Below are 113,457 nucleotides of genomic sequence, written 5' to 3'. Positions count from 1 at the left end.
GGCTCGCTGCGCGCTGCCGTGTCAACTCTCAGCTGTCTTTCCAGCTGTCGCCTGGGTCGCTCTGCATCCGTGTGTGGGCGCACATGTCCTGGGGCGTATGTCCAAGGCTTTTATGTGTAGGTACATTTGTCACTGCCACACAGGCGGTGCCAGGACATGAGAGCTGGGAGGAGTGTGGGCTGGCTGCCTCTTTGTGTTTCTGAATGCCTGGTGTCCACTGAGCTGCTGATGGGGCTGAATAACAGTAACAGAACAGCCGCCACACACAGTGGTTAGCACTGGGCGACTGTATACAGATGAGGAAGCTGGAGAGGGGAAGTAACCTGTTCACAGACGCACACTAACACTTGGACCTACAACGGCAGGGCTGTGATTGCAACCAAGTCTGGCGGATTCCACAAAGCTTGGATGGGACTCCCTGCTGCCTGACTTCGGAGCTGGGTGACTAAGCGCCCCTCCGTAACCTCCCCCGCCTGTCCACACTTCATGGGATCACCGTGGGGGCTCAGTGAGTTATGGAAACAGCCTCTCACGGGGCCCAGCACGTGCTCACATTCAGCTTTCATGAGCAAAACACAGGCCCACCAAAGCCGGGCCCCGGACAAAAGGGAAATCCTGGCCGGCGCCGTGGCTCAATAGGCTAATCCTCCACCTTGCGGCGCCGGCACACCGGGTTCTAGTCCCGGTCGGGGCGCCGGATTCTGTCCCGGTTGCCCCTCTTCCAGGCCAGCTCTCTGCTATGGCCAGGGAGTGCAGTGGAGGATGGCCCAGGTGCTTGGGCCCTGCACCCCATGGGAGACCAGGAAAAGCACCTGGCTCCTGGCTCCTGCCATCGGATCAGCGCGGTGCGCCGGCTGCAGCGGCGGCCATTGGAGGGTGAACCAACGGCAAAGGAAGACCTTTCTCTCTCTGTCTCTCTCTCTCACTGTCCACTCTGCCTGTCAAAAAAAAAAAAAAAAAAAAAAAAAGATTAATTAAAAAAAAAAAAAAAAAGGGAAATCCTAGGGATGCTAGGAGCCCGTCTTGGACAAAGAGTTTTGGGTTTCTGACCACCCACCCCCCCATCCTCACACCCAGGGGACTCTCAGCTGATTCAAAGCATGGGATTTTTTTTTTCTTTTTCTTTTTCTTTTTCTTTTTCTTTTTTTTTTTTTTGACAGGCAGAGTGGACAGTGAGAGAGACAGAGAGAAAGGTCTTCCTTTTGCCATTGGTTCACCCTCCAATGGCCGCCGCGGCCGGTGCGCTTCAGCCGGCGCACCGCGCTGATCCGAAGGCAGGAGCCAGGTGCCTATCCTGGTCTCCCATGGGGTGCAGGGCCCAAGCACTTGGGCCATCCTCCACTGCATTCCCTGGCCAGGAAGAGAAAGAGAAAGAGGGGGAATGAAAAGGCGATGGATAGAAACTAAAGGTACCAGCCAAAGGAAGTGAAAAACTGTCATCAGGATACCAGGATGAAACCGCTGGGCCCCATCCTTGCACACATGCAGTGACCTAGTCTCTCCGCAGCTCTCTGCACTTACGGGCAGGCAGTGCTGCCTGTCACAACAGCACCAGATGGTCGCTTAGCTGAGGTACTAGCAAATCTGCCTTGTTTGTTTGTTTGTTTGTTTTAAGATCAATTTGTATTTATTTGAAAGACAGAGGTACAGAGAGAGAGGTCTTCCATCCACTGGTTCACCCCCCAAATGGCTGTAACAGCCAGAGCTGAGCTGATCCAAAGTCGGAAGCCAGGAGCTTATCCAAGTCTCCCATGTGGGTGCAGGGGCCCAAGGACTTGGGCCATCTTCTACTGCTTTCCCATGCCATTAACAGGGAGCTGGATTGGAAGTGGAGCAGCCAGGACTTGAACCAGGGCTGATATGGGATGCCAGTATCACAGGTGGCAGCTTTACCTGCTAGGCTACAATGAACACTAGCACTTCCCCACCCCATAGGGTTTTAATATATAGGACTGTTTCTCTGTCTCTGCCTTCCAAAGAAAAAAGTCTTTTTTATTTGTTTTTAAAGGAGGGGGCCAGGGTGGCAACACTGGTGAGTACCAGTTCTAGTCCTGCCTGCTCTGTTTCCAATCCAGCTCCCTACTAATGCACCTGGGAAAGCAAATGATGGCTCAAGTGCTTGGAAACTTTGCCACCCAAGTGGGAGACCTAGATGGAGTTCTAGGCTCCTGGTTTTGGCCTGGCTTAGCCCTAGCCATTACAGTCATTGGGGAATGAACCAGTAGATGGAAGATCTCTCTCTCTCCCTCCTTCTCTGTCACTCTTTTGAATAAATAAATCTTTAAAAGTATATATGGGGGCCGGTGCTGTGGTGCAGCTGGTTAAAGCCCCAGCCTGAAGTGCCAGTATCCTATAATGGGCGCTGGTTCTAGCCCTGGCTGCTCCACTTCCGATCCAGCTCTCTGCTGTGGCCTGGGAAAGCAGAAGATGACCCAAGTCCTTGGGCCCCTGCACCCTTGCCGGAGACCCGGAAGAAGCACCTGGCTCCTGACTTTGGATTGGCTCAGCTCCAGCCACTGCAGTCATTTGGAGAATGAACCAGTGGATAGAAGACCTAACACTCTGTAACTCTTTCAAATAAATAAAAATAAATCTTTAATTATAGGTTGGTATAGCATTGCAATGTGGGCCTACTGTGTGTAGATCACGGAGCTGGATGCTGGGGCTCCAGTGACCCCAGACAACAGCTCTGCCCCATGGAACACACAGAGCCCCTGTGTGGCATGGGATGAGAGGCACCAAGCAGTAGCTGTTTGTGATCACTATCATGGTGCCCATCTTGGTACGCTGCCTCTAACTTAACCACGGGGGCTGGAGAGAGCTCCTTCTCCTCGCTGGGCCTCCAAAGGACAGAGCTGGCCTGACATCGCGTCTCATTGCCATCAGGTGCAGCAGGCCAGTGTGATTGTCACGTTACCAACAAAATTCCATGCCGAAGCAGAGACCAAGTGCACGTGGTTACCCTTCACATACGTTGTCCCGTTTCTCTGCGTCTTCCCGGAACACAGATGAGAACCCAAGGGACACCTGCTGCTCTGTGGCCCTTCAGCCAGGGAGAGCAGACTAGAACACACACAGCCTGCGGAGTCCCATCCTGCTTGGCTGTGCTGAACTCTGGAGATGCTGTGTCAGTGGCATGCCCTGGGAAGACCTGGACTTCCAGCTCTGTGCCCACCCAGCTCTCCCCTGTCCAGAAGTAGAGCAGCTGGGACTTGAACCAGTACCTGTATGGGATGCTGGCATTGCAGGCGGAGGCTTTACCTGCTATGCCACAGCGCCGGCCCTAGGCCAGCAGTTTTTTGAAAACAGGTTCTTCATCTTTCCCTCGGTGCCCCTCGGCTCCTCCCTTACACAGACTGTCAGGAGATCCTGCATGCGTTTACTTCAGGAAATGAGTGGAGCCATACAACAGAATGCACAGTCCATTTTTAGCTTCTGAGATCCCAAAGCCTAGCCTTCGGGGAGGAATGGAAAGAATTTCTGTGCAGATACAAATTTAGAAAACAGTGCCAGGGGGATGTGGGAGGCCGGATCTGGGGGCAGGGGTCTCCCAGGATAGAGACGCTTCTCTTTAGCCCTGTAGATGGGGCTATCAGCCAGGTCTAGGGACTGAGACACAGGGAGGGGTCCTTTTTCTGGGTAGGGCATCAGGGAGCTAAGAAAACCCTCTGGAGAAGCCACTGTGTGCTACACTTGGCTGAACAGGACCCAACTAACCTAAGTTCCCAGGATTTCCCGGGGGCTTACCGTGGCCTGAGAGAAGCAGGAAAAACAGCACCTGGACACCTGAGAAAGGGCTAGGTGACACCCAGGGGCATGACATGGCAGCAACCTCTGTGTGCTGATGGTGGCAGATCAGGGGACGCTGGTGACTGGAGGACCATCTCATCACCCACCCTTCCCACGCTTCGGCACCTTGGAAGGAAGTGCCACAGGACTCGATCCCAAGGAAAAGGGGGCCACTCCCAGTGGACTTCAGGTAGGTTTCTGCCTCTCTGGCTGAGTGGGGGTAAAACAGGAAGTCAGTCACAGGAATTCAAGGGGTGGGCGTTTGGCACAGCAGCTGAAGTCGATGCTTGGGACGGCTGCACCTCATATCTGACTGCCTGGGTCAAGTCCTGCTAAAGCAGACCCTGGGGAGGCAGCAGGCGATGGCTCAAGTACTTGGGTCCCTGCCACCCACACAGAAGCCCCAGAGGAGAGCGAGTCAGCTGGTCAAAGATCTGTCTCTCTGCCTTTCAAACAAAATGAAAATATTAAAAATGTAAAAAACAAAACAAAACAAAAAAAACACCAGCCACCACACATTCGAGTTCTATTTCCTACACACCACAAGTCAGCTACGCTGCCTGCCTCTAGCCTTGTCTAACTGGCACCAGCTCCTCCTCTTTCTGCACATCCACCTGCCTCTCTTCCCCCATCAGTAGGCTCCATGGTACTCTTACTGCCCCAAGCCCCTGAGCTTTCCCACCTCAGGACCTTTGCACTGGCAGTTTCCCCCACTTTCCCTTGGTTCTTCAAATGGCAGATTCCTTCTCTGTTTAAATTTCGCTTTGGCACACTTGCCAAAATAAGACCGCCTCTGTTTTCTCTCTCTCAAAATGCCGTTTATTTCCTTTACATCTGTAGGCATTTTTACATTTCTTGATTTATTATGTCTCCCTGCTCAAGTGTCAGCTCCCTGAGGGTGAGACCTTTGTCCACCCAGAGGTGCCTGCTACACACCTGGTGCTCAACAAATACCCATGCAATGAGCTGCCTTGTGGCTTGGCCGGTTAAGCTGCCACCTGCGACCCTCTATCATAACACCAGTTTGAGTCCCAGCTGCTCTGCTTCCGACCCAGCTCCCTGCTAATGTGCCTGGGAAGGCAGAGGAAGACAGCCCAAGTACGTGGACCCCTGCAACCATGTGGCAGACCCAGATGAGTTCCTGGTTTGGCCTGGACCAGTCCTGACTCTTGTGGCTACTTGGGAAGTGAACCCAAATGAATAGATCTGTCACTCTTAAATAAATAAATTCTTTTCTTTTTTTGAAAAAATTACCTTTGGAATGGCTTATCAGTGGCAGGCACAGTTCCTGGCTTCCCATGGGCTGGGGGGCACTGAGCTCCCTCAGCCCCCACTGGGTTCAGGACCAAATAACAAAAGACCCTGCATACCCTTGGGGCTTCTAAGCCAGGCTTGCTTTCCCTCATCTCCATCGGTCTCTCCAGCACCTTGCCTAGGAACAGCACCGGGCACCCAGGGCCTCTCTGCAGTGCCCCTCCCCCATCAGCCCCCGGCTCCCCTGCTGAGCCTGTACCAGGCCCCAGCATGCATCAGAGCCTCAGAGCTCCACTTTCCTCCATCCTTAGGCCAAACCCCCAGCAGGAGCCCTGTTCAAGTCTGGCAGCACAGGCAGGCGGGAAGCTGTGCCAGGGAGGCTGTGGCAGCCATCCCCATCACTTGCTGGCAGTGAGGACTGCTCCCAGCACTCGCCGTGTGCTGTCCGTCCCCTTCGCTCCAGCTGTCAGGGAAGGGCGTCGGGGAGCGAGGTGGCTTTCTCTCTGGAACCCTCTAGTTCCTCTTAAGGGCAAAGGGCAGAGTCTAAGGGGCTTCTAGTTCTAGGCAACAGAAGACAGACATATAAATAAATACATTATGCAGCGGGATCTTGGTAGACAGATGGGTCCCCGCTTATGGTTCAAGTTTGTGGCCACAGGGAGCCAGGAAGTAGCGGTCTACACACATCCCAGTGGTTCTGATGATGACACCAGGTCCCCGAACGTGAGTGCAGCGACCTTTGGCTCTCTCCAATCTCCCTTCTGAAGCCAGTGTCTGAAGCTCAGGGACCCCAAGCTCTGGCTCAGCGTTTCTCAGGCTGCTCGTCATCTTGGCTTCCCCTGACCACCTCCTCTCCAGGAAGGTCCGAGTCTCACTCCACGCCACGTGCTCGGCAGGAGCCTTGCGCATGGCAGCTTCCCCGTGACTATCTGACCATCATTCTCTCCAGTCCCCCAGCACTGAGCCGCCTGCGCTGGCAAAGCTGTTTGCCTGCCGCAGGTTTGCGATAGCCCCAAGGCCAGTGCCACAGACACGTGGGCTCTTACCCTGGGGCTCAACGACTCTCACAATCAGAGACCGACTTCTTGCCATGGGCTGACCTCCCACCCTTGAGAGGAGGGCCCACGCTCCTCTCACGGCTCAGCTCCCAGGAACAGCAATGAGATTAACAGCCTTTCCCACCTGACAGGTGCAAGGACCTGCCTCCTTCAATTCTCAAACTTTGCTACATATCAGAATTACCTGGGAAAATTTAAAAAACCCTAGTCCTTGATTCACCAATTAAATCTGAATCCAAAGGTGGGACAGGTGATTCCAAAGAGCAGCCAAGTTAGAGACCTGGCATCCGACTACAGCACGTGGCCAGGAAAGCATGAGGCATGGACTTGTGGGTATTCAAGTTTGATTTTATGAGAAAGTGACCATAACTGCAAGAGAAAAGGGGACACCGAGATGGGGCTCAGAATGAGCCCATTTCATAATCCTCACTGGGAGAGGGTTAAAAACTACCGCACAGATTCCATAACCCAGCAACCCAGAGAGGTTCAGGTGCAAAGGAGCAAAAAGGGGGACTGTCACCTGCCCCAAGGCCACAGAGAGACGGGATTCTGGGTTCCAGGGTGAGTCTGGGAGGCGGAACCCTGCGAAAGGCAGCTGTGTGACAGGGGTGTCTGCTGGATGCCAGTTTCTGGGTTGGTCCCGCCCCCTTCCCCGGCTCTGGGCAGAGAGGGATGGCGGGAAGCCGGCTCAGGAGAACGCGGAGGAGCCTGAGTTGGGGCTGGGGCTGGGGCTGGCCGAGGGCACAGCCTCACTTATGGCGTTTGGAGGGGAACTCCCGGCGGCCTTTGCCTGTGCTGCCGAAGTTGCGCACCCGATGGATGAGCTGCAGCTGCTGCTCGATGGTCGCGGTGATGTTCACGTCATCTGGGATATGCACATAGCGGACATTACGGCCTGTCACAAACAGGTCATCCAGCTGGACCTGGTGACCCCAGCGGTCCGTGTAGGTGACCTTGGCCAGGCGGATGTTCATGAAGGCATCGACGTTGTCTATGCGTCCGTGGGCCACACTCTCGTCCCGCAGGTCCACCGTGGTCTCCCGGCCCTGGAGGCCTTGCAAGAGGATGATGAGGCTGTTCTCGGAGATGGTCCGCTCCTTCACGGAGTGGCTCACTGCCATCTCTCCACAGCAGCGGCTGACGGCCTGCTGTGGGCAGAACACACGGATGGTCGTTGCAGCAGGCCAGTTCACCTCCACCAGGTCCTCAACCCGAATTCCCAGCACTGACCTCCCCGATTTTCACGTCCGTAGACACAAGTGATTTGTGCATCATCTCACAGTCTCCTCATACCCCCTTGTAAGTCAGTTTACTTTTACCCACTTTATAAATGAGGAAAATATGAGCTAAGTAACTCGCCAATGTCACAGCACTGAGAAGCAGAGGTACTGGGATTCCAACCATAGCTGCCTGACCCCAAATCCCACACCAGAGGTTCCTTTTTTTTTTTTTTTTTTTTTAATTTTTTTTGGGCAGAGTGGAGAGAGAGAGAGAGAGAGAGGGAGGAGAGAGAGGTCTTCCTTTTTGCCGTTGGTTCACTCTCCAATGGCTGCTGCGGCCGGCGCGCTGCGGCTGGCGCACTGTGCTGATCCGATGGCAGGAGCCAGGTGCTTATCCTGGTCTCCCACGGGGTGCAGGGTCCTCCACTGCACTCCCTGGCCACAGCAGAGAGCTGGCCTGGAAGGGGGGCAACCGGGACAGAATCTAGCGCCCCGATCGGGACTAGAACCCAGTGTGCCGGCGCCGCAAGGCGGAGGATTAGCCCAGTGAGCCGAGGCGCCGGCCTACCAGAGGTTCCTAACCTGCACTACACAATCACAGGGGGTGTTGGCTTTTTTTTTTTTTTAAAGATTTATTTATTTGAAAGGCCAAGTTAGAGACCATGAGAGGGAGAGATAAAGAGATCTTTCATCCACTGGTTCACTCCCCAAATTGCCAGAACTGGGCCAGGCAGAAGCCAGGAGCCAAGAGTTTCTTCCAGGTCTCCCACCTGGGTGCAGGGGCCCAAGGACTTGGGCCATCTTCTGCTGCTTTCCCAGGTGCATTAGCAGGGAGCTGGATTGGAAGTGGAGCAGCCCTTCCAGCAGCTTAACCTCTTAAGCCACAGTGCTGGCCCCACAGGGTGTTTTGACCTGGCTTCTGCATCCCAGACTGATTTGTTTAGTCAGGGGGATGAGGCCCGTGTCTCCTATTTTCCCCAGGTAATTCTAATGTACTGACAAGTTTGAGAACCACCGCACCCAAGTGTAGTTTACACTCTTGCTATTCAAGCCATGAGGGGCTCTAATTAGAAATGCATCCATGGGGCCCTCACTGTGGCTTAGTGGACTAAGCCTCTGCCTGCAGTGCTGGCACCCCACATGGGCACTGGTTCTAATCCCAGCTGCTCCACTTTTGATCCAGCTCCCTGCTTATGGCCTGGGAGAGCATTGGAAGATGGCCCAAGTGCTTGGGCCCCTGTACCCACGGGGAGACTCGGAAGAAGCTCCTGGCTCCTGGCTTTGAATGGGCCCAGCTCCAGCCGTTGCTGCCATTTAGGGAGTGAACCAGCGAATGGAAGACCTCTCTCTCTCCCTCTCTGTGACTCTACCTCTCAAATAAATAAATAAATCTAAAAAAAAAAAAAAAAAAAAGAAAAGAAAGAAATGCATCCATCTCAGGTTTCTCCCAGACTTAGAGAAACAGATCCTGCGTTTTAACAAAACCCCTCACCCACCTGACCCCGAATGACACCCAGATTAAAGCTTGAGAAACACTGGTTGGCTTTAGCACTTCTCAAATGTTAGCGAGGGTCACCAGCAGCTCGAGGGCTTGTTACAACAGATCGTGGAGATCCACTCCCAAGTCCCTGAGCCAGCATTTCCAACCTGTGCCCAGGAGATGCCGGCCGCCGGCCCACTCTGAGAAGTGTACTATGCAGCGGCCATTAAGCAGACATTAGAGTAACGGGGCAAAGAAAGGTGTTGGACAAAGCGCAGGGGTTTTGAAGATGGGGAACCTAGCTTGGAAGCCTCACTCCACCTGTCACTCCAAGTCTAGGACAGTTTTTTTTTTAAGCCTGCTTTCACATTTATTCAACTACAGAGGCTGGGCGGGTGTGCCAGCTGACGGTATACTGCTCCCAGCAGGCCTTCGATCTCGTACTGATATAGCTCTGTTTCATCTGAGCTTTATTTCCAGACCCTGGATCGAAGGTGGTGGAACTCCGTCTCTTTAGGACCCACTCAGAATTCCCGCCAGGGTTGCGCGCGGCGGCAGGAGGCCCAGGGAGCAAGGCCACGGCACTGAGGAAGGGGTTGGGAGCCGCTGGGTCCCAGGACGCGGCCTGCGGCCTGCGGATCTGCGATCCTGCAGCCAAGGGGTCTGGGGTTGTCACAGTGTCAGCCTGTCAGCCTCGGGTTCTGGGACAGGCTCCGCCGCGTCCCGCGTGGAGGGCCCCGAGCCAGCCGCTGGGCTTCGTCAAGCTGCTCAGCCCGTCGGCAGAGCTGGGGTGGCGCGGACCCTTGACTCCCGGAGCAGCGGGCGCAGCGACGCCATGCTCAGTACCTGCGCCGGGCTCCCCCGCCGGCCTCCCGGGTCCTCCACGCTCCGCCCCCCGATGCTCCCAGAGCAAACCCGACCCGAACCCACCGCGCCGGGTTCCTTCCGCCTTCCCGGTCTCGGTCGCCGCCTGGGCTAGCGTGAGCCTCGCGGGCCTTCCTCTCCGCGGCTGTAGCGCGCCCGAGCAGCCATGGCAACCACGGGGCCGCGCCGCGTCCTGGGTGCCGAGCGCGTGCGTCCGTGCGCGAGGCCGTCGCCGCAGGGTGGGCGGGAACTACAGCCCCCAGCATGCAGCGCGGGCGCACGTCCCCGCCCACGCCGCGGGATTCCCCGCCTCGAACTCGGTCATTCATTCTCTCTCCGTCCATCCAGGCGGTCATTCATGCAAGCGCTCACCCTGAGTCCCGCACCTTCCCAGGCTCTGGGCATAGGGGGCGGCCAAGATCTGAAGATGCTTCTTTGAACCGACGGCTCTGCAGGAGAGAATCTACGAGAAAACAAAAACACATGTGGAATAAGCACTCTTGAGAGGGTTAAAATTGAGGTGATGTGACTTGCGTAGGAGGATCAGGGATATCCTGAGCAAGTGACATCTGAGCTGAGTGACAGGAAGCCAATCTTGTGAAAACTAGGAGAGGAGCATTGCAATGAGAGGGAGCGGGTGTGCAAATCACCTGGGGGAAACGAGACTCAAGACTTGGGGAAAGGCTGGGGAGAGTGGTGAGCAGAGGTCGGAGAGGCAGGCGGCCCCGGAGCATGAGGGTTTTGTTAGCCGAGGTAAGGAGACTGGTTGTCTCGGCTAGGCATGCAGGGTCGAGAGACCATTGGTCGGTTCAGATCTGCTTCCTGGGACAGGCATTTGGTGCAGCAGGTGACATGGCCCTCATCCTTTTCGGAGTGCCTGGTTCAAGTCCTGGCTCCACTCCCAATTTAGTTCCCCGCTAATGCACATTCTGGAAGGCAGCAGGTGACAGCTCAAGCTGTTGGGTCCCTGCCACCCGTGTGGGAAACCCAGATGGTGTTCTGGGCTCTTGGTTTCAGCCTGGCCCAGATCTGGCTATTATGGGTATTTGAGAAGTGAACCAGCAGATGGAAGATCTCTGTCTCTCTGGCTTTTTTTTTTTTTCCCCAAATAATCTTTTTCTTTTCTGGCTTTTAAGTAAAAGGAAAATGAGTAAATTAAAGAGGTCTCCTTGTTGACTGTGCATGATAATTATGCTCTTTTGTGTTTCCGTTTCTCCATCTAGTTCTAGAAATACAATGCTAGGCTATCAAAGGGGAGTGACATGATTTAATTTACACTTAAAAAAAAATCTACTTGAGGCCGGCGCCGTGGCTCAATAGGCTAATCCTCCACCTTGCGGCGCCGGCACACCGGGTTCTAGTCCCGGTCGGGGCGCCGGATTCTGTCCCGGTTGCCCCTCTTCCAGGCCAGCTCTCTGCTATGGCCAGGGAGTGCAGTGGAGGATGGCCCAGGTGCTTGGGCCCTGCACCCCATGGGAGACCAGGAAAAGCACCTGGATCCTGGCTCCTGCCATCGGATCAGCGCGGTGCGCCGGCTGCAGCGGCGGCCATTGGAGGGTGAACCAACGGCAAAGGAAGACCTTTCTCTCTCTGTCTCTCTCTCTCACTGTCCACTCTGCCTGTCAAAAAAAAAAAAAAAAATCTACTTGAGGGGCCGGTGCTGTGGCATAGTGGGTAAAGCCACCGCCTGCAGTGCTGGCATCCCATATGGACGCCTGTTCGAGACCCGGCTGTTCCACTTCCATCCAGCTCTCTGCTATGGCCCGGGAAGGCAGTAGAAGATGGCTCAAGTCCTTGGGCCCCTGAACCCATGTGGGAGACCTGGAAGAAGCTCCTGGCTCCTGGCTTCAGATCAGCTCAGCTCTTGCCATTGCAGCCATCTGGAGAGTGAACCAGCAGATGGAAGATCTCTCTCTCTCCCTCTCTCTCTCTCTCTTTCTCTCCGCCTCTCCTCTCTCTGTGTAACTGTGACTTTCAAGTAAAATAAATAAATCTTTAAAAAAATCTACTTGAAAGAGTTACAAAGAGGGGCAGACGCAGAGATATCTTCCACCCACTGGTGCTTTCCCCCAAGTGGCTGCAATGGCCAGGCCTGGTCCAGGCCAAAGCCAGGAACCAAGAGCTTCATCTGGGTCTCCCACGTGGGTGGCAGGGGCCCAAGGACTTGGGACATCTTCCGCTTCCCCAGACCATAAGCAGGGAGCTGGAGTGGGAGTAGAGCAGCCACGGCACAAACTGGTGCTTGTATGGGATGTCGCAGGTGGCAGCTTTACACACTAGGCCACAATGCCGGCCTGTTGATTTGCAGTTTTAAAAAAGGCTTTATTTATTTGAAAAGCAGAGAGATAGAGACAGAGATTTTCCACCCACTGCTTCCCTTCCCAAATGCCTGCAACATCCAGGGCTGGCCCAGGCCAGAGCCAGGAGCCTGGAATTCAATCCACGTGTCCCATGTGGGTGGCAGGGACCCACGTACTTGAGCTACTACCTGCTGCCTTCCAGGGTGTGCATTAGCAGGAAATTGGATGGAAATGAATCAGGGACTTGAACCCAGACACTCTGACATGGGGTAAGAGCGCCCCACCTGGGGTCTAATAGCTGTACCAAACATGGGCCCCTGCTTCACACTTTTTAAAGATCACGGTGTAGGCTTGGGAAAGTGACTTATCTTCTCCCAGCCTCGGTGTCCTCATTAGGACAAGATGGAAAGTCTATCTGAGAGCGCTGCTTAGAGATCTGAGCGACCTTCACTGAGTGTGCTCGCACCTGGCAACCCAAGTGCCTTTACTCATTCACTGACTTCCGTCTCTCCCAGGAGTCAGCGGTTCTTCTTCATCTTTTTTTTTTTTTTTTTAAAGATTATTTATTTGAAAGTTAGAGCTATGGCAGCGGGGGAGGGGAGGCAGAGAAAGCTTCCACCTGCTGGTTCACTCTTTTTTTTTTTTTCTTTAAAAAGATGTATTTATTTATTTGAAAGTCAGAGTTACACAGAGAGAGGAGAGGCAGAGAGAGAAAGAGAGGTCTTCCATCCGATGCTTACTCTCCAGTTGGCCACAAGGGCTGGAGCTGTGCCGATCTGCAGCCAGGAGCCAGGAGCCAGGAGCCAGGAGCTTCCTCCGGGTCTTCCACATGGGTGCAGGGGCCCAAGGACTTGGGCCATCTTCCACTGCTTTCCCAGGCCATAACAGAGAGCTGGATCAGGAGAGGAGCAGCCGGGACTAGAACCGGCGCCCATATAGGATGCCAGCACTTCAGGCCAGGGCATTAGCCCACTGCGCCACTGAGTCAGCCCCCCGCCCCAGGAGTACCAGCTTTACCAGTGTTGGTGAGGAGGTGACAGGGATTGAAATGAAGATGGTGACAGTGGGAATGGGAAGGAGAGCTGAATGCTCAAGACTGTGAAAAGAACCAATCAAAATCCTTGCATGTTGTAGACTGTGAAAAGAACCAATCAAAATCTTTGCAGGTTGTTTATGTGAGGGAAGGAGGAGGGGCCAATGATTTAGATCTTCACTCTTCAATTGCCTACAACAGCCAGGGCTGGGAGAGGCTAAGACAGGAGCCAGGGACTCCATCTAGGTCTCCTAGGTGGGTGGACAGGCCCCAAGTACTTGAGTTATCTGCTATCTGCTGATTTCCCAGGCATATCAGCATGGTGTTGGATTGGAAGTGCAGCAGCTGGGACTAGAACCTCTGGCATGGGACGTGGGGACGTCTGTGTTGCAAGCCTAACCCGCTGTACCACAATGCCAGCTCTGTGTGTAGGAAATTCCAAGTGTACTAGCAAGAGTGGAACTGTTTGAAGCTTAGTTGAGAAGAGGTTATGGTTACAAAAGAGTTAAAAGAGGGCAGATTCATCCCAAAGCATGGTTTAGGGGCACATGGGCAAAAACTCCCAATTCCTGGGACTGGCACTGTGTTGTAGCAGGTTAAGCCACAACCTGCAGTACCAGCACGCTATAATGGGTGCCAGTGCAAATCCTGGCTGCTCTACTTTTTTTTTTTTTTTTTTTTGGAGATTTTTAACCACGTACTTTATTGGATGTTAACATCAAAGAAGGAATATTTTAAAAGTAAAGCCAAACCTTTAAGTTAATAATATTTTCAAGTTAACCACATCAAAGTGTATTATTTTACATCTCCCCATGCTGTACACCCTACAACTGTACAGAAACTTCTGCCTTTCAAAGCACTTGTCACTTATAAAGTGAAAGTGTTCAAAATGCTAGGTAAAAATCTCCTATGTTTAAAAAACAATACTCCTTTGGAATATTTCTCTTCCTTGTGCTTATAGATGACCTGAAATATCAAGCCGAAGTTCCTGGAAACTTTTCTGGAAAAAATCACAGTAGACAAGGGCTAAGTGCAGACATAAGCAGCTCCATTTTATAGACAAAGTTTCGACCTTCCATTTTATTCCACTGGACTTCTTTGAATGGTCCACGAAGACGATTCCATTTGTTATCCTGTAAAACATCACTTTTTGGAAGATCTTTACACTGGTTACGGGGAAACTGAACCATGATCTTGCTGCCACTTTCAGGCCCATTACGAACTGAAATAGCCTAGTCACCACTCGGGGAGGCCACTGTTATGGCCGAGGCATTGCCGGTGCTTTCAATGGGCCCAAGTCCCACATGGTTACTGAAGCTGAGTACCTGCCAGCCCATCACCTTGGCCAGCTGTTGAACTGCATGCACCTGATGCTGTGACATCTGAGACGGAAGAAAATCCTGTAGTTCCTGCTCCCGATGAGATAGTGTAATTACTCTTCCATCTCTGTGCACAACTGGGGTCTGCTCAACTCCAATATTCAACTGCAGCTGAACAGACTCGCATATTTGTTCATATCCTTGTGATGTAATTAAAACGTTCACACTTGATTCATAAACATCATTGATGTTTGACCAGTGAGCCTGTATCTGAGGCTCCTCAATGCAACTTGCTGTCAATGGTTGCAGCAGTTCTACTCCTCAGAAAAATATGCTTTGCTTGTTTAATGATTTTCTCCAGAAGGCCTTCACTGGATTGTAAAGAATTAATTTCATTTTTATCAAAAGCCTGGGGACCTGAAAGTCTCATTCTCTCGTGGCCGAAGGGTGCACTTGCTGGATGAGGCATCATGGTGGAACTCAAGGTCTGTTTATGAAACTCTCTAATCAGTAGATGCCAATTGTGCTCTAACACATAAAGGTGATCTTCTGGACTTTGCTTCTCAGAGGCAGACTTTTGAGATTTCTTATCATTTGAGGAATGGCACAAAGAAATGGATAACTGCAAGTGCTCTACTTCTGATCCAGCTCCCTGGTCATGTGCCCAGGGAAAGCAGCAGAAGAAAGCCCAAGCACTTGGGCCATCTTCTGCTTTCTCAGGCCATAGCAGAAAGCTGGATCAGAAGAGGAGCAGCCAGGACCAGATCCAGCACCCACATGGGATGCTGGTGCTTCAGGCCGGGGCTTTAACCCACTGTGCCACAGCACCAGCCCCTGCTCTACTTCTGATCCAGCTCCCTGATCATGTGCCCGGGGAAAGCACAAGTGCTTGGGCCCCTGTACCTATGTAGGGTTCCCAGAAGTAGCTCCTGGCTCCTGGCTTCAGGGAGTGAACTAGGGTAGAACTAGGGTGGAACTCTGTCTCTCCCCCCTCTCTCTGTAACTACCTTTCCAAATAAATAGAATACATCTTTATGAAAAAAAAAAAAAAAAAGGAAAAAACTCCAATTCTCAGCTCACACTGGGGCAGGGCCTGGGACTGTAAACTCAGTAATTTATCTGGGAAAGCGGGATTAGAGTCACTACTTACATCCTCTCTTTCTTACAGAGGAAGGAACAGAGGCTCAGGGAGGGCGACTGGTCCAGGATGGGTGGGGTCTGTGGCAGGGCTGGGCCCAGAGTGGTGTCCTGACTGTGCCACGATGCCTTCATCTGACAGCCAGCCTTTGGCCTGGCTTTTAACGAACCCGATGTCGTTAGTGCTTAGCCCACGTGGTAGGCACAGTCATTTCCTTCGCCTCCTCCCGACTCCCATGCTTTTTCTGGATGCCCTGAACCGCCATGCAGGTAAGCTTGTTTTTCTCACTGTTTGTGCAAGTCTAGAGACATGAAACTCCGAGGTTGCCTCATCCCAGAGCTGCCCTATCAGAGATCTATATCTTGTTTATTTACTGAGACACGCGTGAAATCGTCGGCATGGCGCTGGTGGGTGTGGGGAGGCTGCTGCCAGGCAGCTCAGGGCCCGCCCCCAGGCCTCCAGGCCCCCAGGCCCCAGGCCATGCTTACAGCAGATGGCAGGGTCTGACTCGGGACAGTGCAGCGGGAGCCGGACTCCAAACAGGACAGAACCCTCTCTTTCAGGTGTCACCCAGGCCGGCCCCTGCCTGGTGGTCAGATTGCTTCAAAGAAACGAATCTCAAAGGCCGCTTGGTATGCAGCAGGCATCTGATGGCGCGATCTACTTTCCCTGCCCAGCACACCTTTCTCTGGAGGCGTAAGGGTTTGCATCTATTTGGTGGTTCATCTTCCTGTATCCAACCCTCTGCCTGGGGTCGAGGGAGCTGGTCCATCCCTCTCTCTCCCTCTCGCTCTCTCTCGCCCCTGCGGCTGGGACTGCTGGCAATGACTAGCTCACCTTATTCTCTCTCCTCTCTTTCTGCAGCTCTGGATACTCATTCTGTAGGACGGAGGGGCCTGGCCCTCTGCGTGTTTGGGTGGCCTTGACCTTGCTGGTCACTCGGTCCTGGGAGGAAGCGTGCGGCAGGCAGATGGTGGCGCTGGCCCCAGGTGTTTCCCACGGATCCCAGTGAGACTTGGCATTGTGCCGAGGGCAGTGGCTCTGCTGTGACACAGAAGGTGAGGTGGCACAGCGTGGGTACTTCCCATGCACCTGGCCTCAGGCTCCACCTGGTGACAGAGGACACAGATGCCACAGCACATCAGGCTGGGTATCTTTGGTGGGTGAGTGCCTATGTGGCAGACGAAGACTCTGGGGTTGGGGTGGGGGAGTGCTTCTTATGCTGGAGAGCAAAATCTCTTTCTGGTACCTCTCCCCATGCAGGACAAATTCGCCTCCACAAATGGACAGAGAGGCATACGGGGAGGTACAGATGCCCCTGGCCTGTCTCAGCAGTGCTCACTCAGCCTGTGGGTGCTGACAGTTTCCCGGGTGCAGGGTGCCAGGATGGGGAGCCCAGTGGTGGGAGGCATGCCTTTTCTTGACTCCACACTCACCCACACGGCAGAGTCCAGCTCAGGGGACCGAGATGTTTCTGTGATGGCTCATAGGCAGGTGCCTGTGAGACCTGGCATGCCGAGGACAGCGGACATAAGAGAGGAGACGACCCCTGGGGTGGCTCCGTACAGACCCACGGCCCGGGATGCTCTGGGTGGCTGCTGGAGAACTGGGAGAACAGGGAGGATGTAGTTTCAAAGCCAGAATATATTTTGCTGAAAATACAGTGTATGTGGGGCCTTCTGGGGTGGGGTGCTGTCTCGGGAGCACTTGCGGAGTTCATTACAGCAGAGATGGGAATTGCACGTAGCGGCTTCACTCCATAGAAAATTAGCAGCAGCACGGCGGACCCTGGTCCTTCTCCGGGGTCCTCATCCGGAAGCGTCTCTGGGCAGAGGGGCGTGCCCAGTCAGCACAGCTACAACTCATCCATCATGGCCAGCAGGTCGTCCCCCTTGCTGGTGCTCCACCTCGGCTGGTCAGTGACCTCCAGCTCCCCCAGGATCCGGGCCAGCTCCTCGCTCCGTTGCTGGTCCTGGGAGAGAAATGGGAGGTGAAAAGGATGAGGGGGAGGTGCCAGCAGTGCTTATTTGTCTATTCTTGTGCCCCACTTCCGGTTGCCCACTTATTTGTCAAAATAGGGACGATAGAGCCGCTGCAGGATGGCTGGGGAGAAAAAGGGATGTCCCAAGACGAGGAGGGAAATGTGTGACCCCGTGGAGTCCCACGTACTCACCTGCATAGCTTGTATGTTGATGACTTTGTTGTCTAACTCTTCTGGCTTGGTTAGGGCTGCCTGTCTGGATAAGACGGTGAAGAAATGGGAACAAGGTCTGGGTATGCTCCATGCCAGCTCGGCAAGCTGGCCCTTGGTAACTCAGGACCTATGTTCTGCCTCACCTGCCGATCCAACTTTCCAGCTCACTTCCAAACAAGGCACCCTCTGCTCTGCAAAGTCAAGTCTGGCTCTGTCCCCGTGCCTTTGCACACACACTAAACCCTGCCAGGAACGGTCTTCCCCTTCCTCTGCTTGGCAAACTCCAAGACCCAGATCAAATGCCAACTCTGTGGCATGCCAGGGCCCAGTCAGCTGCTGTGCCCTCACTCGGGGCATTCATGACACGGCAATGGAATAAGTTACGCACGAGGGTCAGGCTTTGGCTCCTTTGTGCCATCTTTGTGTCCCCAGCACTTCCCATCATCCCTGAAGTGAGCTCGACCACAGGAAACAGGAGGCAATCCTCACCCCAGGTGCAGGCAGTGCGGAGCGCTGCAGGGTGGATGCAAGGCAAGGTGCCTGACAGAACTGCAGAAGCCTGGTGAGTCGCCACCACCACTGGGTTTGGCCATTAGACTCTCTAACCCCAAAGACACCGAGGTCCAGCCTCCCTCTGATTTCCTAACAGACTTGTCCTAGTATGACCACGTTGGTGCCTACTATGTGTTGCTCGGTTGTACTCTGTTAAGCAACACACTAGAACTCTATTTTTGAATGACTCCAGAAGGCTCGGGCCATTTAACCCCGGGGGGATTCTTTACCAAGGCTATTGAACTGGCTGGGCTTTCCTTCGTTATTTATAGGTGTCTCTGGTTTGTAATTGTCACTCTGAGGTTTGTATCAAACTTGGGATTTTTCTGTGTCTTAAGAGAAATGGGTTTAAAACATACTCCTCTTCTTCATCGGTGGTAAACAGATTCAACCGGAATCCTGGCTCGGGGCCACTGGGGTTCTTAATCTCCATCCCTCCCATCAGTCTGGCCAGGAAATTCAGCTCTTCTTTAGCAAGCGGATTTGGAGCGATGTTCTCCTGCTGAAACAATGGCGTGATCTGTAGCCACATGAAGGTGAGCACATTTCTGGCTAAGACCCCAGACACTGGGTTACAAAATCTGGCAAACCAACCACTGGATTATTTCTGGGCCCCAAAGTAGGCTTAACCAACAGAAAAACCGCCTGGGTCCGCAGCAGAAGTTTCCACTTTCAGGATGAGTGGCGGGCCCAGAGGCCCCACCCTTCCCCAGCTACCTTCCTCCTCGAAGGAGGGGATGCTGCTTCCTCTTGAGCCAGTCCAGTTCCCTGGGCATGACAAGTGGCCTCAGTGAAGTCCCGAGGGCCCAGGGTTCCTATTCCGGAGGAGTCAGCACACTGCCCCCAGGTGGTGACGGCCATGAACACACCCCTGGGGCCCTCCCTCCGCTCACTGTCCTGGTCCCTTCCTTCAGAGCCCATCCCAGGGCTCTCTGATCCACTCTGCCACAGTCATCTGAAACACAGGTCTTGTCTCATTTCTCCCTTGCCCCAGACAAACCCCTCTGCTTCATGCCTAAAGAACAAAGCATGCTGTTTAAGCCCCTCCCCTAATCAAGCCCCGATGTCCCTGCTGGGAGAAGAGTCGGCCACCTGCCTTGGTGACGCTGTGGCGGAGCTCTCTTGTCCTCGGTGTCTCTGCTTGTCCTGTCACCTCGGTCTGCGTGCCCCTTCCCCCTTCCCTGCTGTTTAACGTTTTACCCACTCTAGAACCCCACTTCAATGTCACCTCCTCTGGAAAGCCCTCTTCATCCCTGCCCCCACCCCACTGGACGGAGCACGTGTCCCTGCAGTCAGAACACCCAGCAAGCTCATCTTGTGCCTCGTAAGAGTTACGGTTTCCATGGCTGTCCTTCTCAGGGAACTTTCAGTCCCTTCAGGATGGGACCACGTCTATGTCAGCTTTTTTTTCTTTCTTTTTTTTTTTTTTTAAGATTTATTTATTTATTTGAAAGGCAGAGAGAGAGAGAGAGAAAGAAAGGTCCTCCATCCTCTAGTTCACCCCCCAAATGGCTGCAACAGCCGGAGCTGAGCTGATCTGAAGCCAGGAACCTGGAGTTTCTTCCAGGTCTCCCATGCAAGTGCAGGGGCCCAAGGACTTGGACATCCTCTATTGCTTTCCCTGGCCATAGCAGAGAGCTGGATTGGAAGTGGAGCAGCTGGGTCTCAAACCGGTGCCCATATGGGATGCCGAAACTGCAGGCAGCGGCTTTACCTGCTACACGTCAGTGCCAGCCCCTGTGTCAGCTTTGTGTCCCAGTGTACCCAGCCCATAGAAGCAGTTCAGGAAATGTGTGCTGTGCTGAATAACTGGATATTCTGTGATGTGTCCTACAGCTTGCTGCGAGTTAACTTGGTAAACATTTGCGAAGATGGAATTCAGAGAAGTGACAATCCCGGTTTGAAAGGAGCTGCACACTGCTGTGTAAGGGAGCAGTAAAAAGGGACATTTTAACCATCAGAATTCTTGGAAGTGCTGGGCTCAGCAGTCACAGACCTAATGGCCCTGGTGCCCTGGTGCAAATTCACACGTCCTGGCGGGTGCTTCCTGCCTAATTAGGGTGGCTGAGCCAAGCCTGAAATTACCCAATTAGTCAGATCACTGGACATACGCATGAAAAGCTACAATTAAAACCTGAGTTGGGGTGGGTGTTGTGGTGCAGTGGGTTAAGTTGGTGTTTGGGATGCCAGCATCCCCTACTGGAGTGCTGGTTCAAGTCCTGGCTGCTCTGATTCCTACCCAGCTTCCTGCTAATGCATCCTGGGGGTGCCTGCCACCTATGTGAGAGACCTGGATAGAGGCCTGGCTTCAGCCTGGCCCAGCTCTGGCTGCTGCAGACATTTGGGGAGTACGCCAGCAGACAGAAGATCTCGCTCTCTCTCCCTCTCTGTCACTCTGCCTTTCAAGTAGATGAAAATACACAAAGATTCAAAGACAAACCCTGCGTAGTTGCAAGGCTGAACGGAGATTGCACATGACGAGGGGAAATGTTGGCTAGCTTGCAGATTTAAAGTGTGCCCATCGAGATTTCTGCATCTAGAAAGAAGCTGCGAAGATGAGGGAGGAAGGAGAAACTCACCTGCGCTCGTGAGGTGGAGTTCTTTGATGCTCCAGACGTCTGGGTGTCCACGGGCCGATTCAGGCTGTACCTGGTGTCAACAGGAAATGGTGACATTATCTGGACCCTTTCCACTGACTTTTTTTTTTTAACTTGGAAGTGTGGTTCAAGACTTCTGAGATGCCAAATAGCATCCGAGAAGGTGCTGTGAGGGGACGGGAGTTTGGGGTAGCAGTTCAGATGCCCGTATCCCCTGGGTTGGAGACCTGGATCTGTCTCCAATTCCAGGTGACTGCTAATGAGCACCCTGGGAGGCAGCAGGTAATGGCTCAGGTCAAAGCTGGACCCCTGCCACCCGCCTGGGAGACCTGGATTGAGTTCCCAGCTCCTGGCTTTGGCCTGGCCCAGCTTGGACCGTTGTAGCTATTTTGGTGGTGAACCAGCAGATAAAAGATCTCTCTCTCTCTCTGTCATTCTTCCAAATAAATACATTTTTTTTCTTTTTTTAAAAAATATGCCTGTATCCTCATAGGAGTCCCTGAGTTTGATCTTAGGCTCCAGCTCCTGGCTCCAATTTCCTGCTGTTACAGACCCCGGGAGGCACTGGTGATGGCTCAGGTAACTGAGTTCCTGCTACCCACGTGGGAGACCTGGACTGTGTTCCTGGCTCCTGGCTCCAGCCACAGCCATTGCATTTGGGAGTGAACCAAGTGGATAGGAGCTTGCTCTCTCTCTCTCTCTCTCTTTCTTTCTCCCTCAAATAAACAGTAAATAAACAAAAAAAAAATCAAAGAAACTATACATCTTTTTGATCTGTTGATGAAATGAGTTGCCTTGTGTTTGGAGTTCCTGGCGCCCTTTGAAAATGTCAGGAATCTGCACGCAATGTATCTAAGGGAAATTTTCACAGCAGAAAGCGTCATGCTGGGTTTTGGAATGAAGTGACCTCCTTCGACCTTGAGTTTGCTCAGGGAGGGAGACTTCGCTTACATGTTAGTTCCTAGTTTCAGGACTCGGTCTCCATAAAGTTCAAAAGAACCTTCTTTGGTTGCAGTGACATAGTTTCCACCATGCTTGAATTTTATCTTCTTGACTTCTTCACCTTTGTGGTTGAACATTCTGCAATACAAAGTGTGACATGATGGAATATTCTCCAAGCTCAGGGAGCCCAGGAGCCTTCATTGTTCTTTGTACCATGGACAAAAAAGGAACTCATGCACTCCTTCAAGATCAAGATGCGAGGTCGGGGCTCTGGTGAAGCGGGTGAAGCCGCCGCCTGCAGTGTCGGCATTCCATATGGGCACCGGTTTGAGTCCTGGCTGCTCCACTCCTGATCCAGCTCTCTGCTATGGCCTGGGAAAGCAGTAGAAGATGGCCCAAGTCCCTGGGACCCTGCACCCATGTGGGAGACCCAGTTGAATGAAGCTTCTGGCTCCTGGCTTTGGCCTGGCCCAGCCTGGGCCATTATGGCCATTTCGGAAGTGAACCAATAGATAGGAGATTTCTCTCTCTCTCTCTCTCTCTCTCTGTAACTCTGCCTTTCAAATAAATAAATCTTAAAAAAAAAAAGGCCAAGATGCCAGTTGTGATCATAACAATGATGATAATCACAGTATCTACTGTGCTGATGTTACATGCCGAGTGCGGTATGAGCACATCAGAGCACTGTTCCCTTATGCATTGTCATAGTAACCACTTCACAGACGAGGAAGTGAGTTTTGGAGAATGCACGGCTTCTCCCAGGCTCCTCTGCTAAGTGGCAAAGCTGGGATTAGGCCCTGACCTCGTGAGCAGTGAGCTTAACTGAGCAGGGGGGAGGGCAGTGCTGTGTCTGTCCAGGCTCACATACTGGTTTCCTGGCAGCCCAGGGCTGCTGGGAGGACACTGCTGAGAATTCACCTGATGAGTCCAGGAACTTCCGTCCCCCAGGGAACAGGCCCGGACACTGGCAACACGAAGCGGCCATTCGAGTTCTGAACTTTGTCCTTCAGAAATATGGACACCTGGGGGGCGGGGGGAGAAATACAGTCTCATTTTTCTAGGTACGTTTTTACAGACACAAACATTCTGAAGTTGGAAACCGTGTGATGGTTTTGGGAATGTTACCTAGAGAGTTTCTAACAGTCAGGAGAGAGCAAAAACCCACCGCCACTCACACCTGCGGAGCCGCCAGGCTTTCACAAACAGAGCGACGTGGAGGTGGTGCAGCAAACCTGCCAGGTGAGCCGCATTACTCCCATTTTACAGACGAGGAAGCCGAGGTTCAGAGGGAAGTGACTTACCCCAGAGAGAAAAATAAGAGGCAGGGCTGGGATTCCAAACTGACTCAAAACCAACCTGACTCCAAACTCCACGCCCGTTCCTCAGTTTCCTGCTAACTTTCTATGCAGCTGCAAGCTTTGTGCTCATGAAGACCCTCATGAAGAACCGGCAGCTGGGAGGTCGCCACACAGCCTCCAGGGCAGCCAGCTCCTACCAGGCAGAGCTGAGGCCTCAAATTCTTGTTTCTGACTCTGGAGCCCAAGCTCTTGCCTGCGCGCTGGTGAGAAGGGCAGGGCTGGAGCAGGCAGACCCAGCCGACAGCAGCCTCCGAGGGCCGCCCTTCACAAGACTGGAGCGGTACACTGATCTCCCACCCCCTCTCTGTGGAGGTTTTGGTCGTTCACAGATTAAATCCAATAAAGACTGTACCAGTTAATCAGTTTTACAGGCTCTTACCTTCTTCATCCAGGAAGTGACATAAACTTCCAGCTCTAAAATTCTACAGCTTTATATTAATGATTTCACCAAAAATAAGCATCTGTCGTGTGCAAGCAGGGAAGATGCCAAGTGATAAAAATTTATAAGCTGGAAGCCTGGCAAACTGTTAGACTGGGCTTAAATATCAGCTGAGCTGCTTCTTGGATCTGGGTTTTTGGTTTAAAAAAAAAAAAAACACCAGCCTTTCTGTATATCAGGTTTCTGTTCAGTAAGCTGGGGGTAATAATACTTCCTACTCAATGGGTTAGTGTGACAACTAAATCCGACGAAGCATAAAAAGCAAAGCCTGGTCTCCCATGGGGTGCAGGGCCCAAGCACCTGGGCCATCCTCCACTGCACTCCCTGGCCATAGCAGAGAGCTGGCCTGGAAGAAGGGCAACCGGGACAGAATCCGGCGCCCCAACCGGGACTAGAACCCGGTGTGCCGGCGCCACAAGGTGGAGGATTAGCCTATTGAGCCACGGCGCCGCATGGGAGACCAGGAAAAGCACCTGGATCCTGGCTCCTGCCATCGGATCAGCGCGGTGCGCCGGCTGCAGCGGCGGCCATTGGAGGGTGAACCAACGGCAAAGGAAGACCTCTCTCTCTCTGTCTCTCTCTCACTGTCCACTCTGCCTGTCAAAAAAAAAAAAAAAAAAAAAAAAAAAAAAAGCAAAGCCTGCCTGTAGTGTTCAATAGATGGTAGCTGTACTCTGGTTAGCACCTCTAATCGGACACAGGACACAGGACACAGGACACAGGACACAAGCATAAAAGGAAAGCACCCTGAAGCAGGATGTGCTAAGCAGCATGTGCATATTAGCCTACAGAGGAGGACCACAGGCCTGCAGGGTGGCAGGGGTGACCGCGGGCTTGCAGCCGGGCAGGTGGATACGGCTGGGGCCACTTCAGCAGCAGGTGAGCGGACACAGGTCGTGTTTCGGGGAGAATGTGTAAACCAGTTTGGTCAGAGGGTTTAGCTGGATGACTTTTTTTTTTTCCGCTGGTCTCCCTGCCTTCCTTCTTGCTGCTTTCAATCCGTCCTCCATTCTACTGCACAGACTCTTTGACAGCCAAATCTGATCCTGTCCCTCTCCAGCTTGAAGTTTTTCACTGGCTCTCTGCTGCCTGCCAGGTACTCTCCGCTGGCCTTGTTCTTCTCTGCACCATGTTCCTGAACCTCATGTTCCAGCCACGATCAACTGCTCAGCCCTCCCCTAGGCCCCGCCCAGGAAGGGACCTAACTCAACTGAGATGGCACCCTCAACCTAAGGTGTCCTTCTTAACCTCCCACCCCCATTTTCTCATGGGCCTGGTGAAAACCCATTTTATTTTTAAAGATTTATTTTATTTATTTGAAAGGCAGAGAGGGAGAGACAGATCTTTCAACCTCTGTTTCACTCCCTAAATAGCCAAAAACAGCTAGGGCTGGACTAGACCAAAGCCAGGAACAAAGTCAGCCAGGTCTCCCCACATGGGTGGCAGCGGCCCAAGCACTTGGGCCATCTTCCGCTACTTTCCCCAGCTTTTTAGCAAGCAGCTGTATTGGAAGTAGAGCAGCTGGGACTTGAACCGGCACCCATATGGGATGCCAGCATTGCAGGCAGCAGTTCAACCCACTGCATCATAGCACTGGCCCCAGAAACCCCCTTTTTTTAAAAAAAAAAAAATTCATTTATTTATTTGAGAGGTAGAGTTACAGACAGAGGAGGGAGAGACACAGAGAAAGGTCTTCCATCTGCTGGTTCACTCCCCAAATGGTCTCAACAGCTGGAGCTGGGCTGATTTGAAGCCAGGAACCAGAAGCTTCTTCCAGGTCTCCCACACAGGTACAGGGGCCCAAGCACCTGAGCCATCTTTCACTGCATTCCCAGACCCTTAACAGAGAGCTGGATTTGAATACAAGCAGCCGGAACATGAACCTGTGCCCATAGGGGATGCCGGAGCTGCAGGCGGAGGCTTAGCCTACTACACCACAGTGCTGGCCCCAGAAAAGCCATTAAAAAAAAACACAAATCTGGGGTGAGCATTGTGGCTCAGCAGCTTAAGCCCCCAAGTGGGATGCCCACATCCCATTCTGTCTGCATCCCATTCCAGAGTACAGGTTTGAGACCCGGCTACTCTGCTTCCTGTCTAGCTCCCTGCTAATGAACCTGGGAAGCAGCATACGATGGCTCAAGCACCTGAGTTCCTGCCACCCATGTGGGAGACCCGGATGCAGTCCCAGGCTCCTGAATTCAGCCTGGGCCAGCCTAAGCTGTTATGGCCATTTAGGGAGTGAATCAGCAAATAGAAGATTTTTTTCTCTGTTACTCTGCCTTTCAAGTAAATAAATACATCTTAAACACATGTCTGTATGTGTGTCCACATATGTGTACATATATAAAATGCCTGAGGCTGAGGACCAGAGCTCAGCTTCCATCAGTGGCCAGGAGACTTCAAACACCAGCCCTACGCTGGGTGCAGATGACTCCCAGCTGGGTCTGTCCTCCAAGCTCCAGGCTGGCAGACTGAACTGCCTGTCACATGGCTACCTGGGTGTCTGGCAGGCAAATCAAACAAAGAGAACGGTTCACTTTCCCACCCCAGGGTCTTTCCCATCCCAGGAAATGCACCCGCCTTGCCCGTGTCCTCTCTTCTTCCCCCCGTTCCTCACGTCCAGTCTCTCGGTCTTGCCCCAGAGCTGTATCCCGGATGTGAACGTTCTCCACTGCTCTGGTGTCTATAATGGCTCCTACCCACTGTGCCACCTCTACCTCTGTCCTGCATGGTTCACTTTCCAGAACAGAAATCGGTCCTTGTTACCTCACACCTTAAAATGCTCAAGAGCTTTTTTTTTTTTTTTTTTAAAGTCTACTTTGATTATTTGAAAGGCAGAGAGAGAAAGAGACAGAGAGGGAGGCACACAGAGAGAGATCTTCCATCCACTGGTTCACTCCCCAAATGGCCTGGGCCAGGCTGAAACCAGGAGCCAGGAACTCCATCCGGGTCTCCCACGGTGGTGGGTGGCAGGGACCCAAGTACTCGAGCCGTATCTGCTGCTTCCCAGAGTGCACATGAGCAGGGAACCGATCCGAAACATGGAGGAACTGGGACTCAACCCAGACCCTCTGCTGTGGGGTGCGGGCGACCCAAGTGGTGGCTTAGCCAGCCGTACCACGACGCCGGCCCCTTTTGTTTGTTCCTGAATAACCTCTTTCCTAGGGCCTAAAGCCGAGTCAGTGGATCAGTGCCAACTGACTGACGACTGGTGCCTCTTCTGATTCGTCCGTGTTGTGCCACACACGGAATCGCGTTTATTGGGAGCCTCACCCCTGCCCAGCAGGGTGTGTGCTACCCACAGCAGCCTCTCTGAGCTCAGGGAACATACATCATTCTTGTTCCCGTCTAGGGGCTCTGAGCTGGTGGTCAGCTTAGATGCTCTTCCCCAGGCTCTCTCTTAGTTCCATTAGCAATTAAATGTCTGTCTCCCGAAAGTCTGCCCTTGACTCTCTTGTCTAAAGATCTCCCGGCCCATTCGGTAACTACCAGTTACGTGTAAATGATTTATAATTACAAATTCAGCTTCCCAGCCACATATTCCAAGCGCTCGGTGGCCGCACCTGGCTCCTGGACGGCACAGACACGGGACATGTCCATCACCGCAGGAAGTTCTGCTGGTCTAACGCAAGAGGCCTGCTGCCCTCCACAGCTGTCCCTCGTGTCACCGTCTCCCTCACGGTCTCAGCACAGGAAGGCGACCGACCTGCCCTCCCTGTACCGCCCCACTGGCACAGGGCGGGGCCTCTGTCTTGCTCACTTGTGTATCTCAGACACTTAAGACAGCCTGGCATACAGTAGGCACTTCATGAATACTCACTAGGCTGACTGGGTTTCCAGGGCTGAACTACTTCCAGGTAGAATGGAGATGTGAGGGACGTCCTGCGGAGAGGCCAAGGCGGAATGATGTTGGCATGGAAAGAAGAAAGCCAGTGACAGAGGGTGCGCGGGGGTGAGGGAGAGGAGGCCGACCAGAGCGCTCAGCCTGCGGGAGGCAACTCTGGGGGCTCTGCCGGGGGTCAGGGACAGAGTCGGTTGTAAGTAATTGGAAGGATTGCAAATGCAATTGCTCTTGGTTGGCACCGTCTCTGTCCAGGTTCTGGGGCACAGGGTGGGCCCTTGGCCACTTCACGTTGGCCTGTGAGAGCCCAGAGAGCTTGGATACCGGCACTGGAGGAGCAGTTTTGTGTTTGCTGTGGTTACACAGTGGGGAAGGGGTTGTCAGAGCAGGGCTGTGTTTTCCTGATGTCGTTTGATTGTGCGAACGCATCTAAAGCTATCAAGGGTGTGGGGAAGTGCAGAAAGTCCATGGAGGCAGTCACAGACTGCAGCTGAGCAGCAACACCATCAGAGACCAGGCCTGGGAACCAGCCCAGCCGGCACAGGTCAGCGGCAGTCTCATCAGGACACGCGGTGCTATTCTCTTGATAAACAGTCTGCTGCTTCACGGCCTGCCAGCTTAGCAATTAAAGCTTAATATACTTTGTGGCTTAATACGTTTTAAAGATTTTGCTATAGAATTCTTATTAGGAAAGTCTTTTCACTATACTGAATTTTATCTTGTCAGAATTGTGAAATCAATATGGCTGCTTGTATTACTACAACCCATAAAAATAACGCCCAGATATGCAGGGTTTTCATAATAATACAATGCAGAACTTTCAATATTTTCAAATTGGTGTTTTAAATTTAATGCAAAACTTTGTCTTATTTGTACCTTCCCGTTGTTTATGGTAATCGATGAGTATTAGAGACCTTAATTTATACTGATGTTATTATGGCTCCATCTATAGCAGACAAAATTACTCACGAGGGTTAAAAATAAAATTGGCGTTGGAGCTGCCATTGTTCATCTTTTCTGGTCTGTGGAAGGCATGAACCATTTTCAATCCCTTCCTTTGGCTGGAGTTTTACGGTGTGAGCGTGAGTGCGTCTCACGTACGCAGGTACAGCGTGCGAAAGGTTCAAAGGGGTCTGTCTGATGGGATGGGAGTCTCTCTCCTGCCCTTGTCCTCCAGCCAGCTCCCCAGTCCTTGAAGGCAGCCACTGTGGCCAGTTTTGTGCACATCCTTCTGGGAGCAAACCTACGTATATATCACACCGTCTGCTTTGGTGAACCCTCCCGGCAAACTCTGAGTTAGGAATGGCGTCAGTTCCATTTCTCAGACGAGGAAACCAAGGCTCAGGGGAAGTAATTTGCCCAAGGTCCTGGAGCTGGTGCTGGAGATGGGCTGCAGACACGAGAGTAGCTCCAGGGCCTGCACTTGTTCCGCCGCATCGAACCATCTTTCCTGTACCAGTCTGTTACGTTACGGGGAGGAAAACAGCCGTGTCTGAGAGAGGTGGGCCCACAATTCCAGAGCTTAGAATGTGGTTGTAAAAGGCAGAGTAGGAGCAGGCATTTGGCCTACCAGCACAGGTGCTGCCTCATATGCCTGCGACCCCTAGGAGTGCCTGGGTTGGAGTCCCCATTCCCAATTCCAGTTTTCTGCGAATGTGCACCCTAAGGAGGCAGAAGGAGATGGATCAAGTGGTCAGATTCCTGCTACCAACGTGGGGACCTGCACTGAGTTCTCAGCTCCCAGCTTCAGTCTGGTCCAGCCCTGGTCATTGCAAGCATTTAGCGAATGAACCAACAGATAGGAGACTTCTCTCTCTCTTTCTCTCAAATAAGGTAAATAAGTAAAATTTTCGGACAGAGTCAGGGTGTAGAATGGTCTGGAGTAGGCATGGCAGGAGGAGGGAGGGCCAGGCAGGAAGCAATGGCCCTATGAAGTCTGAGGGCTCGGCTGGTGGCACAGGAATGCTGGCGCACGTTGAAAGGGCAGACCCTACAGGCCTTAGCTGCAATTGGATGAAGATCAGAAACGGGGAATCCAAGATGCTGCTCTGGTTCTGAGCTGAGTGAGTGGGGGAACGGTGGTGCTCTCAAAAGAAATCAGCACTTGATCTGCCGGGACTAATGCAGACAGCGACATTAGGTTGTGGGCCCTGGTGGGCCTCCTTGTGGAGACTGGGGTCTGCAGTGCAGCGGTGGGCCGGGGCGGGATAGGGGTTGGACTCAGGAGTCGCAGCCAGAGGAGTTGGTATGGGGAGGAAAGAGGTCCCCGATGAGCAGAGGGGGAGTGGAGAGAGAGGGGGGAGGTCTGGGGACAGGGAGGGGTGAATTTGGAAGGGAGAAGTAAGGGAAGGCCAGGGTGGTTGGAAACGTGAAGACCCAGGACAGGTCAGGGTTCAAGGGTAGGACAGCAGCCTCTTGCCTATGTCAGGTGCCACAGAAGCCAAGGACGGTAAGGCTTGAGAGGAGGACTGGATTCGAGATCAGGTTGGCTCAAGAGCACATTTCCTTGGGAGAAGCAGAGAGGAACTACTACAAAAAACCTCGTGAGGTTAACTGTGAGAACGGCGGCCTTGTGATCTCTCTCGTGCTGTTTCCAACTGCTGCACCTGATCATCAGGACGTTTCTCACCGTGGAATCAAACCCCGAGGCCATCACTAACCGGGCACAATGCCCTCCCTTGTCTGCCTCCGTTTCCCTTACGCAGTGGGTTCCTGGAGCTGCCCCCTCACTTACCCGGATGTGCAGGTCTTGGAAGAAGATGAGGAGCGTCTGACGGATCAGCTGGAACTCACCGGCAGACAGACCGCAGTAAACCTGACAAAGGCCAAGCAGAGAGAAGCACTCGCATCCTACAGAGAGCTGGGCGGTGTGGACACGCAGGGGTGAGCTGGGCTCGGGCATGGGAGCCGGACAGCAAGGAGAGGACACAGCGGCTGGAGCAGCAGCAGAGCCAGCACCTCCTTCAGCAGAGACAAACCCTGTCCTAGCACAGCTCAGCTGGGGTGCACTTCCTCTCTCCCACAGACCTGGTGAGGCTGGGCCCCAGGAGTTAGAGAAAATCTTCCACCAACCCCCTTTCAGAGAAAATGGCTAGTCTCTGCATCACTGCTCTTTGAATGATTTTTTTTTTAAACTTTGAGAGCAGAGCAGAGCAGAGAGCAAGTAGTCTCATCCACTGGTTCACTCTCCAAATACCTGCAACGGCTAGGGCTGGACCAGGGCTAAAGCGTGGAGCTGGGAACTCAACCCAGGTCTCCCAAGTGGGTGGCAGGAACCCAAATACCTGAGCCATCACTGCTGACTCCCAGGGTCTGAATTAGCCAGCAGCCGGAGTCAGGAAGCAGTGCTGGGAATTGAACCCAGGCAGTCCAATGTAGGACGTGAGCACCTTAACCACTGGGCTGACGCCTGCTCTACTCTTGGCATTTTGAAGGTGACATTAAGAAGGCATAGAATGGCCGGCGCCGCGGCTCACTAGGCTAATCCTCTGCCTTGCGGCGCCGGCACACCGGGTTCTAGTCCGGGTCGGGGCGCTGGATTCTGTCCCGGTTGCCATTCTTCCAGGCCAGCTCTCTGCTGTGGCCAGGGAGTGCAGTGGAGGATGGCCCAAGTGCTTGGGCCCTGCACCCCATGGGAGACCAGGAGAAGCACCTGGCTCCTGCCTTTGGATCAGCGCGGTGCGCTGGCCGCAGCACGCTGCCGTGGCGGCCATCAGAGGGTGAACCAACGGCAAAGGAAGACCTTTCTCTCTCTCTCTCTCTCTCTCTCTCACTGTCCACTCTGCCTGTAAAAAAAAAAAAAAAAAAAAAAAAAGGCATAGGATGATAATACCAATCACATTAGCAAAATAGTTGTAGGTTTTTATTTTATATTTATCTTTTTTTTTTTTTTTTTTTGACAGGCAGAGTGGACAGTGAGAGAGAGACAGAGAGAGAGAGAAGAGAGAAAGGTCTTCCTTTTGCAGTTGGTTCACCCTCCAATGGCCGTTGCGGCTGGTGCGCTGCAGCCGGCGCACCGCGCCTATCCGAAGGCAGGAGCCAGGTGCTTTTCCTGGTCTCCCATGGGGTGCAGGGCCCAAGCACCTGGGCCATCCTCCACTGCACTCCCTGGCCACAGCAGAGAGCAGGCCTGGAAGGGGGACAACCGGGACAGAATCTGGTGTGCCGGCGCCGCAAGGCGGAGGATTAGCCTAGTGAGCCGCGGCGCCAGCCTATTTTATGTTTATCTTAAGTATTCATTTGGAAGGGCGTGGACAGAGAGAGAAAGAGAAACAGAGATCTCCCATCTACCGGTTCACTTCCCAAATGCCTACAAACAGCTAAGGCTGGGCCAGGCAGAAGCCAGGAATAGGGAAATTAATTCTGGTCTCCCAGGTGGATGGCAGGGACCCAAGTATTTGAGCCATCACCCACTGCCCTCCAGGGTGTGCATTAGTAGGAAGCTAGCACCTGGGGCAGAGCTGGGACGTGAGCCTACGTACTCTGATACGGGCTGTGGGCATTAGTGGAATTTCAACCACGGCACCAAATGCCTGCCTCACTTGCTGATGCTGTAGAGAGTGGTGGGCTTTGCGGCTCCTCCTCCTGTCCTCCCTCTCACGCCTGCTCCCAACAGAGCAGGAGGCGGGACTGGGGATACTTACTTCCATCAGCTGCCGGAAAGTCTCGTCCACTTGATGCAAGATGGTCGGGGAGTCTTGGATGAGGCCCTTGATGGCGTCTAAATGGTTGAAGGTGACCAGCAGCACATCCTTGGGACGGGGACACAGCAGTACTTGATATTTGAAAGCCATAGTCATCAGGTCATAGAGCTGCCAACACACACACACACAAAGAGAACCGTAAAAGCGGAAGTCAGAATCGCCCAGCAACGATGCGGCCAAGTGCTCACTGAAAGCCCACTCTGGGCTCAGGGCACTGCTCAGGTGACCTTGTCAGCCAACACCCAAACCAGGACACTGGGAGAGAAAAAGCGGGCGCTACTGATTAAGGCTGCACAACAGGCGTGACCTGGGACACTCCAGGACAAATCAGGATCTCTGGTCACCTTATGTGTATTGCTGCTAGGACAATCCTGGCAGCTGGGGGGTCCTGGACTGGGCTCTGGACTTGGAGAAAAACAGCCCAGATTCAAGGACTCCTTGCCTGCTGACTTACTTCACGGCCCTGGCCAAGTTGCTTAACTCCTCTGAGCCTGCGCTTTCTCACCTGCAAAAAGTACTCCCCGATTTTCCACCACTGCAGAGCTGCTGAGAGGAGTGAAGGAGATGACATGCGTGATCGTGGCGGGCAGAAAATTCAACAACTGCAAATGACGGACAATACTTACTCAGATACCAACAGGCCCCACGTGTGATAGGATCACGTATGGAGGACCGGAGGGGAGAAACTGCTGAGGACCAAAGTGGCCCATGCAGGCCTGTAGCAGAAGGGGCCTGGGAGGCACCTTGGGGCAGTCCCAGCGAACAGCCTGGTGCAGGGCACGGGATGTGCGCAGTAGTGGAGGAGAACGCTGGGTGGGGGTGATGGAGGCTCTTTTCCTGGGAGGAACAGGAGAGCTCCCGCCGGAGGTGGTGGGAAATGAAGTGGGGGTGAGTCTGGCAAGGCTGGAGGACCACAGGGTTTGGAAAGACAGGCAAAAAGGTCACAAGAAAAAAGACAGGCAGGCAAAATAAGGTAGACTGGATGTGGTAGGAATTAGGGGGTGGCTAGGGTTGGCTAAACTGACCCGGGAGGAGTAATGATGAAGTGAGATTGGTCAATCGGCAATGAGGAGTGAGAGACAGGGCAGGCTGGAGCCAGGGAGGTGAGCCAGTACCTGGCTCATGCTAGCTGTGTGATCAACATCTACTGATGGTGCGAATGGATGAAACGTTGGCGTGCTCTGGACTTGTGGCCTGGAATAAAGACGGCGGCCACGGAGGGCAGGGAAAGGGAGCGTGCGTGTGCTATGAAGGAGAAGCCTCGGTGACGAAGGTGAGGGTGGCCCAGGAGGGCCGCGGCATGTTCACCCTAGTGTCAGGGAGGAGGCTGGTGCCACGGCTGGAGGCCAGAAGTCCGGGGAGGCCGGGGACAGGAGGGGCCTGGGGAGAGAGCCTGGACACGTGTGCGGCAGGACTGCGAATATAAGCCGCTACCAACCGAGGCTTCCGTCCAGCACAGTTACACACAGGAGCCCATCTGATCACGTTGAATCGTCACAAGAAGCCTGCGAGGTCGGTGATATGCCAGTTTGAAAACGAGGGAACTTGCCCAGCTCCACATTGCCCATGCATGGCAGAGTGAAATCAGACTTCAGGACGTCAGGGCTCCTTGCTAGAACCCTCCGTGTGATCCTGCTTCTCCGACACTCAGCTAAATACTAAGGGGGCAGCAGGGGGCGTGAAACACTAGAGATACAGAGTTGAGTGTCTCCGCCATCCTTAGCAAACATTAAGTGCCTGCTGTGTGCATGGCACCACACTGGGAATGAAGGTTGAAGATGGGTGCCAAGACGAAGCAGAAGTTCCAAGATGTGCAGCGGAATGGGTCCCACAGCTAGTGACTGGTAAAGCTAAAGCTTCAGGCCCCCGTCCTGAAGACAGGGGGAAGAAGGAGCAGAGGGAAGGTGAATACTTACTGAACATCTACTATGTGCCAGGCCCAGGCACACGTCCCACTTAATCCTTCCAATAACTGATAACATAGCTGTTATCCCCATCTTACAGATGGCAACGTGGAGTTACAGGGAGATAAGTGACTTTCGAAAGGTAAGTGTCAGGGGGTAAGAGGGCTTGGGTAAAGGCAGTCTGCCCCCCGAGGCTGCCAGGTGCAAGTGACAAGTCTGCGTTGATTCTGCACACCGTCTACCCGCCATCAGTCCCGTGGAGGGGTGGCCATTTAGCCCAGGATGGAGATGACCACATCCCACATCAGAGTGCCTGGGTTTGACTCTCCTGATCAGGTTCCTGACTCCAGCTTCTGGCTAATGCAGAGCTGGAAGGCAGCAGTGGTGCTTCAAGTAAGCGGGTTCCTGCCCCACCTGTGGGAGACCTGGCTGGAATTCCTGGCTCCTGGCTATGGCCAGGGCTGAGCCGTGGCAGGCATGTGGGGAGTGAACCAGTGGAAAGGGAGTTTTCTCTCTGCCTCTCAGATAAATAAAAATAAAACATTTTCACATAATGGAGGAACTTGCAAAGGAGTTATTAAAATTTTTTATTTATTTGAAAGCTGGAGAGACAGAGAGAAAGACAGAGATGGAGAGATCTTCCACCCACTGGTTCCCTCCCCAAATACCCCCAATAGCTGGGGCTAGGTCAGGCTGAAGCCAGGAGCCCAGAACTCAGTCTAGATCTCTCACATGGGTTCCAGGGACCCAGGTACTTGATCCATCCTCTGTTGCCCTCCAGGGTGTGCATTAGCAGAAAGCTGGAATGGGAAGCAGAGCTGGGACTCGAACCCAGGCACTCCATTTATGGGGTGTGGGCCTTCCAAAGTGTTGTCCTGACTGCCGCACCAAATGCCCACCCTTTGAATTAACTGAAGTCCATACTTTATTAAGATTCCACTAGTTCCTGCCAGTGCACAGTTTCTGTCCCAGGAGCCCCTCCAGGGTGCTAATTCTATTTAGCTGTCCTGTTTCTTTGGGCTCTCTTGGCTGCGACTGTTTCTCTGGCTTTCCTCATTTCTGATGACCTTGACGGTTTTGATTACTCATCAGGTATTTTGTAGCATGACCTCCAGGTGGTACTTGCCTCATGTTTTTCTCATGGCTGGACTGGGAAGGAAGACCATGGTGGTGAAGTGCCGCTGTTATGACATCATACTGGGTGCACAGTGACTCCCCACTGCTGGTGGGACCCCGGGCCACCTTGCTGCGGCAGTCTGTCTGGATTCCCCCAGTGTAAAGCTAATGCTTTTCCCGGCTCTGTTCTGGACCATATTCTTTGAAAGGAAGTCACTAAGTACAGCCTACACTTCAGGAGTGGGGAGTTATACTCTGCCTCCTAGAGGGCAATTATCTACACAAATTGTTTTGAACTCCTAAAAGACTGGTCTGTCTCCTACCATTTAGTTATGTGGAACTACTGTTTTAAAAATAAGAGTAGGCCAGGGCGAGCACTGTGGCGCAGCAGGTTAATGCCCTGGCCTGAAGTGCTGGCATCTCATATGGGTGCCAGTTCCAGACCTGGCTGCTGCACTTCCAATCCAGCTCTCTGCTGTGGCCTGGGAAAGCAGTGGAAGATGGCCCAAGTCCTTGGGCCCCTGCACCTGCGTGGGAGACCTGGAGGAGCTCCTGGCTCCTGGCTTTGGATCAGCGCAGCTCTGACTGTTGTGGTCATCTGGGGAGTGAACCAGAGGATGGAAGACCTCTCTCTCTGTCTCTACATCTCTCTAAAACTCTGTTTTTCAAATAAATAAAATAAATCTTTAAAAAAATGATGAGTAGACCAATAATTTTCCCCAAAAGAAATGAATATTTTCATATTACAAGAAAAGACTGAGTGGGTTTGAATTTTCTTAAAAGAAAACCATTTCTCCACTGTAGACTTGAGATTTGTGAAGACAGGCCGAGTTTGAGTTCTCAGGGTTGAGTGTCTCCTGTGTCCCTGGGGACTGATAAATACAGGCACGCAGACCAGCACTCTCCTGGGGCAGAGGACTCGGTGTGCGTGACCTCTGAGGTCTGAAACTCAACAAAAAACACCAATATTTGTGGCCTGTTTCTTGTGGGACTCTCACGCCCATCATCTCACCTGACCCCAGTCTGCGGTCATCCCCAGAAGGCACAGGAAGGGCAGCCACGTGACAGGCAGCGGCTTTGCTCCTCACCTTATCCATGCTGGCCTGGTTCAGTCTCATGATGGAGGCGTGAGCCAGGCGGTCGTAGACGGTCCTCAGGGCCTTCTTGGAGTAGAGCTCCTGGGGCTTGAACAATTCCTCCATAAACTTTCTGTTGAACATGGTGGAGACGATGTCATTCAAAACTGTGGGGACAGGAGAGGAGCCGGCTGAGCAAGGCGCTGCAGGGAGCTTCATTCACAGATGCGCTCTGCAGGTGCAGGGAAGAGCCAGGCACACACAGAGCGCGAGGCAGGCGGGCGCCTGGTGGGAGCAGCTCCCTGCGGAGAAGGCAGGGCCCTGAGACACCACATCCGGGCCAGCAACGAAGGCAGCAAAGGCAACGTGCTACGGGCTGTGCTGCAGGGGCTGTGAAGCACTCCATGTGCTTTATCTCCTACGTCATGGTAAGGGAAGTGTTTCTGCCTTCTTAAAAAGAGATTCCTATTAGCCTTAGGTCACTTCCTTAAAAATGAGAAGGAGCATCACTCTTTAAAAAAACAAATCTACACACTCGGACATCTATTTCCTAAACACAGGTAATTGACTCTTCTGGAAAGACATTTTATGAAAACAGGCAGGCCCACCTGCTGGTTAGAGACTCAGGCATTACTAGTGTTTCCATAAGACGTGTATGTTGTTCAGACAGCACAGGTTGAGAATGCAGTCCTTTCTTTCTTTCTCTTTCTCTTTCTCTTTCTCTTTCTTTCTCTTTCTTTCTCTTTCTCTCTCTCTTTCTCTTTCTCTTCCTTCCTTCCTTCCTTCCTTCCTTCCTTCCTTCCTTCCTTCCTTCCTTCCTTCCTTCCTTTTTTTAAAGGGGGAAGGGAGGCGGGGTGAGAGAGAGAGAGAGAGAGATCTTCCATTCGCTGTTTCTCTCCTCAAATGGCCACAACACAACAGCCAGTGCTGGGCCAGGCCAAAGCCAGGAGCCTGGAGCTTCTTCCAGGTCTTCCACGTGGGTGACAGGGGCCCAGGTGCTTTCCCCAGACCATTAGCAGAGAGCTGGATTGGAAGTAAAGCAAGTGGGACAAGATCTGGCGCCCACGCTGGGATGCCAGCCTGGCAGGTGGTGGTTTAACCCACCATGCCACAATGCCAGCCCCAGAGAATGCGGTAACTTCTATGTCTGATCCCCAACACGGGTATCACATTGTAATGATATAGCTCATGCTGTTGTTCAAACGGAAAATCTCTATCACATGAGAATAAAAGGTGTGTACAAACCAAAGTTGCCTATAACTTTAGGTCTTCATTCACTTAGATGTTTTGTACCACTCAACAGAATATCACTAGGTAAGTGGTTTGAGAAATAGAACAGGTACGGTTGAATATAGACTATTCTTAATTAAGGTAGTTATTCTGGCATAAAGATGAAAGGATGTGGAGAGTACACATTCATAGTAATTAAAATTGGAGATAAAACTGGGTTACTTAAAGTAATTACACAAAATCAATTGTTAAACATGAGTGATTATTACTAAAGATTTATTTATTTTAAAGATTTACTTGTTTATCAGAAAGGCAGAGTTAGAGAGGGAGAGACTTAGTTCACACTGGAAATGCCTATAATATCCAGGGCTGGGCTGAGCTGGGCCAGGCCAAAGCCAGGAGCCAGGAATTCCATCAGGGTCTCTCTGGTGGGTGCAGGGGCCCAAGCGCTTGGGCCACCTTCTGCTGCTTTCCCAGATGCATTTGCAGGGAGCTGAATCAGAAGTGGAACAATCGAGATTCAAACAGGCGCTCATGTGGGGTGCTAGCGTTGCAAGCAGTGGCTTAGCCTGTGGCGCCACAATGCTGGCACCTATTACTAAAGATTTAAACTCCTTTTGCCAACCACAAGGATGTGCCAGGTAATTGGCCATGGCCTTGTTTCTTTAAAGGCAGAGCAGTGAGTTGATTATTTCAGGCACCTCCACCGGTGAGTAATTAGCAGCAGTACCCTGAGGGCTCAGGCCAGCATTTTAAGGCATCTCCGTGCATTTGATGGGGGAAGGTGGAGCCGAGGTTTGATTTTTGGTGGTACCTAAATCTTAAATGGAAGGACTATGGGCAGCGGGGAGAAAGGACACATTCTTTCCCCGACGCTGACACAAAAGTCCTCATAGAAGTGTTTGAGGCCCTGGCTCTGCTTCTGCTTGCAGCTTCTTGCGAACGTGCACCCTAGGAGGCAGCAGGTGGTGGCTCCAGGACTTGGGTCCCTGCTACCCATGTGGGAGATGCAGACTGAGTTACAGGTTCCTGGCTTTGGCTTGGCCCAGTGTTGGCTGTTTCGGCTATTTGGGGGGTGAACCAGTGCATGGAAGGCCTCTCTTTTGTCTATCTGTCTGCCATTCAAATAATTAAAAAAAAAAAAACACCTCACACTTGCCCTTTGGACTTTTCCCTAGACTCCATCAAATCCATTCCCTAACAGGGCGTCCCTCACAATGGACGACTTCAACCCATCACAGCATGCCCTGCGCATGTGCCCCGCCATTCCCCAGAGTGGACACTCTGCAGGCACACACTCTGCCGCTGCCTCATGCCTCCCCTTAGCCTTCCACAAAAAAAGGACCTACAGGAACCTGGCTTTTCTCACTGTTTTCTTACCACAGCCTGTGTGAAACGCAGAATTTACTAGGAAAGAGGTCCAACTGAAAAGCCACATGCAACTCCTCAGAAGACAGCATAAAGACTGTCCCACGGATTTCTGTAGGCCTGGGAGGAGGACCAAAGGGGAAAGTTCTTCTTCTTCTTCTTCTTCTTTTTTTTTTTTTTTTTTTGACAGGCAGAGTGGACAGTGAGAGAGACAGAGAGAAAGGTCTTCCTTTGCCGTTGGTTCACCCTCCAATGGCCGCTGCGGCTGGCGCACCATGCTGATCCAATGGCAGGAGCCAGGTACTTCTCCTGGTCTCCCATGGGGTGCAGGGCCCAAGTACTTGGGCCATCCTCCACTGCACTCCCTGGTCACAGCAGAGAGCTGGCCTGGAAGGGGGGCAACTGGGACAGAATCCGGCGCCCCGACTGGGACTAGAACCAGGTGTGCCGGCGCTGCAAGGCGGAGGATTAGCCTAGTGAGCCGCAGCGCCGGCCAGGGGAAAGTTCTAGTTAGACACCCATCAGCACTGACTAGGGTAATGCCACTTGAACCAGCATTCATATGGGCAGCCAGCGCTGCAGGCGGCAGCTTCCCCTGCTGTGCCACCATGCTGGCCTGGGTTAATGCTACTAAGAGCTACCCTTCTCCTGTGTGCTGAGCAGTTCTCAAGTGTCTTCAAGTTTTTACTGGCATTTAGGAAAACAGCCTGGGCCCAGATAGTCTGTTTCCAAAGAAAGAAAGCCCCAAGGTGATGGTTAGCTCCTCTGGGCAAAGTGAAAAGGAAAACACAGCTCCCCTCTGGGGAGTGAAGAAGCCACATACATTCGGCATACACAGGTCACCATGGCTCCCTGTGCGAGAATGCCTGCCGAGTTCACCTGTTGGGAAGGAAGGACAGCAGGTGCCCCCAAAGAGAACATGGTGGTTTTCTGGTTGGGTCCTGCCATGCAGGGATGCACCCCTCACTTCCTTCCTTGGACAGAGTATGAAGGCACGCGCTGACGCGTTTTCTCACAATCTGCTTCGCTTAGCATGTGGCGGAGGCAGACCTACTTATGAACCAGACTCTGAGGTAAACAACCCAAGCACAAAGAGGAGGGGGATGCTCTCCTTGCCCTAGAAAAGCAGCCACATGATATTTAAAGAAAGCCTGGGAAATCGTTTTAATCACACCCATTAGTCTGTCTTGGAGTTATTTAATTTAAAAAAAAAAAATTTATTTGAGAGTGAGCGAGAGCACACCCATCTACTGGTTCAATCCCCAAATGCCCACAACAGCTGGGGCGGGGCCAGGACCGAAGCTGGGAGTCAGGAACTCAAGCCAGGACTCTCACATGGGTGGCGGAAACTGCATTACTTTGAGCCGTCACTGCTGCTTTCCAGGGCCTGCACTGGCAGGAAGCTGGAGTCGGGAACTGAGCCAGGAATGGAACCCAGGCACTCGGCTATGGGACATGGGTGCCTTACGTGCTAGGCTAAACACTCGTTCTTGGGTGTTACTTGTTGGCACTCGGATGAGCTCTGCATACGTTGAACAAGGCAGGAAGATCCGAGGAGCCAGATTTGATCAGAAGAGGCTAAGGCAGAGGAGGGACGGATTTTTCGCAGGTGCCTCGGGAGGACTGGGACCTGGGCTCTCCGCACATCGGGCTGCCAGTCTCGGGTTCAGGTTATGAAGTCACTTTCTGCTCATTATCTCTGCACACTTAAGTTGAAATAAATTCTAGTGATCCAATTAGGTCTATGAAAAGTCCTCAAAATCCACACTTCACATCCGAAATTCTGCCGTGCATCAAGGGGTAAGCCAAAAATTGCTCAAGAGAAGTGTCAAAAGGTGGTTGCAAAATACAAGAGCATATTAAGCACTCAAATAAGGACTTTTCTTTGAGCCTGGTCTGATGAAATAATTATCTTGATGAAAGCAATCAAGTTCTTCCCAATTACCTCTGCTCTAAATATCCTCGTTTATGGGAACAGGAATATGCGATTTGGAGCCAAAGCTAAATGACAGAAGTCAGGAAACCCCACTGGATAGTCACCAGCTCCCATGTCGTAGGCACTGGGCCTAGAACTTTATATGCATCATTTCATTTAAACCCCAAGGTGAGGTGGGTGTCTGGTGCAATGGTTCAAGATGCTGCTTGGGACCTCTCCTACCATGTTAGAGCACCTGGGTTCAAGTTCCAGTTCCACTGTTGCTGCCCACCCTGGGAGGCTGCTGCAGGTGATGGCTCCAATAGGCCCCTGCCACCCACGTAGGAGACTCACATGGAGTTCTGGGACCCCTGGCTTTAGACTGGCACAGCCCTGGCTGTTGTGGGCATTTGGGGAGGAAACCAGCAGACAGAAGATCTCTTCATCTGTCTCTCTTTCAAATAAATACATGATTGAAAAAAACCTTCCAAGACAATTCTGAATTATCCTCATTCTAAAACTGAGTATTATTAAACTCTTTAAGAGTCATACATCTGGTGGTGGAGTTGGAAATAGAACGGGGCCCATTTGATTCTAATGCTTGTGCTCCTAAATATAACACGCGCTATCTCCTGGTGAGGGGACAGCATTTAAAATGCAGGAAGGATGGCTGAGGCCAGGCATCAGTGCGCCCAGCTGTCCAGGTGTCTACGATTTAGAAAGGCGAGAAAGGCTGAGGTTTTGTTGCCAGGAGTTGGCGACTTCTGCAGGTGAAGGGGACACTGAATGCTGCGCATGAGAAGGCCGTACTGCATGCGTGATACATGCCTCCTGCCCACGGTCCTGCGGCCATGCAGTCACATGCTTCCCTCTTTCTCGGCTGCCCAACAGAGATCTCTGTGCGCTCATGCTAAAGGACAGCTCTTAGGTCACGGGATACTAGGACGAAGTTGTTTTAAGAACTACCAGACAGGACAGACTACCAGAAGTGTGGCTGCTGCCCCAGCGGCCCCTGCAAAGGTTGACACTGAAAAAAGGGAGGAGGACCCCTCAGGGACACGACACGGCCCTTTAGCCAACATCTGCTTGGTCTGCACCTGGCACCATGTGGTCATTCGCTTTATGCAAAGGGTTCAAATGCATAACCAACATCTCAGCTAAAGCAAAACTCGGGCCTGTTCTCTTACTTAGAAATACTTAGTGTGGTCCCACTGTAAGCCCCACTGATAAAGGACTGAGGGACCCTACGGATGCAGACTACATACATGCAGCCCAGAGATAGCATACCTCGTTTTCTGTCCACCTCTGTCCATTCATCTACACGAAGCATATAAAAAGAAAACACCAGTTCATGAGGCAAGAGCATTACTTCCCAGGAGGCTTTACCAATCCCAGTTCTAGGGCTCTGGTCTATGAAACATTATTTTCCATCCTCGCATTTAACGTCTAATGTGAATACTCTGCCTTCCATCTGAGACTTCACAAAGGACGACAGATAAGAAACAGGCTCCAAAAAAGCCCAAGAAAGGGGACAGCCTCTCCAGGGCAGCCCAGGCAGAGAAGAAATGCAGGAGGACTAGCGGCCCCGAGAGGGCTCTGGGAGTTGCACGCTTTGCACTGGTCAGCTTGTCATCACTTTGCCTTATGAAGGAAGCAGGCTTATGGTGGCTTGTGGCTGTGGAAGTTCACAGAGATTGGGCAGCCCTGGTCTGGAGTCTGAGCAGGGTGCTGAGGGCAGAATGGACGTGTGCAGAGGGGAGCACTCGTCCTCCCAGCCGTTGGTCTCTCTGCATACAGCAGCCAGGGTTTGCTTGTGGGGGGTGTACCCCAGCAATTTAATCCCATCCAATCACTTCCCAAAGACCTCATCTTCAGACGTTACAATGGGATTAAGTCTTTGACCTTAATCTAGGAGCTGGTCATGGAAGACTCTGTGGGGGACACTCTAGTATTCAAACCATGGCGCTCTCCAACAAGAATACACGTCATTCAAAGTAGGCTTTAAAAACACCAGCCTCTGGAGGACATCTGGTGCATGAAAGAAGCCAGACATAGACAAATATTGCATGTTCTCCCTCGTATGTGGGAGGAAAAATAAAAAAAAAACACCAAAAACTCAAAAAAAGAGAAAAGTCTGTGTCTATCAGTTTCACTGTGAATGCAGTGTTTCATTAAGCTTTGGTTTAAATATTTGTCAAATAAATTGACAGGAACTGTATACCGCTATAGTTCTAATGATTTGATGACTATTTTTTTTTTTTTACTTTCACATCAGCATTATAAAAGTTTATTTTCACAATTCTAAAGAGGTAAATCCCCAAACTTTACAATTCCTCACTTATTTCTCCCAAAACAGATTAAAAAGATAAATAAATAAAAAGTGTCAGAATATCAAACCATGTTTAAAAATTCTGTGGGCTAATTTTAAAATCTGAATTATTTTAAATTATGACAATGATGGAATGTTTGCCAGTTAATCAAGATTCCAAACTAACATTCAAAATAAGAAAGAACTATCGCTGGGATCCTGTTACATTTTAAATCACTATAAAGGCTGATTAGTTTTTATCATTAATAATGCTATTGCCATAGCAAATAATGCCATTTATATTCCAAAAGTATATTTGTCTTGCACACCTTACACATTGAGGTATAAAGCAATGCTTTACTTGCATTTTTTATTAACATAACAAATAATTTCTTCCATAATGGAAATTATAGTAAAAAGTTAAATAACATCAGCCAACTTGCTGGCATTTTCTATGGTCTTCTAATTAATATACTAGTGCATAGACATGTATAAACCATATAGCCATACCAATTTATAAGCAACAAATTCAAATTATTAGGAATATAAATTCAAATATTATATCAATTTATAAGCAATAAATTTAAAATGTTAGGAATATAATAAAACTACATTACACATAGCTTACTTTCCATGATTTGATGACTATTTTAAAATTTGCTTTATATGAGTGAAGTCGAACGTTTTCTCACTTAATTACTGTGTACAGCCCTTGCCTATTGTCCTGTTGGACTATCATCTTTTTACTTTTTATTTGCTGACCTCTTTACCTAGTAGTGCCATTGAGTCTTTGGCTATAATGTAAATTAAAAATATGTTACCTCCATAGCCAAAAAGTGAAAACAACCCCAGTGAATGGATAACTAATTATCTGCTTAAAAGGTAATACTACTTTGCAATAAGAGATTTTGAAAAAAAAAAAAAGTTATCTCAAAAAATAATATATAACATATCAAGTTGAAAAAAAACCCCACTACCCTCCATGAGGTGGAGTACTTCCAGGGACAGGTAGAGAATGGAGTTTATTCATGTATAGTCTGATTTTTTTTTTTTAATTAATGTAAGAGTTCCCTTTCTAGAGTACAGATGGAACTCATCAAATTAGAAAACCTGAAATGTGAGTTAAAAGGGAGATATGTCAATGTTTGTTTCTCCACCCTGCAGGCGAAGGTAGTCAGGGAGATACCAAGAGAGCAAATTAGGGAAAGCATCCTTGGCTAGAGAGATCTGTGAGAATCAGGACCCGTCAGGGCTGGGATGGGTCTACTACTTACTAGCTATATGAACTCCCAGCAACTCGTCCCATCTCAGTTTCTCCATCTGTAAAATGGGAGTCCAACTAGAGCTGCCTCGGGGAGCTGTCGTGACAAAGGTGGGCTCATGGACATCAAATATGTAGCTGGCTTCTTTCCGTCCCACTCTCTCTGCTGAAGTTCACTGGACACTCACTGAGAATCAAAGATGAGGGTTTTTATTTTTTTCTTTCCTTAATTTTTGGGGGAGATTTCAACCTAGAAAAACCGCATCCAGAGAAACAGATTCCACATACACTCATGTTGCAAAACATTTAGTAATTAATGGTCTCTTGTGGGAACACTGGCACTAGATGGCTTCCTGGGTGTTTTCTGAGGTTCTAATCAGAGCACGCACACGCCTTCCACACGCCGGCATAGCTTGTAACTCACAACGCCAGTCCGGAGCTGCCAGTCTGAGAGCACAGCCGGCACGGAGCACTCACACTCTGCAAGCGGGTTTCAATGCCAGGTCAACTCCTGTGGGGAAATCCACCATTTTTCTCTCCCAGGAAGCTCCTGGGAGAGAAAATACTGGGAAATCAGCATTAAGAATCCTGTCTTCCGGCTGGCGCTGCGGCTCACTAGGCTAATCTTCTGCCTGCGGTGCTGGCACCCCAGGTTCTAGTCCCGGTTGCTCCTCTTCCAGTCCAGCTCTCTGCTGTGGCCCAGGAAGGCAGTGGAGGATGGCCCAAGTGCTTGGGCCCCTGCACCCACATGGGAGATCAGAAGGAAGCACCCGGCTCCTGGCTTCGGATCGGCACAGCGCTGGCTGTGGTGGCCATTAGGGGAGTGAACCAATGGAAGGAAGACCTTTCTGTCTCTCTAACTCTGCCTGTCAAAAAAAAGAATCCTGTCTTTATTTTTTTAAGATTTATTTATTTATTTGAAAGACAGAGTTACAGAAAGGCAGAAGGAGAGAGACAGAGAGAGAGAGGTCTTCCATCTACTGGTTCACTCCCCAGATGGCTGCAATGGCAGGAGCTTCACCAATCTGAAGCCAGGAGCCAGGAGCTTCTTCCAGGTCTCCCATGCAGTTGTAGGGGCCCAAGGACCTGGGCCGTCCTCTACTGCTTTCCTAGGCTACAGCAGAGAGCCGAATTGGAAGAGGAGCAGCTGGGACTTGAACGGGCGCCCATATGGGATGCTGGCACTGCAGGCGGCAGCTTTACCTGCTAAGCCACAGCGCTGGCCCCAATCCTGTCTTCTTAAATCAGACTCTGGAGACCGGCGCTATGGCATAGTGGATGCCTGTAGTGCTCGCATCCCATGTGGGTGCTGGTTCAGATACTGGCTGTTCTGCTTCTGATCCAGCTCTCTGCTGTGGCCTGGAAGGGCAGTGGAGGAAGGCTCAGGTCCTTGGGCCCCTGCATCCACGTGTGAGACCTGGAGGAAGCTCCTGGCTCCTGGTTTCGGATCGGTGTGGCTGCGGCCACTGCGGCATCTAGGAGTGAACCAGCAGATGGAAGACCTCTCTCTCTCTCTCCTTCTGCCTCCCTGTAGCTCTGCCTTTCAAATAAATGAATAAATCTTAAAAAACAAACCAGCACACCGGGTTCTAGTCCCGGTCGGGGCGCCGGATTCTGTCCCAGTTGCCCCCCTTCCAGGCCAGCTCTCTGCTGTGGCCAGGGAGTGCAGTGGAGGATGGCCCAAGTGCTTGGGCTCTGCACCCCATGGGAGACCAGGGTAAGTACCTGGCTCCTGCCATTGGATCAGCGTGGTGCGCCGGCTGCAGCGCGCTGGCCGCGGCAGCCATTGGAGGGTGAACCAACGGCAAAGGAGGACCTTTCTCTCTGTCTCTCTCTCTCACTGTCCACTCTGCCTGTCAAAAAAACAAAACAAAAACAAACAAACTCCGCCCTCCAAAAACCAGACTCTGGTGCCTTGGTGACACTGTCCCCATGCTGTTTCTCTGTGGCATTTGTGTAACAGGTAGGCTGTCTCCGGAGAGGCTGCGGGTGAGGGAGGGATAATTCAGGGAGGCGGGGGTGTGACCCTCTTGACTGACTGGGAGCAGTGGAGCCGAGAGGGACAGTGACAAGATGGCCCTGGTAAACGCGTGCCCAGGGGAGCTGAGACCTTGTGGGCCAGCAGAGGTCTCTGTGGTGCTATGTGTTCCTGCTTCAGCTTCCTGAGTTATCCAGGCAAGGTAAGCCACACCCCATTTTGCTTGTGACAACTCCACTTTTGTCATATTTTTTGTGTGGGGTGGCAGGCCCAAGGTCGTCCAGAGCTGGCTACCGAACTGAAACTTGAAAAATAAACACAGAACCTCACAGCCTTTTGGTCACTTGGTACTATTCTGTCATCTGTGTGTTTTGCAAAAATCACTTCACGCCCCATGCCTGTTTCCCTGCCTTAAAATGAAGAACGTAAAGAAAATGTAATGGGGTCTTATTTATGAGCATTTTTAAGAGCACAAGAATTGGGGCTGGCACTGTGGTGTGGCATCCCATTCAGGCACCAGTTCAAGTCCTGGATGTTCCACTTCCAACCCAGCTAATGGCCTGGGAAAAGCAGCAGCAGATGGCCCAAGTACATGGGCCCATGCACCCCCATGGGAGACCCAGAAGAAGCTCCTGGCTCCCGGCTTTGGCTCGGCCCAGCCCCAGCCCCAGTGGCTATTTGGGTGAGTAAACCAGTGTTTGGAAGATCTCTCTCTCTCTCTGTCTTTCCCTCTCTCTTTCTGTAACTCTGCCTTTCAAATAAAATAAATAAATCTAAAAAAAAGAGTTATTTAAGAATTAAAAAGAGGACGGGGTGAAACAAGTAGCTTTTATTATTCTTGCTATTGCTTAAAATGTGGGACCACATTCACTATGCAACAGTCAAACATTGCCCCATGGAGAAGCCAGCACTTCCTTTCTGTTGAATGCCGACCTAGGAGCTGCACTGCGCATGTGTGTGTGTGGGGGGGGGGGGCTGCAACATCGGCATTGCTCTCATGGGAACACCGGTGGCCTCCAGGAGACCAATTAGTGTGTAAGACAATGGAAACACCCAGAAGCAACATACTTTCCATTCAAAGCTTCTCAAGGACTGCTTTACTGTGTCTGGTGTTTTACTGGCCTCTGTGTACAGGAATCTGGCACCCCGGCTCCAACAGCCACGCCAGCTCCCAAAGTGGGACAGATCCGTGTTCAGTTCTCCGGAGCCACTGCTCCCTCTCCCACTTTCTTACCCTCTTCTACCAATCTCCCTTGGCCAACTACTTCCTGCCACCTCCTTTATGAAGTCACCGGGTGTGCTGGATATATTTGACTGCACCCCGTTTCCTGCTGACATATCTGACTACCACCACAGAGACGTGGGCTAGTCCTCTCAGGTATGGCAGCACCGTGCAGTGGCTAAGGGCATCCCGGCTACGACGATGACCTCTGGAGCCGGCTGCCCTGGGTTCAAATCCTATGTAGCTCAGGGCAACTTACCCTTAGCTTCCCCTTCTATAAAACAGGTATGGTGACATTACCTAGTGATGGGGTGGCTGTGGGGACTAAGGCGCTGAAGGGGAGACAGTTCATGGTAAGCGCTTCATCTGAAAATCGCTTTACTGCTGCTGTCGTTAGGAAGATCAGAATTCCTTACTGGACTTGGCCCCAGAGCACGTGCAGAGGCGTTGGACGGGACGCTGCTAGCGTCTTGCACGTGTCTGACACGCACCCGAACCGCGTGGGCTGGATGGGCGTGTGAGTGAGAACTGTCGGAGATGCTGCAAGTGTTGCAGCTGAACTTCGCAGATGCAGAGGAAGAGGGAGTCCAGCTTTCAGAGCTGGCCCTGATCTTGAAGGAGAACACCTATCACCAGCGCTAATCATGTGAGATCCAGCACAGAAAGCAGCAGGCTTACGGAGGCGACACCCCAAGGTCACAAGCTAGTTAGGTGGCAAAGCTGGAACTGGGACTCCAGAAAGTATGCTCTCGATTGCTAATCTATATTGTCTCCCCAGGTGCAGACTACCCTCTGAGAACCAGGGCCCATCGCCTCACTGGTGCCATTAGCTCCAGGGAAATCCGATCACCTAGGTACAGCAGAACCCTCCTGAGGAAGAAACGGTAACTCTGTATCAAACCACTGATGTAGATCATCAGTTCAACAACCTGTACTGAGTCGCTGGTTTACCCTGGCCAAGGCATTAGACTGGGTGCTGGGCTTCAAAGATGAATGAGGGGCCGGCAATGTGGCATAGTGGGTAAAGCCACCGCCCGTAGTGCCGGCATCCCATATGGGTGCCGGTTCTAGTCCTGGCTGCTCCACTTCCGATCCAGCTCTCTGTTATGGCCTGGGAAAGCAGTACAAGATGGCCCAAGTCCTTGGGTCCCTGCACCCATGTGGGAGACCCGAAAGAAGCTCCTGGCTCCTGGCTTCAGATTGGCACAGCTCTGACCATTGCGGCCAACTGGGGAGTGAAGCAGCAGATGGAAGATCTCTCTCTGTCTGTCTCTGTCTCTTCTCTCTCTGTGTAACTCTGACTTTCAAATAAATAAATAAATCTTAAAAAAAAGATAAATGAGACAATCAAGAGGGGGAGACAGACAGACAGACAGATGGATCATTTCAGTGTAACAGGGCCAGTGAGGAGGAAAGCAGACGTGGGTGCTATGGGAACACAGGGTGCTGCCAGAGTATTGGCAGAGTTTGGGCAGACCCAAACCACGTGGGGCAGATTGTTCTTAAACAGTATGCAGGATCGGAGGGGAAGGAATGGGGGACGGGGATTACTAGCGTGGAAACATGAATGAACATCTGTATTTGGTAGTATTAGGATACAAAGGCGGAGGGAGGCAGAGGAGGGAGAGCAGACTGCAGAGGTGGTCGGAGATCAGATCAAGGTAGGGCCCTGGAATGTCTCGTGCAAGGACTTCGCCTGGATCCAGACAGCAGTGCAATGCTGACAAAGGGTTTTAATCAGGGAGAGGGTGGACAGAGCTGCATTTCAGAAAGCTCACTTGGCAGGGGCCACCATTGTGGCATAGCGGGTTACGCCATGGCCTGCAACGTGGCCATTCTATGTGGGCACGGGTCCGAGTCCCGATGCTCCGCTGATCCAGTTCCCTGCTAATATATCTGAGAAAGCAGTGACAGATGGCCCAAAATACTTGGATCCCGGTCACCTATGTGGGAGATCCAGATGGAGTTTTTGGCACCCTGGCTTTGGCCTGATCGAGTTCTGGCTATTGCTGTCATTAGGGGAATGAAGCAGAGGATGGAGGATCTCTCTCTCTCCTTCTAACTCTGCCCTTCAAATAAAAAAAGCAAGCAAGCAAGCAAGCAAGCAAGCTCAGTGGCAGGCCGGCGCTGTGGTGTAGTGAGTCTGCCTGTGATGTTGGCATCCCACTGGGGCGCCAATTCAAGTCCCACCTACTCCACTTCCAAGCAGCTCTTTGATATGGCCTGGGAAAGCAGTAGAAGATGCCCCAAGTCCTTGGGCCTCTGCACCCATATGCAAGACCCAGAAGAAGCTCCCGGATCCTGCCTTTGGATCGGCACAGCTCTGGCTGTTAGGACCATCTGGGGAGTGAACCAGCGGATGGAAGACCTCTCTCTCTCTGTCTCTGCCTCTCCGTAACTCTGCCTTTCAAATAAATAAATCTTAAAACAAAAAAAAAATGCGATCTCACCCCTCCCAATTTGAAGACGGGGAATCTATGGGGATCAGATACCCCAATGATATCCCATGGGGGTAATATGCTGCGACACGATCTTTTGGAGATCTGACTCCTGAGAGCGTCCCCACTGGGATGCAGGCTGTGATTTTGTGAGAAAGGTCCCTGGCTGTTAAGAGTTAAGTGTGCGGGCCGGGCGCCTCTCACCTTTGCGGGCCTTGTCTCCTGGGATGTTCTGGGCCCGCAGCCGCTGGTCCAGGATGTAAAGCATCTCCCCGCCCAAGTTCAAGAAGAGCAGCGGTAGCGTCCGCACAGACATGGTGCTGGAAGCTAGCAGGGCTGCCCCGGGGCTCGGCAGCCAGGGGCCTAGAGGCCCGGCCGAGCGTCCCCGTAGCCTGGTTGCTAGGGCAACGCCGCGTATGGGACAAATGAGCCAATCAGGAGGCCGTTTGGTTGGAGGTGCCCTTTAGGCGGGCGCTCATTGGGCTGAGTGGCAAAGGCCCGCCCCGAGGCGGAAGCAGGAGGGCGTGGCTTCCGCGAGGGCCCCCGGCAGGATAAGGGGGCGGGCTTTGGCCCGCTGAGCGGAAGCCCTACATCTCTAGAGCAGATCCGCGTCAGGACGAGGTGGGAGTCCCGGCTCGCAGTTTCCTGGCGGGACTGTTGAGCCTCGGCTTCCGCGTGTGTAAGAGGCGGGTAACCCCCACCTCCCAGGGCTGCTGAGAACCAGATCACGAAAATCGCCGCGGAAGCATCCGTAAAATGGTGGCAGACTTCCCTTTCCGAAGGGGGTGGAACCAGAAGGCCTGGCGATGTCTGCATTGCCGCCCTGAAGCCTCCTCGGAGCCCCACCTGCTTCCACGCCGGAAGCGAAGCAGGCTGTGTGGCCCGCGCGAGTTCCTCCCCGCCGGCGACCCCTCCCTCACCTTCGCTGGCCTTGTTCCTTGATGAACAACTATGCTGCAAATTTCAACTTAAGATAGCTTTCTCTTTTTACTTTTTATTTATTTGAAAGACACATACACATACCCAGAGAGAATCTTCCCGTCTGCTGGTTCATTCTCAAATGCCCACAACAGCTGGGGCAGGGCCAGGCAAAGCCAGGAGCCAGGAACTCAATCCAGGTCTCCCACGTGGGTGACCGAGACCCAACTACTTGAGCCATCACCTGCTGCTGCCTCCCAGGCTGCGCATTAGCAGCAAGCTGGAATAGGGACCTGGAGCCAGGACTTGAACCCAAGCACTCTGAGACGGGAAACGGATGGTCTAAGTCACAGCTTAGCCGGTGTGCCAAGTGCCTGCCCCCAATTTCGTTATTTCTAAAGCTTACTAATTTATGTCCCCCCTCCCACTTGAAACAAGCTTTGGCTTCCAAACCTCCCTGGAATTCTAAATTATCAATGAAATTCCCCTTTTGCTTCTAAAATCTTTCTCACCTTTATCCCTTCATGGCCGTTTATTCTCTTTACTTAAAAGACAGAGAGAGGGAGGGAGGGAGGGAGGGAGAGACCCACAATATGGGCACCAGATTCTGTCCCAGTTGCTCCTCTTCCAGTCCAGCTCTCTGCTGTGGCCTGGGAAGGCAGCTGGAGGATGGCCCAAGTGCTTGGGCCCTGTACCCCATGGGAGACCAGGAGGCACCTGGCTCCTGGCTTTGGGCCGGCGTAGCTCCAGCCATAGCAACCATTTGAGGGGTGAACCAACCCAAGGAAGACCTTTCTGTCTCTCACCGTCTAACTTATCTGTCAAATAAACAGAGAGAGAGAGAGATCTTCCACCTGCTGGTTCACTCCCCAAATAGCCACAACAGCGGGGGCTGGGCCAGGCTGAAGGCTGGAGCTTCTAATTGGTCTCCCAAGTGGATGGCAGGGGCCCAGATACTCGGGCCATCCTCTGCTGCTTTTCCCAGGCACATTAACAGGGAGCTGGATTGGAAGTGGAGCAGCTGGGACTCAAGCCAGCGTGGCCGTGCAGGGGGAGGCCTAACCTACGCCACAGCACTGGCCCTGCTCCATGGCCGTGTCTATCTGTAGTTGCTGTTCCTTCCTGTCACTGCTCTTTTCCCACCTCCACCCTGCACTGGCTGCTGGGCTACATTTCAGAAGACGCCACCTTCAATAGGACACATCCCCTCAGTGACTTCCTACTGTGTGGCAAATCAGTCTGAGGGTGGCTCCAATACTTTCCAGAGCCCCCTCTGCCCCTGGCTCCTCCCATCCTGCTGAACTCATTTCATATCAGCAAGTTGTCCCCTCTGTGGGCAGTTTGCCCAGCTCCTCTTTCTCACAGCTGCACCCCAGCAGGTCGTGCCTCCGCACGCCAAGCTCAGCACCCTCCCTTCATCCCGCACCCTGTGAAGTCCATTTTCTATTCCCGGCCAAGTTTTCGGAGAGTACTCGACCTTCACAGGCTGGATTTTTGTCACTCCCCACCTCACTGCCCTGGAACTGCTTCTCTGTGAGTACCTGGGCCTTCCCTTCATTGACATCTCAGCATCAGGACCGTGCTGTGGTCAAGAGCTGGCAGCTCAGGGCTTTGCCTGCTCTGCGCACCACACAAAAGGGGTTGGAACTAGGACAGAAATGTAGTGACCAGCATCATTACTCATGCCAAGCTTCCCTGCATTTGTTACCTGCCTGGCTTCCAAAGGCATTTGGGTTTGGGACAGTGTCAACTCCTCCCCTAGCTTCTCAGAGCCGGTTTTATCTCGTTTGGTATGGTGGACAGGAGGGACATGGGCAGTGGAGTTCTCTCATGGTAAAAGGATAATTAGCCAATGTGGGGAACAAAGGTGCCTTTGACTATTAGGCGAGATGCTATACCTTGGGCTTGTGCCTTTCCTGTAGGGCCTGATCTGCTCACGTGTTCCTTTTTCTCTCCTGTCCCTCTGCCAGGCCCCTTAAATGTTGGCATCAGGCCATGGAGCACAGTCCCTCCATCTGACTGTGCCCACTCAGGAGTCCTGCCCCTGCCAAGGCCTTCCCCGCCATTCCTGGAGGCACTGTCTGAACAGCTTACTCAGTTCTGAGCCTCTCGTCTCTGTGATTCTGCAGATCCCAAGCTCTGTTCTATCCACACACCTTGCCCTCAACCTGAGCTGTGCCTGCTGACTCAGGCTGTGCCCTCGGGGATCATTTCCCCCACCATGATACTTGTTTCTCTTCCGCATTGCCTCCCTGGACAGTCTCACTCACATGACTTCACTCACCCTGACAACTCCCAAACCCCTCTTGCCCAGACCTCTCTACTGAGTTCCAGATCTAAATCTCCCACTGCTCTTGGGGCGGCACTTTAACAAATCTAACACATCTTTCTCCCTTGTCTGGTTTTCCTCGGCACTGCCTTTCTCTGAATGAAGCCCCAGGCCTGCGGCGTCATGAACGGAACGTTTGCCCCTCAACTCCAGTGTCACGGTATTCGGAGAGGGGGCTTTTGGGACGTGGTCAGGGTTACATTAGGTCATGAAGGTGAGGCCCTGGGGATAGGATCAGCAGCCATAGGAGACAGAGATCTCCTTTCTTCCTAAGGAGAGGCCAGATGAAGACAAATGAGGTGGCCTCCTGCAAGCCAGGAAGAGCGCCCTCATCAGAGATGGAATCAAGCAGCACCTTGATCTTGGACTTCAGGTCCCAGAATTAAGAAAATAAGTCTCTCTAGCGTAAGTCACCTGGCCTATGGTAGCCTGAGTGGCCACTGCATCCAGAAAGCACAATATCATCTAGTGCCTGCTTACCCCCCTGACCGTCCTCTCTCCCTACACTCCTTGCTCAGTTTCAGGCACATTGCCTGTCCTGGGTTCTTCAAACATGCCAAGCACACTCAGGCTCAAGGTCTCGGCACTTCACTTGGAGTCAGTGGGTGGGCTTTATGGGGAAGAGGTAACCGTAATCCCCCAGAATTTATAAGCAACGCTTGGGGTATATAGAATATGACTTGTAGTTTTTATCAATCCAAACACCAACACCCACAACCCCAAAACAATACACTGCTCTGATCCCTTCCCGCCACCTACCTTCACACAGCTGTTGCTAACTATCCAAAACGCAGACTTGCTATTGCCATCACTCCTTAGGTTTTAGAACGTGGTAACTGGCTCCCGCTCCCTTTAGCACCGTGTGCAGCTTTCTCTGCTGAGTGTATAAAGCCTCTCCTATCTGAGCTTCAGCTCGCCGGCCAAGCTTTTTGTTTACATTTCATGCATTTATTTGAGAGACACAGAGATCCCATCTACTGTTTCTGTCCCTAAATGCCTACAATGAACGGCCGGGGCTGGGCCAGGGCTGTGGCTAGCAACCCTATCCAGGTGTCCCTAGGAACGCAGGCCTTCCAACACGGATGCGGGTGCTTTACCCATTAGGCTAGGGGCCCACTCCCTCAAGCGGCATGTGCATCTTCCTGCTCTCTGATTACAGCATGCACCTGCAGCCTTCTCCGCCTGGGCACCTGCACACTTGCAATCCCTGCTGCCCGGGAAGCCTGCCCTCCCGGCCTTGGCCCAGTGAATGCCTCCTCTTCCTGCTCCTCTAGGGCCTGGTCCGGGAGGCAGCCTTCCCACTCGGCCAGCTCCCCTCCCACTCTGCTGCCATGGGCTCAGCCTCACCTCCACCTGGAAGACAGGTGGGTGTTTAAGAGTGAGTCCGCTGGTAGGTGAGGGTCAGGTCCTGCCTCAGGCCACTCCAGGATCTGAGCTGAGTGAAAACAGGAATCCCTTCTCCTCAGGCCAAAAGGAGCCCCGTCTTTCCTACTGCCACTCTCCAAGGCGGAAAGAAAGATTCTAACAGACTTTATTGGCCCTCTTGGCGTGTTTCCTGGTGTGTCTCTGGCAAGGCTGTGGGAGGGCTCGCTGGGTTCTCCATGGATCCTTGTTTTTGGGCTGCGGCTGCTGCTTTTAAAGCCCTTTTTTGCTTCTTTAGCTTTTGCACCTCCTGGAAAACCTGGGGGTGAGAGGAACAGGACAGTGTAAGCCCCTACAAAAGCTCAGACGTGGGGCAGGCGGGGTGGGCACACTCTCTCTCAGAGGGCAGCTGCAGCCTTTCTCATGGGGTCAGTGGCCTGTGACTTCCTGAGGTCCATGTCAGGCCCTGGGCCGGTTCTGTCAGAAACAGACGACGACCCAACACCCGTCCCCACCCCCCATCCCAGTCCCAGGGGAGGCCACCCAAAGCAGCCCTCGGACGCGCACCTGAATGCACAGAGCCTTCTTGGCGAGGAAGCGGCGGTGGGCTCTGCGGTAGTACAGAGGGGGGAAGGTGTACTCGATCCCCAGCTCCCTGCACGTCTTCTCAAAGACTTCGTAGTTGGTCTTGCGGAGGTTTTTGAGCATCTTTTTCCGCTGGTCGATGCTCATCAGCAGATAGCGCTTATGAGCTTTGTCCTGTAAGACAGTCTGCATTACCTTCTCTCTTTTTTATTATTTTGTTTATTTATTCTTATTTATTTATTTGAGAGGTGGAGTTAGAGAGTAGGAGAGACAGAGAAAGGTCTTCCATCTGCTGGCTCAGCCCATGAGATGGCCGCAACAGCTGGAGCTGAGCAGATCCAAAGCCAGGAGCCAGGAGCCTCCTCCGGGTCTCCCACGTGGGTGCAGGGGCCCAAGCACTTGGGCCATCCTCTGCTGCTTTCCCAGGCCATAGCCCATAGCCGTAGCTGGACTGGAAGAGGAGCAGCTGGGACATGGACAGGAGCCCATATGGGATTCCAGCGCCTCAGGCGGAGTCTTAGCCCACTAAGACTAAGCCAGAGTGCCAGCCCTGTATTACTTTCAGTATTAAGTAAGAGTGACTGTCATTTACAATAACAAAGTGTGGCCATTTTATCATTTCCCAACAACCTTATACAAGTAGTAGTCTAACTCAGAGGGAGGTATTACCATGGCTGTTCCCATTTTACAGATGGGAAAATCAAAGTTCAAAAAGTTGGCCTAGTGGCTAAGATGCCTGTAACTCACATCAGCATGCCTGGGGTTCAATTCCTGGCTCTGGCTCCTGGCTCCAGTTTCCTGCTAACATAGACCTTGGGAGGCAGTAGTGAAAGCAGGTAACTGGGTTCCTGCCACCCACATGAGAGACCTGGATGGAGTTCCTGGCTCTGACCCCAGCTGCTGTGGGTATCTGAGGAGTGAACCAGTGGATGAGAGCTCTGTGTCCCTCAAATAAAAAAAGTGTTATGATTCACACAAAGTCCCCAGAACTGTGGGTGTTGCCGCTGGGTCTCGAGTCTAGCTTTACTTGGCTGACTCCAAAGCGTAGGCTCTTTCCCCGGCATCGCCACAGCCCAGCAAACTGTCGGGAGGGAAGGCCCCTTCCACAGCTGGAACTGTGTGAGGGTCCGCCACACCCCAAATCAAGGAACCGTGGTCTCCCGGGGCAGGCTCAGCTAGCTCTGGGGAACACTGGGGTGCCAGGCATGGTACTGGGCCAGTTTCTGTTTACAACACGTGTTTATTAAAATTAAGAGCAATTTCAGCAGCTCAGCTCTGTGCCTTGTTTCAAGCCTTGGCACATCGTTTCCCAGTGGTGTGCCTTAAGGCACAGCTGAATCACTTCGTGACACACGAAGTACCTAGCACGGGGCCGAGAGACTTCCCACGCATCATGCTGGCTGCTGTTATGATTTCCCATGATCCTCCCCATCCTGGAAGCAGATCCTCCTAAGATCCCCATCCTACAACTAAGAGAACAGAGGCTCAGCTCTACAACTTCCCTAAGTCACACAGCTGGCTAAGTGGAAGGGGCAGGACTGAGACCTGAGCTTAGTGCCATCTGACTCTAGTCCCCCTTTTAACAGGCACCCATATAGAGCACGTGCTGCGCCAGCCACTGTGACTGTGCTCTGGGGTCGGCGTTCCTAACCCCAGGGGACATGCAGCACAGCCCTGCACGACTCCATTTTTCCCCCGGAGGCCGCTGAGGCGCTCTGGTGCCGCAGCCACCTGGCGTCTCCCGCGGCTGCTCTGTGCCCAGAGCCCTCCAGCTCCCAGCCCCCTCCCAGCCAGGCTGCTGCTGTCTGAGTGGTGTCAGGGGTTTACCTTCCGATGCTTCTGCATGTGTTCTTCATAATTGCAGATCTTGACAGTCAAGGCAACAACTGAAACCACAAACCACAGAGGATGAGAGCTGGGGACAGAGGAAGGAAGGGCCCAGGTCTGGGTCAGGTTTTAGGAACCCCAGGAAAAACAATCACCAATGTTCTTGTATAGCTCTCTACAAATCCCAAAGTACTCGGACTTGCAAGATCTCAGATGGCTTGGGATTATCTTTTCCTTTAGAAAGTAAAGTCTAAGGAAAGGAAATTCCTAAATTTTATAAAGCAGAGGTGGAGAACATTTTTTCTGCGGGCCATATAAAATGATCAATGATCAACGTAAAAGTCAGCCTGCTACATATTTATTGAATTTCGAGTCCTACCTGTGCTGTCCTGGGCAGGGCCAGACTAAATGACTTCCTGGGCCTTATACTGTAGGCCAGATGTCCCTCACCTCACCCCCCCATTATAAAGGTATCATCCAAAATCATAGCAAACAGAGTCTTCACGATAAACCTTCAGAGCACTCCCCTTACATTCAGGCTACAGACCAGGCTGCATGCTATCAAGGTTAATCCTCAACACTGCACCAGAGGTCCCAGCCAGTGCAGTAAGGCAAGACTCCTCAACTGACAGGTCTGTCTGGGACCTCTGCCTCTCCCCTTTCAGCTGCCACTCTTATCTCTGCGCTCTCACAAGTGAGTTCTCAGAATTATTAGCTCCCACTTGTCTCCCAAGCCCCTGAAATGTCTTTCCTATCCACTCGTGTTACCAGAATGGGGGTAAAAGCAAAAGTTGGCCCCAAAGAGAGGCTGTCACTCAAGCAGGCCCCTCCCACAATGCACACTGGGCTCTGGGAGCACTGCAGTGGGCAGCCTGGCCCTTCCCGCGTGGCTCCTTCACTCTACATAGCTGCAGAGTGCACAGAGGCAGAGCACGGGCTTTGGTCCCTGAGGGTCTCTCTGGAGCAGACACCACGCTGGAAACAACTGGCCAGTAGAAAACTGAGGAGTAATGAAAGGGCAGCAGTGATACTTGTGGTTCCAGGGGATCACCAGGGTCTTGGCAAGCAGGCCCTCTGTTCCTGCCAGCCCGGGAGATGTCAACGTGATAATGCAGAAAACAGGGGAGGTGAGACAAGCAGGAGGAAGGGGCGGGGCTTCTCACTCCCCTAGTCTGTTCTAGTTGGAATGCCCCCCAGTGTACGTCCGGCATACACGGGTTCAGGACATGTTGGTCTTACTGTTTTTGTCACAGAGCACGAGCTTGAGTTTCCAAGGTGTGCGCATGTCCCCTAGCTTCTCCCAGTGCTGCTGTGAGTTAGGAGGCATCATCTCTGCCCTGCCCTCGGCCGCCCCACCCCCGCCCCAGACGAGGAAGCAGAGGCAGGACCGGGCCACTGACTCCAGCGTCAAGGAGCTGAGGATGCAGAGTTCAGTTTTTGTGGCCCTAGGCCAGGGCTGGGGAGCCTTTTTACTGTCAAGGGCCGTTTTGGATATTTATAACATCATTTGTGGGCCACACAAAATTATCAACTTAAAAATTAGCCAGTTACATTAAAAGCAAAAAAAATTAGTCAGTTACAGATTTACTGAATGTTGAGTTTCACCTGCTGCTGCCTTGGCAGAGCAAGACCAGCTGACCTCATGGGCCTTACATGGCCCGCAGGCTGACAATCCCCATCCCTGCCCTAGGTCCTTCCCATCCCCCTTTCCCAAGCCATGCCTGAGTGTGTGTGCAGACAAAAACCCCAGATCAGGAAGCAGCCGGCAGACTCCCCTGCACCCCCATCCCCCAGAGACCCCAACCAACTTCGAGCTTCCAGGGAACTGGTGTCCTTAGGGTTTGCCACAACCTTGTTCATCAACTGTTCTTGAATGGCTTTTAGCTTTTCCTTCTGTTGAAGACAGAGAGAGAAAATCTTCAATGCTCTGCCACCCTCTGAGAACAAGCTCTCCTCCTCCGAGGCCATGGCTGCGTCACAACAACCAGGCCCAGAAAGCCCAGGGCCTGACTTCTCTGTGCTCACCATGGCCATGGCCATCCAAATGGATATTCATCCCGAGGTGAACCCAGGGCCAAAGCCTCTGAGGAGAGACATGGATGCCCCCAAGGCTTTCTTACTTATTCACGAATCAGGTCTCTAGGAATATCTACTGTGTGTCAGGTGCTAGGGCCACAGTGGAGAAACAAAACCGTCCCTGCCCTTGACACTTGGTGTGGGGGCACTACAGGTGGACATGGAATGACAGAGAGAGGGGTGCTGTGACTGGGGAAGCATAGCCCAGGGGCGGGGGCTGGGTAGGAGGGAGTCCCAGAGAACAAGACCAGGGGAGGATGAGGGATGAGGCCACAGCTTGGCACAGGCCACTCACCCGGTTGGCCATTTCCAAAGACAGGAGTCTCTTCACGACGTCATCCACCCTGTGGAAAACCACAGCAATGAGAGACAGCTGGGGCGGGGTGGGGGTGGGGGGCAGCAATGCTGCTTTCATTTCAGTTTGAAAAGGAAGGATGACTGCAAATTCCCTCTGCAGCAAATGAACCTCTCTGGAGCTGGGGAGCCGTCTCCCGGGACTGAGAGTCCGCATGGCCCTGGCTGGCTGGGCTGAGAGCACGGAATAGTGCGACGGCTGTGGAAAGCCGGGGCTGTTGGCTGCAGTGTTCTGGTCTTGTCACAGGGAGGGCAAAGGGATGTCCTTTTTAATTAGAACATGGTTCAGTGCACCTCAAGACACTTTAAGTCACATTGCAGAGGGGAGACACTAGAGGCACAGCCCAGCCCCCACCCCACAGGACACAGCGCTGAGCAGGAGGGGCCAGGCTTTGGTGTCGGTCAGCCCTGGAGTCAGACCCCAGCTCTGTTCCTGAGCAGACATTGGCAGCTCAATAGTCTATGACATGGGACAGTATTTCTTCCTTCACAAGGTTCTTGTGAGGACCAAGAGATGAGAGCTTTCTACAAAGGCCTGAGAGCTGTGTTAGTTTCTAGGTATGAAGTGGTACGGGGTCTTCACCTAGACTACCAACAAAAGCAGGAAACCCATCCAGTTCCAGGAGTGCCAGCTGCCAGTGCTGCCACCTGCATCACCACACTGGGGTCCCTGTGGCTCTCGGCCTCATCTTCAAGCAAGTTTCAGACACAGCAGCTCAAGCCTTGAAGCCACCCCCACCCCAAGCGGGTTTCTTTGTGCTTACTTGTCAATCCCAGGAATGTTCTGGTAGTCTTTGAGCAGCGTAGAAGGAGGCAGGTCATTGTCTTGGATGAGCTGGACTGTCCAGTACAGGGATGGAAAATGCCCAGAGTCAATTCTCTCTGTCCATCCCCTTCTCACCCACACCCCAACTTGGTGAGAAGCATCTAGGACCTTAAGCAAGGCACTGGGCATCTCTCGGCTCACTCTCTCCTCTACACACCCTGTGTGCACCTGCCCTGATACTTCCTACTGGGGGGACATGGCATTTCCCAAGACCATCCACTGTGCCTGCACTCTCACACACCTGGCTGGCTTGTTATCAGAACCCCCGCTAGGATGGGTCCTCCTGTGATCCGGACTGGCTCTGACTGTCTGAATCCCTCACCGTCTGGTCTATGGCCCAGCCTAGACAGAACAGGCACTCAGCAAACACTTGCAGGCTGGCTGCTTGACTGAACTAAGGGGGTGAAGGAGGGAGAGCCGAGCGAAAGGTGCACCCAGTAGAGATCACTGGCACAGCTCAGCCTCGGGGTGTGCATTCCCGACATTCACCCTTCGGGTGCATCGTCCTCTACGGTCAGACCCCGTAAATAATATTAAGAGCAATAGGGACTAATACCTACCACTATCTGTTGTGTGTGTGTTATCACCGAATCCTAACAATAATCCTCTCACATGTTTACTCTACACGCATCTTAGAAACCAGGCTGAGAGAGACGAAGTAACTTGCCCAGTAGCATCCACTAGTAAGTGGGATCTTAAGCACCATGCAACCTTAGAGTGAGAAACCACCTGCTGCTTCTCAGGACGAGACACAGAAGGCGCTACCCACCCTGCGAAGGGCTGGGCCGCGCCAGCCACGCACTCCTAGCCTGCGAGTTTTCACTCCCACGGCCTTTCTTCCCGCCCACCTCCCCTCCCTTGCAGCCTGCGGGCTTTGTGCAGGGTGGGCACGGGCATCTACTGTTAAGGATCTCCGGCTGCCCCCTCTGCTATCTCTGTCCTCTTGGCCGCCACTTCAAGCCTTCCGAGAGGTCACTCCTCCACCCCGAGTCCCACCCTGAGACCTCCTACCTGGTTTCTGGCTGGCAAATCCGCGGGCGGCCTGGAGCAGGAGACCTACGCAGAAGAGAGAGGGCAGAGACCCGGCTCCTTAAGTGGCTCAGTCTGATTCCTCCATGGTCTGTCCAGTTGTGGCTCCATGTCAGTCCCACCTCGTCCCCACCCCACCCCCACCTTCATTCCCAGCCTCCACTCTTTCTCTCGTACCCGGCCGCGGCGCTTCTCCCCTACTCTGGTCCCCTCGCCCCTTCCATCGCCCTATTTCCCTGCTCCCGCCGTCCCATCTCTCAGCTCCTCACTTCGCGGTTGCAGGCCCCGCTGATCCAAGGGAAGCCCGGCGCTCCCACCGCTCGGCAGCCTAAAGCCTGGGGCCGGAGTCACTGCCCGGATTCGAACGGCACTCAGCGTCCTCCACGCGGCTCTTAGCATGCTGATTTCTGACCTCAGCTGCACCCGCGCCACAGTAGTCCTCCGGGGTACAGACCAGGTTACATGCGCGCCGCCATGCTGCCTCAGGCTCGACCAATCGATGCGCTTGCGAGACCAGAGCAGATGAGGACCGAGGGAATAGATCGGCGGGCGGGCTCCAGGGATGACGCAATCACTGGACGGTGGTCTGGGTGGAGTCGGAGCCAGACTGGGGGCATGGTCGTTGTACGGCCCGGCTGTTAGCGGTGTGTGGTGCTTTGTGAGTTCCGAAATGCCACTTCTTGGCTGCGGCGTCCTGCGTTCTTGACGTTCCTGGGCTTCGGCCTGGGGTCTTCTGCCCTCCGGCCCGGGATGCTCCCCCAGCTTCCCAAGCCCAGGGTGGAGCCCTTTGTGAGGATGCTGGGCTGGTAGCCTGGTGATTAAGGTCGCTCGTTTTGGAATCCGGCAGCCTTGGTCAGGAGCCCGAACTCAGAGGTCTCCCGCCTGAGATCTGTGGGCAAGTCCTGGACCTCTCCTGGGCCCCAGTGTACCCCTGCGTGCAGTGGGGTGGTAATTACAGCCTCTGTCGTCTATGTTATTGAGAGGATTAGCCGAGGCAGGGGTGTGCAAATGCAGTGAGCACGCTGTGGATATTAGTTCTGCTAATATTTGTTAAGTGAGTGAAAGGCCAAACAAAAGTAGGAAAAAATTTAATTATCCCTGGTCCAAAAAGGGAATGGACTCCCCCCCCCCCCATTTTTCTTAGAACGGTTACTTAATTGTGAATTCTTTCTCTACTCTTTTTAAAGATCTTTTTAAAGGCTGAATAAACCTCTTGCTAGTTTGACAACCTGGGAAGGTTTTTCTCAAGGACATGTGGGCCATCTCTCTCTGTCTCTCTCTCTCTGAATTATTTATTTATTTATTTGAAAGGCAGAATGACGGAGAGAGAGGGAGAGACAGAGAGAGAAAGAAGTCTTCCACCTGCTGGTTCATTCCCCAATGGTCAGAACCACTGGGACTGGCCAGGTGGAAGCTGGAGCCTGGAACTCCGTGCAGGTCTCCCAGGTGGGTGGCAGGGGCCCAGGCGCTTGAACCATCATTGCTGATGATGTGCTTTCCCAGGTGCATTGGTAGGGAGCTGGGATTTGAACTGGAGCTCCAACGTGGGATGCTGGCATCGCAGGCGGAAGCTGGATCTGTGGCCCCCTCCCTCCGTCTCTTAGGAATAGTGTCATTAAGGAGCTGAGAAGTGGTGGGGGGGGAGCGGACCCTGACTTCAGCTGGTGCCTAGCTCTAAGTTGCTAACCTCCTTCCTGTGATGAGGCCGTGAGACAGAGGCAAGCTGCTAATGTGCGCCCTGGTAAACAGCAGGTCGCGTGCCTACCTTACGTTTCGGTGACTTTAGCATGCACTACATATGACAGATGGTGCTATCCTGTTCTCTTCCATGAGGACGACTTATGTAATCAATATTGTAAGATTTGGGCTTAGAGGGGGATCAGGGGCCAGCATTGTGGCACAGCAAGTTAAGTCTCTGCGTGCAGCACCGGCATCCCATATGGGCATTATTTTAAGTCCCGGATGCTCCCTTTCTGATCCCGTCCCTGCTAATGTGCCTGGGAAAGCAGTGGAAGATGGCCCAAGTGCTTCGGTTCCTGCACCCGTGTGGGAGACCTAGAGGTAGCTCCTGGCTCCTGGCTTTGGCCTGGCCCAGCCCCAGCTGTTGTGGCCCTTTGGGGAGTGAACCAGAGGATGGACGATTCTCTCTGTCTCTCTTCCTCTCTCTGTAACTCTGCCTTTCAAATAAATAAAAAATAAATCTTAAAGGGAGGGTGAGTGAAACACCAGCAGATAAACTGAACTCTCTTGTGCTTGTTTTTCAGAGAATGTTCCAGAAAAGCATAGCCTGCAACATTGCAGTCAGAGAGGGGCCAGACCACCACAAGCAAGTTGAAGCAGCAGCATAGTCTGAGTCAGAACTTCATGAGCTAAGCTGAATTCGTATTATAATACTCAGTCACCACCTACAGGAGGAGTTTGCCACCATTTTCTGCACATACAGTGTATGAAGACGTATGTTGCTCACATGTCTGAGCAGGACACTCCCCTACCCCTGGCTGTCAGAGCCCTGGCACATAGCTTCTCAGGGAGGTGGTTACTTAGGGAGCTCCACCTGCCCATTGTCTTTTTTTTTTTTTTTTTTTTTGACAGACAGAGTGGACAGTGAAAGAGAGAGACAGAGAGAAAGGTCTTCCTTTTACCGTTGGTTCACCCTCCAATGGCCGCTGCGGCCGGCGCACCGCGCTGATCCGAAAACAGGAGCCAGGTGCTTCTCCTGGTCTCCCATGGGGTGCAGGGCCCAAGCACTTGGGCCATCCTCCACTGCCTTCCCGGGCCACAGCAGAGAGCTGGCCTGGAAGAGGGGCAACCGGGACAGAATCCGGCGCCCCGACCGGGACTAGAACCCGGTGTGCCGGTGCCGCAAGGCGGAAGATTAGCCTAGTGAGCCGCGGCGCCGGCCCCATTGTCTTCTTCACTTGTCACAGTAAATAAAGCCTTTCACCCAGAATCTCCCACTAACACTCCAAGTGGCTGGACCCCTTATGTCTGGTAACAAAATTTATGATGCCAGATGGAACTATCCCTAGCCTGGGCTTGGCACTATGTTTGGTGCAGCAGTTACGACACCACTTGGGATGCCAGCATCCCATAGCCGACAGCCTGTGTTCAAGTCCTGGCTCTGCTGCCTATTCCAGCTTCCTGCTGATGTGCACCCTGAGAGGCAGCAGGTGATGGCTCAAGTGCTTGTGTCCCTGACACCCGCCTGGGAGACCTGGATTGAATTCTGGGCTCCTGGCTATGGCCTGGCTCAGTCCCCAAAGTTATGGGCATTTGGGGATTGAACCAGGGGCTGGAAGATCTTTGACTTTCTCTTTGCTTTTCAAATTAAATAAAAAAAAAATAAAAACCCCAAAAATAGACAAAAAAAAAAAAAAGGTTTTGGGAACTAATGACTGGTGAAGCAAGTTCTAAAATTCCAACTCCCTCTACATTTCCCTGGGTGTCCCATCCCACTCCTGGGAAGAGACCTGCTAACTAAAGTGGGTGCTACTGTGTATGTAAGTCAAGGCTGAGTAGAACTGGAAGTCCCCGGGAGCCGCGAGCAGATTCTTGGCTCTCCTCCACGAGGCACCTAAGAATCCTGAAACCATCCAGGGAGTTATTTATCTCTGGTTACTCCAGAAGTAGGGGCCAGGCCCAGTGGGTTGGGCTGTCAGCAACTGCCCTGTAACGATTTCTAAAGCAAATTGATCCCTGACCCAGGGTCAGGCAGCATCCTCTGAGACCTGGAGCACCAGCTGGCATCTCACCATAGTCAGTGATCGACCAGGCCCTGCAGATCTCCTTGTAACCCCTCTATACTACCTGTTAAGAAACCCAGGTCTGAATATAGGTTGTACAGGGCAGGTGTATGTGAGGGCTGGGGACGAAGCAGTTCAGATCATTCATCTTATAGTGCCCAGCCCCTGTGCTCTATTGGCTAGTTTCCCAGGGCATGGCAAGTATTTATCTTTTAAGATAGGTTTATTTGAAAGGCAGAGTTATACACACACACACACACACACACAGAGGGAGTGACAGAGATGGGGAAAGAGAGAGAAAGAGAGAGAGAGCACGAGCGAGCGCACAAAACAGCCACAACAGCCAGGGCTGGGCCAGGCTGATGCCAGGAGCCTAGAACTCCATCTGGGTCTCCCATGTGGGTTCCAGGAGCCCAAGCATTTGGCTGTCTTTTCCTGCTGTCCCAGGTGAATTAGCAGGATGTTGGATTGGAAGTGGATTGTCTGGGAACTTGAACCAATACTCATATGGGATACCAGTGTTACAGGCAGAGGCTTAACCCACTGCACCACAACGCTGGCCCTGATAGCAACTATCATTCTGTCATACATGCATTTTTTTAGAAGATTTATTTATTTATTTGAAAGGCAGAGTTTCAGAAAGGCAGAGATAGAGATAGAGATAGAGATAGATAGAGATAGATAGATAGAGATAGAGAGAGAGTCTTCCATCTGCTGGTTCACTCCCCAAATGGCTGCAGTGGCTGGAGCTTGCCGGATCTGAAGCCAGGAGCCAGGAGCTTCTTCAGGTCTGCCAAGCGGGTGCAGGTGCCCAAACACTTGGTCCATCTTCCACTGTTTTTCCAGGCCATAGCAGAGAGCTGGATTGGAAGTATAGCAGCTGGGACTCAAAGAGGCGTCCATATGGGATGCTGGCGGCAGCTTTACCCTCTATGCCACAGTGCTGGCCCCAGGATGTATTCTTTTAGGCCTTGAGTCTTTTTTTTTTTTTTTTTTTTTTTTTTTGTCTTTGAGCACAAACACCCAAAACCTCACGAGGAACTGAAGTGTTCTGGGACTGTCCTACGCCACTTGTTTGAAAAAACTCCCACAGGGCAGGCATTTGGTGCAGGGGATAAAACGCTGCCTAGGGCGCTGCATCCTGTATCAGAGTGCCAGAGTTTGAGTGCCAGCCCTGCTTGTGATTGTGATGCCAGCCTCCTGCCAGTGTGCACTCTGGTAAACAACTCATGAGGGCGCAAGTACCTGGGTCTTTGCCATGCACTTGGGAGACCTGGGTGGAGTTCTGGGCTCCTGGCCTTGACCTGCCCCTTCTCCCAGCTGTTGTGAGCATTCGTGGATGGAAGATCTCTCTTTTATTTATTTATTTATTTACTTTTTTTTTTTTTGACAGGCAGAGTGGACAGTGAGAGAGAGAGACAGAGAGAAAGGTCTTCCTTTGCCATTGGTTCACCCTCCAATGGCCGCCGCGGCCGGCGCACCGCACTGATCCGATGGCAGGAGCCAGGTGCTTCTCCTGGTCTCCCATGGGGTGCAGGGCCCAAGCACTTGGGCCATCCTTCACTGCACTCCCGGGCCACAGCAGAGAGCTGGCCTGGAAGAGGGGCAACTGGGACAGAATCCGGTGCCCCGACTGGGACTAGAACCCGGTGTGCCGGTGCTGCAAGGCAGAGGATTAGCTTAGTGAGCCACGGCGCTGGCCAAAGATCTCTCTTTTAAATAAGTGAAGATCTCTCTTTTAAATAAATGAAAAACAAATTAAGACCAAAGCACCATCTCCTCCAACTTTTGGTGGGAAATTTTGAGTAGAGAGCTGAGGGCTGCAGATAAAGACAGGGTCAGGGCCTGTGCTGTGGCACAGCTGGGTAAGCTGCTGTGTGTGACACCGCCGGCATCCCATACCAGAGCATCTGTTCAGAGTCTGGCTACTCTGCTTCTGACCGAACTCCCTGCTAATGCACCTGGGAGTGCAGCAGAGGATGGCACAGGTACCTGGGCCCCTGCTACCCACATGGGAGACCCGGATGGGGTTCCTGGCTCCTGGCTTTGGCCTGGCCCAGGCTTGGCTGTGTGGCCATTTGAGGAGTGAACCAGCAGATGGAAGATCGCTCTCTCTCTGTGCCTTTCAAATAAATAGATAAATTTCTTTTTTCAAAAAAGGAACAGCCTTCGGGCTGGTGCTGTGGTGTGGTGGGTTAAAGCCTATCAAATGGCTGCAATGGCCAGAGCTGCACTGATCCGAAGTCAGGAGCCAGGAGATTCTTCCCATTCTTTCACGTAGGTTCAGGGGCCCAAGGACTCGGGCCATCTTCTACTGCTTTTCCAGGCCATAGCAGAGAGCTGGATTGGAAGTGGAGCAGCTGGGACTTGAACCAGTGCCCACATGGGATGCTGGCACTGAAGGTGGCAGCTTTCCCCACCACACCACAGTGCCGGCCCTTGAAAATTTTTTTTAAAGATTTATTTATTTATTTTGGAAGTCAGAGTTACAGAGAGAGGGAGAGATAAAGAGATAGAGGTAATCTTCCATCCTCTCGTTCATTCCTCAGATGTCTACCACAGCCAGCACAGAGCCAGGTGCTTCATCCGGGTCACTCATGTGGGTGGTAGAGGCCCAAATGCTCCGGCCATCTTCCTCTGCTCTTGCGGGCCATTAGCAGGGAGCTGGATTGGAAGTGGAACAACTGGGATATGAATCAGTGTCTATATGAGATTCTGGCGTCCAATACGCCATTACTCTGGCCTCCGAGGCAGAAATTCTAAAGGAAATCAAGCCTTTTAAAAAACTAAAGGATTTTCTGCTTCATGCCCTCACTTTAGCATCACCTGCTCTAGAAAAATGCTTTGACCTCCCCGTTCATGAAAGACACAGGGAATGGTAGTGGGGGTCCTTACCCAAATGTTGGGACCATTAAAGCAAGTGGCTTATTGTGTTTCAAAACAGCTGGATACAGTGTCCAGGGATGGCTACCTTGCCGTGTCTGCAGGCAGTTGTAACTGCCTGTTAGCTGTTAGAGAAGAAAAAAAAAAAGAAAAAAGAAAAAGAAAATCCCTATCTGGACCCCACACGAGGTGGCCAACAAGTGGAAACCAAAGGGTAGCATTGGGAAGCTGGTGGCCACCTGCTGCAGTACTGAGCTTTGTCACTGGATACCCCAAGCAGTACTCTAAAACTCTGTGAGGCCTCGAACCCTGCCACAGTGCTGCCGGCGGCTCTGGGCCCCCAGCACAGGGCTGCCCTGGAGTGACAGAGCTGGCGCAGCAAGTGGGACAGATCTCAGAAGTGAGCCTCTGCCGGCATGGAAGAAGCAGGGCTTGGGGGTGGCAGCAGTGCTGTGGGAAAGGTCGGTGGAGGGCAGGACATGCGATTGTGTCCTTTCAGGGAACTGTGGGAGCCGCCTCTCTCTCCAGGGATGCCTGCACAGAAGGCAGCGACGGCCGGCCTGAGCAGGGCACTGGGGCCGGGCACAGGGAAGGCTTCAGCGGCCTGTCCTGGCTCCAGGTGTGCCTTCTCGGGGGTCCATGCCCACGGCCATCTGGCCAGAGGAGGCTCCTGAATGCTAGCCCTTTCCCGGTACAGTTGGCCACCTGACCTGCCCAGATGTAGAAACAGAGAGCTATAAGAGTACCCTACAATTGGGCGGGGGGGGGGGGGGTTGCTCCCTGCGGATATGCAAGTGTGAATGACCCGGCCCTACTGAGGGAAAGCTCCACCCTGGTGAACCAGATTGGTCGTTAAGGACTGGATATTGCACTCTCCTCAGGATCGGCTGAATCCCTCTGATGAGGCCTTACTGGATCTGCTGACCACTTCTCTCTCTCTCTCTCTCTAACAAGTGGTAGTCAATTTATTAAACCGGTCAGTTGGCTTAGGCATCTGCAATGGTCACTTCAACTTCTACTCCCGGCTCAATGCTGATGGCAGTGATCCATTTCACAGCCTCAGAAGGGCTGAGCAAGTCAATGAGCCACTTGTGGGATCTCATCTGGAACCGGCCCCACGTCTTAGAACCCTCCCCGCAGGGGTTTTTCTTGTAGTGATCTGCAGGGTCTTGGTAGGCATCTGAACCGGTCCTTTCACTTCCAGATTCTTCTCCTTTGCTCCTCCGATCAAGTCAGCACACACCTTCTCCAGGGACTTGCGGCTGGTCAGGGTGACCCTAATTCGGTGAATGGCCACCTCTGGTTCCACGGGCATCTTTCCAGTGTCTTTAAAAGCCATGGCTGCGGCACGGCTTCCTGACCGACTTGTTCCTCGGTGAGAGCGACCAGTGGTGAGTCAGGAGCCAGAGCGGGCGAAAACGTGCTCCGCCCCCAGCGCTACCGCGTCTTCTCAGAAAGAAGCTGTTTTTCTCTTGAACTTAAGAGCTGCCTCCTGGGATTCACCATGCTCCAGTGAAGAGGGGCATGAAGGATGACCTTCTTCCCCTACCCTTCAGGACCGAGGAGTGAAATGTCTTGGGGTGGGGGTGGGGGGTTTCTAACCCAGCAGTGTGGGATCTGGGCGAAAAGGGGGAGGAGAGGCCGTCAGGTCTTGGGCAGAGAACTTGAACTCTCTTGAGCTTGTTTTTCAGAGACTGTTCCAGAAGAGTATTTCTTGCAACCTTGCAATCAGAGGGAGATAAGACCACCACACACCAGTCTGACTCGCTTCTTCATGACCGAAGTGGAGCCCTCCTTGTTATAATACCACATTCTCCACCCAGGGGAGGAATTTGCCGCCAATTCCTGAACATACAATGTGTGAAGATGTATGTTGCTCATGTGTGTTAGCAGGAGGGACCTCTCCCTGCTCTCTTGCTCCATCCTGGACACCCCCCTTAAAGGACATGTGGGCCCCTTCTCCCTTCCCCCGCCCCTCACCCTGTGTCCTCCCTTGTTGTTGAGACCCTGGATGCAGGAACTGGGCTCAACCTCCCCCAGACTCCTTGCAAAGCAACTGGCAAAACAGAGAAGCGCACAGGGCAGCTTGTGAAACAGATAAGAGGAAAGTTCCCGGCAGTTTCGGAAAGCCTGCTACTCCCTATTTCCCACTAGGGGCAAGCCCCCCACCTCCCACTGGCAGGAGCAAATTCCGTCTCCAGCCAGATGAAAACCCAGCCCTGTGCGTGCCTGTGCAGTCTCTTTGCAAGAATAGACCGTCGCCCCTCTTTACTTCAATAAAGCAGCCTGTCTCTGTTGAGGTTGGCTTTGTCTTCTTTTTCTGTCTCTTTTCTGGGGCTACAAAATGCCAGAACCCTGAGCTATTCCAAACCTAACACCCCTAATGCTGGCTATAAATGCCCTGGCAAATGGCCAGTGTTGTGGCATAGTGGGCAAAGCTGCTGTTTGCAATGCCGGCATCCCATATGGGTACAGGTACTGATTGCTCTGCTTCTGATCCAGTGCCCTGCTAATGACCTGCGAGAAGCAGCAGAAGATGCCCAAGGATTTGGGCCCCTACCACCCACGTGGGAGACCTGGATGAAGCTCCTGGCTCTTGGCATTGGCCTGACCCAGTCCTGGCCATTGTGGCCATCTGCAGAGTGGATGACAGGATGGAAGATCTCTCTCCCCCCCTCTCTCTCTGTAACTCTGACTTCCAAAATAAATAAATAAATCTAAAGAGAAGAAAAAAAGTAGCCAGTGCTGTGGCACAGTGGGTTAAACTGCTGCCTGTGGCGCTGGCATCCCTTATGGGCACTGGTTCAAGTCCCAGTTGCTCCATTTCTGATCCAGCTCCCTTCTAATGTGCCTGGGAAACCAGCAGAAGATGGCCTAGGTGCTTAGGCCCCCGTGCCCATGTGGGAGACCCAGATGAAGCTCCTGGCTCCTGGTTTTGGCCTGGCCCAGCACAGGCCACTGCAGCCATTTGGGGAGGGAACCAGCAGATGGAAGATCTCTTTCTCTATTTCCCTTCCTCTCTCTCTGTAGCTCTGCCTTTCAAATAAAATAAATAAATCTTTAAAAACAACAACAGAAAATGCCATGTCAAATCGCTTCTCAGGTGGTTTATCTAGGGAACCCCACCTGCTCACTGTCTTCAGTTGCTGTTTATCCTGAGACAAGGTATGCAAGAAGTTGTATGTACTTGATTACATAAAAGGAGAAGAATTCTGGCATCAGTTCAAGTCCTGGCTGCTCCACTGCCGATCCAGCTCTCTGCTGATGCACCTGGGAAAGCAGTGGAGGATGGCCCAAGTACCTGGGCCCCTGCACCTACATGGGAGACCCAGAAGAAGCTCCTGGCTCCTGGCTTTGGATCAGCCTAGCTCCAGCTGTTGTGCGGCCAAGTGGAGCGTGAACCAGCAGATGGAAGACCTTTCTGTCTCTACTTCTCTCTGCAACTCTGTCTTTCAAATAAATAAAATATCTTGAAAAAAAGGGGGGGGGAGATATTTCCTTCTGTCCTTGCAGCCTCTTTAGTGGATTGCCTGTGAATGCTTACTCAATAATAAAACTGTTTTCTTCCCCTTCTAACCTTCTGGTTGGCAGGCAATTTTATTTTTAATTCTATTTCTCCAACAGCGGTTAGTGTTTTCTGAGTGCTGGCCATCATGTCTCCCTGCGCTCTGTGACTTCCTCCTTGTAATCTCTGCCACCATGTCCTAATGATCAGTTTCGAGTACCCCCCCCCCCCCCCACACACATAGGAATGGGAGCCCTCTTAAGCCCTGCTGCCAGCACAGGGCTGGATTCCAGGTGACAGCTGGCTGAACGAATGATTGAATGAACAAATGAATGACCTGGTGAACAAATAAACAAGTCTGAGAATTATCCCTCTGGCTGCTAGAGTGTTGAAAAAAAGAGAACAGAGGCCGGCACCGCGGCTCACTAGGCTAATCATCCGCCTTGCGGCGCCGGCACACCGGGTTCTAGTCCCGGTCGGGGTGCTGGATTCTGTCCCGGTTGCCCCTCTTCCAGGCCAGCTCTCTGCTGTGGCCAGGGAGTGCAGTGGAGGATGGCCCAAGTGCTTGGGCCTTGTACCCCATGGGAGACCAGGAGAAGCACCTGGCTCCTGCCATGGGATCAGCGCGGTGTGCCAGCTGCAGCGCGCCAGCTGCGGCGGCCATTGGAGGGTGAACCAACAGCAAAAGGAAGACCTTTCTCTCTGTCTCTCTCTCTCACTGTCCACTCTGCCTGTAAAAAAAAAAAAAAAAAAAAAAAGAACAGAGATTTTCTAACAACAACAAACCCCAAACCAAAACAAATTTAATAGATGGGAATAATAAAAAACAAACACAAACGGCTCAGGGGTAGGGCTGGATCAAGCACAGTCCGGCCCTTAAACGTATGCAGGTGGCTTGGGAGGCCCAGCCTATGAGGCAGAGGCTGGGAGGTAGGGCGTCGGGGGTGGGGGGGTGGGGCTGGGAGCCCTCCTGCCCCTCCTGGCACTGGGATGGCTTTGAGTGATGGCCCTCCTAACCTCTCCTCTCCTGAGGCCCCAGATGAGGAGTCCCAGGAGGTCCTAGAAGGCCCCCGGGCCCTCCATGCCATGAACTCGGAGTCCCTGCAAGAGGGGGAAGTCCAGCAGTGGCCCGAAGATACAGTCATTCTCCTGGCTTGGGGGTCGGGCCATAGGGGTTCCCAGAGGGCTGGTCTGGAACCAGAGGTTCTCATAGGACTTGGGGCTGGGGGTGAGGCCCCCCAAGAGGGGCTGCGTGGAGTCACAGCGCAGGTAGTGCCCTGGCCATGGGCTTGTGGGGCTGCCCAGCACCTGCCCATAAAAGACCTGGTCACTGGTGGGAGACGGGGGCTGGGGCTGGGTGGAAGCTGCTCTTGGGTCCCCCTGGAGTACGTAGGCCTGGACCAAGGTGGGGAGGCCACAGCTCTCTGGGCTGCCACTGGACTCCCAGTGCCCTGGCTTCTTTTCTTCCTCCTCCAGCACCGTGATCTTGGTGATGGATGGCATGTCAGGGTCTCGAAGGCTGGGCAGCTGGAAGGCCTCCTGGACACAAGGACACAGGGTGAGGGCATGGTTCATTTCAGATGTGTGCACCAGACACGGTCCCTCCCTGAGTCAGGGCAGCTGTGGGGATGTTCCTGCTTCTGTCTGCTGGAACACAAAGTGTCACACATACAAAGCCCCTGCAGGTTCCTGATGCATGGTGCCCAACAGGTTCAAGACATGCTGAGAACAGCACCATGAATCTTCCCATTTCCCAGGGCAGTGACTGAGGCTTTGAGCTGGGAGCAGCAGGGATTCAGACCTGCTTCATCCAGAGGGGTGGAGGGGCTTGCGTGCTCTTCCCCAGAGGGCAGCCCTGCACTTGGAGTCTGGGCCAGCGCCCCCCAGTCCCTCTCACCTCTGCCATGACGGTGGGCACCCAGGAGCCCAGGCTGCTGTGGGCTGGGTCTGGCACATTTGGCCAGAGCGGATTCTTCCTGCAGAAGAAGGGGGCAGGTGAAGGCTAGTTCAGCTATCCCAGCCATCCCAGCAGCCCAGGAGGTGCCGCTGCCCCCTGGTGTGGACAGGTGGAGGGCTGGGGCTCCCAGACTGGCCTCATGGTCTGGGAAGGTTGGACGGGACTCTGACTGGTCCAGCCCGACCTGCAGGTCTCTATGGGTAGGGGTATCTGGGCATCAGGCCTCTCTGAAGGACTCACCTGGGACTGCAACAGAGCCAGGTGGTCCCACAGAGGCATAAGAGCAAGAAGAGGCTGCCGGACAGGCCCAGGAGGATGTGCAGCACAGACTCCTCTGGGATGAGGGAAAATCAGGAGAGGTGACAGTACATGAGTATAAGGCTAGGTCTCCACTCTTGCTCTGAGAGCCCAGGACAGTGTTGGGTTTATTCCCTCAGACTGGGATCCATGGGCAGGCTAGTTCTCCTCCCTCAGACTGGGATCCATAGATAGTACTGGATCTCTTCCCTCAGACTGGGGTCCAAGGGCAGGGCTGGGTCTCCTCCCTCCGAATGGGATCCATGGGCAGGACCGGGTCTCCTCCCTCAAACTGGGATCCATGGGCAGGGCTAGGTCTCCTCCTTCAGACCAAGGCATCCAAAGACAGGGTCTTATGTATTCTCAAAATCAGGAACTTTTGGGTGGGGGACCCTTCTGCCAGCTGTCTCTGCCCAGTTCCGCCCCCCATGCCTTACCTAGGGCCAAGGTCATCAGGGTGAGACTCGTACTGTTGGTGGCCCCGGCCTGGCTGGCAGCCATGAGGTGGACATGATACACACTGGCCGGCTCCAGGCCATGGAGGACAAAGCCGTGGGAGGAGGCATTCAGAGTGGTGGCTGGAAGTGGAGTGCAGGGTAAGGCTGGGCCCAGATGCTGGAGCCGTCTCCATGGTGCTGGGCACCCCCTCAGGCCGTCTGGGACTGCAGGGAGCTGAGGGTGGACTCACAGAATAACTGGTCCTGAGTGTTGGTCCAGAAGATGGTGTAATGGGTCAGGGGGCTCTTCCCCAGCTCAGGGGGCTCAGGCACCCACTCCAGTTGTGCCCAGGTCCTGTCAATGTGCTTGAGTTGCAGCTCCGGGGCGTGAGAGGGGGCTGTGGGAAGACAGAGGCACAGGGCGGAAGGTTCCATGCGGCTCCCTGGAACACTGCAGAGTGGGCGAGGAAAGGGATTCCGAGGGGGCTCATGTCCAAGCCTCACCTCTCCGGGGACTGTATCTGAACTCCACCTGCTGCTACTAAGTGGCTGAGCCAGGATTAGAACCCGGTTCCATTTAAACCACACTCCCTGACTTTTCCCACACCTGATTTTGTCCAAAGCACTACTCGGTTCTGCCATTCACTCTCTGAACTTCTGCCAGGCCCTCGTTCATTTTCTATCGCACCTGACACCTGTCAGGGCGGTTGATTGATTTTTCAAGACTTGCTCCCGGAATCCTGCCAAATTCACTGCCTAAGTTTTCCCACCTCACCACCTGATTTGTGCCCAGCTCTGGAGACCGGGGCGGGGGGGAGTGGGTGGGTGGGTAATGGTGGGATCAGGTGAGAGCCTCCGCAGGGCCAGAGTAGGGGGGAGGGAACTGTCTCATCGTTTTCCTGATTGCTGGGGCCCAGCTGGGTGCTGGCTGGGGAGGAGAGGACTCTGGGAGGGGGGCTGACGGCAGGTGAACCTGTCTCCTGGGAGTAGGCATAGATGTGCTGGGAGGGTCCCACGGCTGCCTGGTACAGCGGAGTCACGGCGATCTCGTAGACTTGGAAGGGCCTGACGTTCTCTGTGCAGAGAGAAGGGGGCAGCACTCGGGTTAGGCCCTGCGCAGGAGCCAACCTCAGCTCTCTCTTTGCAATGTCTTTCTCAGGTCCTTTGATGGGTGTGAAAGATGAGGAGTGGAAGGAGAGCTGGAAGGATGCGGGGGCCGGGCTGCAGAAAGAGTGCAGAAGTGAGTGCTTCATGGGAAGGACTTCCTGGGCGTGGGGCTCTGTGACACGGACAGTGAGTTTGCTTCCCTACCCTGGCTCTGCCCCCCCCCCCCCCCATGGGAATGCACTGCCTCGCCCCACCCCCAGCCCCGCCCACACCACTGCTCCCGCCTCACCTCGAAGCAGAGTCCCTGTGAGGTTCCCATCCTGCTCCACCCTCCAGGTCTTGCTGCTGCTGGGGCTGGGGGCACCTGGGCCCCACTCAATCACATAGCCCTGAGGCTGAAGACTGGGGGGCTCCCAGCCCACCCAGAGGCTGTGGGGGTCTTGGCCCACAGCATGGAGCCCAACCAGGGGTGGACCTGGAGAGACAGAGTGGGAAACTGTGAAACGAAAGTGAAAAGAATCCAGACTCCAGAGCCAGAAGCCTGGGTTCGAATCCTGACGTTGCTACTTCCAGGCTGGGCGACCTTGGTTGGGTCGATATCTGAGCCTTGCTCATCTGTGACGTGGAAACAATGACCCAAGTACCCAGCTCACGGAGTCCTGGTGCAGATTCAGTGAGCTGATGATGCACAGGACAAACCTGGCTTGGGGCCAAGTACGGAGTAGCAGTAGGGGAATGAGGACTGCTAGGGCTGGTAAGAGCCAGGCCCCGTGCTGTCCTCGTATTTGCTAGCTCACTCACCATCACACCAGGGAGGGAGGTAGTACTATTGTCTCTATTTTATCAATGAGAAGGTGCAGAGAGGTCAGGCAGCTTATCTAAGGCCACACAGCTGGGAGGTGGAAGTGTTAGCTATTGCGATTGTGATTGGGATCAGTGGTCCTCCTGGTGCGGGCCCATGTTTAGGGGATACTGGGGTGCTGAGGACTGATCCCCTAAGACTGAGCCATTAACTCACGGACCATGCTCTGCCAGAATGGATTGTGTGTGTGTGTGTGTATGTGTGTGTGCGCGCGTGAGTCTAGACACCAGCACCACCTTAACCTGGCTCTGATGGACATGAACGTTAACATGCACCAAGCAGTTCCTTTGTGCCAGGCGTGTGTCTTAGTTAATGTGTTCCTCACAGCAGTCCCCAGCAGGCAGTTATCCCATTTTTCAGATGAACAGTGAGGCCAGTGAGGGGACGTCGCCTGCCCGGTTCACACTGTCACCAAGTGGTAGGATGACTTTTGAACCCAGCAATCTGGCCTCCAAACTCACACGCCGTAATCATGTGCTCTTAGCCCCCTGTACCTCTGTGCTCCGAGAAGATCACTGGGGCGGGCTGGGAGGCCCCAGCGGTGTTGTAGGCCACCAGGGCCACCTCCCCGGCTCCTGGAGGCAAGTGGAAGGTGCAGCCCAACTCCGTGGTGTTGCAGAGGGGCAGGGCGGCCCCAGCCTGGCCTGAGGGTTTCCAGGAGACCAGATACCCTTGGATTTGCCCGCTCTCTTCCTCCTGGGGTGTTGGCTGTGACGGGTGGCAGAAAAGCAATGATAAGCAGGTGCACAGCTCATCTTGAGTGAGGCCAAGCCTCCAAAAGTGGGGTGGATGGGACCTAGAACTGAGTCCCAGATTGGGGCCAGGCTTTTCATCCCTCACTCCTTCCCCCTGTTCCCTTGTGCCAGGTTCTAGGAAGCGGGGAGGGAAGAAGCAAGTTGGCGCGTACAGAAAGCACTTAACTATCCGCTGAGCTGACCCTTTGGGGCATGGGTGACTCCTGCATTGTGGCTTCCCCCAGAGGTCCCCATGCAGCTTCCTGGGCACATGCAAAGTGCAGGCAAATCACATTTAAATGCAAGCAAGCCCTCAGACCTGCAGGGTTTGTCTAGGTCGGAGGAGGTTCCAGGGGTGGAGGGACAGCCTTCAGAGGGAGTCACCTTCCAGAACAGCTGCGCCTCCGGGGTCCCAGGGTCCAGCTGCCTCTGCCGCAACCATGCATCCAGTCTGACCACGGGGACTGTGGAGGGAGTGAGAGGAGAGCATGCTGGTGAGGCAGAGCCAGGGTTCTAACGGCTGCGCCCAGTCCCCTGTTGGCCGCTTACCCCGTTCGGTGGTTCTCCGCTCCAGGCTGGGGCTCCATGCACTCCAGTGGCCGGGTAGGGGCCAGCGGGTGCAGCGCATCTGCAGGACGTAGACGGTGGCTGGGAGGAGCCCGCAGAGTTCATACTGGACGGTCATGGAGGGCAGGGGGGCCACCTGGTATGTGTGGGAGTAGGACTCAGAGCCTGGATCTCCGTGCCCTTCTGGGCTGAATCTGAGCCCACTGTACCCCCTCAGCCTCCCACCTCGGGCTCTGGGGTTTGCCTCTGCCTCACCAGTGTCCAGTTGTCTTCTTCAAGCTGTGGCTGGTGGCGTAGCTCGCACTTCTGGTCGATAAAATGGCTTGGCTTCCACGGCTCCCAGTGCAACTGCAGGCAGCCTGGCTGGGGTGGGGCCCCCTTGGGGCTGGAGTCCAGGGCCCACAGCGTAGGGGGCTCCAGCTTCACTGTGAGGAGCAGGGCTGTCAGAACCTCCCTCTGCTCTGCCCTCTAGGCCACTCTGCCTCAGCTCCTCTCGTCTCCCTGCCTGTGGTTCTGTGTTTTCCTCTCTGGAGCTGCATCCGTGTGGTCCCAACCGCTGTCTCTGCGTCTGACTTCTCCGCTGTCTGAGTTGCTATGACTCTGTAGTTTTGTCTCTATGTATATATGCCTGTTTCTGTCTAGGTCTTTGTTCCATGCTCCTGCCCGGGGTCTTTGCACTGGTCAGAATGCTTTCTCCCAGATACCCCATGGCTTGCTGCCTCATTTCCTCCAAGGATCTGCTCAGTGGTTGCCTTCTTAGTGAGGTCTGTTGACATAGCAACTACCCCTCCCCTTCTTCCTGTGCTCCTGTCTTTGAACTTCTTCATTCTACTTTTCATCATCTGATATTCTGCTTTGTTTCGTCCCCTGGGATGTCACATTCTGAGGGCAGGAGTTTGGGCGCTGGGTTCACTGTTGTAGCACTAGGACCTCAAGAGGTGCTTAGCCCCTAGTGGGCGTCTCTGTCTCCTAGCCTCTGCCTGCAGTTGCCTTGCTCTTTGTCTCTCTCCTCTGCCTCTGTCTCTAGGTCTTCCAGCATCTCCTCGACTGTCCCTGGCCCTCTGCCTCCCTCTCCATGCCTCTGTGGGTGTGCCCGTCTTGGTGGCCTCTCCCCTCCCCTGCACCCAGCATGGCCCACCTACGTCCATGGGATCGAGGCACAGCTGCGGAGACACACTGGTCCCCAGCGCGTTCTCTGCCTGCACCCAGATGCCCATGCTCTGGTAGAGCAGCAGGTGTTTGCGCGGGATGGAGCAGTAGCTGTGCGTGTCCTCTGGCACGCAGCCCATGATGGCGTCCTCTTGGGTTTGACAGTTGCCCCGGCTCCTGCCAACAGGCCAGGCTGGGGTGCCAAGCAGAGAAAGAAAGCAAGGCTCCCTCCCCGCCTCCCAGCTTTGCCTCTGCCTCCCCACTCCCCACAGTCCTCCCCACTCCTCCTCCCACCCCCGCCCAAAGGAAGGGGCTGGGGAGGGGCTGCTGCTCACTTGAAGCTCTTCAGGGTGAAGTTGGTGGGCAGGTGGGTCTCGGGCCCTGGCTCCCACTGGCAGGTGAGGCTGCTGGTCATGAGGTCCATGAAGCAGGACAGGTTGCGCGGTATGGCGGGGGGGTCTGCTTGTGGTCCGGGGTTGGCGAAAAGATATGAGGGCTTTGAGTGCAACAGCTGGCAAGCTTCCATGGGCTTTGGTTGGCTTTGGTCTCTCTTGGGCCGCCTTGTCTCCATGCAGTGGACACTCAAGGGGCAGCCCAGTTCCAGGCACAAACAGGGACACACACAGCCAGACCTCCAGCAGCCTAGAGGTCCCCCACCTCCAGTTTCCTGAACTGCAGACCCCTTGGGCATGAACAATGTACTGTCTGGGTTTCTGTTCCGGATCTGCCATGCATTAATCATGTGATGGTGAAGTTATTAAGTGTGCTGTGCCTTAGTTTCGTCATCTATAAAGTGGGGGCAATGGTAAAAGAGCCACCCCCAGGCCTATTGTGAGGGAAAAAGGACCTACTATGCGTAAAGCACTCAGGGCAGTGTCTGGCACAGGTAAGTGCTTGGTAGGTGTTAGTGGCTACTCTGATTAATATTTTTAAAAGATTTTTTAAATTTAATTGAAAGGCAGAGTGAGAATGAGAGTGAATGAGAGAGAGCGAGAGAGAGAGAGAGAGAAAGAGATTGATCTTCCATTTGCTGGTTCATTCTCCAAATGCCTACAACAGCCAGGGCTGGTCCAGGCTAAAGCAAGGACCCAGGCACTTCATCGGGTCTCCTACCTGGATTGCAGGAAACCAAGTACCTGAGCTGTCATCCGCTGCTTCCCAGGCACATCAACAGGAAGCTGGATGGGAAGTGTGGAGTAGGGGCCAGCGCTGTGGCGCGGCGGATAAAGCCACCATCTGCAACACCGACATCCCATATGGGCGCCAGTTTGAGTCTCAGCAGCTCCACTTCTGATCCAGCTCTCTGCTATGGCCTGGGAAAGCAGTGGAAGATGGCTAAGATCCTTGGGTCCCTGAGACCTGGAAGAAGCTCCTGGCCTTGGCCTTTGTGGCCTTTTGGGAAGTGAACCAGCAGATGGAAGATCTCTCTCTCTCTCTCTCTCTCTCTCTCTCTCTCTCTCTCTCTCTCCCCCTCTCTCTCTCTTTGTAACTCTTTCTTTCAAATAAAATAAAATGAAAAATTTTTTTGGTTTATCTTTCTAAAAGAAGTGCAGAGTAGCTGGGACTTGAATTGAAAACTGGGCGCCCCAGGTGGCCAGTTAACCCACCGTACCACAAGGCCTTCCCCTCTGAATCGTAAACAAGAAGCTTGGTCTTTGTTTTTTCTTATGTCTCAGCTTGGCACAAACTCCAGCCTGCTCAGTTGGGAAGGAAGGCTGCAGCTGGGCGGGAGAAGAAGCTGGGAGCGAGCCTGCACAGAGCGTCCTCCCGGGACACCCTCCTGGGGCCCAGGTTGTGGTCTTGCCTGGCAGCCAGGTGGAGTCGTGGTTGCCACACTGGCTTTAGAACCACACCACTGATACAAACTCGGCTCCAGCCTCATTAGCCTGTGACCCTTGGCACATCGCTTATCCTCCCCAGACGTCAGTTGCTTCATCTGCAAAATGGGGCTAAATAGTAGTACCGCCCAGCAGGGGAGATGACCCAACCTCATACCCAGGAAGTGCCCATGGAGCCAAGAACTCTAACTGGCGCTGGGGGCGGAGTGGGTGGATGGCTGGAGGGACTTACAGCCTGCTCGCAACTCAGCCTGATCCAGGATCTGCAGGTTGCTGCCCCATTGCAGACAGCAGGAGAGGAAGGCCTGAGTGTAGTTGAAGTGGGGCAGCGTGATGATTGATTCCTGGGTCCCATCAGGCCACTGCCACTGCCTGGCTCCTGGTTGTATCTCTGTTCCCAGTTTCCACCTAATAATCTGTGGCTCCAGGTACAGCTGGCTACAGTTCTGGCTGATGGTGCAGGAGGCAGTGATGGGAGCCCCCAGGCGCACGGTGGACGCAGAGAGGCTGATGCGCCCGCATGTCTCCAGGCCTAGGGGGAGAGAAGCGGCTGTGAGTGACTGCCCTGCCTGCAAGCTCAGGCCTTGGTGCCCCTTGATCTGGGTCCTCACCTTCCTGCCTCTCCCAGCGAGCCACAGGGGTTGGATGGGGAGGGTGTGTGTGGACACCGCAGAAGGCTGTGAGGGGTGAGAGGAGACAGTGATGGTAGACATTTCCCAACCTGTTCTACTGAGAAAAGCAGATGCTAACTTGCAGTGCGTGCTGCTCTCTGCGGCATGAATATATATTCCCACCGTGGCTGATTCCAAGTGGCCCATGTGCTGTCCCTGAGCGCGGAGATGGGGAGATGTGTGCACAGACAGCTCCCGCCAGCCAGCCCCAGCACACCACCAGAGACCAGTGCCCTCCCCAGGACGGGCAAAACAATGATTAGAAGATAAGAATCAGGGCCAGCGCTGTGGCAGGTAAAGCTGCCACCTGCAGTGCTGGCATCCCGTATAGGTGCTGGTTCGAGTCCTGGCTGCTGCACTTCCGATCTAGCTCTGCTGTGGCCTAGGAAAGCAGTAGAAGATGGCCCAAGTCCTTGGGACCCTGTACTGCTTGGGAGACATGTAAGAAGCTCCTGGCTTCGGACTGGCCCAGCTCTGGTCATTTTGGCCGTTTGGGGAGTGAACCAGTGGATAGAAGACCTCTCTCTCTCTCTGCCTTTCAAATAAATAAATCTTTTTTTTTTTTTTTTTTTTTTTTTTTTTAAAGAAGATTAGAACCCAAGCTGGCCTTATTCCAGTTCTTGCTAATGCAGACCCTGGGAGGCAGCTGTAACCACTCAAGTGATTGGGTCCCTGGCCCCCACCTGGGGGATCTGGATTGAGTTGCTGGCTCCCCACTTTGGTTTTGGTCTGGCCCTGGCCGTTGCAGGCATTTGGGGACCAAGCCAGCAGATGAGAGCTCTATCTGTCACTCTCTGTCTCTGTCTCCTTGCCTTCCAACTAAATAATAACAGCAACAAAAAGCCATAAAAGAAAGCTGGCTAAGAATCTCACAGCCACTGTACCCTTGCACATTCAAGCCGATCTTGCTCACAGCACTGGGAGGCACGTTATTGCTTTGGAAGGCGTTGAGGTGGGATGGAGAAGAGCGTGGGCATTGCGACTAAACTGCCGAGCTTTAAATTCTGGCTCTATGGCTTACTAATTACTAATGACCCTGGTGTGTCACTGAGACTTTCTGTGCCTCAGTCTTCTCATCTGTAAAATGGAACTAAAACCAGTTCCTGTTTAGTGCTGCTGGAGGAATGAGATGTGATAGCAAGCACACGACACTTGGCACAGTGCCTGGCGTGTATGTTTTTGCTGCCACAGACCCAAGCCCTTCACGCAGCCCCTGTGGCCTGGCCCCAGACAACCCTCTGTTCCACCCCAGGATGTTTTCTCACTCCAGCCATTCTGTCCTGTGCTTGCTGCTCCCCCAAAGTCCCACGACCTCTTGACCCTTGCACCTGCTGCGCCTTTATGAGGTGCTCTTCCCCCTCCCACCTCTCTTGGCCTTGGTTAGCATTTGGACCTCTTGGGAGGGCGGGAACCAGACTGTGTCCCGGCTGACCAGATCAGGCCAAGCCGCCCTGTATGTTCCTAAAGCTCTTACTACCCTCCATAATTATAGTCCTGTGTTTATCTGCGAGTCTGTGTCCTCCACCAGACTCTGAGGTCTGCGAGGCCAGAGACCTCGGCGACTCTGCTTCACTGTGCTCCCAGGGCCCTGCACAGGGGAGGCCTTCGGTGAATGCTCACTGGATAAACAAACCAGTCGACACACACTGCTCTGAGGGTGCTCTGAGGCCCATTCTACTGATGGGGATGCTGAGGCCCTAAGAGAAGCAGCGGTTTTCCTAGGGTCACAGAGCAAGTTCATGATCCTCAGCATGGGGCACCTGCTCTTCCATAGACTCAGAACTGCAGGCCGGAAGGAGCTTTATAAAACGGTTGACTTGAAAACCTTACTTGGTGTTGTGCCTCTGCAGCAGGGTTTGGGTGACTTGCTTTTTGTATATACTGCCAGCTAAGAATAGTTTTTATATTTTTCAAGGGTTAAAAACAAGTCAAAGTAAAACCCAAATAAGAATGTGCAACAGAGACCATACATCGGACGAACCTGTCAAACCCTGCTAATCCTGACTGCAGTGTGCACGCCCCTAGACACGGGACACACTCCACCTCTCAAGCCGTTCCCCTGGCCCGAGAGCTCTGCCTCAGCTTCCTTATTTCAGGCTCAAACCTGTTCCAGTGGCCTCCACCTCCACCACTTTGCTGCCCACCCAGGCTGCACGGGACCCAGAGGTTCCTACTGACTGTTTGGCTGAGATCTGCAGGTGAGACCTGAGGCCCCACCCACCCACGCTTTCCAGGCAGCCCCGCCCAGGGCTCTCACCACTCCTGGGAACTGGTTTGCCTGCAGAGGTCTGTGGGTGGGAGCCTGGCTGCCCCTCCCCTTGGGGTTCTCGGCTGGATGGCAGTGCAGGGAAATGGTCTCCTCCTCCACCCCCAACCTCTCTCCTTGTCACTCCCCTCTCCCATTGCACCCCCAACCCCGGCACACTCACTTCCGGGGAGCAGCAGGGCGATCAGTGCAGCCCCGGCCAGGCAGCAGGTTCTCAGCGCCGCCATGTCGCCGCCTTGGTGCTCACCTGGAGGCAGAGAGGGGTGATGGAGGTCGTGGACTTTGGAGTCAGAGCTCAACTTAATCCTGGCTGTGCACAGTGCGGCTTTGGCGAGGTTACGTGACCTCTCTGCGGCCAAGTTTCTTTGCAAAATGGGGGTAACAGCAGCCTGTGCTGCATAGTGCATGAACCAGCACAGCTCAAGGGTTTTGCAGTGTGCCTGGCACATAGCAAGTGACTCTGAAGTGGCAGCTGTGGCTGGTGCTAGAGGTGCCTTCCAGGAAGGAGCCGGGAACAAAGCAGTGAGGAGCAGCATTCCCCCCCTCCCCTCCTATCTGAGCTGACTCTCCCAGGACCGCAGCACCCCAGACAAGCGCGTGCAGGCATCTGGCTTATTTTAGGGAGACCCGAGGAGCAGATCAGGGAGTGCGGAGCATGAAACCGCGCAAAGGCAGCGTGAGGCTGTGTCATCCAGTGACCAACTAGGGCACAGTCTTTCTGGGATTTTCCAAGGAGCCAACTAGAACCTTCCTCAGAACTGTCAAGGTTTGTCCCCTGAGTGGGAGCAAGGACAGGAAGGTTCATCCACTGATGCCAGCCCGACATTGATCAAGAGATGCCCTTCGTATGTTAGCTCCGGGAAATGTGCCTGCTGCGCATGCGTAAGTTCCAGGCGGCGTCTCCTGCATGAGCCGTGCTGATGGCATCAGAGATCCTGCCTGAAGGAAGGGAGAGTGCTCCACAGAGCAGCTCCGCGGAGCAGCGGAGCAGGGGCTGGGAGCTAGCCTTGCAAGAAGCTGGAAGCTGCAGTGACGGCTGCAGAAAGAGTGGGCTGAGAGGACATCACAGGGAGCACGCAGGGGCCTTATTCACCGCTCTGGGCATGGACCTCTGCAGGACTTCTGGGGTCAGGCACCACGTAGCCATGGCAACAGTGCCTGGGCAGAGGGAGCAGTGGCTCCAGTCTTAGGAAGTATGCGAAAGTTTCTACCCCTGCGATGAATGTCCCACCTAACCTTCCACCCTGCTCCCATTGGGGTCTTGTGACCACACACACACACACACACACACACCTGCTCCCCCAGCACTAGTTGGTGCTCTTGCTCACCTGCCTGCTTGTACATACACGGACACATATGTGCAGGTGGTATCTCAGCAGAGCCCCTGTGCTCAGCAGGGAGAGAGCTCAGAGAATCATCTTCTCTCGCTCCCAGACAGGTGTGAATGAGAGCCATTCAGATACCCAAGTTGTTTCTGCTTGCAAAGTCCTTACCTTGTCTGTTTATCTGTTAGTCTACATATCTACATATCTGTTGTCTATCTATCTGTCTGTCTAAATATATGTCTGTCTATCTGTTTATCTGTCATTTATCTGCCCATTTAGTCTGTTTGTCTATATGTCTATCTGTTGGTCTATCTATATGTTTGTCTCTCTGTTTATCTACCTGTTTGTCCATCTGTCAGTTGGTCCATCTGTCTTTTAATCCAGAGGTCAGGATACCCAATGACAGGTAATCTCCAAGCCACCTTTGTGCAAATCAGGAAAAAAGCACTCTTTCCTCCAGACAGACACAGCCCCACAATAAGACCAGGCAAGTGGAGAACAGGCTGGATTCCAGTCTCCAACCACCCCTCGGCTGGGGGATTTTGTGCAGTGAGAAGTGTGCACAAGCGTGCAGAGCATTCTTGTCCCATCTACCTATCACAGTTGGTAACCCTGCTATAGCATACCAGCTAGATTAGCCTGCCCACCCCGACAACCACACACACCGGCTGGGGGAGATGTAGCCTCCGAGACCCAGGTCTACAGACACTGGTTCCCACCTCCACGTGTCTGCCGCCATTGCCAGGCCAGGCTATGGCAGTGAGGCCCCACCTTACCCTTCTGCTCTGTTTCTTGTCCAGAGCGGGCAACCGAGCCCCGAGTGGCCCAGGCAGCAACCTCCTGGAGTGCTGGGGGATGGCACGTTCGGCCTCCAGCCCTGCCCCCACCGCCCGCAGCCCTGGGCCACCTCGCGCTGGCCAGGGCATGGTCTGTTCTCTGGGAGGGCCACTTGCGGGCAGGTTGGGAGCCCAGCTCCGCCACTCACCAGCTGTGTGACCTTGCCTGGTTACTTCATTTTTCGGAGCCTCGGCGACCGCATCTGGGAAAGAGGGATAACAATAGCACAGGGCTGCTGTGAGGATGTGATGAGATGGCGGTGGTGGGTGCACCTGACTCCGTGCGTGGCGTGGCCTGAGCGCTTGGTGATCGCAGGTTACTCTTACAAACCGCACAGAGGGTCACCGCCTCGTGCAGCCTGCGGGCTTCACTGCTCCTCTGGCAGGCTGCGGGGTCACTGACTCCCAGGGCTGCTCTTGCTGGTGTCTATGTCACACCAGGCAGTTCCTAAGCCCCATTTCTGGATCCTTTCCTTCTGGTTTCTGCCCCGCCTCACCCCTGTCTGTCCCTGTCACTACAGCCGTCTCGCCTGGGCGGAGCAGGTGCACTGACCCCCCTGGGGCCTGCCACACTCGATGCCACCCGGAGTCACTGCCATTACACCCCCTGTCCCCCCTGGTCCCCTCTCACTTCCCTCCCTTCACACCCAACGGCTCCCTAGGTCACACCCTCCTCTCTCCTCCATTCTGCTGTGGGAAGAGCTGGAGACGGTGGGTCTAGGACTAAACAGAGGGAGAGGGCTTCCCACATGTGGCTGAGAGAGAGAGAGAGAGAGAGAGAGAGAGGAACAGAGCCCGAGGCTGAGATACACACACAGGTGGACATGGCGGAAAGAGACCTGCGGAGATAAACAGTGAGGCCGGAGAGACAGTAGGAGCCACAACGAGCCCCAGAGACACAAGCGCAGCGCCCCCGCGAGACGGAGCCCTCCCAGGCCGAGAGCAGGGGTTTCAGGTTCAGGAGACAACGGGAAACAGGAGAGGCCCAAAGAGACTCGGAGAGAGACGGCACTGTGGGGAGGCAGCAGGCCAGGGAGGCGCTGAGGAGTGAGGACTTGAGCCCCAGAGGAAACCGACAAAGACACCGACAGAGAACGGTTTGGAGACTGGAGTGCGCCGACGCACAGGTTCTGGGAGACAGAGACTCGGCAAGTGGGAAGCACCATGGCTGCCCCGAGCCTGGCTTCCTGTCCCCAGAGGGACAGTGAGGGCTTCCCTGATCCACCTCCCCCACCGCATCCCTGAATAGGGTCTCTCTGGACAAAGGGACCCTGTCCGAGGCTCCTGGTTCCAAAGGACCGAATCCTGAAGGCAGGACCTGGCACAGGCCTGGGCCCACGGACACGGGCCCTTGGCAGAGCTGGGGGAAGGGACTTGGGCTCCAGGTCTCCGTCAAGCCCCAGGCCCAGCTCTCCTTGGAGGAACCCCTACTCACCGTGAAGCCTGCGGCCGGCCCCCTGCCCGTCTCGCCTCCTCTGGCAAGTTCCTGAAACCGCAGTCCGCAGTCCGGCTTCTCTGCCTGAGCCCAGTCGTTAATGACAGCCCGGGGGCTGGGATTGCAACACCTTCACAGCCTCCTGCTGCTCACCCTTGGGCCTCCGACAGCCCCTTCCTCCCAGGAAGGAGCCTGTGAGGGAAACTGCTGGGGGCCCTGGGCAGCCTTCCTGCCTCGGGGGTCTTAGGGGGCTGAGGGATGTGGCAACCCTGTCCCCCTTCCCCTGCCTCCGGATTTCCTGAACTCAAACTTTCGAGGCTGGGAGGGCCCAGGCTCCAACCTGGCTGAGTGCCATCCCCATGCCCCCTGCTGCCATAGGAGGCATCACTCAGACAGCGACCTGACTCGGAGGCTCACGTGACCTCAAGCCTTGTTCGGGCACTCGCCATGGGGCCCTCCCCTCACAGCACGCAGGTGGGCATGCTCCGGCTTCCAGGGGAAACCTGTTCCCATGAAGTGCTGTTCTCCCCTCCTCAGCCCACCTTCCCTACCTTTGCTAGAGGGCCTGGCAGGTGTGCAGAGAGCTGCTCTGGGTGCGGGACAGGATCACGAGAAGTGACTAACTGGACTCCCAACAGTTCTGGTTCCTGGAATAGGTTCTGACTGAGTGCCACCAACTGCATTTTATGTCTTTCATTGTTTGTAATCCCTTGCCATTTAAAAAATTTTTTTTAATTTAATTTAATTTAATTGTTTTGACAGGCAGAGTGGACAGTGAGAGAGAGAGACAGGGAGAAAGGTCTTCCTTTTCTGTTGGTTCACCCCTCAATGACCACTGTGGCTGGCGCATTGCGCTGATCTGAAGCCAGGAGCCAGATGCTTCTCCAGGTTTCCCATGCGGGTCCTTGCCATTTTTTAAAAGATTTATTTATTCATTTGAAAGGCAGACTTGAGAGAGAGAGAGAGAGAGAGAGAGAGAGAGAGAGAGTGAGTCTGGCTCTGTGGTGCAGCAGGTTAAAGCCCTGGCCTGCAGCGCTGGCATCCCATATGGGTGCCAGTTCAAATCCACTTCCAATCCAGTTCCCTGCTAATGTACCTGGGAAAGCAGTGGAAGATGGTCCAAGTGCTTGGGCCCCTGCACCCATGAGAGAGACCCGGAAGAAGCTCCTGGCTCCTAGCTTTGGATTGGCTTAGCTCCAGCCGTTGCAACCATTTGGGGAGTGAACCAGTAGATGGAAGACCTCTCTATCTCTCTCTCTACCTCTTTCTGTAACCCTGTCTTTCAAATAAATAAAGTAAATCTTAGAGAGAGAGAGAGAGAGAGAGAGAGAGAGAGAATCTTCCATCTTCAAATGGCTGCATTGGCTGGGGCTAGGCGAGACTGAAGCAGGATCCAGTAGCTTCTTCTGGGTCTCCCATGTGGGTGCAGGGGCCCAAGCACTTGGGCCACATTTTACTGCTTTCCCAGGCACATCAGCAGGGAGCTGGATTGGAAGTGGAGCAGCAGAGACACAAATTGGCACGCATATGGGATGCTGGCCAGCCCTGAAATGCTTTTGAAAGATTTATTTATTTGGAAGGATAAGTGACATGGAGAGAGGGAGAGAGAGAGATATTCCATCTACTAGTTTATTTCTCAAATGGTCGCAGCAGCTGGGGCTGGATCAGATCAAAGCCAGAAGTCTAGAATTCCATCTGGGATTCCCACATGAGTGCAGGGGCCCAAGCACACAGGCCATCTGCCGCTGCTTTCCCAGGTGCATTAGCAGGGAGCTGGATCAGAAATGGAGCAGCTGGGACTCTTTCTGGCACCCATTAGGGATGTTGGTGTTGCAGGTGCAGCTTACGCTGCTGCGTCACAATGCCTGCCCCTCTTGTAATAGTGAACGAAGCATTTCCTGTGCATTTTCTGAAGGTTCAGACTGCTCATAGTTTATTGATAAAGAGTAGTGCCAACAGAGGAGCCGAGTGTCAGTTCACATGTGACCCTTTGCAGGAAAGCGGGCAGTGGAGGGCTGCGGTTCTGGGTTCCCGCTCCAATGACCTGCCTGTCTGCTACAGGCTCCCCAAGTTGTCCTGCAGGCTCCATGCACTCAGCTGATCCCATTGACTCTGCTCTCAAAACACAGCCAGAATCCTGGGCAGACAGGTAGTCTCTGGAAAATTCAGCTTGGTCCTGTGTTAGAATGTTTGCAATGGGTTAGAAATGATCAATTCCACTTAAACCAACACCTGCCCAGGTAACAAGCCACCCTTCTCTCTGTCTCTTTCTCTCTTTGTCTCTCTTCTAAAGATTGAAAGATTTCCTTATTTATTTTAAAGGCAGAGTTATATATATAGGGAAAGTGAGAGACAGAGAGAGATCTTCCATCTGCTGGCTCACTTCCCAATGGCCACAGTGACCAGAGCTGGGCTGGTCTGAAGCCAGGAGCCAGGAACTTCTGGGTCCCCCACACCGGTGCAGGAACCCAAGGACTTGGGCCATATTCTATGCTTTCCTAGGCCACAGCAGAGAGCTGGATTGGAAGTAGAGTAGCCAGGACACGATCCAGTGCCCAAGTGGGATGCCGACATCGCAGGCAGGGGCTTTATCCATTACATCACAGTGTTGGCCCTACTGCTCTGTTCTCTTGGTTTGATTGTTGCAACAACCCCTTTCTGGCCTCGCTGGTCCTCATCTCTGTCTCTTCTTCTTCAGTGGCCAGTGTGGTATTGATCAACAGAAGTCAGAGTGTGCTGGTCTCCACCCTGAACCCTCCAGTGGCTCCTGTCTCACCCAGAGCCAAAGTCCAAGCCCCTTCAGTGGCCTGAGGCCCTGCACACCTGGCACCTGCATCACCTCCCTGGTTCCTCTCCTGTTAGTCTCCCCTCCCTCCCCTCACTCTGTTTTCCTTATTGTGTCCCCAGCTGGTTAGGCTGCCTCCTTGCCCCAGGGCCTTTGACCATGCTGTTTCTTCTGCCTGGGCCATTTCCTCCCAAGTAACAACCCGGGCCTCTCCTTCCTCTTCAAGTCCTTGGATGTCTCCTTCTCACTGAAACCTTCTCTTACCATCCTTTGGAAATGGCACAGTGGGTTAAGCGGCCGCTTGTGATGCCAGTATCTGACATTGGAGCACCGGTTCGAGTCCTGGCTGCTCTACTTGCAATCTACATCCCTGCTAATGTGCCTGGGAGGGCAGCAGGTGATGGCCCAAGTGCTCAGGCTCCTGCCACCCTCATGGGAGACCTGGATGGAGCTCCAGGCTCCTGGCTTTGGCTTTGCCTACTGTTGGCTATCGTGGCCATTTGGGGAATGACTCAGCAGATGAAAGATCTCTGTCTCTCTCTCTCACTGTCACTCTGCCTTTCAAATAAACAAATAAATCTTTAAAAAAATGACAACTCCCACAAGTCCCTGTCTCCCCTCCCCCATCTTCCTGTTCTCCATCTGACGCGGAAGGAAGGACATTCCGTGAGGACACAGGTTTTGCTTATTTTGCTCAAAACTTTACTTTGTCCCTATTATCTACACTACTAAGCTCTCAGTACTGCCTTGCTGAATGAGTGGCGGATGGATGAATCTTCCCGAACATCACTGTGCCCAATCCCGGAACACCTCCTTCCGGTGATTAACCACCATCCTCTCATTCCCCAAGTCGTCCACCCCAGGGACCCAGGGGGCATCCCTGTCCCTGCACTCCCATGTCCACTCAGTTCTTAGTGAAGGAGAACGGGCCTCCGCTCGCAGAGCAGGTGCGGCGACACAGTGGCTTGAAAGGAGCTTCAGTTCTTGCTTTGTGGAGCTCCCGACGGGGGCCTGTCTGCAACTCTGCGATTCCTCTCCTCTCCCTGCCTCTCTCCAGAGCCCCTTCACTGCACCCCAAGTCCTTAGTGGGTCAGTCAAGATGCCCCCACCTCTGCCTCCCCGGCCTCTGCAGCCCGAGAGGTCCCACCTCGTGCCCCAGCCATGTCGAATCTGCTGGCGTGTCCTTGCTCGCCCCAGGCTCTGGGACACCTCTGGCCTTTGTTCCTGCTGATCGCCTGTCACTTCTGCCTGGCTGAGACCTGTTCCCGACACAGCTCTGCCCCCAGCCTGGCTGAGCATCGTTCTGGTCTTCTACATCTCTCCTTGTTGATCCTGTGACACTGCAGTGAGCGGTCGGCTGTCTGCCTGCAATCCGGGGGCTGGAGCCGTGTTCTGATCTTTGCCTCACCAGTCCCTCAGTGCGTAGTTATTGGGCTGCAGAAGCTTCTAGAAGTTGCGGATCCTCTCCAAGTCTCTGTTTCCTCATTTGTCACAGGGATCCCACCTCACTGCCCGGGATTTTGTGAGGCGTGCAAGGCCTGGCATGCAACCAACGTAATAGGTGTCCAGAAAGATTGCTTTCCTCTATCCTCTCTGAGCAATCCAATTATTTTTTTAAAAGATTTATTTATTTATTTGAAAGTCAGAGTTACACAGAGAGGAGAGGCAGAGAGAGAGAGAGAGAGAGAGAGAGAGAGAGAGAGAGAGAGAGAGGTCTTCCATCCGCTGGCTCACTCCGCAGTTGGCTGCAATACCTGGAGCTGCGCTGATCTGAAGCCAGGAGCCAGGAGCCTCTTCTGGGTCTCCCACATGGGTTCAGGGGCCCAAGGACTTGGGCTTTCTTCCACTGTTTTTCCAGGCCATAGCAGAGAGCTGGATTGGAAGTGGAGCAGCCGGGTCTCGAACTGGCGCCCATATGGGATGCTGGTGCTTCAGGCCAGGCCATTAATCCACTGCACCACAACACCGCCCCAACAATGCAATTATAAAAAAAGATTTATTTATTTGTTTATTTGAAAGTCAGAGTTGGGGAGAGAGAGAGAGAGAGAGAGAGAGAGAGAGAGAGAGAGAGAGAATCTTCTATCCACTGATTCACTCCCCAGATGGCTGCAACGGCCAGAGTTGGGCCAGCCCAAAGCCTGGAGCCTGGAACTCCATCCAGGTCTCCCATGTGGGTGGTGGAGGCCCAAACACTTAGGCCATCTTCCACTGCTTTTCCTAGGTCAGCAGCAAGGAGCTGGATTGAAAGTAGAGCATTCAGGACTTGAACCAGCGCCATCACAGGCGGTGGATTCACCTACTGCGTCACAATGCTGGCCCCCAAATCAATATTCTAGAGTGAGGTTTTCCTGTTCTTATGGCCCCTCCTCTTTTGAGGACCAGGGAATGGAGCAGCAGGAACTAAAACGAAAGATGTTTGGAAGTGGACGTTAGATTGACAGAAGGACTTTCCCCGGGGAGAGACCGTGGAATGTAGACAGCTTGTGTCCACGGGCTGAGGAGTCAGCTGTCTTGTTTGCTTTTGTCCTTACTACCTACGTGACCCTGGATAAGTTGTTCAACCTCTCTCAGTCTCAGTTTTGTCACCTTTAAAATGGGTAGAATAGAATCTGCTTCATAGAATTCTTGAGGGAAATCAGAGTGGAATATAAGGCTTGTGGAACAGAGCTAGGTAAACAATAATCACTTTGTAAGTGTTGTCCATGGTGGTCTGAAAAGCGCCACCAGGCAGATGAGGAGTGGTCCCCTCCACCTGTACCCAGTGTCAACTTTGTAGGTTCTCTCTCCTGTAGCAGACAAGGTGAGGGATCCCTCTTCTGGGACAACCCTGCTGATGAGGGTGAGATTCTTCCTGCTTGTGCTATTGCCCACGATGTGTGTGGCTGCTGGGTGGGTCAAGCCACAGACTGTTGCAGAGGGGCTGGGGCGGGGCTGGGGCAGGGCCGGGGCGGGGCTGGCGGGGAGGGGCTGCTGGCCAGGGGAGGGAGCTGACGGGCCCTGTCGAGGCTGGAATACAGCAGTCGGCTGAGATTGTGCAAACGGGCCATTGTGCAAACACGCCCCTGTGTGTGACCTCGATTGTGCAAACAGGTGTTTACTGGAGGCTGCTGGCTTACAGAAAGCATCCGAGTTGGTGACTCAGACAGAAACCAGAATCTGGACCCCTGCTCTTCCGCCCTGGACACGCCCCGCACGTTCGGCCTCCCAGCTCCTGCTCTGCTGTTCCCCGTGCCTGGAGCACCCACCTTGCCTCTGTGTCTACTAGCTAAAATTTTACCCATCCTTCCAGGCTCAGAGACAATGCCACAGAGAGGGTGGTTGTTTGGTTCAATGGTTAAAGACATCGCTTGAGACATCCATACTCCATATCAGAGGGCCTGGGTTCAAGTTCAGCTCCGCTCCTGATTCCAGCTCCCTGTTAGCGTGCACCTTGGGAGGCAGATGATGGTGCAAGTCTCTATGTGGGAGATTCCAATTGAATTCTATGTTGTTGGCTTTGGTCTGGCCCAGCCCTGGTTGCTTTGGGCCTTTGGGGAGTAAACCAGTGGGTGGGAGATCTGTCTGTCTGTCTCTGTTTCTCTGCCTTTCAAATAAAAAAAAAAAAGAAGAAAAAGAAAAGAGAAAAAAATGAAAAAGCAAAAAACAACAAAAGAAAGAGAGAGAGAGAGCAAAAGGAAAAAGCCACCAAGTCTTGTCCCTCATTCGCATGCTCCTATTAAAGGTTCCCTTTGCCATGGATTTTTCTGGAGTGTCAGTGCCCTGCGTTCTTTCCTTGTCCACTCTGAAGGATGAGGAGACAAAGGTCCCGAGAGGGACAGTGACCTGCCAAGGCCACACAGCCGGCTGGATCAGGCTCCGCACTTCTGGTCACACTGTTTCTCATTCACAGCAACCCATCTCTGACCCTGGCTCTTCGCTCGGGTCCGGGGGTCGGGGTGGGCACAGCCAGTGCCCCTGCAGGAGTCCAGGCCACACTGTCGCATTCCTGGGGGACCTGACTTCAGTCCCGGGATACTGCGCTTGCTGTGCCCAGATGCAGGCTTCTCCCAATCACAAATTCCAGCGGGTCCCTGCCCAGCTGAAAACCACTGTGGCTTCCCGCCGCTGCCGAGTCCCAGGTCTTCCTCGCTGCCTTCCCAGCCTTCAGAGCCAGCCCCTTGAGGTAGGAGTTGTGGCGGGATTAAGATTCTGCTGGGGACACCTGCCTCCCATGTCGGAGTCCCTGGTTCAAGTGCCAGCTACTCTGCTTCTGGCCCAGCTTCCTGCCGGTGCACCCTGGGAGACAGCAGATGATGGCTCAAGTGCTTGAGTTCCGGCCATCCACATGGGAGACCCGGATGCAGTTCCTGGCTCCTGGCTTCTGTCTGGTTTGCCCCTGCTGTTGCAAGCATTTGGAGAATGAATCAGCAGTTCAAAGATCTCCTCTGTCACTCCTTCCAAATAAATACATAAAAACAAACAAACGAAAGACAAAACAAACCAGTGCCCTAATTCTCTCCCACCCTGGAGCTTCATTGCTTGATTATCCACCCCCATCTCCCTTCCCCTTCCCAAGCCTGCTGCCCCGGTCATCCCATTCCCCACCTCTGTCTCATCACATGCTGGTTTTCATGGCTCTAGACCCCCTTTCCCTTACTGCTCTCTCTGCTTGCAGTGCTCTTCCCCTGTTTCTTTCTTCCCACAACACCTAGCTGCAATGTCACCTTCCGCGGGAGGCCTCCCCAGGTTTCCTGGGCTGGGCTGGGCACTGCTCACCTGGGCTCCCCAGTGCTCAGTGAAGGCAGGGATGGATGGGTCTATGAGCCCGGATGCAGCCTCTGGCCAGGCATGGAGGAGGTGTCCGTGGGAGGTCGCTGTAGAATTTGGGTGTTGGACCTGGGTCGGCAGATCTGGGGGGCCCAGAGGGTCCGTCCAGTCCTCTGCCGAGAAGTCTGGAGGAGGCTCTGCCAGCCCCTGGCAGCCAGCGCTGTGTTCCCTGCTTCTCTGCTCAGATTGGCAGGATTTTCTGCCTTTGATTGGTGCCCCCAGATGAGAAGTGAATTAATTAGGACATAATTGATTCTGAGTGCTGGTGTGCAAATCTCGGTGCTGTGAAGAGGCTGGGCTGGCTGCCCAGCTGCCCTCCTGGGACCTGCTTTTGGGTAAGGAAGCGGCATTCTAGCTGGGAGTGGGCAAAAAGAAGCACTCCCCTCCCCGCATCCCCGCCTGTGGTCTGCTGGCCAGGAGGGCCTTATCTCAGCTCTCTGCGCTTGGCCTGTGGTGGCCAGGCCGGCGGCGGGGCTGGGGAAGGCATGGCGGGGCAGGGGGGAGGGAATCAGAGGCTGAGATCAAAGATAAAAGAGATAAAACCTCCAATGTGGGTGGGGGGTGGGAAAGGTCTCCCTCTGTAACCCTGTGGCTGGTGGATGGGGCCGGGAGCAGCCAGACAAAGGAGGGCTCCCGCCTCATCAGGGGCTTCTTTCCCTCAGCGGCTGGTTTGTGTCCCTCAGTACCCGGGTGGGCAGGTGGAAGGGAGGGGGGCATTCTCCCTGAAAATCTCGCCAGGAAGAGCAACCAGGTGCCACAGCTCACTAGGCTAATCTTCCGCCTGCAGTGCTGGCACGCTGGGTTCTAATCCCGGTTGGGGCGCCGGATTCTGTCCCAGTTGCTCCTCTTCCAGGCCAGCTCTCTGCTGTGGCCCGGGAGTGCAGTGGAGGATGGCCCAAGTGCTTGGGCCCTGCACCCGCATGGAGACCAGGAGGAAGCACCTGGCTCCTGACTTTGGATCAGCGCGGTGCGCCGGCCGTAGCGCACCAGCCGCAGCGGCCATTGGGGGGTGAACCAACGGAAAAAGGAAGACCTTTCTCTCTGTCTGTCTCTCTCACTGTCCACTCTGCTTGTCAAAAAATAAATAAGTAAATAAATATAAGAGAGCAACGCTAGAGAGAGGTAAAGGCAGGTCCAGAGCATCTGTAGTCAGAACTACATGGGGTCTGTGTTCGCCTCTGCTTCCCTGGGGTCTGACCTTGGTCCTGAGAGGGAAGAAGCGTTCCCAGACGTGGCTAGTCTGCTCCCTTGGTCCCATGGCCTCTGCCCCTATACCCTGGACCCAGAGGACACAAGTGCGGGCTCCCACCCACAGATAAGCTTTGGGCTGGGGGACACCAAGGAGCAGGTTTTGCAACCTAGTGTGGTTATAGCTGCTCTTGTAAGTGGGCTGCAATGTGGGGGCAAGGTCAGACGTAACATCTCTGTTACCTCGTCGTCCTCCCAGGCTGTTCTTGTATGTTTCCTGGAATGCTTAGTTTATGCAACTCAAGTTTGTTCACTCACCCACACCCATGCCATCTCACTCCTCACTCCAATCATCTTCCCATCCATCTACCCATCTGCATATGCATCTACTCATTCACCCATGCATTCACCCATTCATTCACTGACCCACTCACCCCCTCCCTCATCCATCCCCCCAACCCCCAACCCACCCATCCATCTACTCAGCCACCCATTCTCCCACACATCCTCATATCCAACCACCCGTCCATCCATCCATCTGTCTGTCCATCCATCCATCCATCCATGCATGCATCTGTCCGTCCGTCCATCCATCCATCACACCCCTCCCTTCATTCTTCCATCTGCCACCCATGCACTCCCCAACCCACCTGTTAGCCCAGTAAACGTTTCTGAGCACCGCCTACCAGCCATGCCGTGCAGCTGGACCTGAGGCCAGCGTGTGAATGAAATCCCAGGCTCTGTGGCCCGTGACAAGCAACCTTTGCATACCCTCAGCCTTTTCCCTGGACTTCGGAGGGCCTCCCATTGCCAAGGACACCACACCGCCTCCACGCAGCTCTCATGAAGAGGCAGCTCTTTCTCCCTGGCTCCGGGTATGGCAGGAGCCAGGGACATGGTTGGATTTCCTCTTGATTCCAAGATATGCTGCATTCAGATGAGGCTCCGTGTGAGCGGTGTCCACCCCCCCGCCCCATCACTCTCCTGTGCTGCTCTCCAGCCTCTTGGCCTTATTCTCTTGAAGTGGGCACAGCCTCACAGCCTACCTGACGGCCATGCTGCCACCACGTGGGGGCATTCCTGGCCCCAACATGGGGTTGTCTCCAGGGTCTTTTGCACTTCAGCTACCTGGACCGGGCCATCATCTGGATGTGCACAACCTCTAGAACTGGACACCCCAACACACTCTCCCAGACCACCAGCTCTCACTCCCCCACCTGCTCCAGCTTCTGCACCATGAGCCCAGGGCAGCCCTGGGCTCCTGGCCCCTCCAGTTCCTCATCCGTGAGCCTCTCCTCATCTCCATTCCTCCCTCCCGCTTGGAGCCCAGAGCCAGCTCATGAGGACGCCTGCACGTGTGCCTCAGCATTTCTGCAGCCCTGCCCTTCCTCCTTCCTGTCCAGCTCAGCTCCATGAAGCTGGTTCTTTTTATTATTTTCTGAATTTTCAGTTTCTCTTAAAGGGGGAGGAGAGGAAAGAGAGGGAGAATTTTTCATTTGCAGTTCATTCCCTAAATGCCTGCAACAGCCAGGACTGGGCCAGGCCAAAGTTAGGAGGCTGGAACACCATCGAGGTCTCCCAAGTATTTAGCCATTATCTTCCTCCTCCCAGCATGCCCATCAGCTGGAAGGTGAATGGGAAGTGCTGTGGGCAAGACTTGAAAGAGACACTCTGGTATGGAATGTGGGTGTCCCAAGACACCAGAGCCTGTCCCTGGAGTGAATTTGTCAAGCCAACTTTTTATGGAAGGAGAACATACTTGCTGTTGCAAACATTTTCTTATAACATTTCACCTTATTATAAAAGTATGTTATTGTATCTGTTTGTGTTTTCTGAAAAGATTTATTTATTTATTTGAAAGGCAGAGTTACACAGAAAGTGAGAGGAGAGACGAGAGAGGTCTTCCATCTGCTGGTTCACTCCCCAGATGGCTGCAATTGCTGGAGCTGGACCAATCTGAAGCCAGGATCCAGAAGCTTCTTCTGAGTCTCCCATGTGGGTGCAGGGACTCAAACACTCCAGCCATCCTCCACTGCTTTCCCAGGCCATAAGCAGAAAGCTGGATCAGAAGAGGAGCAACCAGAACTCAAACTAGCACCCGTATGGGATGCCGGCATTGCAGACAGTGGCTTAATCCACTATGACACAAAGCTGGCTGTGGGGAGCAACCGGACTAGACTGAGTTACTGGAATTAAGACTTATTCTATGCATCTGCTCTCCCACAATATGGCGCTGGGAGAGAAGTAAACAGCTTCCGCACAGCTGCCTCCAGTTCAACTAATAAACTGTAGGACCTACTCCTGATTGGAGGAGAGCAGCGTACTCGGCGTGTGGGCAGCCGAGTTAGGATTGGCGGAGGAGGACTATAAAGGAGGAGAGAGACGGCATGCACCAGGAACATCTATGGGGAACATCTAAGGGGAACACCTGTGCAGCCCCCGAGAAGAGCCGGCCGGCGGTGTGCCGCTCCCCTGCGGAAGTGGGGAATGTGGCTAGGGGGAACTGCCCTTCCACGGAGGTGGAAGGGATAGTAGCCAACCCGGGAAGAACCAGCAGCAAACCCGGGGAGGGCCGAGCAGACGAAAGAACAGCGCAGGGTCCTGTGTCGTTCCTCCGCGAAGAGGGGGAGCGACATAATGGTGCCGTGACTCGGATAGGAAACCTAGGACGGATAGCAAACTTAGGAGGGAAGAAACGGGAAGAATTGGGAAAATATCGGAGAGAGAGACTAGCAAACAGCCTAGGGAAAATACCGGAGAGAGAGACTAGCAAACAGCCTAGGGAAAAGCCGGACGAAAAGGGTGCCGGAAGAAGCTATTGAAAGCCTAGGCATAGATTCAGATACGGACTACAGGGGGAAGCTGGGAGAAATCTCTAAGGTCTAAGGTCGAAAGTGAAAGCTAGAACAAACAGACTCGGACGCGGACTGTGGGGAGAGGCCAGGAGAAATGAGGGAGGAATATTGTTGGAAGAAAACTTAGGGAAACATACCGGGTAGAGAAAAGTGTTAGGGAAATTGAAGCCGCGGGGGGCAGGCCGAGGCGGACACGAAAGCCACTTTGGGATTCTCAAGTTAGCCCGGGAATAGGGGGCAAAAAGTTGAAACCAGAAGCTGAAACGTAAGCCAGATTGGGATCCGTCTGATTAGCCCGGGGAGCAAAGGACGGGAAGCCAAATCGTGGGGCGGAGACGTAAGCTGGGTTGAATTCGCCAGGCTAGCCCGGGGAACTTAGATTGAATGCTAGTGGCGGACACGTAAGCTACGCTGTGTGACTCGCGGAGGCTGCCGTGCGCAGAGAGAGCGTGCGGGGCACAAGTAGATAGGGAACGGGGCTGGCGTAGGCCGTGGTGCAGACGCGAAGGGCGTGGAAAGCGGAGCCACGTAGATGAGAGAGGCGCTGGCTGAAGCGGCGCAGAGCCGGGAAGCTGCAGGGATAAGAGAAATAGAAGTTTAGAAGCAAAGTGAGAGAAATAGGAATGCTGGAAGATAGAAGTAAAATGGGAGAAATAGGAATGCCCGGAGATAGAGAAATAGAGAAATAGAAAGGCCTCCCTACAACACTGCAATGTGAGAGCTTGGATTCGGTCTGCCTGATTAAGTGAGGCGATGAGCACGATGAGCACCTGCGGCGGCTAGCAGCTTATGCGCCGCAGGTCACCGAAGACAGGCACGAATTAACATCAGTAAGGCCTCCCCACAAAAAGGCAATGAGAAGGCTTGGATTCGGTTTGCCTGATAGGGCTTGTAAGCCCCTGCAGGCTCGACCAGAGCATGCGCTGCAGGGCACCGAACACAGGCACGCATCAGCGCCTAAAAACCTCCTCACAACATGGCGAAGAGAGGACCCGGATTCGGTTTGCCTGATTGATAGGACTTGTAAGAGCCTGTGGCAACTCTAGCAAGTAGAGCAGAGTGTGTGCCGTGGGACACCGTAGACAGGCGCGTATCAACGCCAAAAAATAAAAAGAAAGGGGGATCTGTGGGGAGCAACCGGACTAGACTAAGTTACTGGAATTAAGACTTATTCTATGCATCTGCTCTCCCACAATATGGCGCTGGGAGAGAAGTAAACAGCTTCCGCACAGCTGCCTCCAGTTCAACTAATAAACTGTAGGACTTGCTATTGATTGGAGGAGAGCAGCGTACTCGGCGTGTGGGCAGCCGAGTTAGGATTGGCGGAGGAGGACTATAAAGGAGGAGAGAGACGGCATGCACCAGGAACATCTATGGGGAACATCTAAGGGGAACACCTGTGCAGCCCCCGAGAAGAGCCGGCCGGCAGTGTGCCGCTCCCCTGCGGAAGTGGGGAATGTGGCTAGGGGGAACTGCCCTTCCACGGAGGTGGAAGGGATAGTAGCCAACCCGGGAAGAACCAGCAGCAAACCCGGGGAGGGCCGAGCAGACGAAAGAACAGCGCAGGGTCCTGTGTCGTTCCTCCGCGAAGAGGGGGAGCGACAGCTGGCCTACTGTTTGTGTTTTTAAGATCTTAATTTCATAATTTGAGATTCATAAAAAAGTTGTCAGAATACAAACACTCCTATATACCCCTTACCCAAATCCTTAAAATGTTACCAACATTTCACCATATTTGCTTTCTCAATCTGTCAGGCTGCCTGTCTGTGTGTGTGTGTGTTTGTGTGTGTGTGTTTGTGCATATGTATGTGCATATTATGTATGTGTATAATTTTTCCCTGAACCGTTTGGAGTTAAATTGGTTGTATGAGCTTTCTTTATCCATGGGAACCACCATTGTGCATTTCCTAAAGGACGAAGTGGCACACTGGTAGAAATCAGGGAGTTAGCCTCAGACACAGGGACCTGTGTTTGTATGACCCTCACCTTTGGCTGTTTGAGGTTCAGCAGCAGAGCCGAGCAGTTGAGAGCTTATCTTCCACAAGTTCAAGAAGCAGGCACCTGGCCCTGTCCGAGAGAGCTTGCCTGGCTCCGGTCCAGGGCTGAGCCACCCACAGAACACTTTGTGCGAAGGGAGCTGTTCTGTGGACCACGTTGTCCGAGCCACGCGGCTGCCTAGCACCTGGGATGCAGCCACTGGGGCTGAGAGGCTGCACTTTTTCGTTCAATTTTAATTTGTTTAAATTTAAATCAAAATACCCAGTATTTTATTTATATATATTCCCACATACAAAATACCCAGCGTGTTATTTGGTTGTGTGCTTTCCTCCCCCTTCCTCCCTTCCTCCCTCTCTTCTCTCCTCCCTTCCTCTATTCCTTCCTTCTTTTGTTACTTGAGAGAGACATCAAGAGAGTGAGAGCACTCGCTCCAGTTGTTGGTCACTCCCAAATAGTCCACAGTGGTTGCAGTGGGGAACTCAATCCAGGCCTCCCACGAGGGTGGCAGGAACCCAGTCGCCTGAGCCATCACCACTGCCTCCTGGGGTCTGCGTCAGCAGGAAGCTGCAGTCCAGGGCTGGAGCTGGGGTCAAACCCAGGTACCCTGATATGGGGTGCCTCCTTTTGAACTTTATAAAAATGCTTTCATTCTGTGGCAGCCTTTGACAACTTGCTTTTCTCATTCAGCATTCTATTTTGCTGTTTTGTGATGGCTGACTGAAGCTGTTAAAAGACAAATCACGGGGGTCATTGTTTTGCATTGAGTTCCTGCACTAGGCCCTAACAGAGCAGATCAAACCAAAATGCTAAATGCCACGTAATCAAATGGAAACTTTAAGGAAGCAGGTGGATCCCCAAATAGCCCAATCTTCCCTGAAAGCAGGAGATCCCAGTGTACCTGAGACAGTATCTTAAGGAAGTGCTCTTTGTTCTGGCAGCTCCTCTGCCGGGTATAAAACCAAAGGAACCGAGATCCGTGTGTGGCGGAGATACATGCACTCCTGTGTCCATTGCAGCACTGTTCACGGTAGTCAACACACACAGTCAATTGAGGCTCCTGTAAGGGGATGAAGGGATAAAAACAATGGGTGTAGGGACCAGCGCTGTGGCATAGCTGGTAAAGCTGCTGCCTGCCGTGCCGGCATCCCATACGGGCGCTGGTTTGATTCCTGGTGCTCCGCTTCCGATCCAGCTCTCTGCTATGGCCTAGGAAAGCAGTGGAAGATGGCCCAAGTGTTTGGACACCTTCCCCCGTGTGGGAGACCTGAAGGAAGCTCCTGGCTCCTGGCTTCGGATTGGCACAGCTCTGGCCGTTGTAGCCCTCTGGGAAGTGAGCCAGTGGATGGAAGACACCTCTCTCTGTCTCTCTGTAACTCTGCCTTTCAAATAAATAAATAAACCTTAATAAAGAAAAGAAAATGCGCACATGCACAGTCAAGTACTCTTCAACCATAAAAAAGATGAAAATCCTGTCCACTGTGACAACAGGGATGGACTGGGAGGACATCATGTTAAGTGAAATAAACCAGGCGAGCGCACAGGACAAAGACTGTACAGCCTCACTCATGTGTGGTCTCGTGCTGGTTACCAGAGGCGTGGAGGGCTAGGGGAAATGGGAAGATGCTGGGTAAAGGATACATCATTGGAATTGGAGCTGTGGCTTAGTGGGTTAGGTAGCTGCGTGCGGTGTTGGCATCCCATATGGGTGCTGGTTCAAGTCCCGGCTGCTCCATTTCTGATGCAGCTCCCTGATGATAGCCTTTGTCCATAACTCTGCCTCTCAAATAAATAAATAAATCTTTTAAAAAAATGGATACATAACTACAGTTAGCAGGAGGACTATTTAAAACCTTGTCCAGGGGCCAGCACTGTGGCGTAGTGGTAAAGCCGCCACCTGCAGTGCTGGTATCCCATACGGGCGCTGGTTCGAGTCCTGGCTGCTCCACTTCCCATCCGCTCTCTGCTCTGGCATGGGAAAGCAGTGGAAGATGGCCCAAGTCCTTGGACCCCTGCACCCATGTGGGAGATCCAGAAAAAGCTCCTGGCTTCTGGCTGTGGATGGGTGCAGTTCTGGCCATTGCAGCCATTTGGGAAGTGAACCAGCAGATGGAAGACCTTTCTCTCTCTCTCTCTCTCTCTCTCTCTCTCTCTCTCTCTCTCTGCCTCTCCTTCCCCCTCTGTGTAACTCTTACTTTTTTTTTTTTGACAGGCAGAGTGGACAGTGAGAGAGAGAGAGACAGAGAGAAAGGTCTTCCTTTGCCGTTGGTTCACCCTCCAATGGCCGCCGCAGCCGGTGCGCTGTGGCTGGCGCACCGCGCTGATCCGATGGCATGAGCCAGGTACTTATCCTGGTCTCCCATGGGGTGCAGGGCCCAAGTACTTGGGCCATCCTCCACTGCACTCCCTGGGCACAGCAGAGAGCTGGCCTGGAAGAGGGGCAACCGGGACAGAATCTGGTGCCCCGACCGGGACTAGAACCCGGTGTGCTGGCGTCGCAAGGTGGAGGATTAGCCTAGTGAGCCGCGGCGCCGGCCTTGTAACTCTTACTTTAAAATAAATAAATAAATTTAAAAAAAAGTTGTCCAGAACAGGCAAATTCACAGAGCCAGAAATCAGGGAAGTGACTGCCAGGGGCCAAGGGGTGAGGAAGAAGATGTAGGGCAGTAACTACTAATGGTTATGGGGTTTTCTTTCTTTTTATTATTATTTTATTTATTTGAAAGACAGAGTTACAGAAAGAGAGAGAGAGACTGCACGAATAGGAGAGCTCTTCCATCACTCCCCAAATGCCTTCAACAGCCAGGGCTGGACTAGGTGGAAGCCAAGAGCCCGGAGCTCTATCGGGGTCTTCCCCATGCACAGCAGGGACCCAAGTCCTTGAGCCACTGTCTGCTGCCTCCCAGGGTCTGCACTAGCAGGAAGCTGGATCAAAAGCAGGACTTTAACTAAGGTATTCCCATATGGGATGATGGTGGCTAACCCTACCACTCCACAATGCCCACTCTGGCGTTTATTTGTTTTGGGTGAGAAAAAAATGTAAAACTGATTGTGGTGATGGTTGCCCAACTCTGTGATCATGCTGAGGACCCCTGGATTACAGTTTCAGGAGGTGAATTACGTGATATGTGAATTGTATTTCAATAAAGCTGCTTTATGGACTCATTGAATGGCAGATGCCCTGAACAGCACTCTGGCCTCAGAATCAGCCTTGAAGGCATGTGGATCTGGCTCTAGAGCCCATGAGAGTATTTTAGGCATGGAAAGCCAAGAACTCTGGCAAACAAACAAACAAACAAACAAACAAAAAACAAAACCCTAAATGAAAGATCTCTGCGAGTGAGATCCCAGTGGAAAGAACGGGCCATCAAAGAAGGAGGTACCTTTCTCTGAAGGGAGGAGAGAACTTCCACTTTGACTATGACCTTGTCTAAACATGATAAGAGTCGGTGAACTCAAAAGGCTTCCATAGCCTTGGCAACTCATGACTGGAGCCCAGGGAGATTACTGATGCCATATACAAGTGTGTCAATTTGTTAAGTCAACAACAGGAGTCACGGTGCACTTACTCCTCATGTAGGATCTCGGTCCTTAATGTGCTGTACACTGTGATTTAATGCTATAACTAGTACTCAAACAGTATTTTTCGCTTTGTGTTTCTATGTGGGTGCAAACTGTTGAAATCTTTATTTAATATATACTAAACTGATCTTCTATATATAAGAGAAATGAAAATGAATCTCGATGTTAATAGAAGGGGAGAAGGAACGAGAAAGGGGAGGGTTGTGGGTGGGAGGGAAGTTATGTGGGGGGGAAGCCATTGTATTCTACAAGCTGTACTTTGGAAATTTATATTCATTAAATAAAAGTTAAAAAAAGAAAAAAAAATAAAGCTGCTTTATGAAAAATAAATGAGTAATAAAAAAGAAGGTCCCTTCTGCCTTCACTCTTACAGAAAAGTAACCTGATGTGAATAAATCAGTTTGCTCCTACTATTGTGTTTCCTTGTTTGCATCTCACAAAACCCTGTGTTACTGTTGCCTGACAGCAGCCCTCACTCTGTTTGGTAGAATAGAGGTTACCATGACTGAAGAATGCCAAAGAAAAGTCAGATCTATAAGTAAATTTGTTGTAACTTTGTCTTTTGACAAACACACTCATTTTTCATTTATATAGATCACTGTTTGGCTATACTAAAAATTAATGTCACTCGCTTCTTGTTAGTGGCCATTGGGGTGTTTTCCAATTTCTTCTTGCTTCTAGAACGTTCTTAGACATCTTTCCTGTTGCACAAGCTCCCATGTTTCTTTAGAAGGAGAACTGCTGTGTAAGTGGGAGATGCACATGCTTAAACTTACAAGAAATACCCTCCTGTTTCCCAAAATGCTTGTACTAATTTACATTCCTACCGGGTGAGTGTGAGTATTCTTATTGATCCGGAGCCTAGCCAACCCTTGGTGGTGTCAGCTGTCTTCATTTTTTTGCTTTCTTCATTTCGTGGGTGTTAAATTGTCTCATGTTGCCTCAATCTGCATTTTCCTTGATTATGAATGGAGCTGATCTTCTCATCTGTTGATTGGTCTTTCATGTCCCACTTCCGAGAAATGCCTGTTCCTGTCTTTTGCTCATGTTTGCAGCTGGCTCATGTTTGCATGTTGCAAATAGCTTCTTCCGCTTGGTGGTCTTGTTTTCTTTCTAAGGGCTTTATTTATTTTAATGTAATTGAATTTAGAATATGTCTTAGGGGTTGGCACCTTTTTCCTTTGTCAAAAGAAGACTTTCTTGTTCTGAGACTATAAGGATACTCTCCTATATTTTCTTCTATGAGCTTCAAAGTTGTGTCATTCATATTTAAGTCTTTAATCCATATGAAGAGGTAATATTTATGGTTTGGAGAAAGGATCCAATTTCACTGTTTTTTACGTGGATATCCAACCTCTCACTTATCAGATAGTTCCTCTGCTCACCAGTGATCTGCAATGCCATTTCTGTCTTTGCCATTTAACAGATTTCTACATTTCATGGTTTATTCCTATTGGAATATTCTATTCCATTGATCTATTTGATCATCCCAGTGTCAGTCCCATACTATCCCAAATATTTTATCTTTCTAAGTCTATATTTGGGAGAGGAAGTACCCTCACCATTCTCTCTCTCTTTTTTAAATATTTATTTATTTGAAAGTCAGAGTTACACAGAGAGAGAAGGAGAGGCAGAGAGAGAGAGAGAGAGAGATTGAGAGAGAGGTCTTCCATCCGCTGGTTCACTCCCCAGACGGCCGCAACGGCCGGAACTGTGCTGATCCGAAGCCAGGAGCCAGGAGCTTCCTCTGGGCCTCCCACGTGGGTGCAGGAGCCCAAGGACTTGGGCCATCCTCTATTGCTTTTCCGGGCCATAGCAGAGAGCTGGATCGGAAGTGGAGCAGCTGGATCTCGAACCGGCGTCCATATGGAATGCTGGCACTTCAGGCCAGGGCGTTAACCTGTTGTGCCACAGCTCCGGCCCCGATTTTCCCTTTTTCTAATAGTGTCTATTATTGTGCTTTTGTTCTTCTAAGAAATATTAGAATTCATTGGTCTAGATCCACAAAAAATCTGTTATGATTGGAGTTGCATTGACTTTGCAGATGAATTTAGAGGGACATTGTTAAATACATCATTAAACTCTTATCCATGAAAGATTTAAAAAATTTTTTTAATTGTCTTTAAAGTATATGACTCTCTCCACCAAGTTCTCAAACATCTTTTGTTAGTTCCTCCCATACTTATTTCTATTTGCAATTCAAGATGATAAATATTTTTAAAAGTACACCTCCTAAATTCTATTTTTTCTCCTATTGGAAAAGATAACTTTCTCTTTTCTTTTTATTACAGTGTTTAAAAAGTCAAAGGGCTGACCCTGTGGAGTAGCATGTAAAGGTGCCTCCTGCAGCACCAGCATCCTATATGGGCAATGGTTCAAGTCCCAGCTGCTCCACTTTCAATCCAGCTCCTGGCTAATGGCCTGGGAAAGCAGTAGAAGATGGCCCAAATGCTTGGGTCCCTGCACCCGCGTGGGAGACCTGGAAGAAGCTCCTGGATCCTGGCTTCAGATTGGCCCAGCTCTGGCCTTTGCAGCCACTTTGGGAGTGAATCAGTGGATTGAAAATCTCTTTCCCCTTCTTTCTCTCTATAAATCTGCCTTTCAAATAAATAAATAAATATTTTTTTAAAAAAATGGTCTAGAAACTTTGTTAAATTTATTCTAATACTTATTGTTTTTTTGGTTCCTATGTAAATAAACATGTAATTCACATTTCTTCCCTTTCAATCTTTATGTTGTATTTCATTTTTTGTCATACTATCCTGGCTGGAATGCTAGTTTGGCTTTGAAGAGAAACAGTGGTAGTGGGCATCTCTGTGTTTCTATTATGCATTTATTTACTCATTGATTTGAGAGGCAGAGAGATAAAGAGACAGAGAGATCAGCCATCTATCTTTTGGAGTTAGGCCAGGCTGAAGCTGGGAGCTGGTAACTCAATCTGGGTCTCTCACAGGGGTGATAGGGCCCCAAAAGCTTGAGCCTCACGTGCTACCTCCCAGCGTGTTCATTAGCAGGAAGCTGGAGTCAGGAGCAGAGCTGGGGCCTGAACCCAGGTACTCTGACTTGGAATGTGAGCATCATAACCTCCAGGCCAAGCAACAGCCAGTGTCGTTCCATGATTTTAAAGAGGATGTTAGTATTCCCTTTAGAGTGATGCTTTTCTAGAGCTGTTGGGTAGATAACCTTTATTGTTCAGGAAATTCCCCTTCCATTCCTAGTTTGCTGAGAGCTTTTATTTTGTTTATTTATTTATTTAAAATGAGGGATTTATTTATTTGAAAGAGAGAAGGTGAGACAGAGAGAAAGAGAGAGAGAAATCTTCCATCTGCTGGTTCACTTCCAAAAAGGCCACAACAACCAGGGTGGGCCAGCCCAAAACCAGGAGCCAGGAGCTTCCTCCGGGTATCCTATGTGGGTGGCAGGGGCCCAGGGACTTGGGCCATCCTCTGCTGCTTTCCCAGGCACATTAGCAGGGAGTTGGATCAGAAGTGGAGCAGCCAGGACTCAAACAGGCACCCAAATGGGATGCTGGTGCTGCAGGTGGTGGCTTAACCTGCTGCACCATAGCGCCCGTCCCTGCTGAGAGTTTTTCAAGAAAAATCCCGAGTTAAATAATATCAAACACTTCTGCATCTGTTGAGAAGACAGTTAATCACAGTGTAACGCACATTTCAAAATTGCTAAGTGCATATTTCAAATGTTCTTGCTACGAAAAATGATAAGTATTTGAGTTGATGGCTATGTTAGATGGATTTAATTATTCCCAATCATAAATCATTCATAAGTCAGAATGTCAATTTGTACCTCATAAATATGTGCAATTATAAATTGTCAGTTTACAATAAAATAAAAAAGTCTTAAAAAGAAAACAGCGTTTTTCTCGATTGGCTTGTTGATGGGCGCCTCCACTTACAGACTCAGGCACTGGAGCCGCTTTGCTGTTCCAGCTTGGCCATGGATCATGTTTAGGCATTGCGGGTTCAGGCTGTGATTACCCTGTGTGGGACTCGAGTGTCCAAGCTCCCGAGTGAAGCCAGCCCGCCACGTCCGTTCTCCTTGTGTCCTTGTTAGGTTTTGGGGTCAAGGTTACACTGGGCTCTTCCGTTCTTTGCAGGCGTTTGTGGCGGCTGGAGGGAGCTGTTCCCGACACAGAGTGGCTCACAGCATACACCTCCAGCTCTCTAATCTCTTTCTCATCTGCACGTTGGCTCCTCTTGTATTTTTTAATAACAATTCCCAGGGACTTCTCTCTTTTATTCAGATCAATTTTGCCAGGGGTTTGTCTGTTTATGAGTCTTCTCAAAAACCAATTTTTGGCTCTGCTGATTTTGTTTCCTATTGCCTCTTTGCTTGAAATAATTAATTTCTCTCCTTAGCTTTATTACTACTTCCTTTGGGCTTATTCTATGGTGCTTCTTACCACTTCTCAAGTTTGAAGCTTTGCTTATTTATAGTTTGGCTACAATTTCAAGGCTCTGCATTGTATCAGAAGCACTATTTTGCTTTATCTCACAGTTTTAAATTTATTTTTAATTGACATATAATAAGTATACATGTTTGGGGGTACAGTGTGAGATTTTGATACATGTACGGATTGCGTGATGATCATATCAGGGTAATTAGCAAATCCATCACCTCAAACACTTATTGTTTCTTTGTATTGGGAACATTCAAAATCCTGGCTTATAGCTATTTGGAAATATGCACTAAATTATTGTTAACCAGGGGTGGGTTCAGCTGCCGCTTGGGGTGTCCACATCCCTGTCAGCTATATCCACTTTGGATCCAGTTTCCTGCTAACGCATCCCGGAAGGCAGCAGATGATGGCTCGAGTGCTTGGGCTCCTGCTGCCCCGGTAGAGACCTGGAGAGAATTCTGGGCTCCTAGCTTTAACCCAGTCCGGTCCTGGATGTTGTGGGCACTTGGGGAATAAATCAGCAGCCCCCCCCCCTTTTCTCCCCTATCTCTGTCACTCTGCCTTTCAAATAAAAAAATAAATCTTAAAAATCTATTATTAGCTATAGTACCCCTACTGTGCTATAGAACACTAGAATTTAATCATCCTCTTTGTATTTTTGTACCCAGTAACCAGCCCTTGTCTAGCCTCCACTCTCCCAGCTCCTGGTAACCACTACTCTACTCTCCACTTCTTCAAAAAGTTGTTTGTTTATTTATTCATTTTCATTTTATTTGAAAGGGAGTGGTGGTGGGGGAGGCAGGAAGGGGGGGGTGAGAGAGAGGGAGAAAGAGAGAAAGTTCTACTTGCTGGTTTACTTCCAAATGCCCCCAGTAGCCAGGGCTGGTCCAGATGGGAGCCAGAAACCTAGAGCTCCATTAGGGTCTCCCATATGGGTGGCATGGGCCCAGGTACTTGGGCTATCACTTGGGGCCTCCAAGGGTATGCACTGGCAGGAGTTGGATTAGAATTGGAGGAGTCAGGACTCGAACCAGGCACTCTGATATGGGATGTTGGCATTCGAGCCACAGCTTCAGCCGCTGAACCGGGTGCCCGCCCCCACTCTCCACTTCCGTGAGATCAACTTCCACACGTGGGTCTCACGTTTTGATAGGCACTGTTTTCATTATCATTCTGCTCTGTTTTTGAATTTCCAATATGATTTCTTCTTTGACTCATACATTACTTGAAGAAGGCTTTAACATTTCCAAATGTATGTGAATGTCGAATTGATCTGTTTCTAATTTAAATACACTGCAGTCAGAGAACACGACCTGTCTGATGATGGTTCTTTGGGCTCAGACTCACTTTACAACTTAGTACGTGGCCAATAAAAATTTAAAAAAGTGTGCTTGAGAGGTTTAGTCTCTAACTATTAGATGGAGTGTCCCATACATTTCCTTAAATCTTTCTTGTTATGTGGTTCAGATCCTCTTTGACTAATTTCCTGCCTCCCAATCATGGAGAGGGAGTTTTAAAATCTGCCCCCTAGTGTCCTGGTACAGTGGGCTCAGCTGCCATCTGCAATGCCGGCATCCTATATCAGAGTGCTGGTTCGAGTCCTGGCTGCTCCACTTCCAACCCAGCTCCCCGCTGTTGTGCTTGGAAAGCAGAAGGTAGGACAAGTGCTTAGCCCCTGCCACTCATGTGAGAGACCTGCATGGAGTTTCTGTCTCCTGGCTTTGGCCTGGCTCAGCTCTGGCTGTTGTGGCCATTCAGAGAGTGAACCAGAAGATGGAAGCACCTTCCTCTCTCTCTTGTTCTGTCATTCACCCTTTTAAATAAATAAATAAATAAATTTTTTTAAAAAACTGCCCCCATGAGAGAGGTCTTGTCTCATGAGTTCTATCAATTTTGTATTGTAATTTCTAATTTTTGAAGATATTTTATTTAATCCATGCAGATTTCAAATTACTTCTCCCAGAAAACAGTGAATTTTTAATCTTTAGGTACTGATCTTTTCTGTCCCTAATAATGCTTTTCATTTTTTTTAATATTGATTGATTTGAAAGAGTGACAGAGAGAGGCAGCAACAAAGAGAGAGAGAGAGAGAGAGCGAGAGAGCATTTCCATTCTCTGGTTCACTCCCCAAATGTCTGCAAAAGCCAGGGCTGAGCCAGGCCAAAACCAGGAGCCAAGAACTCCATCCTGGCCTAGCGCATGGTGGCAGGACCGCAGGTACTTGAGCCATCATCCACTGCCTCCCCAGCTGCACTGACAAGAAGCTGGATTGCAGCAGAGTAGCGGGGACTTGAACCATGCACTCTGCAGGTGCCCCAGGCGGCGTTTTAAGCACTGTGCTAGACACTTGCCAGTAGCTGTTCTTCAAACACCTGTCTCTTCGTATTTCAGTTGTGTCACTGTACACAGCAAACAACTGGATTTTAAAAAATCCAAACTCTCTCTATCTGCATATTTATAATTCTTAAGTTTATCGTGACTGTTTTATATTTGTCCTATGTTTATGATCTTTCTTCTATTTTTCCCCCTATGCTTTCTCCCCCAACTTTCTTGCTTCTCTACCGTTGCATTGACTTTGCTTCTTATTCCATCCTTTCCTATTGATTTGGAGTCTATATGCTGTTTATTTCTGGTGGTTGCTTTAGCAATTCTAATGAAGTGGTTGCTTTTGCAGACCGAACAAAATATAATGTAATTAGTATGTGAAACCCCCCACCCGAATAATACAAGCACACTTTGACTTTGATCTTCTCCTACAGATTTACATTTTTATATATGTATATATATGCAGCATTTCAATTTTTCCCTTTCTATTCCCTCATGTTGTCATTATTTTATACAATGCTTGCATAGATTTATCTCCATGTATATCAATTTCTTTGCTTATCTTTCTTTCTTGCACACCAGTCCTTCCTTCTGGGATAATTTCCCTTTTTCTTACAACACATTCTTCAGGGGTTTCCTTTGGTCAAAAATTGCTGTTGGTGAACTCCTTCTGTGTTTCTTTATCTGAAGAAAACATCAAGATATGTCCACTGCACCCTCAGCCTTGGAAGATGGTTTTGCTAAATTCACAGTTTGAGGCTGAAGGCTATTTTTCCTCTGAAATTTTTAAAAAAGGTTTATTATTTGAAAAGCAGAGTTAGAGAGAGAGAGAGAGAGATAGAGAGAGAGAGAGAATCTTCCTTCCATCCTCTGGCTTACTTCCCAAGTGCCTGCAAAGCCAGGGCAGGGCCAGGCCAAAGTCAGGAGCCAGGAGCTACATTTAGGTCTCCCACATGGGTGGCAGGAGCAAAAGCCCTTGGTCCATCTTCTGGTGCTTTTCTCAGGGAGCTGGATCAGATGCAGAACAGTCAGGACTCAAGCCAGTGCTCTGATATGGGATGCCAGTGTCATAGGCAGTGACTTAACCCACTATGCCAGGATTCCAGCTCTTCCTCTGGGCTTTGAAGATAGTCCCTGTCTTCTGAGTTTCACTGTTGCATTCGAGGGGCCTGTTGTCTTCTAATGACCCTCCCCTCTCCTTTCAGGGGCTGCATCCTTTCTATGCAGCTGGTAGGCAGTTCTACTACACTGTGATCAGTCGTAGGTTTCTTTCTTTTTTTTTTTTCCCAAAGTTTTATTTATTTATTTGAAAGGCAGAGTTACAGAGAGGCAGAGGCAGAGAGAGAGAAAGGTCTTCTACCTGCTGGTTCATTCCCCAGATAGATGCAATGGCCGGACCTGTGCCAATCCAAAGCCAGGAGCCAGGAGCTTCTTCCAGGTCTTCCATGCAGTTTCAAGGGCCCAAGGACTTGGGCCATCTTCCCGGGACATAGCAGAGAGCTGGATCAGAAGTGGAGCAGATGGGACTCGAACCGGTGCCCATATGGGAAGCCAACACTGCAGGCAGCGGCTTTACCACTGTGCCACAGCACAGGCCCCTGGGTCTATGTTATGCTCCAATACCTGTGAAGTATGACTTTTTATCAGTTCTGGAAAATTCCCAGCCAGCATCTCTTCCAATATCACTCTCTCTCTCCTCATTCTGGAACTTACCTTCTGTCTACCCTCTGTCTCTTTTTAACCTTTCCTTCATGTGTTTTCTCTGCTGAAATCTGTGTCACTTCTTCAGATCTGTCCACTGGCTCATTGTCTCAATCGCATCTAATGTGCTGTTTGACCCATTTATTGAATATTCAGTTCCAATAATCAGTTATCACTTTTCCTTTTCCCAGGTTCTCCTGTGATTTTTCCTAGGTCTGACACATTGTTTTATTAACTTATTTCTTGATCACTTTTGCAATCTCTTATTTCTTTAAAAAAAAAAAAACCTCTGTTATAATTTCTGTTTTTCTTAAGGCTCTAACTCTGTTGTTTGGTGTTTCTGCTAATCATTGCCTCCTCATGTGTTTGGTGTTTTTTTTCAAGTGTGGGTTTATTTTATGGGAATCCTGAGTGCCTAAGCTGGGAATGCTGCCTGCAAGGGAGGGTTTGCTTGCTATCTGGTCCTATGCTATGGTGAGTGATAATAATGCTTGATTATCTTATTTGAAAAGGGGTGGGGGAGGGAAAGAGTAACGAAGATCTTTTACTTGCTGGTTCACTCCTCAAACGCCTACAATAGCTGGCACTGGTCCAGGTCAAAATCAGAAGTCTGGTCCTGAATCTGAGTCTCCCATAGGGGTGTCAGGGACCCAAGTCTCAGATGTCACCTACTGCCTCCTTGAGGGAGCAACAGCAGGGAGTTGGAATTGGAAGGGGAGCTGAGACTTGAACCCAGGCACTTTGATGTGGGATATGGGCATCCCGAGCGGCATCTTAACCAGGTGCCAGCCCCCTGCCCAGATTAATTTACTTATAAGAAGCACTAAGTGAGGTGCAAAGGACCCAGCGCATTGCTTGATACATAATAGATGCTCAAAAAGTATATTTTTTTCCTGCTAATGAATCATGTATTATTTATTTCATTGGTTCCTTCTCTACCTGACACACAAAGGACGCTTAAAAGATATCTGGTAAGTGTACAGGAACA

At 52.3% G+C, this 113,457-nt stretch overlaps 4 protein-coding genes, 2 long non-coding RNA genes and 1 pseudogene across 21 annotated transcripts; 2 read left to right on the top strand and 5 right to left on the bottom strand.

Moving 5' to 3' along the window:
• Nucleotides 1-6,428: 6,428 nt before the first annotated feature.
• Nucleotides 6,429-17,175, bottom strand: LSM10 (LSM10, U7 small nuclear RNA associated). 6 transcript variants are annotated; one of them, XM_051832206.2, is made up of 3 exons: nucleotides 16,892-17,175; nucleotides 10,038-10,128; nucleotides 6,429-7,249 (listed from the first exon to the last, which is right to left on the bottom strand). In XM_051832206.2, the coding sequence occupies exons 1-3, from the start codon at nucleotides 17,173-17,175 to the stop codon at nucleotides 6,851-6,853; spliced, it is 774 nt and encodes a 257-aa protein (XP_051688166.2). In that variant the 3' UTR covers nucleotides 6,429-6,850. The 6 variants fall into 6 exon arrangements, with proteins under 6 accessions (XP_051688166.2, XP_069934841.1, XP_051688167.2 ...); XM_070078740.1 differs by lacking the exon at nucleotides 16,892-17,175 and adding an exon at nucleotides 16,293-16,499; XM_051832207.2 differs by lacking the exon at nucleotides 16,892-17,175 and adding an exon at nucleotides 12,706-12,724.
• On the bottom strand, nucleotides 17,080-50,323 carry OSCP1 (organic solute carrier partner 1). 8 transcript variants are annotated; one of them, XM_008273669.4, is made up of 12 exons: nucleotides 50,102-50,309; nucleotides 44,273-44,446; nucleotides 41,978-42,007; nucleotides 36,190-36,344; nucleotides 32,022-32,189; nucleotides 30,113-30,193; nucleotides 22,659-22,762; nucleotides 21,750-21,878; nucleotides 20,781-20,850; nucleotides 18,561-18,703; nucleotides 17,629-17,692; nucleotides 17,080-17,427 (listed from the first exon to the last, which is right to left on the bottom strand). In XM_008273669.4, the coding sequence occupies exons 2-12, from the start codon at nucleotides 44,316-44,318 to the stop codon at nucleotides 17,311-17,313; spliced, it is 1,107 nt and encodes a 368-aa protein (XP_008271891.2). In that variant the 5' UTR covers nucleotides 44,319-44,446; nucleotides 50,102-50,309; the 3' UTR covers nucleotides 17,080-17,310. The 8 variants fall into 8 exon arrangements, with proteins under 8 accessions (XP_008271891.2, XP_069934839.1, XP_069934840.1 ...); XM_070078738.1 differs by having other exon boundaries at nucleotides 18,561-18,700; XM_070078739.1 differs by lacking the exon at nucleotides 41,978-42,007 and having other exon boundaries at nucleotides 18,561-18,700; nucleotides 50,102-50,323.
• On the top strand, nucleotides 18,621-21,546 carry LOC138850680 (uncharacterized). Its single transcript, XR_011390777.1, has 2 exons — nucleotides 18,621-18,737; nucleotides 20,038-21,546. It is a non-coding gene; the product is annotated as an uncharacterized lncRNA (long non-coding RNA).
• A 4,335-nt stretch (nucleotides 50,324-54,658) lies between the features above and the next one.
• MRPS15 (mitochondrial ribosomal protein S15) lies at nucleotides 54,659-61,766 on the bottom strand. The gene is made up of 8 exons (XM_002720680.5): nucleotides 61,473-61,766; nucleotides 61,186-61,230; nucleotides 60,113-60,188; nucleotides 59,290-59,338; nucleotides 58,727-58,811; nucleotides 56,919-56,977; nucleotides 55,074-55,265; nucleotides 54,659-54,825 (listed from the first exon to the last, which is right to left on the bottom strand). The coding sequence occupies exons 1-8, from the start codon at nucleotides 61,600-61,602 to the stop codon at nucleotides 54,676-54,678; spliced, it is 786 nt and encodes a 261-aa protein (XP_002720726.4). The 5' UTR covers nucleotides 61,603-61,766; the 3' UTR covers nucleotides 54,659-54,675.
• Nucleotides 61,767-68,696: 6,930 nt separating this feature from the next.
• On the bottom strand, nucleotides 68,697-69,199 carry LOC100344767 (small ribosomal subunit protein uS10-like; annotated as a pseudogene).
• Nucleotides 69,200-72,117: 2,918 nt separating this feature from the next.
• On the bottom strand, nucleotides 72,118-87,212 carry CSF3R (colony stimulating factor 3 receptor). Of its 4 annotated transcripts, none has more exons than XM_070078735.1 (18): nucleotides 86,816-86,957; nucleotides 85,530-85,583; nucleotides 83,383-83,466; nucleotides 80,894-80,959; nucleotides 80,515-80,814; nucleotides 78,780-78,903; nucleotides 78,438-78,637; nucleotides 77,551-77,720; nucleotides 77,278-77,431; nucleotides 77,113-77,192; nucleotides 76,489-76,702; nucleotides 75,422-75,607; nucleotides 74,999-75,100; nucleotides 74,277-74,423; nucleotides 74,026-74,166; nucleotides 73,532-73,625; nucleotides 73,232-73,310; nucleotides 72,118-72,873 (listed from the first exon to the last, which is right to left on the bottom strand). In XM_070078735.1, the coding sequence occupies exons 3-18, from the start codon at nucleotides 83,444-83,446 to the stop codon at nucleotides 72,394-72,396; spliced, it is 2,601 nt and encodes an 866-aa protein (XP_069934836.1). In that variant the 5' UTR covers nucleotides 83,447-83,466; nucleotides 85,530-85,583; nucleotides 86,816-86,957; the 3' UTR covers nucleotides 72,118-72,393. The 4 variants fall into 4 exon arrangements, with proteins under 4 accessions (XP_069934836.1, XP_069934837.1, XP_008271884.2 ...); XM_070078736.1 differs by having other exon boundaries at nucleotides 78,434-78,621; XM_008273662.4 differs by lacking the exon at nucleotides 80,894-80,959 and having other exon boundaries at nucleotides 78,434-78,621; nucleotides 86,816-87,212.
• Nucleotides 87,213-104,736: 17,524 nt separating this feature from the next.
• On the top strand, nucleotides 104,737-106,660 carry LOC138850326 (uncharacterized). The gene is made up of 2 exons (XR_011390041.1): nucleotides 104,737-104,856; nucleotides 106,318-106,660. It is a non-coding gene; the product is annotated as an uncharacterized lncRNA (long non-coding RNA).
• Nucleotides 106,661-113,457: the final 6,797 nt, after the last annotated feature.

Source organism: Oryctolagus cuniculus, chromosome 7 (genome assembly GCF_964237555.1).
Source record: "Oryctolagus cuniculus chromosome 7, mOryCun1.1, whole genome shotgun sequence".
In the NCBI taxonomy this organism is placed as follows: Eukaryota; Metazoa; Chordata; class Mammalia; order Lagomorpha; family Leporidae; genus Oryctolagus; species Oryctolagus cuniculus.
Note: the sequence above shows the minus strand (reverse complement) of the source record. Positions and strands in the feature narration are given on the sequence as shown.

Coding starts and splice junctions, on each gene's coding strand:
- LSM10 (XM_051832206.2), bottom strand. CDS start 17,175: ATGAACTCCGCAAGTGCTCCCGAGACAGCACCCCACCCCAGAAGGCCC. Junction 10,129..16,891: donor AGCTGGACTCTGCCGTGTGG/GTGAGTGTGGAG, acceptor GTTTTCTCGTAG/ATTCTCTCCTGCAGAGCCGT. Junction 7,250..10,037: donor GGGAAGGTGCGGGACTCAGG/GTGAGCGCTTGC, acceptor TTCTGCCCACAG/CAGGCCGTCAGCCGCTGCTG.
- OSCP1 (XM_008273671.4), bottom strand. CDS start 50,213: ATGTCTGTGCGGACGCTACCGCTGCTCTTCTTGAACTTGGGCGGGGAG. Junction 42,008..50,101: donor AGGAGACAAGGCCCGCAAAG/GTGAGAGGCGCC, acceptor TGCTTCGTGTAG/ATGAATGGACAGAGGTGGAC. Junction 30,194..32,021: donor CTTTCCGGCAGCTGATGGAA/GTAAGTATCCCC, acceptor GGCCTTTGTCAG/GTTTACTGCGGTCTGTCTGC.
- MRPS15 (XM_002720680.5), bottom strand. CDS start 61,602: ATGCTAAGAGCCGCGTGGAGGACGCTGAGTGCCGTTCGAATCCGGGCA. Junction 60,189..61,185: donor ATTTGCCAGCCAGAAACCAG/GTAGGAGGTCTC, acceptor TGTACTGGACAG/TCCAGCTCATCCAAGACAAT. Junction 54,826..55,073: donor AGAAGGCTCTGTGCATTCAG/GTGCGCGTCCGA, acceptor TCTCACCCCCAG/GTTTTCCAGGAGGTGCAAAA.
- CSF3R (XM_070078735.1), bottom strand. CDS start 83,446: ATGGCGGCGCTGAGAACCTGCTGCCTGGCCGGGGCTGCACTGATCGCC. Junction 80,815..80,893: donor TCGCTGGGAGAGGCAGGAAG/GTGAGGACCCAG, acceptor CTCTCCCCCTAG/GCCTGGAGACATGCGGGCGC. Junction 73,311..73,531: donor TGGCTCTGTTGCAGTCCCAG/GTGAGTCCTTCA, acceptor CTTCTTCTGCAG/GAAGAATCCGCTCTGGCCAA.